Genomic DNA, 133125 nt, shown 5'->3' with positions numbered 1-133125 from the left:
CATCTGCTTTTTATATATAAAAAAAAAAATATATATATATTTTTATCTAAAATAATAGATTTTCCACCTGTTAATTATATGTTTGTTTTATTACTACTATTAATATAGTTTATTTTTAATTTAATTAATGAAGAAAGTGAAAACAGGCATAAAATTATCAGATTGCATAATTTTTGGGATTCACTTTAACAATTTTAGCTATATCTAAACTATTCATCCAAAATTTTCAATAAATGAAAAGTCACTGTTTACAGTAAAAGGCTTAAAATTTTATATTGTAAAACGATAATTCAGAAATGGCCGCCATTTTTGAATTTTTATAAGAAAATTTTTCCAACATATTTCTTTTGTTGAAAATTTTGAAGGATAAATCTACACCAAATTTCACTAAAATATCTTTCCTATTTTTAAGATGTAGATGATTATAAAAAAAAAAAAAAAATTGTGTACAGTAGGAAAGTGAAACGGGATAATGCATTGACCACATACATATTTGTATATATTTAATGTTCTGACTCAGTCTCTTAATTTTGGTGAACAACTCCCGGAGTACTCTATATATTAACACATATTTTTTCTTCCTAAACTATTATTTTTATGTTTTAATATTTTTTATATTTTCTTTTTTCCGGTGGTTTTTATTTAACAGTTAATCCTTTTAAAATTTCTTTGAACTATTTTACCAACCATACTTAATTATTTAACAGAAACCACTGAATCTAGAAATTTGAAAATTTTGAAAAAAATCGGTAAGGATATACGACAAAGATCGTGGTAATATAACTAGATAATATAGGTTTTTTAATTAGTTGTGCAAAAATTGGAAGAAACAAGTTGTTTTTCACGAAGAAAATTTCCCAAGTTCAATTTAAAATGTACCAAGGTCAGTTACATTCAAAAGATTTATTTTTTATATTATATTCTTTTAAGAACCGTTATAAATAAATTATTATAATTTTAATTCCTACATCTTGTACTATTTTTTTTATTTAAATCTAAAGCTGTCTCACTATAGACAACACAAGTCAGTCAAGAACAACAATCAACTGGTTTAAGTTCCTTTAACAACACCACCACTCACTCGATCTCTGATCAGATGACACTGAAATAGAATACAAATCAGTTCATTGAATACAGATGATTCTATAGTTTTAGGTTACTTATTTACCTTATTTTAAAACTAATTTTAGATTGGTCTTGATGTTATATATTTTTCTCTTTTTTATACACTAATGTAAATAAAATTTATTTTCTTTATTTTATACAAAAAAAGAAAAAAATGATTAGATTAAATTTGTTTTTATTCACTTTGTTAAATGTTAGGGGATTGCGCTCCCTGGTAACTTTGCGGCTAGCATTTCAGCATTTTTCTTACCATGTTAATGTACGGAGAAAAATGTTCGCTCATATTTCGATTCAAAGTTGAGGAAAAATTTTGGATTGGAACTCATTAGATGTAACTTGATTCTCCAAGAATTTAACCCATTAAACGTCCCAATATATCATTTAGCTCTCGAGTTATTGCAATTTTCAGAATTTATTTTATTATTTTATAATATAGGAAGGATCTTACGCCATGATGTTGGTCTATAACAGGTTTCTTTCTTGTAATAATACCATATTTTATTCATTTTGTTTTTCATTAAAAAATATAATTTTATAAAGAAAAAATACTTTAATCATAATGAAATCTTTGTGATTGTCCAAACTGTAATTATCTTAATTATAGTATAAGTAGTAACTGGATTTAAAACCCTTCTTTTTTTTTGGGAGAAATTTTTTATGCTATTTCTCCTTTCATAAAGAAACAGGTAATTCCATGTTTTGGTATCGGTTTGGATCTGGTCCAGTATTGGGGGTTTAATTCATTTGTCTTAAACAGATATGCCGATTATAATTTATTGTTTTAGTCGTTAAAATAATTTAATTAACTAGGTTATAATCTAAAGATTATAATATTACATAAAACTATGTGTTCTAAATTTTATTATAAAAATATTTATTTATGTTTAATCTTTATAAATGCATAATAAGATTAAGAACATTAAGAAGAAACATTAAAAAAAATAAATAAAAAAAAATAAATTATCATTTTTAACAATTTTTTATAATTACGTCACTAAAAAAACTAATTTTAATTAGCACCAGAGGAACTAAAATAAATGTGGTTGAATGTACCAGTGTAATAAACTTTTAATCAATTAAATAAAATTATAATTATACTTAAAAAAAAACACCCTGATGTGGACACCACATGACTTCCTTACGCGCCTATTAAATTACACATACACATTTTTTTTACAATTAGAGATCAATAATTATTAATAAATCAATATATTTAAATTAAAAAAAGGTAAAAAAAGGAGATAATGTCTGATTCGAACCGATGTGCCTTCCCCTTGTAAGATCCAAATATATCATTAATGAAAATTTCATTTGGCTATACCTCTGGAACCATCGAAAATAAGTACCACTTATGTATACCGTTGAAAAGCTTTCAATGAGGGCTTATTACTGCAGTTAAGAAAAAATCCAAAATCCAAATTTTTTTAAATTTTGGGCTTTTTTGGACACTTTTACTTCAATTGATTGCGATCGAAAGGGGAGATGCACAACTAGATGTTACAACAGTCCTAAATCCAAAATTTCAACATCTTACGACTAATCGTACGTACGTATGTACGTACAGAAGTCAAGCCGAAACTAGTCGAAATGGATTCAGGGATGGTCAAAATGGATATTTCCGTTGAAATCTGAAAACCGAAATCTTTCGCGATCTCAATATTTCCTTTACTTCGTACAAGGAAGTAAAAATAATATAAATGGTAAACTAGTGGTAAACTCGTCGTCAGGTACAAATCCTAATAAAAGTTTAATAAACTTTTATTCGGATTTGAAAACTAGATCGGGAATACCGGAGTTTTTTGGTGGTTGGGTTTCAACTCAGGGGAAGTCGACTGGAGTTTGTTCAAGATTACCATTAGAATTACATTACACTAATTAGTCGCTAATGACTTTAATTGATGATGCGACTATAAATAAAGTATTGAAAAAAAATTATAACGACAAAAAAAATGTATGATGCTAATTAAATGGATGCTTAAATAAGCGTATTATATTTTCAAACTTTTAAAAGATAATAAATTAGTATTACGTAAATATTTCATTTGACCTTTATTCCCCAAAGTAATTGATTATAAACTAAATTATATTTTAAAGATTATTTAATGCTAGCAGACCCGACATTGCCTCGCTATTGCTAGATTTGAGTGTATATATAAATTAAATGAACGCAATTGAAAGTTTGATAAAACATGAACAAAATTAACATTACGGAACTTCACAAAATTTAACCTTTCCCTTTTCCCTCTTTACTCATTTTTCTTTTTCCCATTTTCATTTTTACTACGTTCCCTTTCCGTTCCCCCATTTCCCTTTCCTTTTCCCCTTTCACCCTTATTTACACCTTTTCCGTTCCTTCCCCCATTTCTCTTTCCGTTATTTTCCCTTTCACTCATCATTCCCTTTTCCCATTTTTTATTTTCTCTTTTCCCCTTTCCATTTCCTTTTCTAGTTTTTCCTTTTCCCCGTTTTCCCTTTTTTCTTTTTTTAATTTTCCCCTTCTTTTCGTGTTTCCTTTTTTTATCTTTTTCGATTTTTTCCTTCTCCTATTTTTCCCTTTCTCCATCTTTCTCTGCACGTAAATCGGTCCAGTAGTTTTTTAGTCTATAGCGGACCCAGATATTAGAAACACTGAAATGGAATCGTAAAATATTTAGTAGAGCATGTGCTGCTTTTACGTCCAACAGATAGCGCTGTTTTTTAAAAAAAGCATGTTTTTACCTGTCACAAGTGTGACATCTTAGGTATATAAATAGTAAGCATACAAAAACATGCGTGTATTCGAATGCAACGTTGTGTCAAAATTTCAAAGCAATCGGTGAAGAACTTTCGGAAATTTAAGATTTTGAACAAACAAATATTTATATTTTTATTTATATAGATATTACCTTAATAAATATATTATTTTGACAAACTGCTACAAAAAATTTTAATTATTAAATACCACAACAAATGATTTTTATTTCCATTTTTACTTCCATGTACTAAGGAAGTAGTGTGATCGCGAAAGATTGCGGTTTTCAGTTTTCAACGGAAATATCCATTTTCACTATCCCTGAATCCATTTTGACTAGTTCGGCGTGACCTCTGTACGAACGCATTTATCTTGCAAAAATCAAAAACTATTAGCCGTAGGATGTTGAAATTTTATATTTAGGACTGTTGTAACATCTAATTGTGTACCTCCCTTTGTCATTGCAATCGAAATTAAAATGAAAATTGTAATTAATGAAATATTTTGCGGTTTTCGCCGGATCTTAATGTTTTCACACCGATGGAACCCAGAAAAACCCAAAAACTGGATGGAAATTTTCGGGATGTTCGTATACACGTGTGTATGTTTGATGTCACCCGTAAATCACCTTATATCTCCAGAACTACATAACCGATTTTGACCAAACTTGGCCAGATTACTTCTATATATTTTATGGCATTGATGCCATAAAATTTTCAAATTAAAAGGTCAAGGAGGTAAGGCTGTAGAGCAAGATCTCAGCTTCTTGAGATTTCGCCTAATTAAGTTCTTATTTTTCTTAGGCACATTTATTAACAATTAAAAATAATATTTTAAAAAAACATTTGCAAAATCGCACATCCACCCCAAAAAATTCTGTAAATAAATTAGCGGCTAAGTGAGTATAGTGCGTCATTAATACTCCCCTTTCACCACAAAGAGCGCTAGTGTAGCACTGACGTACAGCAGCTGTAGTCGTCTTTTTTCTGTTTAGCCTTCGGAACCACCGTAAGGTATTACTTCAGAGAATGAAGGAAAAAAGGAAGTTGCTTGGCATTAAGTTTAAAAATATGTACTGGATATCCGTTAAGGAATCACAACTTTCTTTATGCAATAAGATTCTGCTTTAGAAGGCTTTCTTGAAGCCGGTATGGACTTACGGACTATATTATACCGGACTATAACGGGGCACAACCAGCAGCAGCAACGTAGAAAACATTCAACGGTTGAAGATTAAAATACTAGGAACATAACCCAAGCGCCGTGGTTTGCAAAAATACTAAGATTTGCGTCCAGGTTGAAGAAGCATGTTAATCATCTAGCTTTCAATTTATTTGACAACAGTGAGGACGTTAGGAGGCTGAAAAGACTCCATGTGCTTGATGGACCCTTATGATGATCGCCTTTTCAGAGATACCACTTCTTATAATTGATTTTGTTTTATTTTCGATTATTCAAATTTATAAATGCTCATGTTTATTACATATCTACGGTTATTTTAAAGTTAATTTTTCATTTACTTTGCTTAATTTTTCCTGTTTAGCCTCCGGGAATTACCGTTCAGGTATTACTTCAGAGGATGAATGAGGATGATATGTATGAGTGTAAATGAAGTGTAGTCTTGTACAGTCTCAGTTCGACCATTCCTGAGATTTGTGGTTAATTGAAACCCAACCACCAAAGAATACCGGTATCCACGATCTAGTATTCAAATCTGTATAAAAGTAACTGCCTTTAATAGGATTTGAACGCTGGAACTGTCGACTTCCAAATCAGCTGATTTGGGAAGACGCGTTTACTACTAGACCAGTCCGGTGGATTAAATTTTTCATTTACTGTTCTATTCAAAGTTAATATTTTATTTATTTTGTTCTATTTATGTATCCGTATTATGTTGTTACTAGTATGGTATAGTAGTTATTAGTATAGTATTAGTTAGTATAATTTCTAGTATTTATTCATAGTATTGATCATACTAGTTGTTTTTATACTCGTTGAGGATTATCACTGGTTAATCCTCTTTCAAGTGATAGTCTGTCATACAACTTACTTATAGCTTCAATATTAAGGCTGATTGTAAATACTGGCAGGAAAAAAATTTTATTGATTTTATACTTTTATTTACACATAAATATATTTTTATAACATTTTGTAGTAAAAGTTTTTATGAAATTAAAAAGAGAGAAGGAAAGCAGATAATAATTATACAATCTATACGTAAATTGTACAATTGTAACCTCCATTTACTGTTGTATAGAATCGTAAACGTATTGTCTGCAACTACATATCAGCAAATACATATAACTCTACATATATATTGTGTGTACATATATATATTGTTTGTAGGTAACATATGATTACTTGAAAATAAAATAAGTTTATAATACATAATAAGATGGAAAATTTTAAAGCTTTTAAAAGGACATAAGGACATTTAGCCGATATGGATACTTTGAACAATGCATTGAAGATTAAATTTTACCTGAGATGTTAGTTTTGCTAAAAAAAAAAAATCACTTTAAAACAAGAAATGATGAAGAAAATGGCGTAACGACAACAATGTACGAAGTAGCACTCAAGACATCCATAACTCCAGATTGGGATAATCAACTTTCTTGTAAGTTGATTTTCTATTAGTTCTGCTGTTTATTTTATGATTTTATGCTTCTGTTCTTCTGACCTATAGCCCTAGATAAGTGTGTCATATTTCTAATACTCCAGTTACATATAAGCTAACTGATTTTAATTTACTGTAAACATAAAAAAAATGTCTTATACAAAAAGTAATTACTTGAAAAATATTAACATAAGGCTAGATAAATAGTCAAACTACCTTTTGTCGTTTGAGTATACGATCTAAACCTAAACAATATTAAAAAAATCTGATGTGGACACCATATAAGTTCCTTATACGCCTATTAAATTTCATATACAATTTTTTTTTTTTAAAAAGAAAAGTATATAAAATTTTATTTCATTAATTCCTGATATTTTTTAATATTTTTATTTTTATTGTTATTATTGAATAATTATTTATCGTAAATTTTTTTTTACAATCAGCGGTTAATAATTATTAATAAATCAATATATTTAAATTAAAAAAAAGATTTAAAAAAAAAGGAGATGAAGTCTGATTCGAACCGATGTTCCTTCCCCTTTAAGATCCAAATACTTCATTAATTAAAATTTCATTCGGCTATAATTGTGGAACCAATGAAAGTAAGTACCATTTATGGTATATCATTGAAAAGCTCTCAATGAAGGATTATTACTGCAGTTATAAAAAAGTTCAAATCTAAATTTTTTGGATTTTGGGTTTTTTTTTGAACACTTTTGGTTCAGTCGACTGCAATCAAAACGAGAGAGGTGCACAACTATATGTTACAACAGTCCTAAATCCAAAATTTCAACACTCTATGACTAATCGTTTTTGATCTTATCCGAGATACATACGTACGTACAGACGTCACGCCGAAACTAGTCAAAATGGATTCAGGGTTGGTCAAAAGGGTCAAAATTTTTCAGATTTCCGTTGAAATCTGAAAACCGAAATTTTTCGCGATCACAATACTTCTTCCTTTACTTCGTACAAGTAATAAAATAAATGAATAGAATAAAACTTATTTCTCCGTTGGCAAAACGTCAATTAAATATTCATAGGCTAAATATATTATGAATAAAATCGATTTATAAGTTGAATAAAAAATTATTGTTTTTTATCTCATTGTCAATAGATTCTTTACTGTCTTTCTCATCTGAATTTGAACTTCATTTTCATTATTCTCAGTTTAGCTCCAAACATACTTTCAGAGACTACTCAAAAATCAGTAAACGTTTTCAAAATTCTACCCAGACGCCGCTGTTTCACACTGTACTCGATTCTCAATTAAGCTGAAATTCATTATACCCTTTAATGTAATCATCCGCAATCACACAAAGCATAATTATTCATCTCCTTTTTATTTTTTCTTGCCCAAATTACAATAGATTTCTCTTCTTTTGCATTTTTTTTATCAACATTAACAGTTTGTAAAAGTCCATAATTTTTGTTTTTATTTTCTTAATAAATATATTTCGATATATATTTCGAATGTCGACCAATAATTTTCTTTATTCTATTTTTCATAGCAAAAAAATTACACAGCGATAATAAATTGCCCAATATTAGATTGTACAATATCATATGAAAATATGTTCGTCTTCTACTGTGAAATTCGAAACTTTAGGAAATTACTGATGTTAAAATTTATTGTCCTGGAAAAAGTTTTAAACTAAAATATATCTAAGAAAAGATTAAATTATCTTAAATAAAAACTACATTAGTAATATTTTCTAGCTTTTTTTATATTTCTGGATTTTTAAGTCGGCACAAAATTAAAAATCAACTGTCATCAGCTTAGTAACGTTTAATTTCTCACTAACATAAGAAAGTCGAATTATAAGAACTGATGCAAAAAGATTTTTTTTTACAAGAACTGCCCAAAAAGAAGTGTAATGTATTTATGTATATATATATATATATATATATATATATATACACCCTAATATATATATATATATAATACCCTATATATATATATATATATATATGTTTGTTCCACCGCAGCAGCTCAACGGCTGAACCGATTTAGATACACGACCGCGTTGGTATCCTTACGTTACCGAGAGTATCAAAGGCTATTTAAATGTGTATATATATCTAGGTTTAAATAAATTTAAAAAACCAGAAAAAAAAATATACTGTATACAAATACTATATACAAGGTTGTCGCCCGCATGTTCTTTAATTATCCTTTATTAAAGAGCAAAGTTTGTCAACAATTTTTTTTTTGTAGTTGTGTTTTTCAATTTTCAATATTATTAATGTATTTAAGTTTTTTTTTAATTTGGATTTTAGGTAAATTTCATAAGAAAGCTACCTATTGTAATGGGTACCATGATTTGACTTCCGGAAAATTTCGATATATCTTCGCGTTTTGCATACCCCTGACCCCAAAACCACCGTCAGCTCAATACTTTATATATATATATATTTCAATTTCTTGTGGACACTATATCTGCCGTAATTTTGCGCCAATCACTTTCAAATTGATACATGAAATATAACGACTCAAAATCTCGGTCGAGTTCGTTAATGGGCAAAATCAGACTATGGAGGTGGAAATGGGGGCTTTTCGAAAAAAAAAATATCGATATAACTTTCTTACTAAGTAAAATATCGAATTCGTTTTAAGTTCTTACTTCTTTGGATAAGGGCCTAAAACTTATGTTAGTAAAGTTTTTTGATATCACCAACCACTGGCCCAAGGGGTGGAAAAAATGGGGTTTTGAAGACAAAAAAAAATCATATCTCCATTAATAGGCACACTGTCGAATCGGTTTAAAGTAGTCGTTATTCCTCTAAAAATTACCTAAAACCTTTGACTAGAAACATTTTTGATATGACCAATCCTGATGGCAAGGGATGATCAAAATGTTGCTGGAATTATAAGAAGATAGAGCTTGTCGTATGTAAAACTTGTAAAACTTTTTTTTACATGGAATCGTACTGAGTAAATTTGAAGTTTTTCTTAACTTTAAGGTGGAAATCTTTTTTATCCCTTACTTAGCACCGGTGAAATCTACCTCCGCCTTTCGGGCTGCCGAAAGAAATTTTTTTAATTATTTTGAAAACATATTATTTTCTTTTCTTTTGTGGAATTTAAAAAAAGTGGTTTTTAGTGATATTAAATATTTTATCTTTAATTTTTCACTTCATTTTTTATTTAAACTTGGGTGAGACTAAAATATTGCTGTTTATATGGAAAAATAACGCTCCTAAATATTAGAAAAGAAAGAATCCTGTCCTTGATAAAAAAAATAAAATAAAAAAAGCAGTGACGTAAAGAAACCGTTACTAAGCATGATATAAGGTACTCTTATACGTAGGAATGGATATTGTGTTTTTCAAATTCAAAAAAAAATTTCATTTGGAAATATTAGAAATATCACAAAAATATCAGGTTTACAGTAAATGATGACAATAACAAAATAATATTCTTCAATTCATCAGTGTATAAAGAAATATAATTTGTTTGTTTGATAATATTAAACTTATCTGGATATTACAACATGGTATCAAAGGATTTTTACTGAGTAAGACATAGTAGTGAAAATGAACACCCTTTTTGTTTTTATTAAAGCTATCTAAAAAAAAAAAAATGAATAAATGTTTACATTTGGGTATCAGTTTTGAAAAAAACTTCCTGAAAAAGTTTCCTTGCTGATTATTTTCTTTATTTCTAATCAATTATTTTAGAATGTAAAAGAATACTCCATTAAATTTATAAGCTACATCATCTTAATAATAAGATATTTAAAAAAATTAACATAAAATAAGAATTGTTATTATAATTATAAGAATTATTATTATAGAATTATAATTGTTATCTTTTCGTTATTTTAAATTCACAATTTCCTCATGTTAGAAGCAGAGAAACATAGAGTCAATAATAAACAGGTGTTTGTGAGAATAGCGTGTTCATAAAGAATTATTTTAAATCCTACTCCATTAGTTTGTAGGTTTCAGGTAGTTCGAAAATTGTTACTTATTCTTTCATTCCATGTTCTGTTAGAACACCTGCATGAAAATACATTCCTTGCTGTCTTCTTAAAAGAAATATATGTATACGATATTATTCTACAACTATAGTCGTCGAGACGTATTGTTTTAGCAGGGTACCTCTCTTTTTAGTAAGATTCGTGTATCAGACATCAGGTAAAAATATAGTTCCTATTTTTGTGCAAAAACGATCATTATCTCCTTTTTTGCAATAGTTTTCTAAACTGTTACTATGGCAAAAATAAAAATAAAAATAAAAATTGTAAACAGTAAAAACTGCTAAGAATAATTCTTAGAATCTACAGACCTAAGTAAATATTTTCTTTGTTTTTACCGACTTTTCGAAAAAAAAGTACTGTATTACTTTCGATGAGGATGGGGGAAGGAATGATTTTCCTTACGTTTTGAGGTATGACGAGTACGAAAGTAATATCCATTTTAATTGTAGTTTCATTATATATTTATTTATACATATATTTGTTTATAGGCATATGTATAAATTTTTGTGGTTCAAAAATCTACAAAACCACTAAATTAATTTCATTGAAATTTAAATATACTATAGTGGTTTATCTAAAGTTATACATGTAAAAATTTGATGAAGATTGGTTGAGTCCTTCTTTACGCTTAATTTAAGATCGAACAAATTTGATCGAGTCAAGTTAAAAGCTTGGTTCGTTATAATGCTGTCATTTGGGAAATTGACGTTTCTTTATTTGCGGTACCTATTGTTAGCAATATTGTTCGGCGATTTTAGGTAGCGTTACCTACTTTGAGGGCCATGATTACTGGTTTGAGTGGGGAAAGGAAACAAAACAGAATAACAAGGTCGGTCTTCTTGGCAGAACTGCGCAAGAATTCTTTTAATCAATTGCCTAACGAATTAAAGTCGGTATGTAAAAAAAAAACAAAATTATAATGATATCATCTGCAGGTTTGCTAATAAATATTCTGCTAATGTAAATTTAAAAAAATGCAGACATTAGTAATATTAATTTGGGCAAAACAGTATGAGTATTTCTCTATTGAATGATTTATTCATTGCAACTATTTAATCTTCATGAAACAAAATTAATATTTATAAAAAAAAAAAATATTGTGATAAGACTACAAATAAACTAATAATATAGCCTTGACTAGAAAGTTAGTTATAGTATAATTGGGTAAAAATCGGTAGTTACTAATGAAAAATTATGTCGGGCCACCATTTTCCAATATAGGGTTCAAAATCCATTGTTTTTTTTTATATTAAAAAAATTACTTCAGATTCAAAAAAGATAAATAAAGTGTTCATTAAAATAGCTTCTGTTGTTTGAAGATAACAAACAGAAAAATTCGAAACAGTCCATAAATTAAGGCTAGTTAAAAAGAAACTATTTTATAATTTGTTTTTGGTTACGCAAGGATAACATACATTAATTTGTTTCTTTACAAAATTTGTTTCATTCTTTCTTATATTGGAGAACAAAAAAAGCATTTGAGGTCCAATAAGGAACAACAGAGTCCAACTAAAGTTGATTTCTTTAGTAGTGAGGATGTTTAATATAGAGGCAAATTATCTCTGCAAAAAGGAGTGAAATTTTACTTCTAGGGTTAAAAATCAACTGAATTTAAGGGTAATTTTCTTTTTACACCCCCCACCTTTTTCGCATTTTTTCACATAAAAATTACTTAATATAGCATGTATTATAATAATTGATGAATAAAACATTAGGAAAAATACCGTAGCAACCCTATAACTCAATAAAAATAACACAATGATACATTACTCTTAACACAGCATACATATATTATTCTTTTTTTTTCTCTCTCCCAGGACCAGACCCACAATTAAGCATTATCACGGCCTTGAGGGGTAGCATGGCCTCTAACTACCAGAATGAAGCAGTGCCAGGCCCGAATATGCCGTTCCCAGCCGCCCCACCGTAGTAACCAGGACTCGGTCCTGTATTGTCATTGGCCCTAACAGGGGCACCCTGGAGAGAACGCCCCCGCCGGGTCACGATCTTTTCAGCTCGGGGGTCAGGAATTCCCCCTTTTCTTGCTGCCGCCCAACCAACCAAGGCCGGACGAACAGCTACTCCACAGAGAGCTGTGGAGTAATGTGCACATACATTACTCTTTTTTTTTCTGTTTAGTCTCCGGAACCACCGTCAGGATTGCGTTAGGGGATGAATGAGAATGATATGCATGATTGTAAATAAAGTGTAGTCTTGTACAGTCGTCTCAAGTCGACCATTTCTGAGATGTGTGGTTAATTGAAACCCAATCAGCAAAGAATAACAGTATCCACGATCTAGTATTCAAATCCGTATAAAAGTAACTATCTTTACTGGGATTTGAACCTTAGAACTCTTTTCTTAGAAATCAGCTGATTTGCGAAGACGCGTTAACCACTAGACCAACCCGGTGGGTTAACATACATTACTCTTAAAATAACACAACATTAATCTTAATCAGTCAAGGTTAGCGATAGAAGCGAGGATAGGTTAAGTTTGGTTAGATTGTATTTATAATCTCTGTGCAAATATCTCCAAATACCTATTGATTTAGAAGAATTTTGGCTCTATTATTATAATTTCTTTTTGAAAATAAGGACGCGTCTATTTCTATCGACACTCCTGGACCACCTGGATTTTTTGGTTTTTTAATAAATGATCAGCACACACACCTCTCTCAGGTACATTTTCCAATTCGTTATTGCTTCATATAATATTAAATTACGCTCGCTTCGCTCGCTTTCCTTGACTAATTAACTTTGACTAATATGCTATGTAAAATATGTTAATATATTTAAAATGACCGGTATAAAACAGCATGTTAATGTGTTTTTTCTAATGTTTTATTCAACATTATAAAACATGATATTTATTATTAAGTAATTTTTATGTGAAAAAATGCGAAAAAATGTGGGTGGCGTAAAACGAAAAAGTACCAGTTTTATTGTGTTAGACTTGCTGATTTCTAGAATTTAGTTTATTCTATTTAGTGAAGAAAGTAAGAGGAAAAATTTCACACTTTCTATAACAAGACATTGGCCGCTAGACTATTTGACAAATTTAAAAACAAATATAGATATAATTTAGCATTAAAAAAAGCCATATACCACAGCATACAGTACAGTACAGTATGTTGACATTTGGTAAAAACAGTCAACATTTGGTAAACAGTTTGTATCGACAAATCCATCAACACCCTTGATGTTTTGCACATAAAGTAAAAAACGACTTGTCATGTCGCTAATTTATACATCATATCCAGTTGGCTACAAATTTTTGGTTGGCTGTCTAACGAACAGTACTAAATAAATTGTAGAAAATAAAAATAGGATGTGGATTTCTAACAAAAAGTCTCATACAAGTAGAAAAAATTTCTTGTTCTTCATTCATTGCTGTAACTTTAATATCAATGAACAATTTAATTTAAATACAGATGTTAAATGAAAATAAAAAAAAGATTGAAACGAAATATTATTTGTTATACGATCACCAATTCTGCTGTGGTCAATTTTCTCTCATTGAAGCTGATACGTCATGAATATATATAGAAGCATGATATGTTTTTAAAAATAAACAAACATTTATTACTCATACAATTATTTAAAAATATTAAAAAAATTATAAATACATGAAAAATGTTTAAACGATTAAAAAAATGAATAAAAATATAAATTTAGTACTTACAAGAAAACCAACTTACTTAGATATTACACCAATTATTCTGATATAATTTATACGGGAGCCAATGTTCCAAAAATGGATACAGTGTATTTCTTAGAACAGAAAATTTAAAAATGCAGTACTATTAAAACGTAAACAATATAAGTTTAAGTGAAATGAAGTTGGTTGGTGGGAAAATGTCCAAGCAAAAATGATGGTATTATAATCGATAGGATCCCAAAATATTTATTTATTTTTATTTCAGAAGCCCCTGAATAATCTAAATCCCCGGAAATTCTCGATACAGAGTAGTCCGAACTGAAAACGAGAAATACAAAAACAATTACATTTCTGTTAATCATAAATTACTGACGATTACCGGACCGCTCAGCGTGGAGAACATAATCGCTACCATGTTGCGGAGCCCCAAGAGTTTTGATACTATTGCAGGGCTCGTGGCGATGGTTCTTCAGGAGAAGGATCGGTGGGCTCGGGTTGAGGGACAGCCCTCTGCAGAGCTACCGTTCGCACGTGCTTCGACGAGTGGGCGGTAGCGATGAGGCACGGGGACTCTCGCACCACCGAGCGAAAAAGACCTAGTCCCGGTGAGGATGCTCCATTCGGAGTGTTCCCGTTAGAGGCATTGGCATAAAGACCGAGTCTCGGCTCCCTGTGTGGGGACACAGGGACGGCATAGCCGGGCCTGGTGGATCCTACTCCAGAGGTTTGAGGCGGAGGATCCGACCGGCCGGCCGGTAAGTGGAGGCCCGTTAGAATAAAGGACACTCCTCTTCTTTTTTCCTATTTAGCGTCCGGTAATTACCTTTCAGATAATAATTCAGAGGATGAATGAGGATGATATGTATGAGTGTAAATGAAGTGTAGTCTTGTACAGTCTCATTCCTGAGTCCTGAGTCATTCCTGAGATGTGTGGTTAATTGAAACCCAACCACCAAAGAAAACCGGTATCCACGATCTAGTATTCAAATCCGTGTTCACGGCATTTTTGCGCCGTCTGTGAAAAATCACTTGAAATCCATAAATTTGGAAGAGAAAGTTAATTGATAATTACCCAGGACATCCGGACGTAGAACAGTTGAATAATAAAGATGGAAAAGTAACCACTATATTCTGGCCACCAAACCTCCTTCCTTTTTCCTGCATAGCCTCTGGGAATTCAGAGAATGAATGAGGATGATTTGTATGAGTCTAAGTGAAGTGTAGTCTTGTACAGTCTGAGGTTGACGGTTTCTGTGATGTGTGGTTAATTGATACTCAACCACAAAAGAACACCGGTATCCACGATCTCGTATTCAAATCGGTATAAAAGTAACTACCTTTACTAGGACTTGAACGCTCTGGCCACCAAACAGCACAACCATTTTACAACCAATACACCAAAACGTGATCCAGCCAATTAAAATTAAATACAGAAAAGACCTACTTTTCAAAGTCATTTCTTAAAATAATGACATCATTAAAAGAAATTCATCTGAAAAATGATGTGATTTCTCTTGTTGCTGCTTGGGATTCCAATGACAAGCTTTAATTTGAGAATCATGGAAAAACTTTTACCTTCTATTATTAAAGATAATGAAAATGTACACACTAATCTAAGTAAACAAATAGAAAGCACGGTAGACGTGAGTAGAACTGATAACCTTGAACCTGAAATAACAAAAGAAGTTATTATGAACTGGATTAACGTAGACGCGAAAGAATGTTTCCAACTTAAATCCGACGATGACACTGTTGAAGCTGTTTGACAAAGTTAGATGAGAATGTTGAAAATGATGATGAAAAATTGAAGTAGGAGCGAAGAGCGTAAAGAATGAAGAAGCAGTAAAATGTTTTTAACACATGTATTTGATGGGCAACAGAGAACAACATTCCACCGCATAAATTACTTTTATTGGCTCAAATACAAAAAGACGAAGTAGAAGAATCACTAACTTCAATGAAACGAGCAAAAATCATCGAATTTTTAATTAAAAAATAATAAAATCCATTTTTAGATTGTAATTATTAATGAAAACGTTGTTTGTGTACTAAAAGAAAGAGTTTGAGCACTTATTTCGACTTCCAAAACTCGCCTGGATACCTTATCCTTAACCTTTAAGTTGAATCCTCGATCTGAACAGCTACGGATTTTTATTAGTTCATATTATCCAGGGGCTTCTATAGTTGATCTTGGAAAAAATTAAGTCAGGAATTAAATAAAGCCTGTCGCCTATATCGATCATTGTTTTTGAAAAATCAGTTAGATATTTGTCAAATCAATTTTTTATATTTGTGTGAAAAGATTTTAATGACAAATTTATTTTTTATTTTCGTATTTTTTTTTTTTAGAGGATTCATAATTTTTTTAATTCTTTGAATATGTACCATATTAATGTTAATTTATTATTATTCATGTTTGTTATATCAGGCAATTTTCCATTAAATTTTGATCATATCAATAAACTATCATCTGTCATATTCTTTGATAAAATAAATTTACGAAAAAAAATGTGTAGGTATCATGATAGTAAATGATTATTTTAAACTGTTTACTAATTATTTTTACTGTATATATTTATTGTATTTAGGTGTGGGATATCATTATTATTTTGTAGTAGTAAATAAAAAGTATTTTAATTATATATATATATATATATATATATATATATAGTGTAGTATGTAGTATATTTGTAAATAAGCTAATTTATCAATTATAAGAAGAGAAGAAAAAATTAACGGCGACACACACAAATTCAATAAACAGATTCTATGTGATGTCTCTTACTAGCACAAAGGGAGCAACTGTGCGTTGTATACAGCAGTGGATTTATCAACTGGACGTTTATTGTTTGGACAATACAGCGCTCCCAACGGCAGTTGCATCTCGTTAGTTACGTATCTTTACCTTTGTTATTGACGACGAATTTCCACACGAGTTGGTGTTTTTAACTGTAAGTCAACGTTTTTTTTTTTATACAGTATTTTTATAATGTGTTTTTAACTAATTACATGACTAAAATTACGGTTATATAATATTTTAACAGTTTTAAATAATATTTAACGTAATACAAATATAATAACGTAACATAATATTAAATTAGGTTACGTTTTACTTTTAATAGCTTTTTTTTAGTCGCGAGTTATGAGTTTAATTAAGAATAAATATGGTAATAAAATAAGTACGTTAAATCGTATAATTTACTTGTTTAATAGTTTTCTGTGATCTTATATAGTTTTAACAATGGGTAGATGTTGATAAATTGATATTCCATAGATTTTAATATGTTACCTTTTAAAGAAGGGTTTAAATAAGAATACATTTTCACTGCAATAAAATGAAAGATAATTGTCTTTTTATGAACTGGTATGTGCTAATATAGCTTGTTATTATTATAATCATCATGAATGTTGTATTATTTATTAGTAATATTATTCATCTTTAGTTTATATTTAATTATGAACAATAATACGATTAAATTCAATCGCAACACCATTATTCTTTTGTAACTCATCCTGAAAGATTTCATTTACATTATTTTATTGAAGTAATGGGCGTTAACTTAAAATATCAGGGGGTACTTTAAATTTTTACTTATTGAAATATTTAAGTAAAACTAAAAAAACATTTAGTTCTTATTACGATGATTCCAGTAACTGAATTCCAGTTTACTAAAATTTATCTTACACGGCCATATATTCGTAATTTAATTTAGGCACTTATTTCCATTCAACAATCGGTACTATGAAAAATTATTTTAGATGTAAGTCAGCGTCACATACTTGCAATTGGGTGTTCACCTGTATTATTAACTTGTCAAGTTTATCAAATTTAATTGACGGACTATCACAATTATGGAGAGGGGATTATCTAATTTTAGTTGTTAGTTCCTTCTTTCTTAATTGTTGTATAGATTTTTAAAATATAATTATTATAGATATTATTGTTATTACTAGCACATTTTACTATCAGTATAATTTAAAATATATTTCTTAATTTGTCATATATCTATCAGTTGTTAAAAATATATTATGATTTCTTTCTAACTTAATAAGTTTTTCTCAGCTTCATAATCATGTACTTTAATAAAGGATATATATATTTTCTGGCAAGTTGTACAACTTCAACGATACGGTTAAAAGTTTTTGGCATTGATTACTTTTGTGTTTTAATTTCAAACGAAAAATTTCAACAAATTTATTTCAAGCGGATAGCCTATGAAGGGTTTTTGATATTTTTACAAAATATTTCAATTCTTAAAAATATTTTAATCGGGTATGTCGAAACGTGTATCTCCATGAAGTTCATAAAAATTATTAAATGTATTCTAGTGGCCAATATTATTAAAGACTTCAAGTTTTCTGATAGTATATATAGAGTGTTCCATGAATACGGTTTGCCTTATTATCACTCGCCCGTTCCCGCACCGATTCTATTCAAACTTTAAAGACCTTTTAATGAAGGTTCTAAAAATATTCTGTGAAACTTTCAATCTTCTAGAATTAATAGAAACAAAATGAAGGCTTTCAAATAAAAACATCAATTTCAGATAAACTAAATTTTTTATTCATTACTATATAGCTGGTAAAAATGATTAAAAACAGTGATTATTGTTAAACAGTTGTTCAACTTGAATAAAAGAATAATTATTAGTCATAACCATGAATAACTATATAATTGTTTTTAATTATTCTAGTTCTAATTATTATCTATTGTTAATAATTTTTACACCTACTTCATAATGAATAAAAATGTGATTTATCTGAAATTGATGTTTTTATTTAAAAGGAGCCATTTTGTTTTTGTAAATCCTAGAAAGTTAAAATTTTTATACGTTTGTAGAACTTCATTAAAAGGTCTGTAAAGTTTCAGTAGAATCGGTACAGGAATGAGTGATAGTAAATCAAAAGCGTGTACGTCTTTGTGGGACACATTGTATACGTTTGTTTATTTTTTGTTTTGTTTAAAGCTTACTCTTTTTACAGTTCAAGTATCATAGAAATTACATCAAGCTCCCGCATTCACTTCTAGTTTCGCTTCCTTTGGTACTCTTTTCATTTTAGTATAATTAATAATACATAGATAAAAAGAAAGTTGAATTGTAAAATAGTGATTATCATATGACCAACATATTAACAGCTACTTACGTATTAACGCCACCGCAGCTACAGCTTTATTTAAAAGCAAAGTAGTCAATCGGATTTCGGTGGAAAATGAACAGTCTCTTTAATAATTTTAATAAATGGTTATTTATATTTATTTTAAAAGTATAATTTAACCAAACTTAACCTACGCTCGCTTCGCTCGCTAACCTTGACTAATTAACACCGTAATTTTTTGAGAATTTATTTAATAAATTCAGTAATTATTGCAATTATTTATTATTTAAAAAATCAAAACACTCCTGTTAATTAGTCAAGGTTAGCGAGTGAAGCGAGCGTAGGTTAAGTTTGGTTAAATTATATTTATAAAATAAATAAATATAAATAACCATATTAAAATTAATAAAGAGACTGTTTTGAATCTATGTTAAACTCTATATCGGCCCATTTTCCACCGAAATCCGATTGAATATTTTGTTTTTAAATAAAGCTGTAGCTGCGGGTGGCGTTAACACGTAAGTACCGATTAACAATATGAATCAAATTTTTGATTACAAATTTTTAAATAATGCGATATTCAACACGTTATTTTTTCAAAATGTGTAAGTATAAAAAAAAATTCATAATAGTATAGAAGTTCAGGCCTCATTACTTCATAAGGGCCTTTAGGTCTCTAGACCCCTCTCAATTAACAAAATTTGAAATATTGAGTTTTTTTAATGTTTTGTTTTTTAAAAACTTAACTTCTTTCAGAAAAAATTAAGAAACTAAACTGAGTAATTAGTTAATTTCTTGATCTCAAGGGGCCTTTTCCCTGCATCCTAAACTACCTGTAATTTATACATTGTGTTATTCAAACAGTTATTTTTAAAATGAGTTTTTTAAATTCATAATAGTATGTGAGATATTAAGACCACATTGTTCCCATCCCACGGTTCCTTATGTTGTAGCCCCCCCCCACTACTATCGACATTTATTAATTATTATTATATCCAAAACAATAACTTTTATATTTTCTACTTAATCAAAAATGAAAAAAAAAATGGTGTTCAAGAGCTTTAGAGAAATTATGCCAAGGTTACTTAACAAAACATTTTTGGTTTTATAAAATAATCAGTAGTTTTTCTATATTATGATTCGTTGCTTATTAGATTCTTCTGCAACAGAAAACCCCCTCAGATTCCATAATAAAACAAATTGAAATATTTCCAAAGCCAAGCCGATCTTTTTCAGGCTGTATTCTATTGTCTAAAAAAATTGGTGAACATAATGCCCAAAAGATTCTGAACCCGTCGGCTAGCCAAGGATATCGAGGCTCTTGCACTCTTTATCACTAAATATTTGTAATAACTATAATTAAACCCTTATTTTCAAAATGTACTAAACCGTAAAAAACAAAAGCTCTTCAGAGAGTTTCATGTTTTTTAGCAGCAAAAAGAGTCTAATATCCTGACCCCTTCAATCGAAAAATGAAATAATATGATATTCATCTGGTTTTATTTTCAAAAATCTTCTATCATCAGAAAAAAAAGTAATGTGTCTAAAAGTTTCAAATCTCTTTTCTCTTTAAAGGTTTCTAGTACCATAGATCCCCTCTATTAATAAAAATTAAAATTTGTGATATTCGAACCACTAATTTTCAATATAATCTCTAAGTGATTTGGTTTTTTATTCTGAGGGGTTTTTAGCTCCTTAGCCCCCTCCCTCAGTTAACAGCAAGTAAATAAACAATATTTAAATGGCTATTTTTCAAAAAGTATCTATCTTTAAAAAAATTAAAGAAAGCATTTTGTTTAACAGATTCAGATTACCTCGCTTCCAAAGTGCTTCTAATTCCCAAAAGTTGAAGTGTTGGGGTATTATTATTTCCGATGCATATTTCTTCAGGATTCGTTGAAACTTTATATTTTTAAGCAAAACTCTTTAAGCAAAATTCTTGTTCCTCACCTGTTCTAGATCCCTTTGGACCCTTCATTAAGGAAAAAATTGATCATTTAATAATATTCAAACTGAATAATTTTTTAACGAGACATATTATATTCCTGATATCATTTATGAGGGTACCTTCACAATTACAAGCCTTCAATTAATTAAATTGAAATTGATTATTTCCTAATTCAGTTAATGATGATTAACATATCTTGATTTTATTTTCAATCACTTTTTCAAAACTTTATTTTTTGATATGGGTAAAAAAAATTATTACAAAAGTGTAGTCTGAGTACTTCGTCTTCGCAAGGAAATCTTCAATTATAAAATTCTGGTGGACCTCGTAAGTAGCAAAAAATAACTTCTTCTTTTGTTTTTCTTATTGAGTACGTTGCAATCTGTTCAGGTAGCGAATACTAAGCAACCCCCCCTCACGGTCCAGTGAGATATGTATAACATTAAATGAAGTGTAGTCTTGTACAGACTGAGACCGACCATTCCTGAGGCATGTGGTTAATTAAACTCCAACCACCAAAGTAAACCGGTACCCCGGTCTAGTATTCATATCCGTATAAAAGTAACTAACGTTTACTAGGATTTGAAACTCAGGATTTTTGACTTCGAAAATTAGCTGTTAAACACCTGATTTGCGACGATAAGTTTAATCACTAGACCGGCCCGTTGAGCCATAAGATATCTGAGAAAATTGATTGTTATTGAAATCAAGATATACAAAATTATACATTCGTAGACAAAAAAAAAAAAACCATCTAAAAGTCCTTTTGATGGCTTGCCGTTTGAAAAAATTTAAATAAGTCGTTAACCATAAATAATAAATTTTTATCCCATATTATAGAATTTTCATCAGAAGTTTTGACTCATCAGAAAAATTCTGATGAAAGTAGGGTTTCTTTTATTGTTGCAACAAGGTTTTATTGGTTAAAACCTTGCGCTTATTGTGGTTAATTTAATAATTCGAGTGGGGAAACCTGACATTCACGATTGCAAGTCAGGACTGTCCAGCGTAAAAGCGTGTGCGGGATTTATTAATCAGTCGTATTGATTTCTAGTGACAGACAGCCTTGTGGGGTCGGATGTGGGGCTTCTGTGATATGTTTTTGTTGTAATGTTTGGTAGTAGTGTTGCGTTTGTTTATTGCTTATATATTTTTGTTTTTGCTTTGGTCCTATTTAACTTCCATCGTGTTTGTTCTCTATAATATTTTGTTGCTATTTTTCATATATTGTTGTTCTTGTTTTCTTTAGTGATAGTGGTTTTTTTTGTGTTACACATATACCGAGTTTATTGTTTGTTGGTTAGTTTTTTATTGTTTATATATTTCTGTTTTAGTCTAATTTGGTTTCATTTGTTTCTCGTTGGCTTCGTTATACTGTTTTTTTTTACGTCGCATATTTATTTTCCCCGCCCTCCGGAGCTGGACACGCAATCAAGCATAAACTCAGCTCCAAGGGGTGCCATCGCACCTCAAACTACCTCGGGGAGAACAAAGCCATACCCAGGCAGCCGGGACTCGATCGTTTATTGTCATGACATGCCACTAATAAGGAGCCCCTCACTGGGACTCCGGTCTTACCTTCCTCAAGGTGTTGCAGTTGCAAGGGAGTCCCCGCCCGCTCATTGATGATGGGGCGCCGAAGCCTCCCATCCCTCCCAGACAAGGCTGTTCCCCGCAAACACCGCCGACTTATACCTTACAACCTCGAACCCAGAGTGCATGTTCATAGAACTTACAAGAGGAAGTGTGAGCTTCCCGCTTGCAGTCATTCCGCAAGTTGCCGACCTCTCCACAGATAAAACAGTAGTCACTCCTGTCCGGGCCGCAAGAAGATTGAGCCCTATGGCCCTGACTCCAGCACCTAAAACATAGGTCATCGAAGGTGCGCCGCGTGACTCTACAGGCTACCCACACAATAGGAGCCACCCATCTGACAACACTTTTTCCGCAAGGATAGGTGGCATCGCTACCGTGACCACCTGCGTTGTCACATAGGCCGGCCGCATGGACATGATATCTACCGTAACTGACTCCCCCGTCACCTTGCGAAATTCCGCAATGAATTCCATTGTCATCAGCACGTCCACAATCTTAACCAGGATGTGGACTTGGTAGTATTTGCGTTGTTGTTTTTACGCATGGTTTAGTTTAGTCCTTTTAGTTTTAGTTAGGTTTTCTGTTAAAGTTTTTGTTAGTCTTTATGCTGTGTTGTTTTTTTATGGTTATGGGGTTTGTGTTAGTTCAGTTTCTGGGTTGTTTATGTTTTGTTGGGTTTTGTATTCCACGTATTGTTTTTATTGACTTTATGTTTTTATTTTTTTGTTTTATAGTTGAAACTGTTATGTTTATGGTTACCTGTTCGGTTTAGTTTGTTTTAATGCTTAGTTTTTGTTGCTATAGTGTTTTGTGTTTTGATGTTGTTGAGGTTTCAGAGTTGGTGCTTGCATTTTGGACTCGCTTTCTCTTCGGGTACGATCGATTTAAAGCTCAGTTGGTGTGGTCTCGTTTCAGACTTTACGTATGGGCTGTAGGTTCACTTTAGGCGTTGAACACCATGGAAATATCATTCGTCGTATGTGGCATCTTTACCGAGGCCAAATTGATAGATGTTTTGTGCCTTATTGAAGATTACCTCCGGTAAAGCTCCTAACGGCTAGGTACGGAGGGAGAGTTGTGACGGTCAGACTCGTCACGAGGCGGGTGTCTTCCCTATGGAATCAAGATGCTCATCAGAAAGACAGCGGCACCAGAAAAATTCTTAAAAAAAAATTAATTAGATATCTTTAAACATATAATTAATAATAAATACAAAAATATTTAATAAAAATATATAAATAAATTTCTTTGGGTAAAAAATTGCACGGGAAATTAATTGGAAACCTATACTGAAATATCATAGATACTGTCTTGTCAGCTATCATCCAGTCTTACCACGTTTTAATTATGATTTATACATGTATACAATTACACTTATTAAAGATTTTCCTATTAAATATGGTTTTACTTACATTATTATTGTGCAAAATAAAAAGTTCTAATATTATTTAACTTGTCTCCAAACGTCTATATGTTTGCCGCTAAATGCATTTACAAAAATCTAAACCTAATAATTCATAAAATTTTCTGTATCGCTTCTTATTTGAAAATTATATATTTTTCTATAAATTTTCAATATTTTGTATATGACTGCCCAAATTTGAACCTAAAAGATGAACTGAATTATTTGTTACAAGATGATCGAAACTTCAGAACATGAATGATTCGAACATTCCATTCAACTGAATAAATTGTTTTTCTGTTATAATATACTGTTTAGTAATAGGTACAAGAGTATATCATCTCTTACTGGAAGATAAACTAAGAAACAATGTTTGGTATTTCTCAATATACCACTAAATATCTAATGTAGATCAACTTAACTATCTCTATGATATTTTCAATTAAGAAATAAACTTCTATCAATTTCTAATAAATCATCTTATAATAATTCATCTTATAATAATTTATCATCTAATACTCCTCCAATAATATCTGAATTTTGCAGTAAAGTACTTGTATAAAGTTTTTTATTTTAATTACTATAATCAACAGTAAATATTTTTATTAATTTCTAAATTGATTTCATAAAACGGTATTCGTACGTATTACAGTAAATGAAATGAACAATTTTTAAAGTGAAAATTTTAAATTCACAAACCGTAATATGTCATTGTTGTATTTATATTCCGCTTCGCTATGTTCTTTGTTGTATATCCATCTTTCACATCTCCATTGATGTAAAGACATTTCATGATTTAAATCTCAGTCACGCGGATTATGAACAATACTTGTATCATTGTTAAAAAGCAGTAACGGAAGCAGAACTATGAACATTATTTGTAAAGTGAATAAAATTCATATTAATAACGATGTTACAGTACAGAATGGAAAAGCTTTATAAAATTATAAACCGTAAATACAAATAAAAATAGTAACTAATATTATATATATATATGGCAGTTAACAGAACACTACCGTATCTTTTAACATAAAATATTTATGGTAAGATGTTCTTCCTTCTAATAATTTTCAATGATTTCTCTTGCGCATTATAAAGTTGGTTTTTATTAAGCGTACTCCTGCTGAGTTGAAGCAATACATTACATACGCTGCTTATACTTTTCACAAAAAAAATAATTTGTTACTTTACATTAACTGTCCTAGTCGTTTCTGTTAAATCTGAAAACCATATAAAGAGCACTTGACGACATAAAGAACTAGTTTAGGTCGTTTTCTTAGGAGAGTTATGATAAGTTCCTATTGTTGTATAAAGAATGGTGTCACGTCTAGAACTAAATATCATCTGTTTTTCGGTGAGCTTTGGATGATGATATGAAAACATATATTTAGCAAAGTGAAGAAGGAAATGGGAAACCATTTCCCTCCTCCTTTTTTTTAGGGATCCTGGCATGAAATGATTGTTATTCTTGATAATGTTTGTAATTTTAGGAAGTAAATTGTGCTCATGTCAGGTTCAACAACAGTTACAATTCTGGTAACTTTACACACAAATATGCATAAGGAGAAGATGGTTAGTTTAAAATCCTGTGATGGCGAAATAAAATCCTGTTGGATTTACATTTTTTAACAGTTTAAAAAAATTAGGTGTTAATTATAAAGCCTACTAAAATAGTACATAATTTTATTTTAAATGGAACGAAATCTTATTGTTAGGTGGTTATGTAATTTTCTATGAACTAATTTATGATTTCATTTGTTTATTTTTATTTATGATGTTTAAATTTTTATGGAATTGTAGGAATTCTAAAGATTCTCACTTAACATCCAATATTAGGATTTATTATCGTCTAACTTCAAATTTAAAAAGACTGCATGATTTGTTATTAAATACGTGTTTAATCTATTTACACTTATTAATTAAAAACCATTAATATTAAAGTGCATTAAATTTATTTTTCTTTTATTTATGCCATCATTTGTATTATGTAACATTAGGGTTGTCTCCATTAAAAAACAAGATAATAATGTACAAGCAGTAGTCCGTTATAAAAAGAATCAAGCAGCATTATACAAGTTTTATCGCTATGAACTTTATATTCTTAATTATTATTATTATTCTTTTATTTACTTTTTATGTAGTATTTTTAATATCATATAAATAAAAGGATATAAAAACCGTTAATAGGAAAAGGTTTACGATATAAATGATACGATGTGTATTTGATAAATATTGCGTGGAGTATTTCCATGAAAGTATTTAACATGAAAAAATTAAAAGATAGTACAACGTTTAGTGAATTGTTTTTAAAATATAAAACTTGGAAAAAATCATGAATAGATTGAGTCATACGATAATGACATCTTAGTTAAGAATCAGGATATCGAAAAAATAAGACAAAAACATAATGGCGTAATTCAAAGCGGGATTTTTTATGAGAATAGTTAAATTCATTTGCAGTTTTTAAGCTATAATAAGAATTTTAATGTATTTTCTTATAGTAATATTATTATTATTATTATATTGAATACTATATAAGTAAATAAAAAATATTTAAACTACTATAAGAGATGATATCTAATTTATAAAAAAAAAAGATTTTAAGTATTTATTGAAAATTATTTTACATAATTTTTTTAAATTTTTACTTACATTTCCTTGATTTAGATAACAATGTTTCGTCCTTTATATTTCAATGTTTTCTAATTTTTTTGTTTGTTTGATGAATTAATTCATTTCAGAAGCTTGTACGTGAGATTATGGAAGTGGAATTTTGTATAGTATGAAAAATGCCATGCTTTATCGGAATTCGAACCCGGGACCTCCGGATGAAAGGCCAAGGTGCTACTACTCCACCTCGGATTTTAAATTATTGGTAAATATTTTGTTATTTTTTTTATAAATTTTCTAATACATTTATTTTTTTAAAGCTTATTAATATCATTTACAGAGGTCCGTCGCTAGTAGTTCAGGCTTATTATTATTGTTTTTATATGAAATTTGTCTCAATGTCACCAAGAGTTCCAGTTCGTTTTACATTTTAGAATGGAATCCTAATTTTGTAATATATTTGAGTCTTTTACATTGACACAAAAAAGATTATATTTTTAGGGAAAAGTATATATGCTGTAATTTAAACCACAGAGATTAGATAGTCATCTAATTTTGGATAGAATTAATTTTTTTTTTAATTAAACAAATTTTCCTTTTTACATAGCTTAATGGAAAAGTGACGATGCAATTACGTAGATATTTTGAAAATTTTTATTGTAATCAACAGCAATACGCCAAATTTTTTTATCATTATTTTTGAAAAAAAATTCTTTATTATTTTGTATTCTATAAAAAAAAGCTGACAACACAGTTGGAGGACTATCCTGTCAACACGGCTAAAAGCCACGTTCCCGGGATAGTCCTACAACTATGGATTATTTCTGATGCACGGCTTACACACAACTTAATTAAAAATATTTTATCATGTTATTTAATTACAATATTTTTTCGTTTATTTAATTAAATGATTGTAACTAAATCGCATGATTCTAACTATACCTGCGCGTATTTCATTCACGCAGATATTAGCTGCGATGTTCGGCACTAACTAAACTAATGAAATTACGTAACGCACATAGAACAAATTTCGCTTGTACGGTCGGTAGACTGGTCTAGCCGCGAGGCTTAACGCACCAGATAGTTTGGGCGATCGAGTTCGAAACCCATCCTGACCAAGTTACTTTTTTATACTCTAAATATTATTCATTTATTTAATTACCGCTTACCTTTGTCGATACAACGTATCAGCTGACTACAACAGCATTTTTGGGGGTTGGAGGTGCTATTTTGCAAATATTGTTATTTTTTAATTGTTAACAAATGTGCCTAAGAAAAATATGTCCTTAATTAGGCGAAATCTTGAGGGTGACCTTGTCCTACAGTCTCACCCAATTGACTTTAATTTGAAAATTGAATGGCATCAATGCCTGATTTATAGAAGTAATCTGAAAAAGTTTTGTCAAAATCGGTTCAGTAGTTCTGGAAATATAAGGTGATTTAGAAGCCAATACCGAACACACATACACGTACATACGAACATTAACATTCGGAAAATTTCCATCCGGTTTTTTGGGTTCCTTAGTTGTCAAAACGTCAAGATCCGGTGAAAACCCCATATATACAAATATGTTACAATACTTATCCTACAAAACATATCCATTATAATACTTAATCTTCTAGAGCTTTTTTTTTTGTCTTCAGTCATTTGACTGGTTTGATGCAGCTCTCCAAGATTCCCTATCTAATGCTAGTCGTTTAAACTTCTAACATTCCACGCTCCGACTCGTAGAATGTTATTTTTTAATTTTCTGGTGATCCCTTCCTTAGTAGTCCCCACCCGGAGATCCGAACGGGGGACTAGTTTACCTCCGGAATATTTTACCAAGGAAGGCGCCTCCATCATTGCTATATGAAAATGCAGAGCCACATTTTTTTGGAAAAAAAGCAGCTGTAGTTTTCCATTGGTTTCAGCTGCGCAGTACTCAGAGGACTGAGTGATGTTGATATGGCTGTTTAAGTCATTCTGACTCACGCCCCTAACAACTACTGAAAGAGCTGCTGCCCTCTTTCAGGAATCATTCCTTAGTCTGGCTCTCAACAGATACCTCTCCGATATGGTTGCACCTTCTGTCCAGCTACTCTGTATCCCTGAGCACTCAAGCTCCCTCACCAACGGCAAGGTCTCATGATTCATAGAGGAGGTCTAGAGCTATAGCTCTGTTATAGCGCTATCTAAACGAAAAAGTAATAGACACAAGATAGTGTGTTGGGGGTTCAATTAATCATACGTCTCAGGAATGGTAGGCCTGAGTTTGTACAAGACTACATCTAATTACGTATCATATACATTTCTTCCTACCTCACTGGGCCGAGGGGTGGGGAGTTGCTTATTGTTCACTAGTTGAAGAGATTGTAACGTATACGTTAGCAACAAAAACTAGTGAGTGTTTTATCTTATAAAATTGTGTGTACAGCGACTCGTTATACATCAAAAACAAAAACGCCGGTTTTTAGTTCTTCAATCTGTTGCGATAAACTAATTAATTCGTTCCCCCCTCCCCACTAGAAAGTAATCTAGGAGACTGTGATCGGGTGGTCGTGCAGGTCAAAATCCCCTCGAAATGATTCGTTCACTAAGGACATTTTGTAAAACGTCATTGATTTTGTCAATGACTTTCGACCACAGTATCTGAAATATCAAACAGCTTTTGTTCATTAGTTTAGGTGGTCTTCCAGTTCGATCAGCGTTTTCAACAGAGCCTGTTGCCCAAAGGTTTTCGATAAGAGTTCGAAGTGTTTGGAAACTTTTATTTTGCTCCACTAAATCGGTATATTTGTCACCTTCACAAAAGACTTATTCCACGAGTAAAATGCGTTCTCTACCGAAACAACCATTAAGTTTCTCGCAACTATTTATTCCGATAAACGAAACAACAAGTAGCGAAAGCACTTCATTTACAACAAAGCTGATGTCTTTGTTTATTACTGAGCAACGAACTTACAGGGTATCCAACCTAACGCCGAAAGAATAGAATGCACCACATAATTCTAAAGCATACTGCCAGCGACTTTCCGAACATTCTGTATAATAGGATGTGATTAAAACTTTATTATTTTTACTGAAGTTTTTATTAATACCTTGTACGTTAATTTGAGTATAGAATTCAAATCTTTCTTTTACAGGAGATCTAAAGAGATGAATATAATTGTATTTGTAAAGGGTTAGTCTATTATTTGAACATTTTGTTGCAGTGCAATGTTTTACATGGTTTTCAAGGCGGATGTAATCTAATTTTCTTTTTTTTTAGTCCAAATTTTTTTATCAGCATTTATTTTAAGAATAGGGAATTTTAAACTATTTCTGAGGAAATTTCTTAATTTTTTCCAAAATATTACTCAATGTCCATCATGATCGTTTTATGAATTACTATAAGTTTAAAACTCATAAATTTATTTTTTTATTATTTTCACCCGAATAGTGTTTTTTCTTTCTTTAATTTGAATGAATTTTATCTCAATAGCGTTCATCGTAATGGATTTTTGGCTGATTATCTCTACTGTTTTGCCCGGTTCTTGCTTCGATAGATTCATTTTGAGACAGTAAGTTTCAGCTTAACATAGATTTTGATGAACTGAAAAATATTTAACAATAAAACGTAATGTTTGTTTTTTGTTGGTTAAGCAAAGCTAAGCTATAAAAACCAAAATACTGGTAAATTTCCACAATTATTTTTCAAATCCTTTCTCTTGCGACTTTGACTTTGTTTTAACCTTATTTTACTCGTAAAGTTAGTTTTTTTGTCTAAAAATAAACAATTATACTCGTATTTTAAAACATAGCGGTATATTATTTTATGTCTTACTCTGCTTATAATCCAATTTCATTTTTTTTATTTTATTTTTTTACGTTTAGGAAGATCTGAAAAGAGAGTTTTTTTTTACTACGTTCCGAGCAATTTTTAATAGTTTAGACTTGAACCAATGAGTAACATGTTTAAGAATCTTATTTTTATTCAGAATTAAATTTTTTTAACTTTCTCTTTTTAATTCGTTTAAATGAAATTGTGGCAGTGAAAGTACGGCTACTTTGAAAGGTTTTGACGTGTTCATTTTTTTGGATTAGAATTTGATTTTAGATTTTTTAAATTTATTCTCTTTAATTACGTACAAAAAACAAATATTTTGTATATTTTTTTATTTTTTGTTTTAGTGCATTGGATGTATATATGTTATTGATTATTTAATGTGTGAAATTGTTTTGCTTATTGTACATAACACGAAGACGGAAACAAATAATTAATATATATATATATAATTATGGAAACCTTCATGAAATAATCTGTTAGATCAATAGCATTTCATGTTTTCCAAGTTTGAGACCCGCTTACTTTTGGAATTTTTCTTACATTACAGAATTTCTATTTCATATGTTCTCTCTTATAAGCTTCGAGATTAAATAGTTAATTAATTACCTATAAAGTAAATACAATTTATTATTATTATTTTTATTGTTAATAAACAAGTAATATGTAAAAATATAAATAAATGATTGACCTTTCTTTTGAGAAAGAAAAGTATGTGAAATCTTATAAAGTTGCTTAATTCTTAAGTAGTATGAGACTCAATAAAAGTTGATTAAACCACATAAAAGGTTTATATTTAAGATTAGAAATTTATTTACCGTTGTAGTATTTGTTATAATATAATTAATTGAATTTCAACTCAACTAACCGAGCGTGGTCTTATCGATTTATTAATTTTGTGAAGCGTTTTATGTACTAGAATGAATTTTAGAATATAATTAAGTATAAAATTTGTTGAGATTAGTTCTTATAAACAATAAAAGCTAGTTTTATTGCACTTGTAAATTATAATTATGACTTAAATATTACAATTTTAATTACCTTAGTATTTATTAAATAAAATTTTGCAATAATTTTCATTAGAAACTGGATTTTTGCTTCACAGACAACTGTTATAAATTAACATAACTTTTATTTTACGATTTAAATATTTATACCCTCTTAAAAATATGTTTAACAGGCGTGTGATTGATTATTCATTGTTGCTTAAACCAGTTTCCTCTTTTATAATATTATTTAAAAATGTACTTTAATGATATTTTTGAAAATAAGTTCAGGAATTAGGATCCTAAAAATGTTGATATTCAATATTTATTTATTTATCTTTTATAGTTTAATTGCATTCATAAAAATTCTGCGTCAAATTTTTTTATATTATTATCAAATTGACAACATATATGACATAAACATTGTAGGTTTTTCTATATTATAAATTTTTGCGTCATTGTTTTTTTTAAAATAAATTTAAAACGTACCATTATTTTATTAAATAAACTTAGATTATACGACTATAGTAAGACCAGTAATCTTATAAGGCTCTGAACCATTACATCTAACCAGCCTTGAAAAATTGCTCAAGATCGAATGAAGCTTTCTAACGAGTTCCATGGTCCAAAGTTAACAGCTAAGAGAGGAAGGATACAGACTGAAATCTAAAGAAAATATCTATCAAAATCAAGAAAACTTAGAAACGCCGATAAAGAAAACAAGATTAAATTTCATGGCATATGATCAGGTTGAACCAAAACGGATTAAATAAACAATTTTTTGACAAGCTGTGGAATATGGAAAGCAAATCAAATTACCTGAAGCAGATGGATGAGAACTACCAAAGTTCAAAGGCTTATAAGAAGAGAACTTTGCGATAGAGGTAACAATGCGAGTACAAAAGTTTTTGTGGCCGAAAAAATAACATGAAAAACATAAACAGATCATATAAAAGGAAGCCATACCGAAAAAATGAGAAACGCGTGGAAGAAAAGAAAAGAAGCTACAAAGAAATGATATTTGCGTGATCCTAAAGTTGACCTTTTTGCATTAAAAGAAAATAAATAACCTTAAAAATGATTTTGTTCAATTTTTTATAATTAGTAATTATGGAACAATAATTAAACCCAAGTTTTAAATCGGTACTTATAAAAATAAAATTTTCCCATCTGTAAATGGAAAAATTGACTTAAAATATGTAGTTTAAAATTTAAATTAATAAAAAAAATTTAACGAGGAAAAAACACGAAATGTGTTATTAGTTATTTAAATGATTTTGAATCAATTTAACTAAGGTATTTTATTTTATTACATTTTTCTCGTTTTCGCTAATTACCATCGGAAATTGTTAGGAATTTTTTTCTTATTACTGCGCTTCCTAGAATTGGTTGTAATTTAATTATTAGCACGATCACCATGCATCTTGTACGAGCAGAAGGTGGCTACTATTTATTTAAGAAATTTTTTAGTATCCCAACGAAAAATCCTTTCCATTACTTTTCTTCAAATTATACAATTAATTTCTTTATGACAAAACTTATGTTTTCATAATGTTATTACAGATAGATTTATTTTTAAAAGAGTTCTTGATAAAATAATGAAATAAAAAAATACGTTGTAATTCTTTTTTACAAAATTATAACAGTTTAAACTTAGATATTTTCATTATAAGTCAACAAAAATCCTTCTTTATTGTTTAAAATATGCAATAAGATGGAAAAAGGTTTTTTAAATTATTTTTATTAATAAATACTAGCAGACCCGGCAATGCTTCGCTATTGCTAGATTTGCGTGTATATATAAATTAAATCAACACAATTGAAAGTTTGATAAAACATTAACAAAATGAACATTACAGAATATCACAAAATTTAACCTTTCACTTTTACCCTTTCCCCCTTCCCTTTTCCTCCTCATCATTTCTCATTATCATTTTATCATTTTCCCTTTCCCCATTTCTTTTTTTCCTCCCTTTCCATTTCCTTTTCCCTTTTTTCTTTTTCCCATTTTCCACTTCTTCCCTTTTACGTTTTTCGATTTTACTTTTCCGATTTTTCCCTTTCTCCCCGCGCGTAAATCGGTAGTTATTTAGTCTATAGCGGACACACATATCGGAAATACTGAAAAGGAATCGTAAAATATTTAGTATAGCGTGTGTTGCTTTTACGTCCAACAGATAGCGCTATTTTAAAAAAAAATCATGTTTTAGCTGTCACAGGTGTGACATCTTAGGTATATAAACACACGCGCGTATTCGAATGCAATGTTATGTCAACATTTTAAAGCAATCTGTGAAGAACTTTCGGGGATTTAAGATTTTGAACAAACGAACATTTAAAATTTTTTTGTGTAGATTAATTTAAGTCCAATCTTTTTTTACCAATATAAAATCTACAATCCTTTACATTAAAACAGAAAACATAAGTAAATATGATGACATATTCAATCACGTGTAGAGAGGCTTTCATCGTAGTTTCCCAAAAATTATATACTAATATTCCTGCACGGAACATTTAATGTAAGTTCTCAGAGTTAGATCAAAGAACAGGGCAATTAGTAGTTCAACACAAAACAAAATCGAACATAAGAATTCATAATCTAGAAAAAAATGAAAATAAAACTATAATTAATATCGAAACAAAACTGATGCAGTACAAATCAAATTACATAAACTCACCAAGTTTCATCATGTAAAATCGTTTATGTCTTCTAATGTCTTCATTAATTATCTACAACGTTAATAATTAAATATTTCTAGTGGTTGTTTACCCGCAATTTGTATTTTGACCGAATCGCGGTATTTCTTCTCGACTATACGATAAACCCAATATTCATGGATCTTACTGTTTTTTTACGAACTAAGGCGTCTCTGCGATGCTCCTCAGTAATTTATTTTGGAATCGCTGTAAAACTGAATCTCATAGGTCCAAATCGTTTTTAGAATCCAATATTTAAAGTTGAAATATTTTTAAAATAAAAATTCTTTTTTAATAAAGACGTTAATTTTTTTAAAATTAAGATTACAGTGCTCTTTTTTATAAGTATTGCATTTAGTTAACGCAAATTTTAATTAAACGATCAAATAGATTAATATTCAAATAAATATTTGACTTAATTTTATAAAAGTGTGTAATAGTTTTAACTGAAAAATGTTTTTGTTTGTGGAATTTGTAACTATCAGTGTCTGGAATTTGCAGAGGTCTATAAAATATTATTTTGTTTTTAATCGTTTTGGTTCGCTATGATTTCTAAACCTTACTTTATATTCAAAGATTATTCTTTTAGTTTATTTACTTTTCCCTTTGTCTGCAATGTTTTAGTACGGTTCAGTGTTATGCCTTCGGATGAAAACTGTCTAAATATTTATAAGCAAGGAGATCTTGTTAACAATATTACATATACTATCCGTTGTGGGAAACATATTTTACATCGTTTATCTATTAAAATACAAGAATACATTATTATTCTTTCTCTTTTTCGTTTATTCCTTTTGCTCGGTCGGTCTGGTAAGTCTGTGAGCTGATCATACTATCTTGAAGAACCGGTTTGATCCGCCAATCGAGCTAAAACTCCTCCCTCCTATACCGCTTCCCGCTTCTATATCGCCGGCCACTGCATGCTGTTACCGACCGGTGCTGGGCCGCCACATGATTCCAATGAACAAAGACGATGAGCACGTCATGTTTAAACTGTTATTAAGTAAAAGCGGTTGTTAAGTTATGGCTTATAGTAGCTAGGTTATATTAAACAGAACTATCTTTATAATTGGTTACAACATTTAATTTAGTCTTAAGAAATAACCATTTGAAACACTTATATTTTTTTATTTTTTTTACCTAAATAGTTCCACAAATAATCATCTACTCAAATAAATAATAATATTTTTTCTATTTGAAATTTTATTTTACTTCCTGTTAAATAAAATATTTTGTAATATGTATTCGAAACAATTCATTGCCTACCAGAACTATTCTGAAAAATGTTCTTCGACATAACTTTCTAGTTAGAGTTATTTGTAATTAAACAAAATCTAATTATACAGTTGCATCAATTTTATTTATATTATGTTGGTAAGGAAGTTAAGACTAGCTTTTAATTTATAAAAAAAAAAAAAAAAACAAAAAAAAAACATAATAAATAACTGAATTAAAGGAAATAATTGTTAAATTGTAGTAAGTTGGCAAATAAAATAAATATAACTGGTTGAAATTCTCTAACGTAAGAAAAATAAAACAGCTGTTAGAAAAAATAACAAATAGTATTAACTTGTTTCTTAGAAGTAATTTCATTTGAAAATAAAAAGAGGAAAACAAATGTCATGTAATTTTAAAGATAAAATAATGATAGTAAAATAATATTAAAATAGCATCCATAATAGAAGTCCAGTTTTTAAATTTTGTTTATTAATTAATAAAATTATAGGGGAACAGTCGACCTTTTTTTAATATAACAAAAGCAGAAAAGAAATATACACTAAATAAAATATACATTTTTGATTTAGAAAGAATTTGCTAAAAAAATTTTTTTTTTGGAGAAAGATCTTTATGATACTAGAACATTGAAAACAGGAGAACCAAAAAAGAAAAGATGAGAGCCTTCCAAAGAATTGTGTTTTGACGATAAAATATTGAAAATTTCGGGAGAGATCGATAAAGTATGAAATGAAGACTTTTTAAATGTGTTGTAATCAAACAGCCTATAACCTAATTTTGTACTTATAAGAATTACTTATATTGATTTTGAATTGTACGATAGCTTTATTTTATTATTTTTTAAAAATATTTTTTTTTAATCTACTAATATCTAATTCTATAAATTAAAGTTTACTCCGTACTTTTCTTCTACGGTAACCCTGTGTTTATGGTTGAATGCAGTCTTGATTAAATTCTGATATTTTTTAGTTATTTGGTGAGAAGGAAACATTTTATTCGCTCAGTAAAGAGTGGGGGAAAGGTTAAAAAAGAAATAGAATTACTTGAGATTTACGTTCATTTAAATGTTTCTGATAAATGTTTCCAGAACTTGAGCAACGATTCGTAAAATTTACATTTTTTGCACATATACACACTTTCTCTCTCTCTCTCTCTCTCTCTCTCTCTCTCTCTCTATATATATATATATATATATATATATATATATATATATATTATTATTATTATTAAATACAAATCACCCATATATCATATAACACTGCATAATATAAACACAATAATTAGATAAGTTAAACTTACCCTATTCTTAACTAGTTTTCGCGGTATCCTGCATCTTCAGTTGATATAAAATTCTATTTTTATAATATATTACCTGGAATAATGATTACAGGAAATATTATTTATGACTGAAATAATTATTCACCAACTGGACAGCAAACGTACATGTAGTTTTACAATATTATTTAAACTATGACAATAGAAAAATATTATAATTTCCGAAACAACATGACAAATTATTAAATATAATAACTTTAATGTTATAAAAATAAAATTTAATATCAAGTGAAGATGCGGGATACCGCAAAAACTAGCTATTGAAAATTATTAAGGTAAGTTTAACTTATCAAATTACTGTGTATGGTGGTTTGTATTTTATATAATATTAAATTTTATTAGCATAATGGTTATAAGTTACTGAATTATTCAGTTCAAAGTTTTTTGAATATTCAAACTCGCACACTTTTTAAATTTATTTTTTGTTAAATTTGCTTATGAACCGGCCATTTTTATTTACAGTTAAAAAAAAATAATAGTTATTAAATTGAGATTTTCATAACATTTAATTGTTATTAAATATTCGAGAAATAAGTTTTATTAATGACTTTTCTTGACAAAAAAAAAAAATTAGGTACAGAATTTAAAAAAAAAATTTGTTTATAGAAACGTGAGTAGATATACTTTAACTAACTTTTGCATTGGTATCTTTTATCGTCACAATCAAATACGGTATTACATTTTTTTTTATTTTTATTTGCAGTAAAAAAAGATTTAAATATCACAACTATTCAAATTATATACAGGTGTATTGAAGCCAATTTTCAATAATATGTATGAATTACACGCTTTATCGTCTTTGTATAATGATATCATCGTCGCAGTAACTCCTGCACCGCTATTGAACGATTTCTTCGTCTTTCCAGTTTTCTTTTTCTTCACAACACGTTTTTTAAAATTAGTTACGGATTTCATTAATTATTCTATGTTGTTATACAATTTTATTCTTTAGATATTTCGTATACAATGCATCATCATCATCATCACATTTGATTTTGAAGGGTTCTTCGATCATGTTCCTCTCTGTTCTCTTTTACTCCAAGTTAAACTTACGAGTTTCTTATAGGTTCCATTTCCTTTTAAATGGTCTTCTACACTTTTTACCGATAGGACTTTCTAGCATAATTTTAATGTTTTTTATCATTTCAGAAATTATATTCTTTTTTTCAATATTCTGAATAGTTTTTCACTCAAAACTATCACCATTAATTGAAATTGGAATATATTTTTTTTTATATTTCTAGCCTTTTATGATGTGTTCTATTCTAATTGTTCATTAAGCTTTTATTCTCTGTCCATTTAATTTTTTCAATCTAGTCTATGCCACATTTAATATGCCTTCAGTCTTTCTCTTTCCTCTACTTCTCTACTTCTTTGATCATGATTTAATTTATTAATAGTACAAATACAACACTTTACAAGACGCTTCTTCAAGTACGAGTATAATTCTTTTTTACTAGAAAAAAATTGTTCCTATTTATACTTACTTATTTTTTTTATTTCGTTTTCTTTTTCACTTTTTCAATTTTTTCTTAACATTCTGTCTAATTATCCTTTTTTTTTATTTGTTCAGTTATTCCATATTTTATGTAGCCATACACTGATTTATTGTCTTATATCCATATTATTTATGCTTTTCCTAACGCTCACTTTCATGTCATATTCTATCCTAGAGTCTAACTTTGAAGTATTCTGTTGACTTGCCTGTGATTAAAAAATACCATGTGATCTGCGAACTTTATACAATTTATTTTCTTTCCTATACTGATCTGTTCCTTCTTGTAGCGCATTTATCAACATACATACTAAAAGTGGTGCATATTCTTACCTCACTGCTTTTCGTAGGTTAAACCACTTTATTTTCATATCCTGTTTTCTAATTCAAGTCCAGTTGTTTAATTAATTTATCCAATCAACTCTTTGTCTTTTCGATATTTTCTTATTTGATATGGTCAAATGTTTTTTTATATTTCTAAAACACAAACCTTTTCTTCTTTTATCTCTTTCTGTATATATCAAGCCAATAGTGTGTTAGCCCAATCAAATACGGATAATAAATATAATATACACATTGTACAGTGAGATCAGACCGGGAAGCTTAGATTAATTAATTACCATATCTGTGAATCAATATTCGGGACGGTTTTAAGAATAAAATTTCTATTTTCAATATGTGCTTTACTGGGAAAAATATAATTTAAGAAAATTAATTTAAATAGAACGCTGATAGGTAAAATAAAAAAAAATCTGACAACACAGTTGAAGGAATTTCCGTATTTTTTCTGATGCATGGCTTACATACAACTTAATTAAAAATATTTATCATTTTATTTATATACAGTATTTTTTGTTTATTTAATTCAATATTTCTAACTAAAGCGCGCGCGCATACTGTATTTCATTGCGCAGGTTTGGCGGTATTAGAGGCCAGTTTAAATAAATTTTTACACTTTAAATATTATTCATTTATTTAATTATACCGCTCACCTGTAACGTAGCAACATAACAGACGATAAGACCCCATTTTGATGGGGAACAAATTTGTGGATCCAACGAGATGCTAATGAGAAAAAAACTGCAACGAAAAAGACCCAATGTACTGCTTTTTACAACGTTTCAAAATTATTACTATTTTTGGAGGGGAGATTTACCAAAAACGTTTTACAAAAAAGATGTTTTTTTTTTTTAATTTTTCACAAAAATATTTTTTAAAAAATGCAACGAAAATCATCCCTCGTGCTGCTTTTTATAACGCTTTAAAATTAAAACCGTTAGGGAGGGGGGTGATATTTAGCAACATTTTTGTTACAAAAGTTGTTTATTAATATTCACAAATTTATCAAAAAAAAAAAAAAAACATATAACCTTAATTATGCAAAATCTGGAGACGATTTCGTTTTCTTCTTGCATCTCCCACCAACCGACCTTTTGAATTGAAAATCTAATAGCATCAATGCCCCTACTATAGATATATTATAGCCAAGTTTGGTAAAAATCGGTCAAGTAGTTCTGGAGATATAAAGCAATTTGCTCGCCAACATATATACATACGCACATTTTGTCGCGAAAATTTCGATGCAATTTTTCAGCTTTCTGGGGTCCTTAGGGTTCAATTTGTCAAGATTCGATGAAAAACCGGATATGCCCAATTTTGACGGAGCACCATACTTTCCCTTCTATATTGCTATAGCTGCTATAAAGACGGGAAAGTAATATAAATAATAAATTATTATTTTTACACGTAAAAGTTTTACTTATTATGATAAATAACAAAGTTTAACAGTTTTTTGTCTGGGTCTTAAACCCCAAACTTCAGTCAAACATTTCCCAATTATCCATTGAGATTACCAATAAATATACATTGTTTAATAAAAAGTGCTTAGCGTATTAGGTAGATTCATAAGAAAGCTACCTATTGTAATGGGTACCGTGATTCGACTTCCGGAAAATTTCGACATATCTTCGCATTTCACATCCCATAGACCCTAAAACTACCTCAGCTCCAAGAGTTTATATATACATACATCTATATTTCACTATCTTGTGAACACGATAACTGCCGTAATTTTGGACCAATCACTTTCAAATTGTTCCTTAAAGATAACTCGTCCTAAAATCACGGTTGACTTTGAAAACGGCCAAAATCGGACCATGGGGGTGAAAATGGGGGGCTTTTTCTAAAAAAAAAACAAAATATCGCTATAATTTTCTTACTATGTAAAATATCGAATTGGTTTAAAGTCTCTACTATTATTTGGATAAGGGCCTAAAACTTATGTCAGTAAAGATTTTTGATATCACCAACCCATTGTTCTAGGGGTGGAAAAAATGGGGTTTTGAAGACGCAAAAAAATCATACTTCCCTTAATAGGCACAGTATCGAATCTGTTTAAAGTGGTCGGTCGTTAGTCCTCTAAATATTACCTAAAACTTTTGTGTAAAACAATTTTTGATATGACTAATCCTTACAGGATGACCAAAATATTGCAGCAATTGTAAGATGGGGCTCATATGTTAAACATTTGAAACGTTTTTTCACATTCAACCATTGTCGTGTTGAGTAAATTTGAAATTTTTCTTAACTTTAAGGTGGAAATATTTTTTATCCCCTATTAGCAGCGATGAAATCTACCTTCCGGCGTGCCGAAAGGGATTGATTTTTTTATTCATTTATTTTTTTATTTTAAGTATTAAATTAATTTTTATTGATATTTTATGACTAATTATAATAATGTAATTATACTTTTGATGATACCGTTTACCTTATTACAAAAAAAAAAAAAAATAGTATTTAATACCCAGGATATATCTCATAGATTTGTAATTCAATTAAGAAACGGGGAATATCATCCCCTTGTATAATTTGCCTAGTAACGAGATGCCGGGATACTACCCAAATATCCTGGACGTTTGATTACTGTTGTTTAACAGTCCATCGTATATTCGTGTTCCATCCCATTAATTTTAAACAATGTAAAAGGAGGAGACAATGATAATTTTATACTGTATATTACTATTATTTTTTCATATAACTTGGAAAGAGTTAGCAGGAGCTTTTTGAAACTGATTAGGGGAGAAATTAATGGGTGAGCATCGTATTTTTAAATAGCTATTGTAGGGTATAAAATCAAATTTTTATTTCATGGAAAATCTTATTGAACCCTAGAAAATATTGTTTGATTTTTAATTTTAGTACAGTTCAAAAAATGTAATGTAAATTAATATACGTTAAATAATAACTGCCTCAAACGGCAATCATACAATAAAGTATTAAATGAACTCTGCCATAAAATATAATTAAAAGAAAATACTTTTTCAATTTCATTAAAAAATAAATCCATTGTAAATGTAACTGTCTGCTCAAAATGAATATAAAATTCCATCAAAGTCATTTCTCAGTCGTAATAAGTATTTACATCATTATAATACAAATTCATTACTTTATATCGTAGACCTTTATATCGTAGCGCGGTTTTAGAAGACTAAAAGACTCTGTTCTTCTCCCTGCTCCTTCTTTAGTTAATTATGTTGGTTATTTTCAATGTATTTATATGTAGTATTTTACCATCATTCTGAAGACGGAGATCATACAAAATATAGGCTAATATTCCATCAGTATATATTTATGTAACAGCCGTGTATTTATAATGCTACCATCATACTGCGTACAAAGAAAAATGAAATCATACTTTATACTTAATTAGCACAGATATATAAAAATATTTTATGAAATTTCTAAAAACTTTATAATTTTTCGATTTTCTGGTACACAAACACTTATCAAAATTTTCTGAACTTTCTACAGTCGCAGTAAAGGAAAATCCATACTTGATTTTTAGTCCATACAAATCGTTATTTTCAGTGGAAATTGTCTTGGAGACTATGTATGACCTTCAATTTTTAACGTAAAGATTATCCTTCCGTCTTCGGAAGAAGAATTCCTGTAAATTTTTTGAATAAAAGTTAAGTTATGTAATACCAAGGAATAAAAGGGTTTCAATGATTAAAACAAAATTTCATTTCCGTTCCTGAGATATATATCGAAATAATTAAAACGTTGCAATGGTATAATGCGTTTAATCGACTCGTATTCGTGAATGATATTTGGAAAAATAATTAGGACCATATGTAAAGTATATGAGTAAAGAGTGTTCATTTTAAATATGATAAGTTAGGATCTCTGAAAATGTAAGAGTTACAAAAACCCTTAACTGGGAAACTTCCCTTATTTTTCCCTATGCATTCAAAAGTATGGCACATCTTTTAATTTATCTCAATTTTTCAGTACGCAATCCAAATTTATTTTTAATGTACTAGTCCTTACTTTTTTTGTCTGATTTTTGTAGAAAAAGTAATTTTAAGGTATTTTTATTCTTGGATATTTTTCCATAAATACCTGTTAAAAGGTTATAGATTCTCAAAGGAAAATCAGTATGTCGGCTAACATAATACTTACATGACGTAACTATAAGTCTATGAAGATAATAAATATTTTGGAATAATATTCGACAACACGGAAGCAGACGAAAAAAAAGAAAAAAAAAAGAATAGTATAGGTAAAACGAGGTATAAAATATCTGAATGGGATTTTGTGGAGCAAAAATATAACTAGACACCGAAAATACAACATATATAATAAAATAATCAAACTTTATCTACTCTATGGATCACAAACTTGAAGAATTATCGGAAAACATAAGAGAATTTTGGAAGTCACTAAAATGGATGCAGTTCAACGATCAAAAAGGACTTCAAATTGTTAATTTATAATAAAAAAAAAAGATTGAAGGTTCAAGTGAATTAAAAATCCCAATTGTATATTAAATAACAACCACTCAGAAAAGATAAGATCTTTTAGTTTTTCTTTGTTTTTCAAGACCGGATGTTGCCAGGAATGAAGACATCAGACACTCCAGAAAACTCATTTCTGGAGTGGACTCAATTTCTGGAGAGAAAAATCATTTGATACGGACATGTGCAGTATAAGGCCGACTGTAGATTACCTAAATAAGCAATGAACTGGATCCCACATCACAAAGAAAAGAAGGTTAACCTAGAAGGACCTGGAATGGGATATAAAGAAAGCCATGAGTTTAAGAGAATTGCAAGATGGACAGTGGGTAGGCAGAAGACAATGGCGTCTAGCTATCGGAAACGTCATTCTTAATCTGATTATGAACTTGTATTTTTTGAAGTAATTATCTATTACGAAAAATCATTTTTAGAACCTATTTTTGGGCAAGAAAAGTTTTCGAATTTTTTGAGTACGGTGAAATAATTACATAATTTCTTTGAGATATCTTCAAAAGAAAAAAATCAGCGCATGATAAATCAAAAGATTATGCACATGAATTGAATCGCTTTTATGGTTTAATGTAAGCATCACCTGCTTGGCTCATTGATACGAGGCAATATATTCGGCCGAGCTAAAGGAAACAACCAGGAAACTTTCACTTCTTACTTTCCCGGGATGGTAAGCCTGGCATTGGAGTTTTGTTAGTTTAGGAATGATTGAGCCATCTTTTTTTTTTTTTTTTGATTGATAAGTGTTTACTACGTGTAGCTACTTTTCGGTTTAGAAATGCATGATAGATTTAAATGTAGGGTGTTCAAAAAGTGACGCAACTTTATGGGAAAATGAGTAAGTTTACAATAGTTGTTGAAAGTGGCCTCCATTATGCGATTCACATAAATTGAATTCGACGTTGCATGCTTTTAAACATATGTTGTAACGTTTGTTGAAAAATTTCAGCGACACATCGCTGAATTTCGCTCTGCAATTCGGGAATGGTGTGAGGATGAGTTTTGTGAGCAGCTTCCTTAACGTATCTCCACAAGAAAAAATTAAGGAGAGGATAGAACAGGAGACCGAGGGGGAAATCACTTGTCCATGAAAACAGTGATCAGGAAAGTCATAGTATTGTTGGCTGTATGAGCCGTAGCAGTGTTCTGCTGAAACCACGTGTACTCTAGCCGGTCTATAGGTGTAGTGTTTACAAATTGTTGGACCATTTGTTTTTAGGGAAGCACTCACTGTTCACTGTGCCGTTAAAGAATGCCAGAAAGATTCGCCAACGTGACATTTTATACCAAACACCCACTTTGTACGTGCAGAGAAAACTCGTACAGCATGTTGATTTTTCGTATACCAAATGCGTGAACTCTGTACATTAATGTATCTGTCAAGGTGGACCCATGCCTCGTCTGACCAAAACTAATCATCGAGTTCTTCCCAATCTGGCGTTACAGATGATATGAGCCACTGAGAGAAAGCTACACGGTTTTCAGTGTCTGCAGTAAAAACTTGTAAACAACATGAATTCTGCACGGATGCATCTTAAACACTTGCGCAATGTCTTGTGAGCACTACCAACAGAGAGACCAGACTAGCTAGATAAGCGTCACACAGACTTCTTGGAACTAACAGAATATGCAGCTTAGGCTTCGATCAACTTTTCTGGTGTAGCACTTTCGGTCAACCACTTTTGGCTGCATCTGCCACATTTCCTGTCTCTTGGAACTTGTCGTACAACCGCTTGATGGAGGACTTGTTAGTACAATCACACTATGTTTTTCTGCAAAGGCATTCTTAGTCTGGGGGGTAATTAGCACATCTAATGTGTTGGGAGACAATGAATATTCTCTTCTGCATTGTGAAACCCATTTTTCCTCATTAAAGCATCAACAAAAGTAGGGAACTTTCTTCCATAAGGATACGTCACTTTTTGAACATTGTAAATTTTTATTTTAACTTAAACTCTAGGTGATGGGGAAAATTTTGTAAATTTGATAATTTGCTGTTCTTACGGATTTATTATCTAGAAGAGAACCCTCAATTAGAATTTCAAAATAAAATTTTATACCAAACTTATCTCAAAATTTATTAGCTTTAATCCATGTTTGTCGTCTTAAGTGTAAAGAGCATTCTATGTGAATTAATAGTAAAAATCACCGTAAACGAGTGATATGCTTGTAAATAATTGAAGCGAAGAATTGGCATATATTACGAAGATAATAATTGTGTGAATGTTGATTAATTTTATACATATTTATTGTAACTTTTATAAACATTAACAAGAGAATTTGGCTAATTATAAATCTAGATGACCTGGAAACTGTCGCAAACCTTTTTTATTAGAAACGGTAGTTTTTAAAACTTTACCTATTAAAGAGGAATAGATAGTTGGAAAAATTACTTTATCAATGATGCAAATACATGGCTAAATAAAGTTAGGGAAGTATTCTCTAATAGTCTTTATGAATTTGGAATTTACTAAAATCTTGTAATTTAACGTTTTCAATCATAAGAACCTCAAATGCAGTCTGTCTTTCTTTGAGATAAGTCTATTTTTTTTCTATCCAACAAGGCTGGGTAGATAAAACGCCTCTTATATGAGGCATGTGTATTAAGTAATATGATGTGTATTAACTGAGTAATATGAGATGAGGTTTTCAATGGTTTAAATATTTTTAAGTCAAATTTACGCTTTCTAATCGGCATGTCCTAAAACGGCGTAATTGTTTGTATTTTTTATTCTTATCTTATCTAAAACTCGTTTTATAGTGTTTCGTAAGATTGTTTATTGTCATATAATATCTTTTTTATTATTAATTGTTTTTTTCATTGATTTTTGTATTTACCTACTGTTTTGCATATATTTTTTCCCAGTGTCAATTTTAAGTATAAATTTTGTAAACAATTTTTGAGCGTAAATATATATTCCAGTTTATTTCAGTAAACGTTTAACATACCCTTATGTATATATTAAAATATATACTATATTTATAGTATATAAAATATTATATATATATATATATATAGTCTGTCGTATAGTTTTTTATACTTAGTTCGGTATAACCAGTAAAACATACGTTAATTTAAATAATGAGAGCTAATCGATATAAGAAGCAATGAAACAAAGTTACTTTTGTACGATTTTTATGAAACGTAAAGATGATATAAAAATAAAATTAATCTTAGATCTTTATATGTATAGTTTTAATTATACATTTACGTACAGTACAAATAAACGATGATAAGTTCAAACAATCGGCGATGCCGCCTGGCTTGCGCCCTTAACTCTCCTCGTTTGGAAGAGGCTAGAGATGTAGGTGGAAGTGGGATACTTTCGATGTGAAAGTATCGCTTGTCCACAGATAGCAGGAGAGATGAGATCAATCGACGAGAGGCATATAGACCTACAGAGTTATCCCGGACCTCCAGACACGACTGTGTCGAAAAACTGGGTACTAGGGTACGAGTTGACCAAGTTTCTTACCGGTCACGGGTGTTTTAAGGCATACTTGTGCGCGCGGAGGCTGAGACCCTTTGCGGAATGCAATTAATTTGGGGAGGAGGACACCGTGGAACACACGGTGTTCGTGTGTGATTTGTGTCTGTAGCACAGGGAAGCATGCAGGAGAGAATTCAGCGTGCTTACCCCAGAGAACATTATTGGGACTACGCTACAGACCGAACGATTGGGGCACGAGATGTCCAGGAAGTTAGTTAAGATACTCCGAACCAACTTGGCAGAAGATGTCCAGAGGTGAATAACTACCTCTGAGTCACCCTTGGGGCAGGTCTTCAACCACACGGTTGAAGTTAAAAAAAAATCCCGATAAGTTCGAGGCGTTTGGCCAGCAATGGGGGTGCGGATGGAGACAAGACACATGGGATGTTTTGATAAACCGTTAGGTGAGTCTGGCATCCCATGTTGTCGACGGGGAGGGGATTTTAGTGTGTAGGCCTGCAAGAGAGAGAGAGTACACTACTATGGGGTACATGACCAATGGTGCCTGTAATAGGTTTTCAATTCGATGAAAGAAAAGGGTCCAAAAATCACGTCACATTTTTTCTTTAAGAAACTCTTTGTTAAATAATCTTTCTTTCTACGTTGCTCAAGAATAGACATTCAGTTGTAATAAATTCGATTTTATTAAAATCGAAACACCGAAATTAAATTGTCGCTTTCTCAGTATTTTTTCTAAATTTATCTTGTGGGAAACATATAACTAATATCTTACAGAACTCGATTTTTATCAGCGACGCAAGAATATTACTACACGAAAAAATGTCACTGTAGATACAACATACCTTCTGTTAAGCTTTACTGCTTTCGTAACGACGAAAGCAGTAAAGAAAGAGTTATCTGGGTAAATGCACGGCAAGAATCATTCTCAAATTTCAATAAAAATATTGATAAAAGATTCTTCGTCAGCCCAGCGGTTCATGAGTTTAAATTTAACATTGGGGGAAGTATGTAAATAATGATTTATGTATAAAGGTATATATGCATTTTTTTTAAATTTATTATATTATTTAACAATTCTTACCTAAACTTACAAAATTATTGTTATAATTTTCTTACTGTTTACACTTTTCTTATTGTTAAGACACCTTATTATTTATACTAATAATAAAAATAACAACAACAACAATAATAATAATAATAATAATAATAATAATAATAATAATAATAATAATAATAATAATAATAGTAATAATAATAATAACTATATTATATTTTTAACGAAAAATAATAATTTAATAAAGCGGTTAATTGATTTTATTTTTATCGTGTATTAATCAATTCTCTTATTTTATTAAAATTTAAGTTCATGTAATGATTAATTGCTTTTATATAACAGAATTCAATTCAAAGTAAAACTATTAAAAAAACACACAGCCTAAATGAAATTCTATTAAAATTTTATAATATACAATACGATAAAAATATATTTCAATTTCAGAAATGTTTATTGACATAAAAAGATAGATTCAATATGAAGTAGTATTTACACAAGGAAATGAATTCAAAAGAAGTTGCAGGAGAATACTCATAGCTAAAGGTTATTTTTATAAATATCTCTTTCAAAATATATTTCATTACTAAGAAACATCTTCATGCAAAATCTAAAATATGAATAAATTTTAATGCTGAGCTGTATACATAATGTCGATAAATGTTTTTTTTTCATAATATTTTTTAAATAAATGAAGGTATAACATTTTGCGATGGAACTAACTTAAATAAAAGTTCAAAATATTGTGGAGCAGAACTCGTTTTATTATACAGAAAAAGTTTTAAACATTTTAAAATCTTCTTTAATGTTTAGCTAGCCTTTTAAACGGAAGACATTACCATTAATTCATTTTTTGGGGAAAAAATCTATAAAAGAAAGTAATTAGTTGAACTCGAACACTTAATTACTTTTGGTCTTTGTAATTAGAAGTCAGTTAATTTTATAAAAAAACAAAGTTGTAAAAAATGTAAATTAGATAGGGAAGTAATAATACACTGTTCTGCTATTTCTGAAACCACGTGTTTGATTTCCGTAACGATTTTACAAAAAAAAAAGTTTTATTTTTGCTATACTCTGTTTCGTAAAGTTAAATGCCTTAGAGCTTAGTTAACAAACGTTTTCTCCTTCTGCTTAATCATTCCATTTTAGTATATAAGCCCACAGAAGCCTTCAATTAGAAGGAATTTGAATAAAAAAGGACTTTTTAAACGTTTACTTAATACTTAATTTGTTAAATTAGTGTATTAATTCAGTACGTTTGATGTACTGGATTTTCTACGAATTAAATAATTTCTTTGCAGAGGTTCTTCCGATCGTTAAATAAAAAAATAAGATTTATCTTTGTTATATTAATTATTTAATGAAATGTGCGAAAAGTCACTAATAATCGCAATTCGCAACCTTTATATAATTCCTACTACCTATAATAATCGCAAGCAGTCGATACTAACCGATATAAGTCGAAGTAGTTGCTGCTAATAGCTATTAGCCGCAAGTAGTCACGAGATATCATTAGAAGTGCCCGGTAACTATAACTTTTCGCTAGTAGTCACGAAATTTTTTTAGTAGTCGCAAATAGTTGCTATTAGTGTGCTTTGTCGTTAATTATCGCTTGTCGCTAGTAGTCACTAGTAGTTGTGAGTAGTTACTAGTTATAACTTTAACAAAAATTAATAATATAATTAATATGACCATTAGTCGCGAAAATATGCTACTAGTCGCTAAGTTGCTATTCGTCAACCGTAATGCTTGTATCTAGTTGTTGTTTGTGGATAGTAATCGCGAAAAGTTGCTAGTACTCGCTGCTAGGCCCTATTATTCGCATTAGTAGTATGTAGTAAAGCCTAGTCGCTAATAGTCGCGAAAAAGACTAGCTGCTCAGTAGTAGTCGCGAAAAGTTTCTAGTAGTCGCTAGTAGTCAAAAGTAATCACTAGAAGACTAGACTACTTGCTACTCTTTTTAGCGTCTACTACCGACTATACCCATCTTCTTGTGCTTAATTTTGATAACAGACGCTAGTTATCGCCTGTAACTAGCAATCATGAAAAGTCGCTACTAGTCGCTATTTGTCTCAAGTAGTCGCGAGTAGTCACTAATCGCTAAAAGTATAAGTATTCGCTATTAATCGCAAATAGTCGCTTAGTTGCAAGTAGTCCCTCTTAGTTGCTAGTAGGTCTTGATTGTCGTGAGAAATCGCCAGTTGTCGCTAGTTAGAGTTATTCGGTAGTAATCGCGAAAAGTTGTTAGTAGTCAGCATTAGGCTCAAGTATTCGTTAGTCACTGACTAGTAGTCGCAGTAAGTCGAAAAAATTCGCTAGTAGTCGCTGCGAGTCACTATTAGTCCCAAGTGATCGCTACCAGTCGCTAGTTATCGCCTGTCATTAGTAGTCGCAAAAAGGTTCTAGTATTCGCTAGTAGTCGCGAATAGTCTCTAGTTATCAGTTGGCGCTAATAGTAGTGAAAAGTTGCTAATAATCGCTAGTAGACAGCAAAGTTAGCTAGTAGTCAGCAAATGTTTTGTAGTAGTCGCTATTAGTTAAAATTAATCACTAGTGGTGCCTTGTCGCTGGTTATCGTCTGTCGGTAGTAGTCATGAAAAGTAGCTATTAGTCGCTAATAGTTGGAGTTAGAGAATTCGCTAGTCACTAACGGTTGCTATAAGTCGCGAAACGTCGCTAGTAGTTGTTACTTGTCGCTACCAATCGCGCTATTAGTCACAAGTACTCTCTACTCATATCTTTTAGCCGCAGTAGTCGGTAATAGTATATCGTCACTAGTAGTCGCGAGTAGTCAAGAGGAATTGCTGGTAGTGACTAGTCGCTACTTATCGCTTATCACCAGTTATCGTGAAAAGTCTCTCCTAGTCGTTATTATTCGCAACTAGTCGCTACCAGTCTCTATTACTTATAAGTCATCTCGAGTATTCGCTAGTAGAGTGCCTAGTCATCCGTAACACTCAATTGTTGTCTCTAGTAGTCTCGAAAATTTGCTAGTAGTTAATACAGCAGTAATCGCAAGTAGTGGCGCGTTACCAATAGTAGTCGCTAGTAATGCCTAACCATTAGCTGTCGGTTGGAGTAATGTAAAGTCGTTAATATTCACTATTTGTCGCTAATAGTAAATACTCGTAGTCTCGAATAGTCGCTATTAATTGCTACTATTCGCTAATCCCTAGGAGCTGCAAGTAATCGCTAGTCGCGAGTAATTGCTGATAGTCAGATAGTCAGATTGTTGAATATCTTCAACTTAAATTACCTTGAATAAACTCCCTAAGGAGAGTCCTTATAAAGTCCTCAAGAAAATGAAAAAAAAATTCGAAATTAGTGTATTTGATTAACAGTAAAGCATACAGTACATTAAATAAATTAATAAAAAATACGAAGTGTTTGAAATGTGAACATATTAGGTTAAAAATTAATTTTCTAGCTGAAGTACATTTTTTTTTTTAAATGACGAAACAAAATTAATTAGTGCTGGTATTGAATAGCTTACTGATTAATTTTAATTTTTAAAACAATGTATATTTTTATTATAATTATTTTTTGAAAAGAAAAATGAAAAAGCGAAAACTTCGAAGAGGAAAAATGTTCACTTTTACTTGTTCAAATACTAAAATTTGTCTGCAGCTTTCACCTTTTTTATGATCAGTTACTGATAAATAGTCGCGTTACTAAATAATTATTTTTATAAATATTTTTTTAATTAATTAATTCTTTTTGCTTGATGAATTTTCATTAATTCATTACAGAAGCTTACAGAGAAGGTTCTACGTGGGAATATGGAAATGGTATTCTGTAGCGTATGAAAAATTCCATGTTTGACCGGGATTTGAACCCGGTACCCCCGTAAAAAGTTTGAAACGCTACCACACCGCTACGGAAATGTGATTTTTTAATTAGAACCACGTTTGTGCTTTAGATACTAATTTAAAAAAAACTGTTTTATTTATATTTCCTATAAAAATGAAGGTTAAATATATACACGTGCGCGCGTGCACAAAATTAAGTTAATAGATCGTGAAAAATGAAGCAGAACATTTTGGGTGGCATTTATTTAACGGTGTTCTTTGCTCACATCATAGGAAAGGTATCGGTTAATGCTGCGAACATCCACCCTTTTTCCTGGCTCAAAGGATATCTGCTCGCTTTTCTTACGACTTCCGCTGTTATCCGTTATTGACTATGGATTTAAGAGGGATTTCGAGAAAGAAAATGGAAAAATGATGGGTTTCCTTGTTACAGAGATTTCCTTTTTTCGGAGTTTCCAAACTTATACTGTCAGACCTTTATTGCAAAACACAATAGAAAATCTACTATTAATATTATCGTTATTATTATTGATTTTTCATAATATTGATTTTTTTTTTATCGCAAAGTTTTATTATATATAGAAAGGTAGGAAATTATTTCTTCTATTTTGAAGAGATTTATGATGTAATTTTTACGAAATAATGTTATCGTTTCTTTATAAAATGATTAATTTTTTTTAAAAGAACGTAGTAAATCCAGAAATCAGAATATATGTAACAGTATGTTAAACAGCTTTACATAAATTTGTCAACTATCAAATTTATTCGTTATCATATCGACTAGATCTTTATGAATTAATTATAAATTTATAATTTATTAATTATGGCTTATAAACTTATTTTATCTCTTCTTTAGTTAAAAATAAATCCAATTATAATTAATAATAAAACAACTATAAAAGTTTTTATTGAAGAATTTTTTCATTTTATGTGCAAAGAATTTAAATGGAAAGATAAACAATTTTTTTTTAATTAATAAATAACTAGATTTTTTGTTTAGGTAAATTGTTGTTATCGCTTAGAGTTATAATATTATAGTGATGGTCGGAATCTCGGGTTGTGGCTCATTGGAAAACTAAAAGATTTATTAAAAGAAATCAATTTGGAAAACAAAAAAAATAGTTTTTGATAACACTGCCCAACAATGAAAATGTTTTGGGCTTATAAAAGCCTGATAATTCTTATGTATTTTCATCTACTGAATTCAAAAATCAACATAAAAATGACCTATTAGCTCTTGCTTTGAAGGTACAATGACATGTCATTTTTTACCCGGTCTACAGTTTTAGTTTGGGGGTAATTTTGTTTTTGGAGTTACACACCCGTTAAATGACAAAACACAATGTTCCTCAGCTGTTTGTAGGTTATAAACATTTCTACTGTTGCTTTGATTGTGAGTTTCATGTTGTATGTGTTGAAATTAGTGCAGAATTTCTGGTTTTCGAGTGCTTTTCACTCAAAATGCCACAAAATGGTGTAAATTCAGTGAATAATTTTTCTTACATTTGTGATGAAATAAAATTTTCATAACAGAATCGCAATCTGACGGCTCTTGTGAAGATTGCCTATCAGCATTATTTTGGTATGAAGGTAGGATACAGGGATAAGTCATGGGCTCCACATATATGTTGCAACTCTTGTTCAGTTGTATTACTAGAATAGCGGAAAAATAAATTTCGATCTATGGCTTTTGCTGTGCCTATGGTTTGGTGGGAGCCTACTAACCATACAGATAACTGCTATTTCTGCTTGACTCCCCTATAAAGGCTGGATTCTGAATGAGAAAAAAAGGAACAGTTCAATACCCTAATCTTCCATCTGCTATTCGACCTATTCCACATTAAGATAGTTTACCGATTTCTACGTCACTCCAAAATTATGAGCTTGAAGTAGAAAGTGAAGACAGTGTGGAAGAAGAAGAACCCCAAAAGCCTCCTACAACCCATGACGAAAAAGATGATAAACTGCACAGACTGAGTCAAGCGGAATTGATAGATCTCATTCGACATCTTGATTTAAGGAGAAGGCAGAACTTCAATGGAATATTTTCCAACGTAATGCCATGGTATCGCAGTATAAACATAGTCATAGGGATCTGCTTTCTTTTTTGAGAAGAAAAACAATCTTTTTGTTTGCTGTGACGTTAATGACTTGTTGAAATTTTTGAATTTCAGTCATGATCCAACTGATTGGAGGCTAATCGTATACTCCTCCAAGCTTAGTTTGAAGGCTGTATTACTTAACAACGGCAACCGTCTTCCTTCTATTCCTGTTGGTCATGCAATTCACATAAAGGAGACTTATGCAGACATGGCAATCCTCCTAGACTCAATCAAATATGCTGAACACAAATGAAATCTGAGGCGATCTAAGTCATCGCTATACTCTTAGGAATGCAATTGAGGTACACTAAATACTGCTGCTTTTTATGTGTGTGGGATAGTAGTGATAGGAAATCACGTTATATTCAAGCAGACTGGCCTGCAAGAAATTTTAACTTTAGCGAGAAATATTTCATTGCCAAGCCTCTCGTGAACCCAAAGATGTTCTTCCACCACCCCTTCATATAAAGCTGGGTTTGGTGAAAATTTTTGTCAAAAGTACGAACCGAGAAGGACAGACCTTTAAGTACTTAAGAGACAAATTTCCTACATTAAGTGATGCAAAAGTTAAGGAAGGTATTTTTATTGGACTACAAATTCGACAACTTGTAAAGGATCCTGCGTTTGACCGAATTTTTTAGGAGAAAGAAAAGGAAGCTTGAGAAGCCTTAAAGGGAGTTGTTCATGGAGTTTTAGGCAACAGAAGAGATGAAAACTACAGTCAGTTGGTGACAGTACTTCTGTAAAAATACAATCAACTCTGATGAAATATGTCCCTTTTCCCTCCTGGTTTTGAACTTGTCAGTGATGAACACGGAGAAAGATTCCATCAGGATATTTCTGTAATGGAACAAAGATATCAGGGCCGTTAGAATGAAACAATGCATGCGGATTACTGCTGGTTTGTGTGTAGGGATGTTCCGGAATTCACTTACAAAAAGAAAGCCAAAAGAAAACGATCTCATGAAGCCACCACATGATTCTCTTCAATCCAACTGCCAACCAACTGCCAAGTATTCTTCCATCAATTAAGAGCTCATAAAAAAAAATCTTTTGTTGGGTAGTGTAATCTGGAATCTTTATTTGATTCATTTTGGAAAGTTCGAATATATGTTATATGTTAGCGTTTGTTTCTACTCCAGTAGTAATTTTTATTTTATTTAACAAATTTTTATATTTTTTTCGTATTCTCTCTCAAACTGATAAATATTTTATTGTAAAATTCGAAAACAAGATTACACTCAACCGTTTAAATTTGACTTAAAATTAAACTTTCGACAACTAAAAAATTTTAAACTAACCTAATTCCAATTCATTTCAGTAACAATTTAACTTGTCCATTTTTTATATTTTTTGTTACAATATAAAGAAAAAAAGAAATATAAACGAAAACGAAAGTGATAACTTAACAAAATTATGTCGTAGGTGAACAAGAAATTTATTTTAAGGTTTTTGTTTCGGTCATAAGTTTACGAAAACAATAACTACTTACTAAGTATCTAATTAGATAATATAATATTTTAATTTTTCACTGCTCCATATACAATAACCAATTTATAGTATTCATTCAAACCGGTTAACATACGAGGGATTTATTAGATTTTTGCTAGAGTAAATGAAATTAACAAGGGCTTGAGAAAATTACATTTCATGCAAAACATTATCCAATTATTAAGTTTTAAATTGTTGGTATTTAAATACCACTTCTTAATTACGTGATTAACATTCACTAATTAAATGATATAATTTAGTAGTAATTTATGGGAAATAATTGTAAAAACCGGGCTATTCATTTTTAATGGATTGTTGGCTGGATTTTGTATCAAAATGCCTGGATTCTATCAATATCTTAAACGTAATAATTAGTAAAAATGGAAAAAAAAAATTAATTACATAAAGTTACGTTCAAGAAAAAAAACCTATTAAATTTATAAAGACCTATTAAATCTATATCAAAATTATAAAAGGATTAGTAAATATTTAGCTTTAAATAAAACAATAACATTCTTAGATTACATTAGATGTAATAGGTACTTACACTGATGAAATCATCTTTAATGCAAAGTTTATATAGTTAAATGCATTGTGTCATACATTTTAACTGCCTTAAGAGTAGTGGTATTAAAGGTAGTGGATTAAAGGAAAAATAAAATTGCTAAGTCATTATTAATACAATCTTACTAATATTTCTTGTCGGTTAATATTAATGAACAAGATTTTTAACCAAGAACATAAGAAGATGTTTAATGAAGTTATTTAAACATTAAATAATTCTATAATTGAAGTTACCAGATTCAATTGATAACGTAATGAAAACTATTATATGTTTTTTTTTTCAATTTTTAAAGTACTGAAAATTCTATCATGTAATATAAATTTTATTAACCGGTAGAACAGTAACGAATTGAGAAAATCCTTACTGCTATGAATTTTTATTGTTTCATTTTCTTCTCTTTCAATGCTTCTGTGGAGTTTTTCTCTACCTAAAATAAACATTTTCTTTGATTATTTTTTGTGTTCTTTGACTGTTGAAATTGAAGTTATCGTGATTGTTTTCCAAGCTTAAACTTTTCTTTTACGTACTATTTTTGTAACTTTTATAGCAGTACGTGACCTTTTCGTTGATACAGGTTATAGCGTGCTGGCCTGCTATATCAAAGGTTTCTGGTACAGTTCCCGCCTAGTCGGAAAATTTATATCGTGTCAACTCCCAACATTCCAAACTCATAAAAGTTGCTAAAACTCTTAATAATAGTTAAGACTTAAAAAAAATATCATTGATTGGGTAAGTTATCTTACTTTTGTTAGCTACATTTATGTTTGCCGGCCTCTGTGGCACTAGTGCCAGCGTCTCGGTCTTTCAATCGGAGGTCCCGGGTTCGAAACTCGAACAGGCACGCTATTTTTACACGCTGAAAAGTTGTCATTTCATTCATTCTTTGAAGCAATACCTAATGGTAATCCCGGGAGCTAAATGAAAAAAAAGCTATATATATGTTTACGTGCCATTTACGATAATGTAGTTACTAAAAATGTACTGATTTATTTATTTTTATTGATTAACTGTATTTTTTATTTCCTATCTTTCCCAATTTTAAAACTTTTCTAGGATTAATGGAGTGGTATATGGCAGGGGTAGCCAACTTTTCTATATATAACATCGACTTTTTATCTTAAATGTGTGTCGCGATCGACTTGTCAAACTACGTAGGCGTAGTCTAAGGGGGAAGAAGGTGTGTGAAATGCATACTATGTTAATACACTGTTTTTCAGTATAAGGTGCTTTCCAGCGAGATATGGGTAGGTAAGTAAAATATATTATTTTTTAAATCACTTATTAAGTTTTCGAAATATAGGCAAATGAAGAAAATAAATTTCCAGACCCAACTTTTGATAGCAGCATTCCGTATATGCGATACCTAAAAAATTCGATTTTCCGACGCTTTTTCAAGATAGATTTTTATTAACTTAAAATGAAATTTAATTTTTTTATCATCTGCAATGTATAAGTTGTACTATTTGTTCGTAAATATGAAATAGTTGTTATAAAAATGCACAGTATGGCTGATAATTTGATTTCAATATTTTACTTTCGCGTTTTTTTTTGGGCCAGGAAAATTTATAATGAAAGAATAATATGACTTACTTTTTGCTAATCTATCAATAGCTCGCTGAGTACACCTCGTACTGAAATATAGATATACGCCTTATCTATCTACGTAGAAAACAACAACAATAATTATTTAAAGGGCCAAAAAACTCACGTCCAGGGGAATTAAAAGAACATGGATAATTATTAGCAATATTTATTAATTCAAAGAAGCTACAGATAAAGACAGATTTAGAATTTACTTTGTTGCCTTAACATTAATGGGAAGACTTAGTTTGCATGTCTCTATCCAAGGAATAATAATTAGGTGTATAAAATTAGGTGTATATTCTGACTAAGATAGTAATAATGAGTTTTCAGTATGAGAATCAGTCAGGACAGAACGTTGTTTAGTCTTCGTTAGCTTCAAGTATGAAAATGCCGATTCGCATAGGTATGTAGATCCGAAACGAGAATTCGCTACATTTGGTGATACTGGGATATTTTTCTCGGTTGAAATATTTCCAAAAATCTTCTTCAAATTTTCTGGCTTGTAAAATTGAGTCAGTTTGTAAAATTATAATTTCATTTTCTAATGTCCTTTGATCCATATGAAATATGTCTGAAATTTTGTTGCTAATGCGTTTCACACTTAAATCTTTTTTAAAAGGAAAAAATATAAATTCCACAATTTCTTTAATTTTTTCAAAATCCTGCAATCTTACCTCAGAATCTTTAATTACTTTTTGGATTCCCGCGACGTATTTGTCGATCTTATAATAAATGTTTTTATGTTTTTGTAGGTTATCTGCCATATTTGGAAAATGATTCAGATTATTTTGTTGCAGATCTTCTACTAGCAAGATAAATTTTGTTTTATACGCGTCTATGCAGCTGATCATATCAATTACTGTTTTATTTTTACCTTGTAATTCTAAATTTAAATGACTTAATATTGAAGTAAAATCGGTAAGAAATGCTAAGTCACTAAGCCAAGTTTCATCATCTAAATTTTCAGTTTCCATCTTCGTGAAAAAAATCTATAATTTCAGACAATAAATCACGAAATCGCTGCAGAATTTACCTCTGCTTAGCCATCTGACATCGGTATGTAGTAATAATTCAGGTTGGCCTTCATCGAGTTGCAGTTGGAACGCCGTTTGAGGGAACTTCCTCGAATTGAATTAACAATTTTAAATGCTATGTCCATTACTTCTTTTGTGTTTAGTCTCTTGCTAGCTTACACTTGATGGTGAATTATGCGGTGATAGCTCAAAAAGGCTGGGAATTCATCTTCATTTTGACATAGGGCTGTAAATCCATTTCTGCAAACTATCATTGCAGCTGCGCCATCCGTTGTTATTGAGACTAATTTAAAAAGTGCTGCTTTCAAATCATTGAGCAGTTTTTAAAGGCTTTGAATATGTCTAAACCTCTAGTCCTTTCCTTCAAAAAAATCATACCCAACAATTCTTCTTTAGATGTAAAATCATTAAAAACCATACAAACGAAAACAAGTAATTGTACTGCATCACTTATATCTGTCTGTTCATTACACTGAAGGGAAAAACAAGAACATCTATTAATATCATTATATAACTGCTCTTTTACATTCCCAGTCATCCTTTCAATTCGTCGCATCACTGTGTTTCGAGACAATTGTAAATCTTGAATTGCAGCAAAAATTTCACTCTTGTTCTTAAAATCGTTAAAAAGTAAATCTGACATTTCCAAAAGAATTTCCTTTACAAATTCACCGTCGGAAAATGGCTTACATTTTTTTGCTAAGAGATAGTTTACTTTGAATGATGTAGTAGTTATTGCTTGTGACTTCAACCTTGGCTTTTTAAAAACGCTTTGTTGATTTGTTAATTGAGTTTTAAGATCCCTAACTTTATGTTTCTCAGTACAGAATTTGGTGGATAATCTGTTTGATTCTTATGTAAAGCTAAAAAATATCGCTCCGATTACCCTTTTTAGCAATGACTACCGAGGTAAGGCATATTAAACAACATTTATCATTCACCATTGTAAAAAAAGTAATCGAGTTCCCATTCTTCATTGAAGTAATACGTTTTCGATTTTTTCGGTTTACTACTCATGTCCGTGGGTGTACTAGAATGCAAAGAAATATGACAATTTAAAGAATAAATATGAATTAAATATTTTCCTAGAAAATTCAAAAACTCATGAACTGCGGCAATTATATATCCGTTACATTGAGAGAAATAATAACAATACTGCATATTACGATCGGGGACAGCAATACAAGTATTTTAAAATCTAATACAGATATATTAAAATTTACAAGAAGTATGTTAAAGTTACAATATATTTATTACGGTTTACAATACTGACTTCTTAAATTAAATAGAATTATTGTTATTCCTAATATATTTGTAATACTGTCCCTTATTTTTCTCTCAGTGTAATGACCGCAGTTTAGAAATCTGTTGCCGAGAATGCTCACTTATCAAGTAAATAGATAGGTAAGAAAAGCAATTTAATTTAAAACAAAGAAAAGTTACTTACATTTAAACAGAAGAAAAATTGAAACTCAACGTGGTCACCGAGGATAAATAATATTGATTAATAATAATACTGTTAATACAAAAGAAATGAAGCTGTGTGTACAAAAGAAAAGAAATATTCAAGCTAACTGACTGTGTTCTTCGATGAGTCGAGTCGTAACTGTTGCGTCCGGTGTGAAGTGTAACACATAAGTCGAAATGTATTGTGCTGGGTGGGCTGAGATCACAGTGTCAGGCTGTCAGAATTCTAGGAATTTATGACCTTGGCAAATTCCCAGAATGCATTTAACTATTGCTAGAAAGTTTTATCTTCTACAATCGCTTCAAAGTCCATGGTACACGGAATTCCACCCCAGACATTGCAAGCGGTTGACGATCGACCAAAATTGGCCTCGCGATCGACCGGTCGATCGTGATCGACTTGTTGGCCACCGCTGGTATATGGCATGAGTTTTAAAACGGGTGCACCACCTGACGTCAATTTACCAAAACAAATATTTTTTTTAAATTTAATTTTTTTTATTTTATAATGTATACGTTGCAATTTTTTAACTAGTGAACGTAAGCAACCCCCCTACGGTCAAATGAGATGAGAATGATAAGCAGTCATGAAATGTCATGTCATGAATGTAGTCTTGTACAGACTCAGGCCGACCATTCCTGAGACGTGTGTTTAATTGAACCCCAACCACCAAAGTACACCGATATCTAGTTACCAATATTCAAATCCGTATAAAGCAGCTAAAAATAAATATTTTATGAAATATTTTGATTTGTGAATATTATTTGATTGCATATTATATTGTATATTATATTATATATTTAATTGTATATTATTTGAATATTTGATTGTAATTTTATATGGAAATCTTTAATTTAATGAAATTGCTATTAACCCACCAAGAAAGTCAAAAAAGCATAAAAATTACTTAATTTAACGAGAAATATTTATTATTTTCAGTGATTCGTATAGTTCATTATATTACTCGTTCATTTAGATTACTAGTCTTATAAAATACTCCGCGTTTTAACGATTCTTTTCTATAAATAAATAAGAGATCGTTAATTTATAAACTGAATAAAAAAAATCTTCTTTTGTATAAACTTCTTTTTTCTTTAACTGAAATCAGCCATTCTATATTCATTCTAAATTATACGCGTGTTTTGATTATTTTGTATTTTAATGGCTATTAATGTACAGTTAATATATTTTATTATTTTTGTACTCTATAGTTCAAGTTCACCTGATTACATTTACATTATCTCTAAATATTTTTTATTTAATACTTGAAAAAGAAAATAAGATTCCAGTGATTATTAATAATCTTTAAAATGATAAAACACAGGTTGTATGAAAAATAAATGCATTTATGATAGTAATAATATGAGCGCTTTTAAATATTTTGTTGTATTATAAGAAACTAAGATTCATCAGTATATAAATAAAATAATAAAAGAAAAAAACTTTTGAAATATCGACCTGTTTCGTTATCGAAACAAAATTCTAAATTTTTTCATATAAGAAATTGTAATGAATAAAAAGAAAAAAAAATTAATAACTTGTACACATACTCAGAATAGTAATAATGTTCTGTAAAATCATTAAAATGCACACTTGAAATCATTTTAGGGAGCGGGATTAGATTAGTGTTATTAAAACCACAAAGTGTTCCCATATCTGATTAAAATCGCTCCCTAACGTATTTTTGAATGTAAACAGGGTTAGATTAGTGGTTTGGTTTTAAAACCGCTGTTAGTGGTTTTAAAACCAAACCACCCTATTCCTTAATCTGGCGATATACTTCAAGTACTTCTTAAGTTTCTTTTTTTAACAGAGACATTAAAGAGAGATATGGAACGGCTGTATCTTTATTTTACTTATTGGATTCTTATTTAAATTTCTACGGCTTGTAATAATCAATAAAATACTTGAATTATTGCTACTAAAATAACGTAATATGTATGCAATATCCGGCCTCCGCAATGACAATACTGAGTAAAGAAAATTTATTTTTACCTCTGTTTGTTGGTAACATATGGTGACCGACCTCTGTGTACTTAAAAGGAGTGTATTAACTTAGCCGCTAGGACTTTAAAGTTCGGTATCTACTTACAGAAAAACCCCACTTGCGATTATATAAAAAAACAATCTGTAAACTTTAGATTTACATCCGAGTGTCATAAATACTTCATAAATAATGATATATTTTTGTAGTAAAGCTATGATGAATTTTCAAATGAAATATAAAATAATTGAATATTTATGAAAAAATTTGTACTATGAAAAATAAACAAATAATATTTTAGTGTAAAATGTTTTATGTTATTTATAAATACATTATATTTTAGCAAATAAACCAACATACTTGGCGTTTATAGACCTAGAAAAGGCTTTCGATAACGTAGATTGGAATAAAATGTTCAGCATTTTAAAAAATTAGGGTTCAAATACAGAGATAGAAGAACAATTGCTAACATGTACAGGAACCAAACAGCAACAATAACAATTGAAGAACATAAGAAAGAAGCCCTAATAAGAAAGGGAGTCCGACAAGGATGTTCCCTATCTCCGTTACTTTTTAATCTTTACATGGAACTAGCAGTTAATGATGTTAAAGAACAATTTAGATTCGGAGTAACAGTACAAGGTGAAAAGATAAAGATGCTACGATTTGCTGATGATATAGTAATTCTAGCCGAGAGTAAAAAGGATTTAGAAGAAACAATGAACGGCATAGATGAAGTCCTACGCAAGAACTATCGCATGAAAATAAACAAGAACAAAACAAAAGTAATGAAATGTAGTAGAAATAACAAAGATGGACCACTGAATGTGAAAATAGGAGGAGAAAAGATTATGGAGGTAGAAGAATTTTGTTATTTGGGAAGTAAAATTACTAAAGATGGACGAAGCAGGAGCGATATAAAATGCCGAATAGCACAAGCTAAACGAGCCTTCAGTAAGAAATATAATTTGTTTACATCAAAAATTAATTTAAATGTCAGGAAAATATTTTTGAAAGTGTATGTTTGGAGTGTCGCTTTATATGGAAGTGAAACTTGGACAATCGGAGTATCTGAGAAGAAAAGATTAGAAGCTTCTGAAATGTGGTGCTATAGGAGAATGTTAAAAATCAGATGGGTGGATAAAGTGACAAATGAAGAGGTATTGCGGCAAATAGATGAAGAAAGAAGCATTTGGAAAAATATAGTTAAAAGAAGAGACAGACTTATAGGCCACATACTAAGGCATCCTGGAATAGTCGCTTTAATATTGGAAGGACAGGTAGAAGGGAAAAATTGTGTAGGCAGGCCACGTTTGGAGTATGTAAAACAAATTGTTGGGGTTGTAGGATGTAGAGGGTATACTGAAATGAAACGACTAGCACTAGATAGGGAATCTTGGAGAGCTGCATCAAACCAGTCAAATGACTGGACAAAAAAAAAAAAATATATATTTTAGCAATGATAATCAGACTAAAGGCAATAAAGAACAACTATATACGTATTGCATAAGCGTGCTATCATCGTCGGCCATCAGACAGCGACAGGACAGTTTAAAAATATACCCCTTGTAGCTCTCCTTCGCGGCTTCGCCTGCGCTATATGGTTACTTGCGTTCTCCCGTAGTGGTCAATTCTTTTATTTTATGTTCTTTATTCAGGAATGATAGGTGCAGTTAGTCAGACATACAGTTACGGTGGCAATGGCTGTGTTGGTTGAGTAACAGCGCCGTATACCTTCGCACCCCTTAAAAAATCGGAATTAAAAAACCCTAAAATGGTTTTAAATATTTATTTGAACAATATTTGCAAGTCAGAATCTATTGAATATCTAGTTTACTATTATCGGAATTGGAAAATTTACATTCGTTAAACATTTTTTTACCTTTCTTAATGCCCTTTCAAGGTCGAATTTCAAAAACCTATAAATTGGTTTACTTACATGAAGATTACACTCACCAAAAATCAGATTAATTTCTTCATTTGATTACAAGAAATTAAGGAAGTAACAGGGTATAAAAAAAATCAAAGATCCATGTTAACAGTTTTATCTCTGAATTTCAAAAAATGTATAAATCAATTTTTAGATATTCATCTTAAAATTACACATAACGAAAATTAAGTTGCTATTTACAACTGCTACTAAGAAATCAAAAGAAAAAAAATTTTACTCCATTTTAACTCATTAAACTAGGAATTTCAATGTGGAGTTTCTTAGTATGCTCTTACACCGTAAGGAGAAAGTGTATACAAATTTTCATCAATTTATTTTCAGTAGTTTTTGCTGGGCGTTGATCACTCACGAAACGTTATTTTGTATATATATATATATATATTATATATAAATAAAATATTTATTTTCTCCATGTTATTATTATGAATTATTTATGCAGTTTATAAACTTTCCCAGTTTATATATACATACGTACATACGTATATATATATATATAGAGCATCCCCAGTCACGGCTTCGCCTGAGATTATAATGTAGCCAACCCATTTTCTAACAGTACTAAATTGATAGAACTTCCGGGTTTATGATATTTTTGGCGGCGTTTTGATTTTCTGGTAGCAGAATGTATTGACATTCCGACTACCAGTTCTGGAAAGTCCATAGCAGGAAGACCTGCAGGATTAAGAAAATTAAAAAATTCCGGAAGATAGTGGACTGCATCTTCAGTATCAATTATAGAATCTACAGATCGATATTCCTTGCTTTGCCCTTCAACTTTCTTTAACATTATATTATTAATTTCAAATGTAGAAATATTTCGAGGATTTATGATAGATCTTTAGTAAAGCCACTCGTACGGTTTTTGTAAAAGCTTATTAATTTCTGGATAACTGTTGGAAATGAGATCATTCATTGTTTGCACAACGGTAGCAATATTTTCATCGACGGAAATGTAACCATCATGGGGAGAAAGACACCCATTTCCAATGTTAATAGTTTTAAGGGAAAGTTAGTATCGCCACCCCTAAGATGAACTCTCATATTAGTTCTTAAGTTAATAGTGAGGAGAAATTTCTATAAGGGCGATAATTTAAGGTATGCCTGAACAACATTAGCCCTAGTTCCTCTCGCGATGACAGACAATGTTTGCCGAAAGTCTCGAGCAAACACGAAAGTTATACACCCATTACTTTATCACATGATCTAACATCTCGATGGGTTCTATTAATGGCTTCAGTATGAGCTTGATGACTCATTGTGCATTCATCCCACACTATAAGTTTAGCATGTTGCAAAATTTGTCCAAGCGGACCATTTTTACGAATAGAACCAAAAGATTCTTGCCCATATACAACATTTAACGGTAACTTAAAAGTGGAATGAGCGGTTTTCCCACCATTAAAAGGGTACCAGCTATTTCTGATGATGCTACACCGATTGTAGCGTTTTTAGTTGAGCGAACTTGAATAAGAAACATATTGATTAAGAAAGTTTTCCCAGTGTCTCTAGGAATATCTAAAAAAAAAAAATATTTAGGTTGTTGCTAGCGACACTGTCATCTATATCATCAAACGCCTGACATTGATCTGGTACTAATTTAGGAAGATGACTTAAAAATTCTTTCTGTTCATCGACGTCGAAAGAAAATCTTAACATGTATCATAAGCATTAATAGTTTCTTGATTATCACATGTTGGCAAACAGAAATCGCATAAGAATTTTTCACTTAACGTAACGACAATGAAGCTCAATGAGACCTCTATTCAATATTTCATCTGAACTTTTTTTGTCAATATCAACGTCATTGGCTTGACATCGGATTTGATATAAAATATCTTTACAAAATTCTTTTTAGAACATTTCCCACAATACGTTCGGATGGGCAGGACAACAAAAAATTTATATAACTGCAAATATTTCTCTCAATTTAGGTGAAGATTGACAGATAGAAGCATCAGCAAGCGTGTCTTTCCAGCAATTATCATTTTCCAATAAGCCAAGTGCAGCGCAAGCAGCTTTATATGTTTGGTGTAGCACACCATCAACAGTTTTCAAGTAATCGAAAGATGTAGGTCCTTTAACATTATGCAGTAACATACGCAGATGAAAGCATTCATTTTGGTTTGAACGAATTGTATATACGCTACCCAGAGTAGCATCCTTTTTGATTCCAGGAAATCTTTCGATGTCAGTTTCTCGCTTTCTTCTGCTAAACTTTTTATTATTATAGGTATAGTATCTAGGAACTTCAGGATATAACAATGTCTTAGCGAAGTCATCGGACTGACAAAGCTCAAAAAAAGCAACAATAGTGCTCCTCTGTAGACTTTCAAGGACTCGTTGTAGATTTTGTTCAGTGAAATAAATACATTGATAGTCTTCTAAGTGAACCGCTAAATGAAAAATAGTGGGATAACATAGATGTATTAGAAAGTCAAAAAATCACCAGTCGGCCTCAGATGTTAATATATCTACCATTAATGTACTGATTCAATTCATTTCTTTGATTTTCAATTGAAAAAATTGCTTGATCTGAACCTTTGGTAATATATTTGCATTAATTAAAGAAGTTTCAAAATGAATTATTTCATACAAAACTCCCGTCACATTGTTTAAAACTAAGGAAAATTCACCAATAGGTTCATCATATGTAAGGGTGTATAGGGTTTCTTATATTTAAATTAAAAAAATAAATAAAGTTAACATTAAAAATATTTAAATAAAAATACAAATTACTAAATAATATAAAACAAACAAAGAAACCCTATGCACAGATGTAAAGTGTTGTCACATAGGGGGATTCATACTTAAACATAAAAGAAATTTTAATTTCATCGAAGGATTATTACAAACGCGTTAGTAATCCGCTGGCATGAAAGTCCATATATTTTTTCTTCCTTATCACTTTTCAAATCAGCACCATGAACATTTTTTAATCCATCCTCTGTCTAAGATTTTAATGCATCGTAAAATTTTCATGTAGATGCTTAACAGTAAACATACATTACGTTTGTCATACATTACGTTTGTACAGTAAACATACGTTTGTCGCATACATTAAACATTCGTCTTCTTCGCTGGTTAGCATATATGAATTTGTTATTCGTGTGTGACTGATTCTGAGTTTAGTTATAATCAATTGTACCCGACGAGTCAGTTTCGCATCCCTCTTCCATTTGTATGGAATAATTTTAACTACATTCAATTTGGTGTTTAATCTTCTCTATTCATTACTCCAATTGTTTCTGATAGTATTGGATAGACGGATTATTGACCTCTGCCACTCAAAAAGGGATTATGTCCGTATTCTCATAATCTGTTACCATTCTGGCGACTTCACCTAAGCTTTTATTTCTTGAGATATCAGCATGTCCTGGAGTCCATACGAATACACATCACTTTCTCATTCATTAACACGTATAAAATGGATAGCATGTTTGAGATAACGGCATAATCAATGTTTTTGTCTCGAACAACTGTTAATGCGCTTAAAGAGACGAAACATATAAGCACTCTCTCTTTGTAAAAATTTTCTGTGTAGCGAAGAGCTTGCTGTTGACACAAATGAATTCTGCGAAATGAATTCTGGTCGTATCTAACAGTCTCCAAGAATGAACTTCACTCTTAACGTATCCAGTGAATTCAACATCATGTTCAGATTTGGAACCATCAGTATAAATTTTCTATGTATTCTACTCTGTATTGGTTATTAGCTCGATAATAATCAATTTTATTCACCACCTCTCTCTCTTTTTCTGTTTAGCCTCCGGAACCATCGTAAGGTATTACTTCAGAGGATGAATGAATATGATATGTTTGAATGTAAATTAAGTGTTGTCTTGTACAGTCTCAGGCCGACCATTCCTGAGATATGTGGTTAATTGAAACAAAACCACCAAAGATTACCGTTATCTACGATATGATATTGAAATCCGTATAAAATAACTGCTTTTACTAGGATTTGAACCTAAGAAATCTCGACTTCGAAATCAGCTGATTTGTGATTAGTTCATCACTTGATCTTTATTAACAATTCAATAATTAATTAAAATTCACATTTTTAATAAGACATTTATAATTAATGTATTCAAAATAACTAAGAATTTTATTTTTAATGTTATCTAAAAAAAATTAAAAAAATTATGGGATGGCAGACAAATATTCCTGTTTGATTAAAATTAGTCGTGTGGGTTTCATGAAAACAAAAACATATTGGTATTTAAGAAGTAATTAAACTTAATAATTATTTTTTTGTGTAAACGCAGTCAACTTTATTGCTTACGTATTCGTTGAATCATTCTATTATTATTTGGCAGTAATACAAGTATCTTTTAAGGCAGAGGAAAAATTCTTTATAATTGTATTTATGCTGAATGTATAAACTTCAAAGTTGACAGAAATGTTGATGAAAAGAAAATATAGTGTAGAGAATTTTATGACAATCAGATTAAATCTTACAGGATATAAAATTTAAGGCTGTGTGTACAGCTCGATAAAGTAACAAATATTTAGTGTTATTTTTTTATCCACAAAAAATATCCGTGAATTATTATGTTATAAATTTATTTATGTATAAATAAGTACACATATTACAATTTCCATGAATAGATAATATTTTACGTATGATGTCATTAAATGAATTATTAATAACTAATCGTAAATTAAAATTAAATTTCTAAATATGTAAAAGAAAAATAATATATAAAAAGAAAAAAAAACATTTTACCTTTATTTTACCACTCTTATTTAAGTTATAAATTACACCTCTAATTGGTCAAGGCTTCGTGTATTACGTTTCAGTACAACACGGACAATATTTTCTACAATGTTAAATGTCAACTATGTTACAGTAATATTTTTTAAAGCAATGCCGTAAAACATTACGACATACAATATTTTATTCCAGTATTTTATATTTATGCTGTTATTGTTTATTTTAAATTGTATTATAAATAAGTAACATTTCACTGCAATTTGTTTTAACATAATTTGTAACAGTAAAATAATGTAATGCACTCTGTTTTCATAGAGGTTGTTTTTTTCCGTTCCATCGCATAGTGTATTGTTTACAACCGTAGTTATAAAACTTCCCGTTATTTGTTACGAGTCGTAAAATAGAATATTTTGTTTAATTTAACCTACCACCTTCTTTATTTCATGATCTATTGCTGCTGGCGTGTAATTAAAATAAATATTTCCATATTGTATTAATTTATAGCTTTGAAAAATTGTTATAATCATTTTTATGGAATAAAAAAATACACGTTTTTATAAAAAAAGAATTAATGAAAAACTGCGGTAGTGCGTACAACATTAGATCAAAATCAATTATAAAATTCTATATATCGCTCGAATAGTTAGTTATTGAACAATTATTTCTTGATTAAAATATTAATTGTACATCCAGAGGGGAAAAGTAACAATAATAATTTACGTTAAAAATTTACTTCTATTAATATTTTGAATATGAAACAAACAATTTTTTTTCTTCAATTCCATCGTATTTCTTGCTACTGAAATTTATTCGTACAAAACACCATACCCCATGATTTCACGTCAGTGAGACCAAAATGTATCTGGAACGAACCTAGAAACGTTCACTAGATAACTACACTCGGGCAAAAATTGTTCATTTTAAGTTAGGATTTTTTTATGTAAGCAAAACAATTAGTTTAAAATTCATTAAAAAATCGTTAGATATTTTATTGTTTGAGAATAATATAAGATTATGTTACTTACATCTAATTTATTTATAAAAAAAATATCTTCTTTCTTGTAGCATGAGAAATAAAAACTGTTTTAAGGTTACAATATCTGACATTTTTCCTCTTTTAGAAATTACAGCGTCGATTTGCTATAACGACTTTCAATATACCTCAGTTCCTTTACATCTTTTTTAAAAAAAGTTGACAACACAGCTGTAGGATTTTCAAGTCACGAGGACAGCAGCGTTCTGGGAAAGTCCAAAAACTGTGGCTTGTTTCTGATAGCACGGCTTACATACACACACGCAACTTAATTAAAAATATTTATCACTTTATTCAAATATAATATTTTTTTGTTTATTTAATTCAATGTTAAATAAACCGCGTGCGCATGCCATATTTAATTAGCGCGGGTGTGGCGGTACTAGCGGCAACAGTCGGCACTAACTAAACTAAAGTAATTTCACAACTTGCATAAAACAAATTTCGCTTGTACATTCGGCAGACTTGTGTAGCCGGGAGGCTTAACGCACCATTTTCCGAGTCGACCGGCCATCCTGTTTGAGACCCAGCCAGACCGAGTTACTTTTTACAATCTAAATATTATTCATTTTTTTCATTTTACCTGTGACATCACAACATAGCAGTCAACAACAGCAATTTTTGCTGTTGGGGGTACGATTTTGCAGATATTGTTTTTTTTTTAATTGTTAACAAATGTGCCTAAGAAAAATATGTCCTTAATTAGACGAAATCTCGAGATACTGAGGGTGACCTTGCTCTACAGTCTCCCTCACTTGTCCTTTAAATTGAAATTTTAATGGCATCAGTGCCCCATATATATAGAAGAAATCTGACCAAGTTTTGTCAAAATCGGTCTCGCCGTTCTGTGGAGATACAAGGTGGTTTAGAGGCCAACACCGAACTCACACACGTACATACAAACATTAAAATTCGGAAAATTTCCATCCAGTATTTTGGGTTCCTTAGCTGTCAGAACTTCAAGATCCTGTGAAAACCGTATGTTTCCAAATTGTACCGATTACAATACTTTCCCTTCTAGACATATAGCGCTATCTAGACGGAAAAGTAAAATTATTGTAATCAAAATAAATTGCTTCAAATTTTAATAATAACACATACTATTAATTATTGTTTATGTTAACTAATAAATCAACTATTAATTATTGAGATAATAATTTAATTGGCTACCACTCTGAAAACCTTATTTTATAATTTTTGAACTTAAAATGCAGATTTATTTATATTTCAGGAATTGCAGAATGAAAAATGTAGGGTACTGATTTCTAGAAGAATAATTTCACTCGTATTTTTTCTTTTAAAAACATAAAAAGATACTGACATGATTTAAACGAAGGGTTTTTGGATGTGTGTTAGTGATAGTTCTCGGAATCTCTTCCTAAGTTAAACCGTTTATTAGCGTTATATCCAACTCGTGCACAAATTTTTTTTCTTTGAGAAAGTAAGACTAAAGCCCAGTTTAAATCATTTTTGAGAGATAAATGTGTAGCGTATTAAAATATCGTGCGTGACAGGGATTTAAATTCAGAATTTTTCTGGTGAAAGTCAGAATAGTCCGTAAGAAAGTCAGTTGCTCGGTTTTATACTTACTCGCTGATTGATTTGGACTTAAATCAAATTTAAGCTGTATAAAATAACTGGAGGAGCGCCACTCACTCAGAAACATTTTCCTTCTTACTTTTTCTTCTCAAAATACTATTTTGCCCAAAGAATTATTCAAAAGTTTGACTTTATCCAGTTATTTTTTTTTGAAGAAATATATTTATTGCTGTAATTAAGATAACCCAACGGTTCAACTAATATTTTTTATTCTGTGATTTGAAATAATAAATCTTTTATTTATTTTGGAAATTAGTTTTATTTACATCATTATTTATTTATATGTTTTCACGTATTAATGTATTGAATCATAAATATCGGTTTTTATCTATGTTTTGATAATTACATCGATTATATATTACTTAATTCTTTATTATCTTTATTCTATGATTATGAATTACATATACGAGTCATTCATCTAATCCGTTATATTGTTTAAAAGCTTAAAAGAAACGATTGGTCTTATGAACAGTAATTTTGTGTAATGTAATTCAATTACGCATGCGTAAACTTTGCGAATGACTATGGAGAGGATTATTAGTTGTGTAATTTAGAGTACTGTTCGTTCTTCCTGTCAGCATACACATATGCTTATATATGCATTACTTTTTTGTCGGGAGCAGCCAATTTAAAATGATGCATCACTTCTTTATCGCCTAAGCCAATGCGACTATTAGGAAATAGAGAGGATGTAGGAGCGAAGAAAGAAGTAGGTTAACTTTGACAACAGGGTAATTTGTCGTCCATTTCATCAACATAATCTATTTTTATTCTAACCCTATTAAATTTTTGCTTTAAGTAAGTATTTCCCATTATATTATTATGTCTCTTATTTGATTACTTCTAAACTAGTCTATTATTAGACACAAATTTCGGTACTTTATATATATATGCTTTCCATCAATCTATTTTTTCTTGTAATTAATGTCATTACATTTTTACCTAAAACGTAACTTTTTTCAAGAAAAAAGAAACGTTTTCAAGAAAAAATGAATCGATTAATGAAGATAGCTAAATTTGAAGTTTTATAACTTCATCTTCATTTAGTTTTAAAGTCTATATTTTTTATAGACTCAAAGTACGTCATAATTTTTGTTAAATACAAGGACAGTTTGAAAATAAGTTACACCCACTCTATGAAAGAAACATATTTATAAGACAATTTTTTTTTTCTATTGAACAAAAAACTACATATTTTTATCTATTTTTCTATATAATCACCAAGTTTTTCTAAACACTTTTCATATCTTGTGACAAGTTTTTCATTTCCACTCCCATAAAAATTTCGTCCAATTTCCTTCAACCATTCAAGGACCGCTTCTTTTAGTTTATCATCAGCGAAAGGCTACCCTCCCATGTCTCGCTTGAGAGGACCAAAAAGGTGGTAGTCGCAGGGTGCTAGGTCAAGGCTGTAAGACTGATGAGACGTCACTTCCCACTTGAAGTTTTGCAGTAACTCCTTTCTCAGGTGTGCTGAATGAGGAGTAGTATTGTCGCGAAGAAAACCAACCCCATCTTTCAATCTTTCGGGTCTTCGTTCTTTAATGTGTTTACACAATTTTTTTAAAGTCTCAAAGTAAGATTCGGCATTGATTGTTGTTCCCTGGGGCATAAATTCACTGTAAACAACTCTCTCAGAATCAAAAAAGACTGTCAGCATAACCTTTGCAACATGTAGGAAGGAACGTTTTCACTTTTTTTGGCTGCGTTAAATTTTTGTGTCTCCATTCATGTAATGCTCGTTTAGTCTCAGTAGTGTAATGAAGCACCCAGCTCTCATCCCCTGTGATGATTTTTTTAAAAAACTGTGGACTACTCCTGGAAGAAAAAAAAGAGCAGATGCAAAATGTTGATGTTTGTGGTTGTCGGTCAACAGATACGGCATCCACGTGCATACATCTTACGGTAACCAAGCTGATCATGAATAATCGCAAACATACTACCATAACTGATGGTAAGTTCACTTGTAATCTCTCTAATTTTAATGCGCCGGTCACTCAAGATCATTACGTTCACGCGTTCCGCGTTACCCGCTGTGTTTGCAGTTGAAGGACGCCCGCACGCACTTCGTCACTCACATTTGTTTTTTTCATTTCTGAACATTTGGCACCAGTTTGTGATCATGGGGCATTACATTGCATTCTCACTGTATACCTCAACAACTTGGCGATGAATTTCACAACAATTGTAATTTTTTTCCCACAAAAAACTGACTGCTGAATGCACATCTAATCTGGACGAAACCCCAAGAGGACTCGCCATATTGACAACGACACTACACACGTACCGAATGTCGAACAAAATTGCTGCTGGGGGAGCGTGAAGACAACAACACAACCAGTGTTGCCACTGCAATACATTAATATATATGAACTTTATATGAGATATAATATATGAATTTTCAGTTTAAGAACACGACAAGGGTGTAATTTTTTTTTTGATCCACCTCTCGTACATAAAACCATAACTTTTTTCCTTTTAGGAATGTATACGTTTTCCATGCATAGCAAAAAACATTCAATAAAAAATGTCTCAATTTCGTTAAACTAATTTTAAAAGTATAGATTTTTATGAATTTACAATCTAAAAAAATAAAGAGTTTAATAAATTAAAAAAATCGAATCTTATTACTACCTCACGATATTTCCCTAATTTATTAATCAATGAAAGCCTTTTAAAATAACTGGAATTATTTTAAAATGCTAAACTTATCCGAGAATAGTATAGAAGTTATTTTACCGGTAAATATAACAAGAATATAGCTACTAAATGAAAAGGTCAAGTATGAATGATCATGTCAAAAATGGGATATCGGGTTTTTTGCAAATTTTTACGTTTAATGGTACAACCAGTTCACCTAGACTAAAAAAAATATAAGTAAGTATATATGTATGTATGTATGTGTGTATATATGTGTGTACATATGTGTTTATATACGAACGTGTGTTGCATTGCTTTTGGCGTTATATTTCAGAACTGACCTGACCGATTTTCTTCAGATTTGGCACCAATTTTTCTATATACCACTGATTTTTCTATAGGTCATTGATCATAATTTTTTTTCAAAAAAATTATGATCAATGATCATATGATCGTTTAATGGGATGGGGGATATCCCGAAAAACCCAATTTTAATTTTCCTGAAAGGCATTTTAGAAAAAAAACCTTTACTTTGGCATATATATTACCTGCATTGCATGTATAAATAATAAAAAAAAAAAAATTCAAAAAATCAACCCCACCTCTTAAAATTATATTAATATTTTTTGTTGTGTTTTTACATCATATATACTACAGCTATCAAAAAATATCTAAAATTCTCCAAAATTATAAACTCTGGACCTGCGACACATTTTCAAAGGTTTTTGAAAACTTTTATGTTCTTGTTTTAGACTTGAAGGGGAGTATTAGTAAAGAAAGCTTGAAACATTTGCTACGCTTAACCTATATATGAGTATTTATAGAAAAAAAATTTGTTCTCCCCTCTAAAAAAAATATAATATTCTGTTTTAAGTTTTTTTGTGTTTTGGGTTTAACTCTTTTAATCTTTATTACTAATTTTCCTTCATCATTTAAAGAACTATTAAACTTAAAGCAGCTTTGGCACCTATGTTATATTCCGGGCCTGAAATGTGAGCAATTTTTTCATTAGTTTCAAAAAAGTTATACTTTATTTTATATAAGTTATACTTGGCCGACGTAGCCGGGAAAGGGATGCAATATTTTACCAGCTTTTTTTCATAGACGTAGACACAGCCAGATATAGTATATAGTGTATATATATATATATATATACAAAATGTCCCATATAATACGTAACCCAACCTTATATTGGTAGGTATAGAAATAATAAAATGGCATGTGTAAATGTAAATGTAATTTTTATTATTATCATCCATTACCTTACATTTAGAGTAAATGTTGAAAGTGGCCGCCATCTTCTTGAATACAAGCTTCAATTCTTTTTACAGCGTTTCTTGCAACTTTTTTCAAAGTTTGTGGCTGGATATTTAATACAGATTGTTCAATATTGACTTTCAATTGTTCAAGTGCTCGTGGTTTGTTGCTGTAGGCTTTTTCTTTGAGGTAACCCCATAGAAAAAAATCCGTCGCAGTCAAATCTGGAGATCTTGGTGGCCACAAGCCTCGACCGATAACACGATTACCAAAGAATTCCTCAAGGAAATCAGAAGTTGAACCTGCGTAGTGCGATGTCGCACCGTCATGTTGTAGCCAGCAGTGTCTGTCTTCCTCTTCCAAGAGTGCAATGAACTGAAATAAAATATCCTGATATCGTTCTGCATTAATGGTATACTCGAAAAAAATAGGACCGATTATTTTCTTCCGCGATATCGCGCACCACACGCCCAACTTCTGCGGGTGTAATTGTTTTTCGTGATAAACGTGGGGATTTTCAGCGCTCCAAATTCTACTGTTTTGGCTGTTTACGTAGCCATCCAAATGAAACCGTGCTTCATCTGTGAAAAATAACGAATCCATAACATTAATTCCCTCACTCAGAAATCGACGGAACCGTTGACAATATTGTAGCCGTTTTTCTTTGTAGGGCTCAAGAAGTTGATGAACCGTTTGAATGCGATAAGGTCATAATTGTAATTGTTTGGTCGCCCGATGAACAGTTGATTTAGACAAATTAATTTCAGCAGAGAAACGTCTGATCGATTTATTTGGCGAGGAAAGTAATCGGTCTTTGATTTCAATGACTGTATCTGTATTCAACACTGACGCAGATCTTTTGTGTTCCTTGTTATTAACAGAATCAGTCTCTCTAAGTTTTGCGACTAACCTTAATACTGATGTTTTGTTAGGAGCTGGTTTATCTGGGTACTTATGACAAAACAAATCTTGCACTGCAACCACTGATTTCGTACTGAAGTACGACTCAACAATGAAAACACGTTCATCTAGTGAAAACACCATCTTGTCTCTAGCAATACACTGAACGTTATGATTGCATTGTTGTTACTATCGGTAGTGTTCTACTGCGTAGCCGCGATGTTCAGATGTTGGACGAGTCCATTTCAGTAACGAGTAAGGGAGTAAGCTTGACTTTTGAAATTTCATGGATGAGTGATTGATGGGTTGCGTTTTATATGGGACACCCTGGTATATATATATATATATATATAAAACTTAACCACAACTATTTATTCTAATGAAGTCATTTTGGACTTGTGGTTAAAAAAATGATGGTATGTTAAGTTAATAGTATGAAGAAAATAATTAAAAAATCAAATTTCGTTTAATAAATTCATCGAAGTTTCTTTTCGCCGTAACAGCAGTGTGCATTTTTCTTTCTGACTTCAGTTATAAAATTTTAATGAATACTTTTAGATATGCATTATTCTATTTTAGGACTCTGTATGTATCTTTAATGGTGTGCATTTGATTATTTCTCGTATATAAACATTTAGAATTTATATAACAATTTTAATGTTGTAATTTTCGATTTCTTCATAAATATAATATTAATTTTACGGTTGACTAAATTAAAAAATTTTGTATTCAGTCTTTTACTGTTAAAATTGCTTTTATATGAAGCCTGGGGTAATTTATATAGTAATATTGTTATTTTAAAAATAACAATATTAACCTTAACAATAACCTTGGCAGAAATAATTTTCGAAATACGTGAGATTATATGATTACAACAGCGCAGTCATATTTTCAGGTGTCATGACTACATATTTTTTTTTGGAGTTGCTTTATCGAATTTATAGGATTTGATAAACTTAAGTACTCAGAGAAGGACATAAAACTAACTCACGTATTCATTATTTTTTTATAAAAGTACAAGTGTACATTAAAACGTTAAAAAACAAATAAAAACTTTTTCTTTTTTATAAATAAACTTTTATGTAATTTAATTGTTTTTACAATAGTTATAAACCATATTACGACAAATAAAACTAAGTATTTTCTTTAGTACGCCTAGCTATAATAATTTGATATATCAGCAAGAATGTTTCTATCTTCTTTTTCCAGGTAAATCTAGATATTGGCTTTTTTTCTATGATGTTTATTACAAGGTGATTTAATTCAATAAGCATTCGTATTTGGTCAAGGAGTTTACATCTCCGTCTGCCTCACTATACCAGCATATTTACTGTTGATCTTAGCAAGGACATACTAATGGCTTTAGATCACGTTATGGACGGATAACAATGCAATTTTTTTTTTTATCGTGGTTCAGTAAACATGTATTTAGTAATTTTCCAATATGGACTTTGAAGATTGCTGTATAATGATTTTAATATATATTTTCGTAAAAAAATTAATTTATTAAAAACCAAAAATTAAAAAAAAGAAGATTAATAACAAATGGGAATTAAGAAATTTAGAAAATTAATTTATTAATATTACGGAAAAAATAAATTTTATTAACGTTAGAGAACCAATATTCAATAGCCCTTTAGAATTATAAAATTATTAAAAATAATATCATGAAAGTTTTCTCTGACGTAAGAACGGTTATTTTCTCCCTTAAGTTTGTTTGAGGAAAGGTTTTTTTTATTTGATTGATTAAAAATTTGTGCTCTTCCTCTGTCTTTCTTTACAAAAATTCTTATCTTACTTAATTCTATATAAGGGACAAGTGTTTGACTTTTGCGGGTAATGTAAGTAAAAATCTTTTATAGTGTTTTTACCTGTTTCTGCTTTCGACTGGGATTGTTTGAAGTCTATAACACCTATATACATGTATGTATATTTTTTTATAATTGTAAAAAAAGGTCATCCCAAGCATCTCGAGATTTCGCTTAATTCAGGTCTTATTTTATTAGGCACATTTGTTAATAAAAAAATAATAGTTCCAAAAAACATTTTTTTTGTTTAACCTCCGGGACCACTGTTAGGTATTACTTCACAGGATGAGATGACTGATTTGTAGTGTGTGTAAATGCCATGCCTGACCAGGATTCGAACCCGGGGACCTCCGGATGAAAGGCCGAGACGCTACCACTCGCGCCACGGAGGCTGGAAAATAAATATTGGGAAAATCGCATCCCCCCCAAAAAATTCTCTAAATAGACTAGTATGCGGCATCGTTAGTACCCCCTCTTACCGCAAGGAGCGGTAGTGTAGTACTGACGTACAGCTGCTATAGTCGACAGCTATGTTGTGACGTCACAGGCGATCGGTACAAAATTAAATGAATAATATATAGGGTTATTTTTTTTTCAAGTTCCGATCGGTCACGAAATTAAAACCACAGTGAAAATAAAAACTTTTTTATTTGTAACAGGTACTTACATAGTTACACTATTTCTCTACATAGTCGCCACTCCGACTTAGACATTTGTCGTAGCGTGGTACCAACTTTCCAATACCGTCGTCATAGAACGGAGCCGCATGTGTTTTCAGCCATGTTTCTACGATGGTCTGCAACTCTATGTCTGTGCCAAAATGTTGTCCTCCTAGCCAGCATTTCATGTGATTAAAGAGGAGAAAATAGGATGGAGCCAAGTCCGGGCTGTATGGTGGGTGATCAAACACTTCCCAACGAAAACGCTGCAGGAGCTTCTTTGTTACAGCTGCAGTGTGCGGCCGACGATTGTCATGGAGAAAGACAATGCCTGATGAAAACATCCCTCTCCGCTTATTCTTATTCACCCACCTGCCAACACTGTTTCTGCCAATACTTCATAGTTCACAAAAACCAGGCATTTATAAATAAAAATAAAAAACAAACAAAAAACAATATAACTAGATTTGGCGTTGTCAATTATCAAACTGTCAAGCAGTATCAACTAAGTCGAGCACATGAAGATGTTTCAACCTTCGGACATCCCTGCTGTTATCGAGCAGATTGATAGCAAAATTATTGACATGATTTTTAAGTTGTAGCTGGTATTTAACACTGCACTGTCGCGCAAAATTACGAACTGTCGGATGTTCTAGATATTCGTGAATTTCATCATTCCGCGTAAACCATGGTGCCTCTGCAGTTGGAAGCGTTTTATAATTCTATGTTACTATTACTTGCTGTTCCCCACAACTCCACACCGTACGTCCAGATTGGTGGAAGGATAACCTTGTAAATCAGTACCTTTTTGGATAACGTGAGACCTGAGTTTCCAGCAAATGCAGTTCCCTAAACTTTGCGTTTACCTGTTTTCTCTACATCCTCACGTGACACTTCCGGGTCAAATCCCGATGTAGGAGAAGTCCTAGGTACTGCACATTCTCTGCTCGTGGGATCAAGACACCATCCAAGTACACACTGGTACAACCACCCTTTCAGATGGCGAATGTGACATGCTTAGATTTATCCTGATTAACTTAATAATATTTAAAGTGGCCGCTAGTACCGCCACATCCGCGCGAATGAAATACGATATGCCCGCGCGTTTTAGTTAGAATCACCGAATTTATTTTAAAATTATAACATTCCGTCACACATACATGAGTGCACCTCACCCTATTTCTCCTATAAAAAATAAATAAATGAATAAAAATCCTCTCGATCGCGGTGCCGTCAAGTATTGCACGGCCGTTACTTCCTTACAGCAAGCATTCCTCATCAAGTCCTTTTCCTAGCCTCTTAGAGCCGCCTTCCCGAGTCTGCTTTCCTCTTCCTACGTGCCCAGAATTCTGTCGACCATTTTCTCCACGGCGTTCCATTCCATTTCTGCCTAGGAGCGTGTACCCCACGATGTTATCTGGGGTGAGCCACGCCAGTCCGATCTGTACCCTGACGCGATCCCACCGAGCACAGTTAAGAAACGTGTGCTCTGGTGTGTCTACTTGCGTACAATATGCACACTCCGAAGAGGCTCTTCTTCCGAACCGATGTAGGTAAGCCATGAAGTTCTTGTGGCCAGAGAGGAACTGGGTGAGATAGTAACCCACCTCCCCATGACCTCTCCGAATCCACGGCCCAATCCTGGGGATTAGTCTCTTCGTCCAGGGGCCCTACGTGGTGGCATCCCATCTGGCCTGGAATCACCGAATAAAATAAATAAAAAATATAATCTTTAATTAAAATGATACATATATTAAATTAAAGTGTGTGTATGTGTGTAAGCCGTGTATTAGAAAAATGTCGAGTGACGGAAAGTCCTATAACTGTTTTGTCAGCTTTTTTTAATTTGTTTAAGCGCTTTCTATTTTCGAAAATAACCGATTAACTCTTATTATATATATTTATATATTTATTGTCCCATTGTGTGCGTTATACAGCACTGAAACATGTAATTAAATATACAAGATTAGAGCGTTTTGAGTGAGGCTAAGGGAGAAATTGATAAAAAAATAATTATCAAAGGAATTATATTTGAATCTGAAATTTAATGTATTTTTTAATTATTATCTTCAATTCTTGTGGGAGCTTTTTACATACATTTTCGAATGAAATTAGTTTATTTTTGTAGGGTGTAATCTAAATTAATGTTGTTTATGTAATGGAATCTTTTTTTATAGTTTTTAAGTGTAGTAATGGAGTTTTCCAATTCATCCGTTCTGTTCATTTAATTGAGGCTCATATACAGTTATAATGTATAATAAAGTATACATATTATTATACTTTTATATACTTATATTTTATACTTTTACACTCATGTAATATGCGAAAATCTCATGTTTATTCTTATTATTCTCGGTTTCCGAAAATTGTTTTTACACATTTGTTTTGTCTGTTGATTGTATTATAATGTATCAAGCCAAACTCAATAATTGTTTTATTACATTCGTTATGGGCTCTTTTCTATTTTTGGGAGTTTGAAAAATAATAACTCTTCTGGTTATTTAACTGATAAATCAAAAATAGATATCTAATGATTTAACTTTGTTTGATACTGGTGATTTCTACATAAAAAGTTTTGTTATAGCTTGCTTTTTACCGACTTTTCGAACAGAAGTACAGTATCACTTTCGATCTCATGGCGGGAATGGGAAGTGAAAATGAATTTGCTTTTGTTTTGAGGTATGAGGAGTACTAAAGTACCATTCACTTAAATTGGGATTTCCTTATATATTTTTTTTCTATGTATAATATTTTGTGTCTCGAAAATCTAAAAAAACTACTGATTAAATTTCATTGAAATTTAGATATGCTGTAGTAGTGTGTCTCAAGTTGTGGATGTGAAAATTTTATGAAAATTGCTTGAGTTACACTCAATTTAGAGTCGAAAAAATTTGAGGGAATCAAGTTAGAAACTTAGTTCGTCATGAGGCTGAAAGCTGGAACATTGAGGTTTTTTTATCTGTGGTATCTACTGTTACCAATATTAAACTAAATTCTTGCGCAGTTCTGCACAAAATTTTTTTCAATATTCGGAATAATTTATAGTATATTTGATCTAATAGTTTGTAAGATGTACCTAAATATATTTTTTTGTGTACTTATCGCATTGTTCATGCTCTTTTAGAAGCGACCGATGATACAGTTTATCAATTGAGTAGGAATGATTTGTGTAGAAGAAACTGCATATATCCACGCTTGAAACAAAGTTGATGAATAATGCAATACGGATATAATAGATATACCATTGTGGATTTCTATGATTATTTCTAATTATCAACAAGTTTTAATTACGGTATGCTTATAAGGATTTGGAAAATTTTTAAAACCGGACAGATTAAGTGAATAAAAATGATGAAATGTTCCTTATTTGTTTCAAAGAGGAAGATCATAATCAACTTCATACGGATATAAATGTGGATGCACGTTGTTAGAAGAATAATTAATTAGTGCGGCAACTAGGAAGCGAAACTAGAAAGGAAAATGACCAAATTCTTTGTCTGGCTAAATACTTTGTTCTTCTTGTTATGCTCATTGAAGCGATGTTGAAAGAGGAACGCTTACTTAGTGAACATCACTCTTTAGTAACAGGCGACTTTTGATTATGCTAAGAAGGTAGCTTGTTTTTGCCTTTACGATGCAGTAGAGAAAATTTTTCTATCTGATAATATCTACAACAAATGATTAAAAATATTGTAAGTTTTAAGTAAGAATGTATTTGTATTTTTTGTCACTTCGTCTCAGTCTATTCATTACATTTATGAAATAATGACCTTTGTGATTTTTACGTCTATACTTGCTGGATATGGTTATAAATGCCTCTTTAGTCGAAATAAATTTTACTAAAATATTTTCGTAAATAATTTTTTTTTTTTTTTTTTTTTTTTTTTTTTTTAGTTTTAATCAATTTAATAAAAAAAATAAATTTGACAAAAAACTCTCTTCTTTCGGATAAGGATGACTCAGCGGGAGATGTAGGACTAGTATTTTTATAAATTACAAAGATATCAATGAAAATTCAATAGAAATACGAATTTAAATATATAAAAATCAGTTGTTCTGGATACTTCATATCAGATAAAAGTAAAAATAAGCTGATTAGTCCTTCATAATGTAATAAATTTGGAAAAAAAACTTTACTTCATTGTAGCTGTTTGTACTTATATCAAATAAAATTAAGGATAATAAAACCCAACCACTCAAATATACGCGTTGTAATCTTTATCAAATTATAATGCAAGTATAAAAATAAAATATTTATTACGTAATAAGAAAAAATAGAAAACTATATAAATTTTTATGAAAGTATTCTACTCATAAATTTAAAGTGATCATAAGGAATTTGCGGAGTAGATACTTAGGAATTATCTAAGTATAATATTTAAAAAATTATAACTAACTCAGTTTTTTTTATATTCCTTTTTATATTCTATTAAGGAATGTTTCTGATTTTTAGAATATAATTTTTTATTAAAATAAATAAATTAAAACGGAATTAAATTTAAAAAATATAAGTAACGATAAATAGATTTAATCTCAATGATTGAAGTACAATTCATTACTCCCTCCAGTCAATCTACTGTTAAATAAGGTGATTGATATTTTGGTACCATATTTAAATATGCATCTGATTGTAAATTACGAATTTTTAAATAATTTGTATAAAATTATTTAATTTCCTATTCTAGTCAAATTATTAAAATTTTGCTAGTCCGTTAATTATATTTCATTGCTATTTCTTTTTAATTACATGTTTTTTTCGAGTGTGAGGGGTTTGAATTTTAAAACTTCTACTTTTACTAGCTTGAGTTTTCTTTTCCTTATCTTATCATCATGACTCGCTGCGAGTAGTAGTCACATTTGTGGGCTTGCCCAAGGGTCTAAGTAGAAGGAAGACGGTAAGCATTTATATTCGCAGATTGTCAGGTCAGGGTATCTCCGGCCATGACAGATACTCAAGAGGTAGACAGGAAGTCCGGCCGGAAGAGGGGGCCGGATCTTTTTCCTTCGATCTTCTCAGTCTCTGATAATAAAGGCTCGGTGGCAGATGTAGGCCAGGGTGGAAGTTAACCTTTTAGTTGATGAATTCTTGCGGGTTAGAGGCAGACCTGATAGTTCTGCCCTGCTGGCCCGTGAAGTTCATGCCGAATTGGATAACTCGTTCAGTTTTCTGGCAAACCCTAGGAGTGTCAGTGCGGCTAAGAAGGGTAGATTTTTACCCTGCCTGAAGTTGTTTCAGGAAGCGTTCTCTGCACTTGTAGAAGGATTTGAGAACCTTGTCTCCAAGCCCAAAGAGGTTACAGTGATTCAAAAGGATGTCCCGAGCTCAGTACAACCTAAACGGTATGTTGACTGGCTGATGACTGTGAGATGGAATTAGTTAGAGAGTCTAAAGACGACCTCGGGTAAAGCCTCTCAAGGCTCGGAACGGAGGAGGTGGTGTGACCACCGGAATTGCCACAAGGTGGGTGTCTAACCCTACGAAGTCGGGAGAACACCAACATACATATATAATTGCTTTTAAATTTTTTTAAAATTATTCTAAACATTTTACTTCAATCGCTGAGGAAATTAACGTCTATCAGCGCAACTTTAAAATTTAATTATTTTTTAATTAATTTATTACGAGTATAATAAAGAAAAATCCTTTCTGAAGAAGCAGAAGTCTGTGGAAATAATCAACTGAGACACAAGAAAGAAAATGCAGAAAGAACTAAAACTTTATTCATTAATTTTAATAAATTGTTATTTTATGCTGCTAGGATGGAATTTGTAAAATTATTATAAATATTTTAGCGTATATAAATATTTAATTTTTTTTTTCAAAGGAATGACATATATAATGTGAAGTAATAAATGTAATGTTACGTCCTCAAAGGAATGAGATACATAGTTTGATACTTTATTCATGAAATCGCTGTTAATAATTTGAATTTATATTATAAGCATATCATACTATATATACATACCTATGTACAAAATTGTCAGACACATTACCCTACATGCAAAGTCTGATAAAAATGGTACGAGTAAACCTCTTTTTGTAGTCTTGCTATGTATAAAATTAGGACACATCTCTGCTCAATAACTTAATACATCATAAAATGAAAATAAAATGTTTCAACGAAAAATGTAAAAATAAATGAAATTATGACAGATCGATTAGAAGTAGGTAGAGAAAGAAGTAAAGGCAAGGCTGCTGAGTCTTTCCATTATTTAATGTTTATGTTAATGACGTAATAATCAATGTTATAAAGGAAACAAAAGAAATAAGTATAAGTCAACAAATAGTCTGAATTAAATTTGCATGATAAGTGATTAAATTATGATGATAAGTGATTCTAACCAACGAAACTGAAACATTTAAATGGATAATAACATTGCTAAAAGAAGAAATGAAAATTTATACAGGAAAAATGTTATGAGAGTTAACAACGGAGAAAGCCAAGTAGTCAAAATAAAGGAAGGCACAAGGTACAAGTAGAAAAATACAGATAATTTGGAACTAAGATGATTGAGTATTGGACTAATGATTTAGATATTAAGTCAAAAATAATAATTTTAAAGGAAATTTTTTACATGAACTAATAACAACTATTATGCACTGATATGGATTTAAAGCTAAATAAAGAGTAATCAAATTTTACATGTGGAATGTATTGCTGTATGGATGTAAAACATTAATTTTATGAAAAAAAGAAGTAAAGAGGAGAAAAGTGAAGATTTTGAGGTATGCGAATAGAGGAAGACTGAGAAAATAAAATGAGTAGATCGAATCAGGACTTACTGGGACTGCTGAGGATAGATAGTTTTACATTCAGTTCAAAAGATGAAAGGAAATTGGATTAGAGATGTTCGGAGAGGGAAAAGATTTTAAGTTTTTTTAAGAATAATTAAAAGAGTTAAAGAAGAGTGTAAATCTGATAGACGAAGTTAAGAATCAAGGATATAAGAAGATTAAAGAAAGTTCTATATGGCAGCCCTAAATATAGTTAGCCCAACATCCGACACGAACTTTCTGTTCAGATTCAATGAATGCCTTTCATTAGCCGTAAGCAATATGCCGTTAGCAGTAAGCCGTAAGTAATATGTACTCTAGACACCCTGTTGTTTGTGATAAATAGTCTATCATCTCTGAAATGACTCCACGTAATACATCTGTGAGCTTCTGTTGGATCTCCAGCAATATTGAAATTTAAGGCAATGACGCGTTGATTTTGCGGCAAAAGAGACTTGTTTGCAGCCTCCTTTCACTAATCGCGTTGTTTCGAATGATCTTGTCTGTTTTCTGAGGAGTGTGGTTCGAGATGAGAAGCAAAGTGAATGGAATGCTACTGTAAAATATTAAAACTTCGTCTGGTTAAGGATATTGTGTCACCTGGAGCTCTTCATATAGGAATAACTGTCATGAGAGGTTATTAATTGCCTTTTGCAAATAGGGCACAATAAGCTAACTCGTGGATATCTGATGACTGAGACTGATGCACCCGTTTGTGTTCGCTGCGACTGTCAAATGATAAACGGTACACCACGTACTTCTGGATTGTGTTTGTTATGCGGCTTTGCGTCAGAAATTTATATTTCTGTCTAGTATAAAATAAATATCTTAGAAACAATTAGATGATGTCGAATGTTTTACGTTTTCTAAGGGCCATCCGTTTACATTCAAATTATTAAATCAGGGTGTAAGGATTTTCTGTATACGTTTCAGCTATTTATGATATTTGGCGGGTAGAAAATGGTAAATTTATTGTTTTAATTTAGATTATTAAAGTAATATCTCATTAAATTATTTCGCTTTTAGCACGCGTCACAGGCATCTTCAATTTATGCTGTATTTCTATGTTACTGGGTTTTAGCTTTTCATTTAATTTAATTTTTAATTGTTAATATTTATTTATTTAATACATAAATATAGTGTCCGATGACGACATTTCGTTGTGCGCTCAGGAAAAAATCTGTAGGGCAGGCGACTATGATAGTGTAAAGGTCGTGTTGCACGCCAGAATTCTTCATCATGAATTAAATTTATTACTACCACTTTATAATTTTAACTAATCTATTTAATTCTATGCTATTATTTTTTTTTCATGCAAGATACATCTAATTTTTGTCGTAAAATGTTTAAAATTATTTATCTGTTTATTCGCCAAATACAGATAAAGAGCGTATACTTTACTTGGAGAATATAGCTAGAATAGTTATATTAAAGGGGACAATAAGGGGTGGTCATATTAAAAGCCGGGTTTCATAAATTTTGGCAAATCAACGTTTTAAGGTCAACCTAATCTAGACCAAAAAAACATATGCATGTATGTGAGTGGGTACGGATGTACGTTTGTGTATTACTTTTGGCCTTACATCTCAAAATTGATCAACCTGATATTTTTAAATTTGGCTTAAATATTTCTGTACATGGGACTTTGATTGAAACTGATAAAAATTCCTAACAAAAACTTTATTAGAGTAGATATGTTGCCTATAATCCATATATAAATGATAAAAAATTCTTAAAATCAACCTTCCCTCTTAAAATGGAAATTATGTTATTTATTCTTTAGCTCTATCTTCGGTCAGTTTAAATATTTTTTAAAAGTTTTTTGTAAACCTATATTTCATATATAGAGTTATGAGAAATCTACAAATTAAACAAAAAAAAAAATAAAGACCCCGGATCAAAAATGCAGAAAAATATTTTGAAAATTTTATTTTTATTTTAGTCTTCATTGAAAGGGATGTTAGATGTAAAAAATAACCATTACTTCAGCAAATTTGTAAAGTTCATCCTATATAATAATATCTTATTTATTATCTATTAAGATATTATCTTATCTATGATAAGATAATATTTTTAGATAAATTCTTCTTAAAATTTATTCTCCATCTTTAAAACAATGGATTCTGTTTTCGATTTTTTCGGGTATAACTCTTTTAATTTTTCTTATTAATAGTCGGGAAAATCATGCAATACTTTGCCAGTTTTATTTTTTTAATAATGAAGTAAACTGATGATTAAATGTCAAGCCCTAAATGGGAATTGAAGCTAATATAAATAAACTGAGAATCCGTCAGCATACTCGCAACTAACTAACTGTGCTTGTACGGATGGGCGGCAATGATGAGGCACTAGGATTCTCTCATCCCTCGCGAAAAAGACCGAGACCCGGTGTGAGTGCCCTGCACAGGTGCTCTCACTAGAGGCATTGTCATCAAGACCGAGTCCCGGCTTCTGGGGTTTAGTCCAGGAACGACATAGTCGGGCTTGGATACCCCGCCCTAGAGGTTAGAGGCAGGAAATGAAAAGATCTAACCGGCGAGCTGACCTGTCGGACTAGACTTAGTTCTGGCGGACGGGGAGGCCCGTTTGAGTAGACAACCCCCTGGGCTGTGCTTTGCTTTGTTGTGGATCCGGCTCGGGAGGTAGGGTGGAAAAAAACTAACTGGCACAGAAGTTATAATCTAAAGAACTGTAAATATAGCACAAACATTTTCAATATTAAAATGATATTAAACTTTTATTACGTAATATTTTTTATAAGAAAAGTATTACGAATACATATCTGAAAATTAATTTTCAGAAGATTTTTTTCACTAATAAAGGAATGATAAATAAAAAAATATGATTTTTTTAATAAATAATAAAGAAAAATTTTCTTTTTTTAAATTCCATCTCTAGCTACTTGATAATTAATTAATTTTTTTTACTAAAAATGATTTTTTTTTTATTTTATAAAATCAGCTAACGGTATGGATCCAAATTCTGTTTTTGTTATTAGGAACTCTAACTATACTACTAGTTAATCATTTTTATAATCATTAAAATTAAATTAAAACTTAAAAGCCATTAATATTTAGTAATAAAATAGATTAGAGGGGGAATACAGCCTTCTAAATTAATCAAGTGTATGTCCGTCACCCTCATTCAATTTATCAACTAAAATTGGTCTTGCATGTTAAAATAAATTTCGTTATAATTAAAATAATTCCGGGATTTTAACTTCGTTAGGCGAATAAATCCTTAAAATAACTCAGGGTTGAGTCATACTCAACGAAGGGACTTCTAACCGCCTAACAAAGCCTTCTTTTAATTACATGCCTGCTTTTGTACTAGTCGACTGAATAAAATTTTGCTAATAACTTATTCACTTTTACCGAAGAATGAAGGTTTCCTAATTTTATCGATTATAGTTACATAAAACAATTTAATTGAAAAACATCCATTAGTCTGACGTAATGCTCGCATCATCATCCCCATTCTCACCGTTAGTTTTCTTCCTAGTTCTACGGTCTCTATTCATCACCACGGTAGGACAGTAAAACATCAGATGTTTATTCGATTGGATTACCTCTCTATAGGTACAACATTCATCAATCCCTATTTAAATACTGGGCATAATTTCATGGTTATACAGATCCAACTGTATCTCTTGACATGACGTTAAAAGGATATCATTCCATCAAGTCTTGTATGAACTCGCATATAAATATTCTGTTAGCTAAAGTATCCTATTTGATTTGTCATTTTTCCAAACCAAGGACTTTAACTCTCTTTTTTCGCTATACCACCAGGTAGAATTTTCCGGAATCGTTCACTTTCGCCTCCTACCAACCTCTATAGTTTTTTTTATAGCAACCTACATCTTGGGAGAATATTTCTCAAAATGCAAATAATTATATAAAAAGGTTTTTGTTATCATTCATACAGTGGAAGAAAATATTCTTATAATATTTTCTTGCAAAATTTCATTTAATATCTATTTTGGAATAAAATACATGAGAAAATCGCATATTTGTAATTGTATAAATCTATTACTATTTATAAATGTTGAAATATAATTTTCATTTTTTATTTTTAATTAAAAGTATTGGAGCATTAAAGTTAATCAGAAGAAATAAAAGCATGTCACACCATGCGAAAGGGTGACTCTCCCAATATGTACTTGGATGATGCTTGATCCTACAAACGGGGAGAGTGTGTGGTATCTAGGATTTCTACTAGATCGGCGTTTGATCTGGAAGTATCATGTGAGGATGAAAAGAAAACAACTAAACGCGAACTATGGAGAATTACATAGGATGCTACGGAGAAACTCACGCCTCACGTTGTCCAATAAAGTTCTGATTTACAAGGTTATCTACGACTAATCTGGATTTATGGTGTGGAGTTGTGGGACACAGCAAGTAATGGTAACATAAATATCATACAACGCTTCCAGAAAAAAGTAACGAAGGCAATTGCAGAGACACCATGGTTCACGCGGAATGATGAAATTAACAAATATCTAGAGCTTCCGACGGTTCGTGAGGTTGTGAGATAGAGCAGTATTAAATACCAGCAACGACTTGAAAACACGTCAACCGCTTAGCAATCAATCTGCTTGATAACAGCAGGGACGTCCGAAGGTTGAAACGTCTCCATGTGCTTAACTTAGGAGCTACTGCATGACAGTTTGAAAAATAAGATCGCCAAATCTAGCAATATTATTTTTATTTTTCATTTATTAATGTTTTGTTTTTGTGGACTATGAAGTGTTGGCAGTAATATTTTTTCTAATGGACTTTAAGATTACTGATAACTATTATTATGATTTACTTATTACAGGAGTTCCTTAAGAACCCCTTATCATGTAGTTCTTGTCAACCAACTTACTTATGGTTCCACTTAAGGAGGGGATTGTAAATACAATGGTTGTTGAACAAAAAAAAAAAAAAACTAAAAATTAAAACTTGGGTTAGTTCATTAGTTTAAAAATAAAAATGGATGGCGACAAAGTTTAATTAATTAACAAAGGTTAATTTTCCAGCTTTGATTATTTATTCTTATACAGTAGAAAAATAATGATCCATAAAAAATCTTTAAAAATGTAAAAAAAAATGTTTAAACTTTGATCGGATCCCCTACCCACAACATTGCCCCCAAAGTATTTTTTTGGGGCTAATTGCACTACTACTATACTTAGGAAGATATAAAAAAACTGGTTAAAAATATGTAATAAATAAAAAGTTCGATTTTTGGGGAAAGGAAAGAATTTCGGGTAAATTATATTTTCAAATAGTTAGGTATGCATGTTCACATGAACTGAGCTTAATACAAAGTGAGGATTATGTTGGGAAGACTTTGATAAGACTGACCCAAATGAAACTCTCTACCCCACTCCCTAAAGATATTGAACCCAAACTTTTACCAACATATTGCCCCGTGTATACGAATCTATTTGCCAAATTTCATCAAAATTGGTTTTCCCAGTCGAAATTTATTACGCTTCAAACACGTACATTCGTAGACGTTTACATAAGTACATACGAATATTATTTTTTGGGGTCCCTGGGTCATGAAACATCAAAAAATTCATAAAAACCCCTACCCCAGTTTTGACTAATTGCTATATTTAACTTCTTGCAACATACGAGTAGCTATAGAGTTATTCGTATGTTGCATCGTATGTTTCCTAACACCGTTGATGTTAGGAAAATAAAAATTGTATTAAATCATTTTAAAGAAATTTAATACAGCAAATCATGACTTTTGAATTTATGTTTTTGAAAAGAGCTTATAAAAAACTTTTACGATTCTTTATACTGCTACTAATGTTAAGTATGAAGTATATTTCCGGCCACGCACGCACGTACAGACTCAAACAGTCTCTTTATATATCAGTTGAAGATATGGATTTTCTTCGGAATAAAACAGTTAATATTCCTAAAATCCATCCATCTGAATTATTCATACATATTTTTATTGCAATAACTTTTAAACAATTTTATTTGAATATATTTTTATTCTTGCATTTTTGAAATTTAGAAAGGAAATAAAATTACTCGTTATTTTATTACAACTGATAAGTGTATTTAAAAAAAAAATATTTTCTCTTCTTAAACTTTTATATATCTCACACGTAATAATATTACTACTAGCATACAATTAAATAATATAACCTGTAATTTCATAAATAATTTTTAAGGTGAATAAAAATATGAACATATGTCTATATTTTGATAAAAATATCTTCTTAACAATTAAATTTCAATACGACGTTTGTAGGGTTGAAAAATAATTTTATTATCGTTGTAAAACTTTAAATATATTAACTTTAAATATATAGTAAATTATTTATTAACGAAAATTATCTGACAATATTAAACCCAGTTAAATTTATCGAAAATTATGTTTCTCCGTAGGTACACCTGTTTTAGCCCACCGGGGTGATCTAGTGGTTAACTTATCACAAATCAGCTGATTTCAAAGTCAAGAGTTCTAAGGTTGAAATCCTAATAAAAGTAGTTACTTTTATACGGATTTGAATACTACATCAGGGATACCGGTGTTCTTTGGCAGTTTTTTTAATTTTTTTTTACCACTCTACCTCCAGGGCCGGATCTACATCAAAGCAAAGTACAGCACAGGGGGTTGTATACTCAAACGGGTCTCCCCGTCTGCCGGCCATAAGTCTAGTCTGACAGGTCAGCCCGCCGGTTAGACCTTTTTATTGCCTGCCTCTAATCCCTAGGGCGGGGTATCCAAGCCCGACTATGTCGTTCCAGGACTCCACCCTAGAAGCCGGTTCTCGGTCTTGACGCCAATGCCTCTAGTGAGAGCATCATGTGCAGGGTACTCGCATTGAGTCACGGTATTTTTTGCGAAGAAATGTTCTTTGGTAGTTGGTTTCAATTAACCACATATCTCAGGAGTGGTCGACATGAGACTGTTCAAGACATATCATTTACATTCATACATATCCTCCAAAACCATCCTGGTTTTAGAGATAAATAAATTAAGAGAGAGGTACATCTGTTTTGGACACCATCACATATATTGTTGGAAAGTAAAATTTAAACAAATATTTAAATTAAAAGAGGTATTTACACATACACATAAACACACACACGCAAATATATATATATATGAATAACAAGCAATTAGAATTTTCACTACAAAGCCGTTTACTTTTCTCCAATTTTAAACTAATATATTTCATGATAATACTATTAAATAAAATAAAATTAGAAATTTTATGAAAGCATAAAAGAAGTCGGATAGTCGCATTTTTAGCCATTTTCACTAAAAACACTTAATCCCTCTTCAAATGTCTCTACAGAGCTATGTAAATCTGATGCCTCTTTTGATGGCCAAACGTGTGACTATCGACCAATACCGAAAAATAAATCACTAAGCTTATCGGCGAAATAAATACACAGAGTTTTGAATCTATGATATCGTACCGTATTCTGCCTTTTCCTTTGTTGCTTCGTTTAACGGACACAATAGAAACGTAGTGAATGGTGTATACGCTCCAATAATTGGATCGACGAATTGTTGACAATGATTCACTGTGTGATTGTGTAAAGTTCAATCGGAGTTAATATTCGCTTTCAATATTCCAATATTTGCCGGTTTAACATAAAGGAAAAGCTGCTTATCTTCTCAAAAGATACCGCTAAAGCTTTGCCGCAGATACATTCTGCAAACTTAGTACTTCCTTCGTGGAAGACACGAATCATAAATAATTAAATAATTGCTTTTTTGATTCATCATTGGATTGATTTTACGCTATTTATTTACCATTTCTTTTTGTTCTATACTAATCTTTTATTCTTAACATAATATTTATATCTTACTGGTTTAGCTATCTTGTACATTATAAAACTTTCTTTCTGGTCTATACATTCCTATATTTGCAAATTACTTCATTTTTAATCAATCTAGTTTTTCTCTTTATAATCTTCTTTTAACTTCTGTCCTCTCTTGTTTAATTCTCCTTTCACTTCATATTCTATTAAACCATTCAATTTTCAACAGTCTCCGGTTACACCACATTACAAAGGCCTTAATAATTTCGTTTCCGCTTTTAATATTTTGCATCTTTCTTTACAGTAAAGTCTTAGTTCCAAGAAAATATTTTTAAGATAATTTTTTAACTCTTACTAATGGACTTTTAGGCATAAGAGATGTTTTTTTTTTTTTGTTCTAGTCATTCCTAATTGTTACTTTTATTTCTATTTCTGTTGTAATTTTACTAACTAAATAAAAAATTCTCTACCTTCTTATGTATTATATTCACCAATCTTAATATTTAATCCCTCTTTATTATGTAGAATCTCATTATTCTTTTTATCTAACATTTGTAATATTGTAAGAATTTTAAATAACAGCGTATATATAGGACAATTTTTATAAGAAAGTTGGGAAAATTAATAAACAAACCATTCATTTTTGATTGTAATTTAATTCAACCAGTTTTATAATACTCGTATAATGATTACATAGAGTAAATATAAGGCGTGTTTTTTAAAATAAAGTTCATTTTAACTTTTCCGATGATAAAAACATCATACAATGTGAACAAATAGAAGTATTTTTCCAAACAGTAGTTAGCTATTAGCAACGGTAATTTATTTATTTTGTTGTTCTTAACATTCATCCATTTATTAATATATATTATCCATTTATAATTGTTAATGCCACATCGTGATTCAGCCAAGTGTGAAGTACAAGGAATAATCCGATTTTTGTTAGCAAAACTAACAAGCTAACAAGCTTTCCGGCTGAAATTTACAAGAAACTTTGTGTTGTTCACGGGCAGAATATTATGAATGAGGCTAAAACAAGACAGTCTGCCGTTTATTTCAAGAAGAACGAAAGAACGTTTATGATGAAGAACATAGCGGCCGATGATAACGGTTGATTTGATTGAGAAAAGTGACGAAAAATCGAGAAAACCGGCCCTTCAAAGTGACACAATTGTTTTTGATATTTTCTGATATCACTATCCTTGACTTATGAAGTTTTGATTGAAAAATTGGGCTATAAATAATTTGTGGCAGATGAGAGCTGAAGATGTTAGTGATACGTGCAAGGCAAAAATCTTGCTGTAACGCATGAATCTTTGGGGCATTACGAAAATGAAGGTGATAAATTGTTTGCGGAAATGAAAATCTGGATTATTTTATTCAAACGTTGAGATAAAGTAGCAGTTGATTCAATAACGACATACATCATCTTCTTAACCGAAGTTTAAACAAGAACGTTCGTTGAAGAAGCGTTTAGCTACTGTTTTTTTTGGGACAAAAAGGGTGTCTTTCTTGTTAAATTTAGTGATCATCAAACTATTGTGAATGCCGATGTGTATTGTAAAAACGTTAAAAAATCGTCGAAAAACAAACGACATGGTATGCAATTCCGCAGAATTTTGTTTTTGCATGACAATGCTTGGTCGCAGACAATGAGGCGATTTGGAAAATTTTGTTTGAAAATTTTCAATCATTCACCCTATAGCCCTGTATTAGATCCAAGCGATTACTTTCTTCTTATTTACCTTAAACATGATTTGCACCTAAAAGGTCTGACAATGACAACGTATTGAAAAATTGCGTTACTGCATTGTTTGAGTAACTGGCGGTGGAATGTCTTGAAAAGTGAATGATGAATCTAGTGAAAATCTTTGAAAAGGTTTTTAAAGTTGAAGGCAGAAAAGCAGTAAATAATAAATGAAGTTTTTTTTTTTGTAAATAAATGCGTAAGCAGTAAAGTTTACTAACTTTTTCCAGTTTTGTTTTTATTTCAAAATGGATATTAATTTATAAACACGCCCCGTACTATACTTTTTTATAACCTACAGAAGATTCAATAAACCATTTGTTCGTAAAGCTAATAGAGTTAAGTGTAAAGATAACTTTAAAACTTAATTGTAAACTAAATCTTTAAGAACTGTAAATAGTATCGTTATTTAGTGGCAAAACATTAACAAAAAAAATTCAACACTTATGTTATACAACCAGTGGGTATCTGATTGAACGGTTTAGTTGAATACTTGCGTACTTTAACACAATTTTAAAGAAGGGGGAGATATATTTTTTTAGGGAAATTTGTGCATGTTTTTCTCCAAAAATTTATGGCAGGATGATCTTGAAACACTCCTAAGGTTGCCATGTTTTCGGTCTCTCTAGAATAGATCATTCCTTAATTTTTCTACCAAACCTTTTGTTTCCTTCTTCCTTGGGATGGCTTAGATGTTCACTGGATTTCTTTTAAGATGTGGAGTCCTGTTTGTGTCCTTGATTTTAGTGTGATTTGATAGGGATAAGTCAGTAACTATGGCCAATTTTGTGGCTTCTGTTTTCTATGCAATGACTTGTACATCTACATACAATTACTTATCGAATGACGTCGGGCCTCTTAATTTTTTATAAGTATAAAAGATGGATTACTATTTACTAATTTTAAGTTCATACAGCTATAAGGGCTGAGTAAGGCTTTGTGTATGATTCTGCGTGTATTCTCTTTTCGAATGCTGTAATATGAAAGTGTTTTTACTTGTAATACTGTTCGGTAATAATGATCAGTTATAAACTGTTTGTAAAGACTAATATTATTAGTAATTATTTGTTTATTACTTTTTTATTGGTCTTTATTTGTAGTTTTATTAACTGAGAAAGGTCAAATCTATTCTCAGCAACTAATCTTGATGTAGTTTTTCAATTCACTTCGTTGAATACAAGTAGGCTTCATGAAACGAAGTGCAATTTACAGAGCGCTACTAAATGAATGAATGACAAATTCAGTTGAATGTTTCATAATAATAAAATAAGATTCTACATGGTGTATTATAACGCTATGACTCTTCACGAAAAAAAAAACCGATTTTGCTGATATTTTTGATTTTGAAGAGAATGTTTCTATAGTAGATCAACTGTAGAGTTTTCACAGAAAACGCACGAAGGAAATATTTTAAACGAAAAATGATATGTCTTCACAGACAATTTTGTAATATGTTTTCTTTCGTCAAACTTTGTTTAATATTTTGTTCGTATAAGGAAATGATATAATAAATGGTGTGTGTGTGTGTGTGTGTATACTGCTGCTTTTCTAATAGTCAAGATATTTTCTCTTGAAAATTGAGAAAAACTATTTGGAAAACTTCGGAAAGTGATTAACTGATTCATTAACACACAACAAAAGCTACTGAATATAAATTTATGAAAATTTGTACACATGTTCTTTTTACGGTGTCTACATTAAGAAAGGAGTTTTTGATATTCCGAGTTTAACGGATTAAAGTGGAGCAACAATAAAATTTACTACTTTTTTTTTTAATTTCTCGGTAACAAATGAAGATATCAGCTTGTTTTTTCGTATGTGTAATCATCGTGTGAATATCTGAAAAATTTCTAGATTTTTTTTTGAAATTCGACATTGAAAGGGGTAAAGAAAGGTAAACAAAATTTGAACAATGATTGCAAATTTTACCCATTTCCGACTACACTAAACGAGATATTCACTAGATTGGAACTTGCAAATACTCTTGAGATAAATATTTAAAACACATTTTTGTTTTTCTTTAATTTCGTGTTTTTTAAGGATTGCGACGATCTACAGCGCGGCTGCTCAACCAACGCAACCACTGTTACTGTATGTGTGAAACGACTGGTTGCACACCTGCCTCCAGTTATTTGAATAAAAAACATAAAATAAAAAAAGAAATTAACCGCGATGAGAAACGCAAGTATAGCCCGGGCGAAGCCGCATCAGGATGCTGCTAGTATATATATATATATATATATATATATATATATATACTAGCAGTCTTAGCTCAGATCCGTAGTCGACCTTTATGTCGTTTTTATGGATCCCGTTTCTTACTTTTATCACGGTGCGATTTTTTTGGCTATATGCTTCTTATAAGCCGCTTTTTTTTTGTACTGGGTGTCTATTTTAAGGCCTATCAGTTTTTTATAAAATAAAATAATTCAGTAAAAAGTAGATTTAAAAAATCCACTAAAAACTAAAATTGACCAAGATGTTTTTTTTAAATTCTTTAAAATTTCGGCATGTTATCGGCAATGCCAGCATGATATTATGAATGACCTAAAAAAAGAAAATTAAAAGAAGAATTGGAGAAATATTATTTTTAGTGAAGTTTATTTTTTTCCCCCCAAAAAGTTACTTTAAATACAATCTGTACTTAAAAAATATATTTTTTTAAGAATTGATAAAAAAACTAAATTGATAATCATTAGGTGCCTATTTTTATAGACTTAGGTAATATGTAAACCTGTAATTTTAGTAAAGGAGAGCTGATATTATTTCTCGATGAACATAAAAAAAAGGATATTTAACTATAAATATTAACAAAATTATGTTCAGCATTTTGATATTTCAAAATACAAAGTACCATGGTTAAAAACAGCAATTTAAATGAAGTATTTGACCACTAATATAGCGATTTGAGTTCGGCAGCTTCATTGTTCTTACCTTGCCAAATGAGTATAATGGATGAATAAAGTTTTTAATAGTTATTTCATACAAAATATATTACCTAAACGTCGGTATTTCATTTTTATTTATTTATTATTTTTTTTTAACTAAATGAATGCAATTTTTATTTGTTGTAAAAGAATGTCTTCTTTGTCAGTTGGGAGTTGTAACAGCTTTTGCGTGGGACTTGTTTGTCATTCTATGCAAATTGACAGACTCGTTCCATGTGGACCATCCTCTTATTTTACTCTATCCCTCTTTCTTACACATCCATCTCCTTATTTATCATTTTATACGTTAAGTTATATATGCGTGTTAGCGGTTTATCATTCTGTCTCTTTTTACCTTTATAAAACGGTTTTATTCTCTCTTTTTTTTACTTATCAAACTATCAAACGTAATGCGCGATGTTTTGTGCTTCTATATGATTATATAAACGAATGGCGCATTTGCAAGAGCGCGCGTGCGTGTGTGTGTGTCTATATATGTATACTTCATGATAAAGTGTTAGAATACAGCTCACCAATGTATGCGTGAAGCAAATGCACGCGAGAGATAACATGGAAGAAACAAGAGTGCATGTTGGCATAAAACAAAACAAGGTGCTAGATTACAACATAGCAATTCTTTGCGCATTTCAGATGTGGAATAATCACATATATTGTGTTTAAACACCTTTTCATTAAATTGATTTATAATATGAACAACCTTCCGTTCAGAAAATCTATTTGAAGAGAATTTAACTTACTTGAATAATAAAATTAACTGTTTCCATTAAAAAAGAATCATTAATTGCGAAAATACTTCATACAAATATGCAATTGATAATTCAAAATACCAATATAATTATTATTTTTGGAATAAATTTCTTAATCTAAATTTTAGCCTCGTTACTTATCTGTTTCATGCTAAAACTCTAAAAGTTGTAAGCGATTTGACATGATATTACTTAAATGAGTCCTTCACGTAAACGTTATACCATTCTCAAGAATAACCAGCATTCCGTACTAAATCTTACTAATAAATGTGGGAAGTGGTTGTTTCTTGTTGCTTTCTTCAAAAATTCGAATTTGCTGTAGTACAATCAATTTTCAAAGCCCACGGAAATATTAATAATATATCGTGATATTTAGAACAGATAGTTTTTAACACTTCTTACCTTACTCTATTCATTAAAGAAAAATATGTCTTGAGTGATTCATTATCAACCCCCAACAAAAACTACTGAAGATAAATCGTTAAAAATCTTTATTCACCTTCTTCTTATGGTGTAAGTGAACGCGACAAAGAATTTTTTAAATTCCGAATTTAAAGGGTTAAAATGGATTTTGATTTTTTTTGAAACCCAGCTATTTTTTTGTTTCCGAGAGATTTGGTATATGTAATTTTTATGTGAATACCTAAAGACCGGTTTCTAGATTTTAAAAATTCGACCTAAATAGGGGTAAAGAATGGTAAAAGATTTTGAACAATGATTGTAAATTTTCCCCATTTCCGACTATACTAAACGAGATGTTCAAATACTCTTCAGATAAGTTTCTAAAAACCACTTTCGGTTTTTATAAATTTCGATTTTTTTAGGGATGCGAAAATGTACGGCGCCGCGGCTAAACCAACACAGCCAACGGCACTGATAAGTGTGTGTGCGACGCGAGTGGCTGCACTTGCCCCCGGTTACTTGACTAAAAGAAACATAAAATAAAAAATTAATCGTGAAGGAAAACGCAAGTAACCACATAGCGCGGGTGAAGACGCGACGAATATGTTAGTGTATATATATATATATATATATATATATATATATATATATATATACACTAACATATACACTAACATATATACATATATATGTATATAAAGAGGTGTATCACAAAGTTCTCCCAGGACTTTCATAACCTATTCTACTATTGAAAGTAATGGAAAAATTTCATACAAACATATGTCCTAAAATGCTTCGTTTGCGAGTTACTAATGAAAAATGTCGCTCGGATTTCAGCTACCCCGGTGAAATGAGGTCGTACTGAAATTTTTAGGGTGTTAATTAAGGGACAGAATTATTGATTTCTTATCGTTTTTGATCTGAGGGAGTAGGATTTCATCACCTTAAAACCAAAAATATTTATAATGTGGACAACCTATTCGACAAACTTGAAAAAAGGCGTTCAAGAATACAATGAAGTATAGGTAGCCCTTTAAAATTTGTTGTGACTTGTAAATAATATTATTATTTTTTAAATATCAAATTGAAAAATTCCAGTCTCCATGGCGGAGTGGTAGCGTCTTGGCTTTTTATCCGGAGATGATGGTTTTGAATCCCGGTCAGGCATGGCGTTTTTCATACGCAACACGTTTTCTTATTCCCACGTGCAAACTTCTTCGTATGCTTCAGAGGTAAATTAATATATCAGTAAAAATAAAAAAAAATAATAAGCTACGAAAATAATAATTAATTCAGTGATATATAATATGTAGTCATAAATATCTTTTCTCGCATGATTGAATATCTTTTCAACTCTATATTGCATGATTTTGTTGTCCGTTTATTATTTCCGTTTTACAGATTTCAATTAACTTTTAACTGCAGTTTAAAAGTTTATTCATTTATAATTTTAATAACGTTGTATTAAACCCTGACCTTGACTAATATACTGATTATTAATAATACTCTTAATAACCATGTAATATTTCGTCCATAACAGTTAGGAAAATCAATAAAGTTCAATTTTAACTGTAATTTTACGATCAAGGTTTGAAGTGAACATGTTATCGGTTTTATATTATTTCTATCCTTTTTTTGCAACTCAAAGATCATATTTTAAAAGCGGATGTCGCTAAATAAATTATTCTTCTTTCTGTTAATGTCATTAAAAAATCTCTTTTTATCAGAAATAGATATAAAAATTACATTTTGTTTGACTAGTATTATTACTATTATTATTTGATAACTTTTGTGAAAGAATTGTCGAAGGGTTGTAGAGAGAAAGAGTGTACTAGCGGGATGGAGAGGGAAGGAAATAGAGAGTATGAGAGTGTGTGAGCAGGTTTTCATTGAAAAAGCTCTCCACGGTGCTTTTTACATATTTATTGCTTATAACCTACCGCGCTATCTGTGCTACAAAGCTTTGTAGACATTATGAAAGCCTGTTTGGTTCAATGGTAGTTTATTAATTTATGCTCCTATTATAAAGTACATAAATTATTTAGCACTTAAACCATACTTCTTGCACTACAGTAGGTCTGCAACCTACGAAATATTATTCCCTTCATCTCCTTTTACATATTATTCAACAGTTATACACAAATTTGACCGGTTTCATTAAATATTCCTGAAAGTAAAGACAATTTAGAATTTAATTTTGCCATAAAAAATAAACGAAAAATAGTTTCTTGAGCTGAGATTTTTCTTACTAAAAAATTTATTGTCGTTTTTGTCAGTTTTTATATAGTTTTATTCCATCTTGTCATAGCAATTTATTTGCAGTGAGAGATGTTGAATATTATATTACGTAAAACGGCGTTATACTTTACCTATACACTGATATAAATCGTACATTTCTCTTTTGTGTTTTTAGTTTCATTAATATAAAGAATACCTTCAATATATTTTTTTAAAAAGAACCGTTATAATTTCTTTTCCTTTTTTCTTACGTAAAGAAAATTTAATTTTATTGAAGGGTTTTACATTTATATTATTTTGTTGGTAGGCGTAATCAAAAATTATAAAATTTAGATACTATTATTTTATGCTTATAATTAACCATTTAACTTCCTATCGTTTATTATAAACAATTATAAATAGCTATTTTACTTCCGTAAAATATCATTTGGCACTTACATAGATTTATTTATTAATACACCAGAAGTTATAAATGTATAATATTGAAGTTGTAATGCTATTATAAATTATGCATCTAGATATATATAGAATAAATATATATCAATTTTCCCCTTCTAGTTTGGAAAAATAACTACTTACAATTTTGAACTATTAACGGTATAACTGGCCGGCTGACTGACTGGACGACTGGAAGGCTTGCTGGCTGGCTACCTTTTTTTTTTCCTGTTTAGCCTCCGGTAACTACCGTTTAGATAATTCTTCAGAGGATGAATGAGGATGATATGTATGAGTGTAAATGAAGTGTAAGTGAAGTGTACATTCTCAGTTCGACCATTCCTGAGATGTGTGGTTAATTAAAACCCAACCACCAAAGAACACCGGTGTCCACGATCTAGTATTCAAATCCGTGTAAAAATAACTGGCTTTACTAGGACTTGAACGCTGCAACTCTCGACTTCCAAATCAGCTGATTTAGGAAGATGCGTTAACCACTAGACCAACCCGGTGGGTTGCTGGCTGGCTACCTAGAAAAGAGAGACTAGCTGACCTGCTGACTAACTGGCGTACTCTTTGAATAACTTACTGTCCGGCTGGGCGGCTAGCTACCTGAAAAAGTTCGTGTGGCTAACTGGCTGGCTGGCTGTCTAAATAAATAAATACATGCCTGATTCACGGATTATGCGACTGGCTTTCTGGCTTACTGATTGACTGGTTGGATAAGTGACTAGCTGACTGGCTATCTGACTGGGTGTATGTGTCCACGTATGCGTTTGTGTGTGTCTGAAGGAGGTCCAAGTAATTAAAAATATTTGGTTTTATATAAATATTTTGCCTTTTTATTTTAGTTACACGTAACTATATTCGTATTTATTTTTTTCATATACGAGATTTTAAGCACTAACATCATCTATAATTGTTTATTTCAGTAATATTACTAAAAATATTTTATAAGTTTATAAAATAATTTTACAGAATTCAGTGTTTTCGCCGGAGTATCTTTTTTACTTTTCATTAAGTTTTATATAAATATTTACATATTTTAACGAGTGTAAAATCATTTTATCTATTAAGGCTGTTTCATAGTGTACTGAAAAACATTTACTGTATTTTTTGTTGTCCTGCTGGCGAAATCTATATGACATAAGTGAAATTTGTATTATAGTATAACATTTTTTGAATTAAATAATTCAGTTATTATTATGATGTTATTTTAAGTCAGCCAGCCTCTAATTTATTCGTTCTAATTTATAGTTTTTTTTTTAATTTTGTTGTTTCAGGGTAATGGCTAATCATAAAGTTGTTGAAGAAAAATTGGTCACCTGTTTTCTCCTCAAAGGCACACAATATTCACTGCATGTGAAGGTAGTATAATGTTTTGATGAAATTAAACGAAGAAGGTAAGCACTTTAGCTGATAGTTTAATTTTTTTAAAGTTTAATATATACATTTTTTCAGTATAAAAATAAATTGTTTCATATAAAACATATTTTTTATACATTCATCGTTTTTTAATGAAATAACTAAAATCTCGTTCGATAGAATTCCGTTAAAAATAAAAAAAGTATTTTCTAGTATTTATAACAAATTTCGAACGCTTTAAGTTTTCCAGCTACTACTATTTTTTTAATACAGATTGAGGGAGTAAATAAAAAAGGGAACAATGTTTCGTCGTGGAAAACTATCGCTCGAAAAAACATTTACCTCCAGTCGTAGAAGAACTACATTAAGATATACATAATCTTGGTGAAACCGAATTCAGAAACAAATATATTTGGCAAAACGACACGTTAACTTATTCAAAACTAAGATTAATTTTTGTCTTCAGCTTTGGTTAAACGCAAAGTTATCATAAAAATTCATTTATTAGCAACTTTTTGACAAGAAAATTTTATGTACACACAAGGTTAGTATATCTATAACTTAGTCTGGGTGTGATAATCAAAGGATGAGTACGTTTCTTTTATTGAAAATATCTTCGAAAAATTACGTACTTAACTATTTATGATAGATTTAAAACAGTTAATTTTTTCTTCAAATTTCTATTTCCAGAACTGTTGTCCTGAATTTAAATAAAAATAATAATTAAAAAATAACAAAGACAAAATTTGGATTATTTTTTAAATTTTAAAGGGAGGAACAAGGAACTGATATCATGAACTTAAAAATGCGCTTAAAAATAAATTTAGCGCTTGAATAAATAAATTTCTAGCGCTAAATAAATTTAATGATAGAAATTTATTAATCATATTTATGGATAAACCACTGTCCAAAAAATTACTCTTCTCACGCTATTATTCCGTTATTCATTTCTATTTGAATATTAAACTATTCTCAAAGTTCAGGAATACAATGATAATGAATCATTCAGATCAGCCCAGGGGTATAGAAATTTTAATGAACATACATAGAGCTTATATCTGAAGTTTATCTTAGACTATATAACATAGCAACATATTTTTGCAGTAGTTGTCACGGAAACCAGTCAAGGATGGACTTCAGTGTCTTTCTAACGTACTTTCTATTCTATTTTACAATCCATATGTGTGTACTAATGAAGGAAATCTTTTTAATACACCATAGAAATAATCAAATTTTCTTTGAACAAAAGATTTTCCATGATTTCTTTAGCCAGTTAACATTTTATCATGGTTCATCCACATTCGTATTTTTACTTTCATGTAAATCTATCACATCTTTGTCTATGGAATAGATGTTTTCGTAATTTAATATTTATTAAATAGCCATTTTCGATTTTTATTGGATTTTATTGTTATTTTTTTATTTTGAATTATATTTTTAAATTTTATTATTTTATTTAAAATAAGGTTTGTCTACAAAAATGGTGTTCCTATGTAAAAAGAAAACGAAAACTGTGAAACATTATAAAAACAATCCGCGAAAAGACGTAAAAAATACTACCGAGCTTGTGATAAAACTCTTTCGATTGCTGAAATATATACTTATCTCTATGATATTCCGGAAATTTCTAAATAAACGGTAAAAGTTTTTTGATTTAGAACCCGAATGCAGGTGAGTCATATAAAACAACTCATCTGTAGACAACTGCGTAGGTATTCAAAGATTTCCGAAATTTCGTAGGAAGATTCAGCAGATCAAATATGCTGCCCTGGCATATTAGTTAAATATTTTAACTATGGTTCTTTGATCGTGTACCTCGATCACCATTTGTTGCTATGTTCTAATTAATCGTAAAATTTGGCTTGGTAAACTAAGATGGTAGAAGAACAAGAGATTCAGTTATCTACGAGTCCCGATCGAATGAAGCTTTTTCTGGATTCTTTTATATTATTATACAATTTACTTATTCAAGACAGATAATATGTATTAATTATTTTAATGTACAGTGAATTTAGAACTTTTTATTTTATTCTTACGAAACAAAAACATCGTAGGTTAATTGGGAGGATGTTTAATGTTTACTTTTGGCATAATTATGCCATATTAACAATGATAAATCTGTGTAAATCAATATATAATAATATATGAATACATCGTATTATTTACAGTATACCTTTACAAATGTATCAGGTTACCTCTATATATGTACATATAAAACATCATTTAACATTTTTACAAACTTTATTAAGAGCATTCTAAAAGATTAACTTATTAAATTCTTTGAACAGATATATTTAAGTGATTTAAAAAAAAAGAAGAAATTGAAGTGGTTCTTCAATTTGGACTCAACATTTTTATGTACAGAATAATTTTTTTGCTATAGTTAGTAAAAATTTCCGTACTAGTTCAAATTGGATTTTATTATTTTTCATAATTTGATAAACTTCAAAAAAAAAATCTTGTCCTTTTTGTCGCAATATTATGTGAATAATTTTTCTATTACTTTTTGTTTAGTTTAGATAAAACCATAATTAGATTTTCTATTTCTCTGAAAAAATAAATATATATATTTCGCGAATGGTGTGCCATTCAAGTAAAAATTTAGATTCTATGATTCTTTAAACAGTTTATAGATATCATTTTTTTTTTTTTTAATTTTACTTTAAACATATATAAAATGTGTGTTTCAAAATTAATATCTGGGTTTTAAAGTAACGTAATATTTATTAAGTTTTACTTACATGGACAAATTATACATGAAATGAAAAAAAGTTTTTCTGTAAGTGTTTTACATGAGAACCATTTGTCACACGGCACATATCCAGCCGGTAGGAGATATTTTAATCAGCAAGTATGGAGTAATTGATGCGACAGCTGTTCAATCCTTTGTCTCAAGTCGGGTAGTTCAGCCGGTAATGGTGGCACATACACTTAATCCTTTATAAATCCTCAAGAAAAAAATTCGCACAGGGTCAGATAGGGCGAACGTAAAGACCACGGCAAACAAGCTCCGTTATCTAGTTCCCGGCGACAGATCCAGCGGTCGGGGAGAATTTCATTGTTGCTAAATAAAGTTCTGTGGTTCGTAATGCGGTTGAGGAAAACGTCATAGTTATAGCATATCAAGATAAACCCACCTGGTTGGTCTACTGGTGAATTAGTCATCACAAATCACTTGATTTCGAAGTCGTGTGTTCTAAGATTCAAATCCTAGTAAAGCTGTTACTTTTATACGGATTTGAATACTAGATCGTGGATACCGGTGCTCTTTGGTGGTTGGGTGGAATGGTCGACCTGAGACTGTACAAGACTGCAATTAATTTAAATTCATTCATATCATCCTCATTTATTCTCTGAAGTATTACCTTACAGTGATTCCGGATTCTAAATAGAAAAAGAGAGCATATCAAGATAGTTCATTCCAGACACACTTGCTTCCGTGAAAAAGAACCCGTATACTTGCCGTCGGAATACAGCACAAAAAAAAATAGTTTTGGGGAGTCTCGTTCACACTGAAATATTTTTTGAGGAGTTTTTGATCCCAGATACGCACATTATGAGTGCGTTAACCATTAACATGAAATGTTGATTCATCGCTGAATACGACACGATAAAGAAAGTCTTCATCGTCACGGTACATCATTTCATTTACAAATTATGCATGCAAACCATAATTTGTAAACTTTAGAGCTTGCACACAGCTAAAAGTGTCTTGAGTTGATTTTTCATTTCATGTATAATTTATTAATGAACGTGAAAGTTGAGAAAAATTACATAGCTTTAAAACCCCGATATTTAGTTTGAAACACACGGGTTTAAATATATATATATATATATATATATATATATATGTGTGTGTGTGTGTGTGTGTGTGTGTGTGTGTTGTAGTTACTAGTTTATACAGAATCCCAGAAGTAAATTTTATCTAAAACACAGTGAAATTTTTTTGATATTATTCTATCTTTAAAATATTATATTTTATTTACGAATTAATTTAAATAAATTTTAAATAATTTTAAATAAATTTTAAAACTTGTTTTATATTTATAATTATTTACTATTAATAACTGAATTTCCATTATATATATATATATATATATATATATATATATATATAATGGATACATATATATATACATATATATAGATACATATATATATATATATATATATATATATATATATATATATATATATATATATATATATATATATATATATATATATGTCAACTCTGTCAGTTAAATGCGCTTTGATCGTTTCTAATTATAATTAAGTATTGTTTTTTGATAATGAATACTATAAAATTCATTTTTTAATATAAATTTACTTCATTCTTAATTAATAACCCATTTTGACGAAAGGAAATAAATGGCGATTAAGATATATTTTTTAACAGTAAGCTACCGCGTGCTCCAATTCTCTTACTTACTTATATTCTCAACGATCATTCTGTGCTCATGAATTATTCATCTCAGCCAAAATTCTCTGCGCTTAAAAATCTGGTAGAATAAACGAATATAAAGACTCAATTCTTTTTTTAAAGAAATCTTTAATTTTCTATCAGTGTATGTTTGAACAGATTTTAACGTTCTTCGTCGTGCCAATTAAGCATATACGAGTATTAGTATTATGTAATATGTATTAAGTAATATGTATTAGTATTATATGTTTTAATCATTGTTATTTACAGGTTAAGAGATAATTATAAACTTTCTATCTATTTAAGAAATTTAAATTTATTCTAAAAAAAACTATTTTAATTGAAAAAAATTATTATGTTTAAGATTTTTATTTACAATTGTAAAAATGATATGTTCTTAATTGTATTAATTTGCCCACACATTTAAAAAATAAGGTGTATTTATAATGTTTCGCAGCAAATCAGTAGCGTAATTGATACACAATATTTCTATATATATATTGGAATAAAGCGTCAAATATACTTAAGTCCTTGTTTTTAAGCTTACGCTTCTAAAACCTCTTAAAACATATTTTATTTAAAATTTAACCTAAATGGCCATTATCGAATAATAACTACTAACCATTATGTAACAAGCATTATCAGCCAGAATTTAATCTAAAATATATTAGAATTAGTCGTTCAGAGTCCGCTTCGTTCACTCTTCCCGTCTAGCCTGAACGCTCGCTGTGTTCATTATCCTCATGGTTATGAGAATGGTACTGATAAATTACTAAAGTATTCATTCTTTATAAATACTTGAAAAAAAAATTAAAAAACATATTAGTAGTAGTAAATATGGTAAATAAAAACTTCACCCCCAAGGGAGCTAGGGGCTCGATCTCTGGCTTAAAACCTTCCCTAAAATAACACAAATGTATACTGAAAATTTGAAAGCAATCGGTCGATTGGTTCTCGCGTGATGCTGTTGCAAATGGACTGACAAACTGAACCCACTATAAACTTTCGAATTTATATATTAGATATAAATATAAATAATATTATAATAAATATTTATATATATATATATATATATATATATATATATATATATTGTTTTCCGTAGGAGAGGGAAAGGCTCTGCCAGCCGCCGCCAGGCTCGCTCTGATGGCAGTGCGGGGCTCTCACCCGCTAAAAAACCTCCTCCTGTAGTCACGCAGAGGTCGGAACTAATCTCTATGTCATGTACTCAGCCCCCGCGTGATCATCCTGGCTCTCTTTTATACGATTCGAAACGACCCCGTGGCGTCCCGTGGGGGCGGTTGACGGACAGTGACTCCGAGGAGCCCCCGCTGCCAACCACCAGAGGCTGGCTTCACGATCATTCGTCTTTGGATTCCGTGCCAAGGTTCATCCGTTGATCCATATTCTGTCGAATTCTCTCCTTATGCGCCTTTCCACTGTTGGTGGAAAGGCGCATAAGGTCTCCACAGTGGTCTCCACCGTCAGTGGAGACCACTGTCATTACTTTATCCCACTTGTTGCTAAGCATTACTCTTATACTGCTCGCATCCTTGCTCCAGCTATATTATATATAAATATATACATATATATGTTGTTCTAGGCAATTTCAATAGCAAACTTTAAAGTTTAATTTTAAAATACCTAAAAAATTTAAACCTCATTTCATATTCCCTACTACGCTTCTTTAGTAGGTTGGACAGACAAAAATTGTAGGTTGGGCATGATTTAAAAAATAGATAGTTCTTATCACTACGAACTCTGAAATAATCAAAGTGATATCAAGCTCATGAACAAAATTTTAAGGTACGGGATTATAGTTTAATATTCTTATGATTTTGAAACATTCACATTAGAATTTTTTAGAAATTTTCTATTCAAGTAGACTATTATAGATATATATTTATATTATATTTCCATATAATTTTTCAACAATGAATTTTCTGTTTTATTACTGATAAGTCCCAACTATCTAATAACTGTTAATTAGGTACAACTTGAAAGCAGTCTTTCTTAATTAAATTAAATTAATTTTGTAACCATTTTCAAAGACAGTGTTGTGCTGTAGCCGATTTCTTTGGTCTTCTGTATTTAAAATGAGCCAAAGTTCCTTTATTGTAGTTTCAATCTTCATTTTAATTTATCCTATGTATCTTAAATTGCAATTGTTTGTACAAATCAATTTATAAGTATCCGCTCTTTCAACGGGTTTAGTTTTATTATTAGAATCTCATAGTCATATTACTAGATCGCTACATTTTTTTAGATGAACTACCGGTAATATTAAAGTTGTAATTTAAAAACAAAAATTAGTTTTAATTTGTTGTTATGCTATTCTCCGATTCTTCTTCTTTACTGTTCTGAAGTAAGGTTGTCAAATTTTTCGTTGATTCTTTTTTGAATGCTGTCAACGGTCTTTCTGATAAAAATATTGAACCAACAAAGAATTGCTAAAACTGTTGGTAGTTTATTTCAGTTGAGGATTTCTTCCTCTTCTATGTTTATTAATAGAGTTAAAGGCTCTTTTATTCTAATTTAAATCTTTTTTTCATATTGCTCTACTTATTCTAAATTTCTAGTATTTAAAAACCAATGTTATTATGGTACTTATCGCTTATACGGGACCCCTACTGAAAATCACCTCTTCAAAGAAAAAGAAAAATGTTATGTTGATATACGTGCGCGATTCGTCATTTCAGGGAATCAACATAATTTAATCAAACATAACCTTACTCGCTAACCTCATCTGATTAACGTTAAAAATAAAAATTATGTACAATAAGTTTTACGTATATAAGGAAATAAAATATATAGATGCATATTTACTGGAACAAGTGAAACACAAAAAACAATTTGATTTCAGTAGTGGTCCCATAGAACCGATAAATCTATCGGTTATAAATCAATTTATAATGCCTGTTCTTTGTTGTTTAAAATTGTTCTTTATCTTGTTTTGCTGTTTTTATTAGATTTTCTGACGAATTTTTATGCATGCTGTCACAATGACTGATCTTTTATGCGAATTGTGTTGCTGTATGACTGTGTGTGTCGAACGAAATATTGAGAGAATCCTTTAGTACGGCGATCACTGCACATAAGAAATAATAATAATAAACTATAGAGATGGTCAGAAAATGCACTAAATGCATTTTCAGACAGAAACATATCCAAAAACCTCATGAAAGCAAAGATATATCCTAAAAATGGCTGCAAAGGAAAGAACTCTTTCCTGAAACAGAAGGATTTCTACAAGCAATTCACGACCAAGTCATCTCCAAAAGAAATTACCTGAAACATATTCTGAAGGATTCCACAACTCCACAATCCAAACCGACGAATGCAAGAAATGTCACATAGCCATTGAAACAATAAACCATATTACTGGAGATGTAAAATGTTAGCAGGCACACACAACACAGAAAGGCGTAATTATATCTGCAAAAATTATTCACCAGCAAATAACAATTAACTGCAGCTTAGTTACAACAGAAATTCCATACTACAAATACATCGCAGAATCAATCGTAGAGAATGAAACAGCAAAACTATATTGGAATAGGGACACTACTCATCGACAAAACTGTTACTGAAAATAGACCGGTCATTATTTTATTAGACAAGAAGAATAAAAACACCTATTTCATAGAAGTATTCGTGCCCAAAGAGTTCAACCTATAGGAGAAGGAGAACGAGAAAATTTCAATTTATATAATCTTAGAGGAAGAGATAAAGGAAATCTGGAAACAATATCAAGTCACTATAGTATCAGTAGTTATATCCGCAACAAGAATCAGAAAAATAAACTTTAAACGCTACCTAAATAAACTGAGAATTACTACTCGGAAAGCCATTCTCTTAGAATCTTGCAGAATAATCAGACGGTTTCTAAACGATCAGTGAACCAATCATGACTTGGCTAGTTCCGTCATGAGATTGAGAATGGAAAAGAATAATAAATTTATTTATTTCCAGTAATACGTTTTACAACTAAACTTTCATATTCTTAATTTCCGGAATACCTAGAGTTATATCAATGTTGTAATTTCTAAAATAATTATTACAGTAATTACTTACATTTAAACTCTACTCTAATTTTACTACTTTTTTTTGCCTCCTGAAACACCGTTAGGTATTCTTTCAGAGAATGCGATGAATTGAAAATTTTGTAGCGTCTGAAAATTCTATATTTGACCAGGATTTGAACCCGGGACTACCATATGAAAGGAATAATTTTTCTAATGATGCTAATTTTATAGAGTTCTATGTTATACATTATTTACACATTTATGGTTTTGTGTGGTGTAAAGATTTGAATCGGCCCAATAGCATAACATTTTTAATTTATCTTGTTTTTAATACTGATCTGTCTAAGTTTTATTGATTGATTTTTATGTTTAATTGATTTATTTTAATTTCGAAGAAATGTACTAGTATATTGGATATCTCTTTCTCATTTTCTGTTTAGCCTCCCGAACCACCATAAGGTATTACTTCAGAGGATGAATGAGGATGATATGTATGCATGTATCTTGTACAGTCTCAGGTCGACCAGCCCTGTGATCTGTGGTTAATTGAAATCCAACTACCAAAGAACACTGGTATCCACGGTCTACCATTCAAATCCGTATAAAAGTAACTGTCTTGGATATCAGCAATCCACTTCTTTTCTTTCTTAATGAATTTACTTTCATTATAACTTTCGTTATAAGTTTTACTTTTTTGTTTAATATCTTTATACATTTAGGTCCTAAGTATAGCTAGGACCTTCTAAATAATTCTCTAAATACTGCAGGGATTTTCGTATTTTCTGCTTCTATCTATCTTCAATCTAAGAAATAATGGGTAGATTCTAAGCTTTAAAAATTCTTTACCTTTTCATTTAAATTTATTTTTATCTTATTTAAAAATAATATATTCTAATTTCATATTTTAGCTTAAGACCTTTGAAAGCTACCAATTGAATTTTTATAATTTGTTTTACATTTGTTATTAATAAATTAATGAATAGCTTATTTTATGACATGAAAGGGTCTGTAAGGCAATAATCTTTGTCCTTTTTTTTATTTCTGTTAGAGCAAAAAATAATTGTAATCTATGCTTTACAAGGTTTTTAATATGATATATCCCATATGGATAGATTATAAAACAAAAAATCGTCTCGTTTTACTTCTTCCACGCTTGCTATAATTTTTTTTTTAAACTTTAATAACACTTTTTTATGTTTGGGGGCTATCGTTTTACATATCAAATGTGAATTTCGTGTATGGAATGTAGTTTATTAGATATGGAAACATGGCACTGTAATTCTAGTAAAGCTGCACCAATTTCCATAAAATTGGTACCATACGAATCACTACAATTCTTGCATCATGAGACGCTAGTTAAAGTAGTCTCTTTGTAACTTTGCCAATGGGTTTGAAGTTTAATAACTCGCATCAAAATTATAAAAAATCTGATGTGGTCACCACATGATTTCCTTGTACGTTTATTAAATTACATATATACATTTAAAAAAAAATGGAAAGTACGTCAAATTTTATTTCATTAATAACTTCTGATATTTTTTCATATGTTATTATTGAATTATTATCTATTGTAAAACTTTTTTTTACAGTCAGAGGTTAATAATTATTAATAAATCAATATATTTAAATTAAAAAAAAAAAATTACAAAAAAAGGAGATGAAGTCGGATTTGAACCGATGTGCCTTTCCCTTGTAAGATTCAAACATTTCATTAATTAAAAATTTTATTTGGCTACAACTCTGGAACCAATGAAAATAAATACCACTTATGATACATCGTTGAAAAGCTCTTAATGAGGGCTTATTACTGCAATTAAGAAAATGTTCAAAATCCATATTTTTTAGATTTAGGGTTTTTTGGACACTTTTGGTCCAGTCGATTGGAATCAAAAGGGGAGGTGCACAATTAGATGTTACAGCAGTCCTAAATCCAAAATTTCAACATTATGCGACTAATCCTTTTTGAGTTATGCGAGATACATTAGCACATACATTCAGACGTCACGCCGAAACTAGTCAGAATAGATTCAGGAATGGTCAAATTGGATATTTCCGTTCAAAACTGAAAACCGAAATTTTTCGCGATCACAATACTTCCTTTACTTCGTACAAGGAAGTAAAAATCGGAATAATCATATTTTATTTTACAGTCGTTTTCTGTTAACCTACAAAATTTTATTTCATTATTCATTTTTCATAAGAACTGAAAAAATCCTAGAAATTTACCTTTTATTGATAAAAATAAGACCTTTAAAATAACATAACAAACACTTTAAAAATAACATGATCTTAAGTTTGTGTGAAATGTGTAAAAAAGAAAAAATGCCCCGTTAACTGAAAAAGTATATTTTCTTAATGTGCTAGCTGATTTTGGCTAATTTCAACCAGTTGAGTTCCAGTTTGACTATTTTTCAAATAACAGTTAAGTTAATGTGGCACAGTCATATTTTAAAATTAAACATTGATGAATTTGATTTAATAAGTTAAAAAATGTGTATAGTATTAAATCTGACAGCAGGCATGTATCTAGGATTTTTTTTCGGGGAGGGGCTAAGGGGGCTGATAATGATGATAAAATAATAATAATAATGAAAATTATTTTATATTGAAACGGTTTTTTATACTTTTTTTTGCATTTGAAAAATACAAAACAAATGCTGAGATTTAGTATATAAATTACTTCGCAAATAAGAATCATAATGTTAGTATATAATTTTTTTTTTTTATATTACACATTTATACTTCACATTCACACATTTAGACTCCAATAAAAATGATGACTTATTAAAAAGCTAGTCGTCGATTTTTTCTCGCCGTAATATCTAAAACTTAATCAGGATTAACAGTAATAATATCTCCATACACTGACAAAGAAACTAACGAGCTTAATGTTTCATCCCCCGATTTGTTACACCCAATCATTTTGACTCTCTTCATTATGGAGAACGATTGTTTATTAGTACATGTTGTTACCGAAAGAGTCGCTAAATCTTGCAAGAGATAATGGATATTCAGCAAATAATTTTTATTTTAGCGATCCAATACTTCAATCACTTCTAGATCACATTTTAAATATAATGACTTTTAAATTTATTCTTCTCGCACCAAATAAGATACTCCGCTTGGAGGACAGATTCAGAATACTTATTATCATAAGACATCGCTAAGATTTTTAGTTCATTCATTTTTCCGGGACTAACTAGACCTGGCAAAAGAACTTGAAAGATTCTTGGAACGCCGTCTAGCTGCCTACGCATGTATTTGGAATGTGATAAGCAAATGTTGCATTTCTGTCTTGCGGGAAATCCCCAATAATCAATTATTTTTATTAGTATTACTTTAGAGTAAGCGTCGCTCTCACACGTCGGGTAACGGCGTTACTCTTTCAGGATCGAGTAACAACGGGTTAAGGTACATAGGAGGGGAATAATGACTAGGGAGATGATTATGTATTGATTTATTTCAATTTTTGTGAAAATACTTTTGAGATGTTATACATTATGATAATGTAAAATGCTAAAAATGGATTTTTTGGATCCAAATTACGAGATTTAACCCCTGAATGATAAAGTCTAATAATTGTCGGGCGAATAATTATCGACCGATGGGGCTGCCGCTCCATCGTCCGATAATTTCGGCGGGACTATGCCTCTCTTAGCTCCCCGCTCGCTAAGCGTATGAATAGTTATTATGACGGTGTAAAGGGTGGGTGCGATAGACTTCTGTAGTAAATAAAATACCGTAATAACCTCATTTTATCAGAGTCTTTTTTAATACTATTATGGAATGCTGCTTGTAAATCAAGAAATAAAATTGAATTTTGCATAAGTTAAGAGAAGACTATTTGAGTTGAAAAAAGTTATACAAACTGCGATTTTTTTCCAATTTTTCTGAAGAGCGTCATTAAGCTGAAAATTGTTGGCCAAAGATATACCGCAATTATTATAATAGGGTATATGACACGTTTTAAAAGAAAAACCAGTAACTGAGTGGATATGATGTAAAAGTGCAATCAGTGAAGATTTTTAAATATAAATTATAATTATCCATAGTAAGATTTTTTACTCGGAATCATATAATTAATAAAGTTATTTGGTTAAAATAATCTCAAACAAAAAAAAAATTGTAGGTCACTGAATTAATAAAGATATGATTAAAAATGTTTTAAATACATGAAATTCTTGAATTATTTTGGAAATTATTTTAATAACCAAAATTCTCAATAAATAAGATAAAGTAAAAAATAGATTTTCTTATAAATTTCTACATAAAAAAATAAACATTATTTATGGGGAAATGATTATAAATATTATAAATTAAAAATAAAACTACAGAAAATATTTGGTAAAACATCATGAATAGTGAAACTACCAAAATTCGTTCGAACCCAAACTAGGTACAAACAGATCTGAAAAAAAAATTTTGAAAGATATTTTAACTTGTAATTGTAATATCTTTTTAGCCAACATCAGCCTGGAAAATCAGGCCATCTGAAATCATATGGGTTGTTCTTTTACCGGGTAATTCAAAAAGAATTTCATAATTTTAAAAGCAAATAAAAATTTATTGAGATAACTTACAGATTAGATTGAGGTCTCATTTCATAAAAAAAGTTTGTTACCAAAAATTCACTATGGTTCGATATAACTTCCATTTGCAATGTGACAAACATCTCATCTGAAGTCAATTTTATTCCAGATTGTAGCCAAAAAGTCGGGGATGCAACCTCTGCAGCTGCGGCAGAACCCGACCTTTAATGAAACTCCACAAGAAAAGCTAGCAGAGTCAAATCTGGGGAGCGAGATAGTCATGGAATCGGACCATCACGACCAATTTAATCACCTGGGGGAATCCAGTATCAAGAAAATCTCGGATTTTAAGATACGAAAAATTAAAAGATACATATTTTATATTCTTCATAAAAACACAAAAACTACCTCATTGTTTAATGTTATCGCCTAGGTTTACCCTTAGGCCATCCTTTTTTGCTTCTTTTTACCATCTTCCTAAAGACCTTGGTGTATTAGTATTATAAAATTTAACTGATCTTAATGAAATGTATATAAAATGATTTATTCCAATCTCGTCGGTGATCGCACTAGATAATAATATAAAACAATTTGAAATTTGAAAGAATTTGGACGTAGATGCCATTTTTTTATTTTAGAAATAAAAATAGTTTGATATTCATTAAGTGAAATTACTTTAATTATGAATTGTAATATATATATATATATATATATATATATATATATATATATATATATATATATATATATACATATAGATATACAGGTAGTACTACAGGAATTAACAATATATTATAACACAAGTGTACAATTATTTAAACGTTAAATAAATATTCAACTTTTAAAAATTAACGTGAAAATATTTTTAAAAGTGGTTAAAGTAAATTTAAAAATGTTTATACAACATATCATCCTTCCTATTGGATGCTAATATGGAAAAAAAATTAAACAAATCTAAGCTAAATAATTAATAATATTTTAAAGAAATAGATCTATCAAAACATTAAAAAAAAACACAAGAAGAAAATATTTTCTAAATTAAATAAATTTTAAATTACATTTATGTATTCGAATAAATGCCAATTTGAAAAAACTTAACTTTTAAAATTTTATTTAGAAATTGTGACGTATGCGTAGCCATTTTAGTGTTAGCGAATCAAATAATCAGCATATTGATCTTGTTCGTCTTCTTTCGCAACGATATTTGTTTGTTTGGTGCCATTATCGAACGGTTGTAGGCGAACAAACATGAAACACATGCTACTCTTGAAACGGCTTTCCATTCCCAAGAATAACCAGTACCCCATGCTAGGCTAATAGTAAACGTGAGGCAGGAGACTTTACGTAATAAAATATAACATAAAAAGCGAAAATTCTTTCTCTTGAATAGATACTTACTTTAATCGAGTAGCAGAATTCTTTCAATAAATTATTTATAGAGTTCTGTGGTGTGGTTGTAGTAATGAATTTGTAGTGAATTAATAATTGTTGTTAGTATAATTACGCGTACATATGCGCATATAAATATTAAATTATGCTTCATATTTTATTAAAATGTTACTTAATAACTTACATAATACTGTTTGATTTTGCGGTGATGTTACCGCAAATTTTATTTGTAACTTACTTTTAGTTAGTTACTTTCACTTTTCAAGTTAGTCAATTAAATTATTACTATAAAACAATTATTCATTGCAGTTATTTTATTTAAGTTATAATATATAATTACAATGGTGTTTTGCTACAACTTGAATTCATTCCTTCTTTAATCCAAAAGTGACATAATTCTCTTGTATAGGCTTTATCTGGTGTTGAATTTCCATGTAGTTAGTTCGCCTCCGAGGAGTTTTTCCCATGTGATTAGTAGTTTTTCTCAAATACGTTTTTCCATTCTCATGTGGATTGACTTCTGGTTATAGGTCTCGGCTTATTCTCTTCTCATTTTATATTTATTCCAGCTAAAAAAGAATTCCCATCTCATTTCTCTGACTTTCAAAACTTTAAAAAGAACCTGCAAATTAATACATTTTTAAACTATATTGGATTTCGTAGTTCTTCCTGCTCATTTTATTTTTATTTTACAATATTTTTTACTTATCAGTTTATCTATCTATTTTATTCGATACAAAATTAATAAACAATTGTTTTTATTTTATGAATTTTTTCAGTGATAAAATACATTATTATTAAATTTGTAGTGGTAATTAATAAAAAAAAAGAAAGAAATATATTGTATATTACTGACAGTAAATTTATAATATTAATACCAAAGATTTTGGTGGCGAAGGCGATTCGGGGTTTCATTTAAGGAAATAGAAAAAAGGAGATAATTTAGAATTTTCGTTGAATGTGATAACAATTTTTAAAACTAGAAAAACTTATTCTTATTAATGAATACAATATTGTACAAATTGTTATTCGAATTTATTTTTTTCTAACATCTAGAAAAACTATTAATCCTTGGTAAATTATCTTGTAATTTAGTCTGTATTAAAATATTTAAAATACGTTTTATATATACTTTGGCTCATACATTATAATAAAATTTATCGAAATTTGAAATGCTTTTAGTTAATAACCGATTAAATAATAAAAAAGTGGTAGAGACCAAAAAACAAAAATCTGAATAACTAAACTTTTACACGAAAAATATTTTCAGTAAAAAGAACTGTTCTATAAATGCAAAATAAGGCATTATAGCACATTTGTTAAGATAAATCATCTTGTATGGCAAGGACTACAAATATAACTAGAATAGAAAATCTGTGCAAGATAGAAAGAAGAATTTTAAGAAGGATTTATGATCCAAGAACTTCACACACAGAGCTCTAATAAAGATATACAATCAAATTGAAGACCTGGAAATAACAATAAGAAATTGACGACTAAAATTCTGTGTATACATGGACAGAATGAACCAATCAAGGCCAAACAAACAAATTCAATAAACTCTGGAACTAAAACGTCAAGGTTGTACGTTAAACATAAGAAAGAGGAGCTTAAAAAATTCAACGTTACAGAAAAAGACTGTCTAGGTAGCAAAGAATACAGAAAGAAATCTTTGAATTAAAGGTTCCTGCAGGTGAAAAGAACAGTCATCAAAGGAAAATAGTTTGAAGAAAGAACAGCTAAAAGTCCGAAAGAATGAAGGAGTTGGGGAATAAAAAAGAAAAGACATGAAATGATATTTGTGTGGTCCTAGAAGGCATGTCTGCGGAAAAACTGATTAACATATACACAAAATGTATCACGAAGTTTTCCCTAGACTTTCATAACCTATTCTGCTTGTGGTAATAATGAAAAAAGTTCATATAAGTAAATCTCTAAAATGTTTCGTTTATGACTTACGGCTAGTGAAATATTTCGCTCGAATTTCAGCTAACCCAATGAAATGAGGACATACTGAAATTTTTAGGACGTTAATTAAGGTGAAGAATTATTGATTTTTTATGATTTTTGACCTGAAGTCAAAACCTATAAGAAGTCACTAATTTTGTTCCTTAATTGATGTCCTAAATATTTCAGTACGACTTCATTTCACTGGATTCGCTGAAATCCGAGCGAAATCTTTTTTTTCACTAGCCGTAACTAGCAAACGAAGTATTTTACATTTCTTTATTTGAACCTTTTCCATTACTTTCACAAGTAAAACAGATTATGAATGTCCCGGGAGAATTTCATAATACATTCTGCATATATAGGCGGAAATCTATTCTACGAACTAATGTAACACTGCCAAATCTATACATAATTAACAGATCCTGCGTTTCTGATATGGACTTGTTTTATTAACTGGCTATATAACATTTCAAATATCAATATATATATATATATTTTTTTTTTTTTTCATATCAACTTATAACTTAAAATGACGCAATCAGATCTATCTGTAAAAGATAATTGTGCAAGAACTTATTATCTAATAATTTTATTTCTTATAAAACCTGAAATGAATAATTATCATTAATTAAATAATATGAAATGAGATGTAGAAAACGTAGAGGCTTTGCTTTTTACTAGAATAAAAACTCCGTAGGTAGAGCGTGATAAGTGGTTAACGAGAGTATGCAATTTTAATGACTCATAAGTCCTTCTTCGTTCCACTTAAGAGGTGAAATTTTTTATTATATATCTGATTATTCTAGACTTTACCAATTAACCATATTGTTATAAATAAACTACAGAGAATAAGAAAGGTTTTTCGATTATACTGTATTTCAAGTAATGACCACTCACTTTTTTTATGTATATAAAATTATGGTATTACAATGGAATATATTATTATCTTACATTAAAACCAATTTAATTAAATTAGAAATTAAAATAAGATAAAAGATTAAATAGTCATGGCCATTTCTTTGAAGTGAGATAGACTGATGGAGGAAGCTATTTCAGAGGTAAATTTATGGACGGGAGTTAATCTTTATTTTTCTTTAACTGAAATACATTTATATATTCATGTATTATATATATATATATATATATATATATATATATATATATTTTTTTTTTATCAACAGTTTTATCTAAACTCACTGAATTGTTTACATGAATGTCTTTTTAATTAATCGTGTAATCTGAGCTTTTATTTTAATGTAATGAGTAATTATCAAGAATAGATCACCACCTAATTCTTATTTTAGAAAAATGAAAGAATTATGACATTTTTAAAAATTTAATCGGTTTGTGAAACGTGTAAATTTCTTCATTCAGCGAGTACTACTGCGACGATTACAATTGATCTTTTTTTCTTCCTTAATTTTGTAAAAAAAAAAAATCATTTTTTATAGCCTACATTTTTACAAGTACGCGTGCGAAGCCGCAGATATTCGCTAGTTGTAAATATATATATCATAGAGATAAAAAGCAATATATGCTACGTTTTATATGGTTCATCATATTCTATATGATGAACGGTTGTATCATAACAATTGCTGCGGTTGTATCATAACAATTGCATTGTTTGCATTATTTCTTGAATAAACTTTGCTTTAAAATCTATTTGATTCTGTTATAATTGTGACGCATACAAAACACCTAAAGTACAAGAGGTACTATTCAGAATTACTATCTCTGAGAGTAATGAAGGTCCGTAGACAAATAAAATCTGTGATGAACAGATTGAGGTGACACTTAGGAAATCACTAATTTTAGTGAACATACCATAGTGTAACAGGAAGTATTAAGTAGTGTAACAGTAGTAGTCGTAAACCGTTATTGCAAAAGGGAATCAGTTATTTTTTTCTACTTGCTTAGCATTACGTGCTGATTACTCTTGAGGTTGGGTTTGTTGATTTAAGAAAACTATCGCTTGTAACGAGCTATAGCTTTTAACATCGCTTGTAACGATGTTACTTACAGCTCAACTTACATATTCTACAATGAAAGCGAAACGTGTGAATAACCAACTACAGTAGCTGTTAAGAAAGAAAAAAGGTTGAGTTTTAAGTTATGTCATACGAACTGAATAATGGAAAAAATTGAGTTTTAATTCATTTTAAAGGCTGTTCTTTTCTGTGTTACTGTTTAATGTTTCAATTTATTCAATGATTTATAGGAATTACTACAATTGATAGATTATATAACAGAATAAGCGTTTATGTTGTTAAGTGCATTAGAAACAGTTTATCTATCTCAAAAACATTTAATTTTAAAAAAAGAAAAGAAAAAAAGGGTTGATGAATGGGAATTTTCTTGATTAATAGGAAAGAGTACTTACTATCCATTGCGTAAACAACTATTAATATGAAGGGATTATATTTGTTTGTACAACCGTTTCAATGTGGAGAAACGTGGGGTCATTGTATTCTTCTCCTAACAGAAAGCCGAAATTGCCAGCAGTTATATTCTTCTTTCCTTTATAACTTTTTTTTCACATCGCCATTAAATAAAAAATAAAATAATTTAAATAATTGAAAATAACAAAAAAAAAAAAAGTATATATATCCTCCCCATCGAAAAACATGGTGTGTTTGCTGTATGTGCTCACATTTTTATTTTGAATGAAGCTTCTTGGAAGAATGTAACAAAGTAGCAAACTGTACTTGCCTTATTTTTTAATTAAATTTAATTTTAATTTTTATCAATGATCCGGAGAAAATTAAAAAATTAGAATTCAGGATTTATCTAAAATTACATTTGTGTTTCGGGAATAAAAAAGGAAAAAAATTGGGTTTAGAGATGTATTAAAAAATCACAACTCAAAAAACGGCTGAAATGTTCAGGATTTTGAAGCTTTTCGAAGTAAAAGTTGTGTTGTTAGACGCTAAATTAATGAACGTTATTTAATTACAATTGGCAAAAACATTTAACAAAATCATATGTAATGAAATATAAACCATGTAACATTTTGCAGCTCCTTTTTTCTAGTATATATACATACTAGAAAAAGTGTAGCTGTATGTATATATATATATGCACACAGCTAATAATATTTAATATAATACAGCTACCTTGTTGATGCAACTCAGAGGAATGTGTTAAAAACCTTTAAGATTTATAAAATTTTTTCTTAAATATAATGAAACGTATACATTTTTTTCTGTTAACGAAGGTATGGAATGTTGAAATCATTCTATTTTGAAAATATACAAAAAGGGACTTTTTCCCATCATTTTCCATAATTACTTTTTATATAGCAAAATTCCTTTAATAACAAAATCAGCGGATTTTCGAAGTCCAGAGTTCTAAGGTTCGATTACCTGTAAAGGCAGTTGCTTTTATATGGATTTGAAAGATAAGACTGTGGATACCGGTGTTCTTTGGTGGTTGGTGGTTGGGATTCAATTAACCACACATCTCAGTAATGGTTGGCCTGAATCTCCACAAAACTACACCTCATTTGCATCATACATATCATGCTCAGCTTATTTGGCTGTGGGGGTGGTTTGTACATTAGGAAAAAAAAATCTTAAATAAGACATACAGTAATAGATAATAAACAATGTTTAAGCGTTCCACATAATAAGCAAAAATAGATTTTTTTTTTTGTAAAACTCGTACCGGCCCGATTTAATTTATTAAAGAACGAATAATCATAAGAATTGTATTATTTCTGTAAATGTGATATGTTTTACATATAAATGAAATAGGGCCGGCAAGAGTTTTGTAACAAATTTTTCTATTTTTACTTATTATATGGAACGCTTAAACACTGTTTATTATCTATTGTCTATTACATATATTTAACATGTATGTTTTTTAAAAACAAAATTCTTAATTAATAACAGATTTTGATAATAAAAATGTAGTGTCTTACCTTTTTGATATCAGTATTGTTTTGTTAAAAACAGTTTAATTATATCACAGAAATTTTTGTTTTTTAAGCGGAAGAAATGGTATCGCAAAACTCTTTCATTATGGTTTAAAATTTCATTGTAATTAATTTGGATATCACACAGTTTTGTTAGATTATTCTTTTATTTTTTGTAACAGATTTTTCTATTTTTTTCTTATTATATGGAACGCTTAAACATTATTTATTATCTATTATTGTATATCTATTATCTATGACATATATTATTAACATGTATTTTTTTTTAATTCTAAATTAATAAGAGATTTTGATAATAGAAATGTAGTATCTTACCTTTTTTGATATCAGCATCGTTTTGTTAAAAACAGTTTTATTTATATTGCAGAAATTTTTGTTTTTTGAGCGGAAGAAATTATATCTGCGAGACTCACCGCACGATTTACAATTTCATTGTAATTTTGTTGGATATCACTGCGTTTTGTTAGATTATTGTTTTATTTTTTATGAATTACTGATTGTTATCTTATAGTTTTATTATGAAAATTTATTGTCTTTCTAGAACAAACAAAATAATATACACTTTTTGAATTTCACGACCAATTTTTGTTTTTTGTTGATAGTAATATCATTCATCCATACAATATTTTTCCTTTTTTAATAAAACTAGTATAATGACCTTTACGAATCGAAAATCCGTGAAGTAATATTGCACATTATTTTGTAAGTGTAACCCTTGATTTTTATCGTATCCGTGGGCACACTTTTTATATTATTATTTTTAAATGAATTTTTTTTATTTCTCCATCAGTTAGTTCAAGTAGTTCTAATTGTAGAATAAAAATTTTACCAATTGAATTTATTTCTGTTTTATTTATTCCTTTTTTAATAAAACTAGTCTAATCTCTTGTAAACTAATATTTTTATTTTTTTAAAGAAGTGATGGAAATTAAAGAAATTTTTCTTCAGTACTTTCATTTACATAAGAGCATTTACTATTAAAACAAGCTGTAGTATATTTTCTTTTAAATTTTATTTTTTCAATTACATTATCAAGTTTTTGTACGCTACCTAGTACTATGTACTATGCTACCTAGTACTGCTATTTAGTGGCGCGATTCGTAAAGTCACCTTTAAAAGAAGAAAAAGGTACATATTCGAGTCCCGCGGTTCGCTGTTCATCAAATGGAAAAATACGCTGTCTAACAAAATTTGAGTTATTTTTTGAAAGTATTATTTATTACAAATATAATTGAACTGAAATATAATGTTTTCATGCTTATTTTTTAATTTTTCCCCCATTTTCATTTCCCTTTCAGGTTAAGTTATGTATAAAACTGTAAATATAGTTGGTTGACTTCGCCGTGCCGTCAAGTTCTGCAGACTCTTACTGGCGAAGTTCTAACGAACTTTTTCGTTACGTATCTATGATAAATATATTATGATATTTTTTTTATATCTATGATATTTTTTTTCGTTACGTATCTATGATAAACTTAAACTTGTGTTAATAATTCAAATTAACATAATGCATATATAATTTAAAAAAATATAATTATTTAACGTACTTCATAACTGCTGTCGGTTTAATTATTAAGATAATAATAACAATAATTATAAATAATAATAAAAATGAGAAAATGTATTATTATTCTTACCTTCAGAATCCTCTATTAGTATCATATAATTGGTCAATAACAATGTAAGGTTCTTTTATTGCGTAATTTCATTTTCAAGACAAAATTAGGTACGTAGGCAATATAAAAAAATGACATGAAATTTCTTTGACCAATAAAAGTCTGAATGAATATACTTTTTTTTTCTAAAAACACATTATAGTAATTAACATCAGTTAATTACAATCGATTTTTGTAATAGTTATCGATATGATAAATAAATCAGTTCTTCGTATCTGTTGTGGTATTTAAACTACGTCTATATTCTTTTTATCGTTACAGCTAATTTTGAACGGATTAAAATTGAATATAACGCAATTCAAATGTTGTAATAATACTACAGTTTTAATATTATTTGTAACGTAAATAAGTGTACTAGAATAATTTTTACGGTCATGAAATGCATAAAAATAAACAATTAACACTTTTAATCTGAATCGCATACTTTATTTTAATTGATCTGTCAGTTTATTAAATTCGAAACATTTATTATAAAAAATACTGTTAACATATTTTAATGGTCTAAATATTGTACTTAAGTACAGCCAGCCGGCAATCTCATTATTATTATCTTTATGACTTTTAACAGTCATTCTTGATCAAAAAAAAGAAAGAAACAAAATTAAGTGGAGTAGAAAGAAAGAATAAGAAAGGATGGAGGAGTGAGGAAAGCGTATTAAGAGAGAATGCGAGAGGTAGTGGTGCGGTTAATTGTATAATACTGCAACGCGGTATTTCTTTTTAATTATTCTTATTTTAGTATCTGCTCAGTGGCCAAATAGAACTGTGTAAATAGATATAATTTCATCTTGCGTCTCCCTTGCTATGTTATTATCGTAAAGCAAAAAAAAAAAAAAAAACGTAAAAAAGGTAATATGCTTTTACTTAGTTTACTTTACAACTATGGTAGTAAATCCATTGAAAAATGCTTGAGGTTAGGAAAAAACTATGAACAAAAAAACCATTATAATAAAATAAAATAGAGAACAAAAACTGTTTTAGTGTAGGAGTTAAAAAGTTGTAACGGAAGAAGACAGGCCTCGTACTTCAGAGAAGAATCATTGAATTAATAGTACAATATTTTATTCAACTTTCTTTATTCCTGCCATTTTCATTCGGTAGTTTTAATTGCTTGATTTATTGAAAAATACTATAAATTACTTTTATTAATCATTACTACTAGTTATTAATGATATCCTAGCATTTATCTAACCAATTATATGTCAATCATATCACTAGTACATTCTAGATACTCCAGAACCGATATTTTTGTATTTACCCGTTATTTTTTTTTTTGTCTTCAGTCATTTGACTGGTTTGATGCAGCTCTCCAAGATTCCCTATCTAGTGCTAGTCGTTTCATTTCGGTATACCCCCTACATCCTACATCCCTAACAATTTGTTTTACATATTCCAAACGTGGCCTGCCTACACAATTTACCTACCTGTCCTTCCAATATTAAAGGAACTATTCCAGGGTGCCTTAATATGTGGCCTATAAGTCTGTCTCTTCGTTTAGCTATATTTTTCCAAATGCTTCTTTCTTCATCTATTTGCCGCAACACCTCTTCATTTGTCACTTTATCAGCCGTTATAAAATATTACCCGTTATAAAATAACCAAACGATATTAATTAATGTTCACAATTTCATGTGCTATAAATTTAATTTCCGTTATTCACGTCACGCATATTGTCGATTGCGAACAAGTTATTTACTAATGATGTAGTTAAAACTTATTTATACAAATCATCTTCAAGCTTTCATCTTACTGTTTTTTTTTTGTTACGGAAGAGCTGGCATCAACAGGTGTGGTCATTAGGCCAGTGGAAGTTGGTAACGTATGAAAAGATGCCATGCCTAACCGGGGGATTCTAACCTGGCAACTCCGCCCGAAATGCCGAGATGCTACGTAGTCAGCCACGGAGGTTCTTTTTTCCCTTTAAAATTTATTTAGACTTTGGAGAAAGTATTGTTTATGAAATACCAATCTTCAGTTAATATTTTAGGAAATATGTATCAATGAAATGAAAACGTTGGTTTCAAGAGCTGATCTGCTCCATAATCTGCAGAACAGGTGTTGTCTTTCTGTAGTTCCTATTTTGTGAAATAATAAACCATAGACCGGGACAACATTTATAAATGCAAAACAATTAGTCAGCTATAACTTGATGAAAAATATGTGTAGAAATTAATAATGAAGTTAAAAGGTATAATTAATAAACTAAATGAAGAAAAAAGTAGAAATCTCAAAGAAATTTTATTAAAAAATAGTAAAAATTGTAGTTATTAAATGATTATAGTACGATAAGTCATGTGCTATTACGAAAGTAAGCGAGCGATTTATATATCATGGTTTACCAAGAATTTGCATTTTACTTCCCATAAAAATACGGTCTCTGTAAGAGCAATCCCGTTTAGCAATATTTATCACTTCACTTATATTAAATTTACACACATTTCTCAATCTTTCAGTGAATTTTCTCATTCTGTGACATTACACAAGTATTACAGTTCTTCTACAGTATTAACAAAGATGATTTCACCCGCGCATAACGAAGTCTGAGTCAATTTCAGACTTAAGGTTCCAGGACGATATATAAGTCCTTATTCTTTGTTTCCATTACTTTTTATCTCAACAATGATTAGGATCGGATTTAAATTGTCTTTCTCCTTTAACTGCCTATCTATAATAAACTTTCATTCATATCACCGTGAATTTTGACACAATCATTGCAGCTTCTGTTTATACTTTTAATTATCCTGGTCATTTTATTGCTTATTTCTTTGAATTGATTGTATGGGCGAAAGAAGTTTATGAAGAGGTCAGCAGTAACGAATATTTTGGAATATTTGACATGAACGATGTCACGTCAAAAGGAAGTTAACAATAAAATACAGAAGACTATATCTGTCTACTACCTACCTGCTAAATAAGTGCTACTCTGATGAGTAAGAAGTGCAAACAAAATCAAGATATTGATATATATATGTGTGTGCAGAACCTTCTCCATATTGACTTATAGTGTTGAGTACTGGCCAGTGAATGTCATACATTCTACTCGAATAACCGATGAAAAAGTCAGGAACCTGTGAAAGGTAACCAGAGATACAAGAGAAGACTGTATAAGGAATAATAATATATGAAGAATCTTTGAATTTTTGAACTACCGGCCCTGGTTAAGATAAAATAGAGATTTAAATTATTTTAGGCAGCCACAATAAATGAATGATTGTCAAAAAGAATGGTTAAAGCAAACCCAAGCATAAGTAGGGGAAGACGTAAACCATGAATAGATTGGGAAAAGTATTATAACGGGTAGAGAAACTTCAAGAAAGAAGAGAGGGAGAAATTAAAGAAAGAAGACTAGAAGAAATGACAAACGGATTTTTTCTAGAAAAGAACTAATGCAAAAGCGTAGAAGGTACGGACAATGAAAAATATTACTCGTGAACAATCAATGGGCTGGGTTGGGTTCTGATACTGCAGGTCAGGAGGTATAAATACTGCCGGGGACCAACGGAGTGACAGTCACAAGTTCAAGTTCAGTCAAGTGTATTATAAAAGCAATCACACTATGCGGGAGCTTTTGGATCAAGTGTTTGGTGAAGAATGCGTCACGAGTATTCCATTTTTGACAGCGGTTGAAAACAAAAAACTGTTCGATGAGTTAGTTGTGAACAGAAATAAAAGTGACATTATTCTATTCATTTTTAAAATATAGGGTAGTTCTTTTGTAAACGGTAAAAGTCAATAATACTTGATAAAATAAATTGTTAATTTTTTGATTGTTATCTTATTGTTAACTCAATATTAGTTTCTATAAGTTTTGAGTAAATCGGGATTGTATTTTGGCATTTATAATTTAATGTTAATTACTATTTTGTACATTATATATTATTGTAGAGTAATAAATTGTATTTATAAAAACATTTTACGTGTGCTATCTCTCACTATTTTTGTTGAACCGCTAACACGGAACAGTATGTAAACGAAATTATAAAAAAGAGAGAGGAAACATTTTGATGAAATTAATTGATCAGCTAGAAGGTATCAGGAATGATACAGAATGGCACACGAAATGACTCAGCATTTGGTTGTTAAAAAATATTTATTTGAATCGAAATATAGAAAAGTAAAATACTACGTGTTTACTATACACTTGGAAATTTTGTTTTGCTCATCAAATGTTCAATATGACCACCAACACGTTTAACAACTTCTTCAATACGAACTCGTATGTTGTTAATAACTAGACTACACATATCCTCGGTTATCTTGTCGTACGCCTCAATGATCAGCACTCGCAGTTCAAACAGTTTACGAGGAAATTTAGGGAAAATCTTTTTCTTTAGAAATCCCCAAAGAAAATAATCACACGGATTCAAATCACGACTTTCGGTGGCCAGTTTTGTTCACATGCAAAACGATTAGGAAATCGGTTTCAAATGACATTTGCGTTAAAAGTTTCATGCTCATCAAGTCTAAAATAACATTAGCTGTGTTTGGTCTGGCTCAATCCTGCATGAACCATTCGTTTTCTAATTGAAACTCTTTTGCAAGAAACTAGAAACAAAATTATTAGGCAGCATGTTTAGTTAACAGTCACTGTTCACTGTCTGCTTAAAAAAGAACGGCCCTATTAATCCATGACTTGAGATAGTGATCCATACCGTATTTCTTGGATGCTTCTTTTCATGAAGCACCTGTGGATTTTCGGAAGCCCAAAAACGCACATTTTGTTTATTAACAACCCCGTTTAGGTGAAAATATGCCTCATCTGAAAACCAAACATCGTTCAACAATACGTCTTGGTTCACAGCCCATTCAGCGAATGCCATTCTTTGATGTTTGTTGTCAACCGTTAATTTAGGCAATTTTGTTATTTTTTACGGCTAAAAATGCAAATCAGTTTTTAAATTCACTGCACAGATCGCCTAGAAATCCCAAGTATTGCTGCTGATTTTCTTGTTGATTTGCCCGGGCTCCTCAGCAACGCTGCGCTGACAGCTTCGACATTCTGTGTAGATTGAACACTGACAGACCGTTCGCGGTTAGTCTTAAATACTGAACCATCGCTATTAAATTGTTTGTAATGTTTACGTATTGTTTTAAATGAGGGTGACTTCCGAGTTTAAAAATATACACAAAACCGTCTTTGTGTAAGCACCATACTTGTCATTTCATTAAAAAACAATAAGGACTTAACGCGCTGTTGAAAAGTCAGTCTTCCTTTGTCACTCATTTTGGAAATATATAAAAACAGCGTACTCAGAAAGAGTGCGCTGTTTGTGTACTAATATTCATGAACTGCTGTCACTTCTGCCAACATAAAACAGATTAATAATCATTAACCTAAACGATTATTGCCGATACAAATGTTGAATCATTCGTGCGTCACACTCTATATAAGATGCGCGGAATACTGATGCTTACTGACACCGTAAAAAGATAAGGAAGATGATTTTATGTTTTGGGAGGATCAGGAGATTACGACTTTATCTGATAGGCGCAAAGTCGTTAGACGCATTTTGAAACCACCGAACAGGAAAATTATTTCAAAATTCGGCTTCAGCCAGCTCCCTCTTTATGATAAAGAAAGAAATGATTGGCAATGAAAGAAGGCTCTATCAGCTTTAGCATGAACCTAACCGAAAATAATGAAGCAGAAACGAAATATATGGAAAACGGTTTTGTGTACACTTGAGGATTAAACATACGCAGTAAGCTTTCATGCCGTTCACAATCGCGCAAGAAATCGAGGTATCTTTAATGACCTGATCAGATGAACATCACAGTTCTTAAAGGATCAATTTCGCACGTTTTCGAAACTGTATCATACGTATTCAGATGGACTACTCATGTGAAGGGTACGCTACTTTGGAAATCTAGTTATTCGTTATGCTGAATTACCAAAGTATTTTTAAAAAAATAAAGTTTTTATTTATTTATTCCGACAAATTTAACCTAAAATTTATTTACAACACATGAAAAAACTTATTCTGACCGGGATTCGAACCCAGAGACGCTAGCAGTTATGTTCTACTATTATTTGCTTATACTAAAATTTTATTACAGTGATTATAGTTTAATTTTAACCGTATTTACGAAAGTATATTAAGATTTTTTTATCGTGTTATTTTACAGAGTAGAACAATTTTTATAATGATAGTAATAAAAAAAAAATATATGTACGTATTATATACCGAAAGAAAAACAAAGCAGGTTTTATTCTATTAAAATATTGATAGACTATTTTTTTGTAGCTGTAAGCAAGTTGTAAGTTTAAGATTCAGGTCTGAAGTATTGTTGGTTGACTTGGAATTGAAAAAGGGTGGATCCTGAGTATACAAAACGCTTGGTTGTACGTGACAGAGAAGTTGAGACTTGTCTCTTCCTGTCATTTTTAGATAAAAGGACTTGAAATAAGACAGTTATACTGAACCCAACCCCATTTTGAAACAGCGCACTTCATTTCATTGTTCCAGACAGTATTCATTTTTAAATCATTTTACTTTATACTTATATGTTTTTTATTTGATTTATCAATAAATGTTGGTATCGAGTAGCTATATATAAATATATTAAATTGTTTTCACTATTTTTTGTCATTTAAAGAACTTCTTCACATAATTATGAATTTTCAAATCCCCTAATTCACTTTTTTCATTATTCTTTAAGTATCAGTATGGTTTTTAATAACTTATAGATTTTATTTGTAATTAATTCTGTATTCTGTGACCCTTATCAAAGATACCTTTGATCTACCTTAGGGGAAATGCTGGGGAATTATTTTTCTTTTGTTAATACATTTTTTTTTTAATTTCATTCTGGCTGGAAAATATAATTATAAATGTAATCATTTCATTTACTTACTGTTTATTATTTTTTCTTTTCTGCTATTTTAGTGATTTTTCAGAGATTTATAATCTAGAACATATGAAGCTGTAAATAGAAATTCAGAATAAAAAAATAACTTCAACAATTTTTAGTATAGAGAGGTATGATGATCACCTCACTAAATGATATAAAATGAACTACTGGAATACATCTGAAACGTTTATCTATTTAGTGGCACCACACTTTTTATTTACTGTCGCGTGTTCGCGGCTCGACTAACAACTACAAATTTATTTCAAATACAATTTATTACTTTAAAAGCATAGAAAATAAAATAAATAATAATAATAATACTAATAATGAATATATGACATACAAAATAGTAATTCAAATAAGGATAGATTTGATTAACGACAGTTAAATTATAAAAAGCAGAATATAATCTAATTTACTGTAAAGAACGTTATAATGACCACCAGAAAATGATACTGCATTAACAGGGTAAGACAAAAAGTTTTAAGTTCATTCAATTCAGTTTCTGCAAATATAATATTATTACTTTTACTGTTTACAGTAGAACTACCCTACACTTAATAAATGAGTAGAATAATGTCACTTTCGCTACTGTTCACCAATGACTCGCCGAACTACTTCCTGCATTCACGCATTGTCCACAATGGAAATGCTCGTGACGTGTTCTTCCACTTGTTACCATACGCTTACTGACATCGCCGCCACCGCAACCGCGTCGAACTCGGGCTTGTGAAGCTATCGCTTGTTTTCATGACTACGCCGAACACGGCGTCACAGAATTTCTAACTCTCTTCATTGGCTCTTGACAGTACTTATATATCCAGGCCTGCAGAAGGCCTGTACAGTACTCGCCTGTAACTGTTGAAGCGTAATAATTTTCATCGTCCGCGCCCTTACGTTTTCTGTAAATTCTTATTCCGGTCCGGTAACCCTTGCAAATATTCTTGAAAGCGTTTTTAAAATTTCTGATTTTTATTCCTACGTAGATTTTTTACAATTTCCCTCTCCGCAAACTATTATCTTACTTTCTTTTTCTTTGATTCGCGTAGTAGCAAACCTAATCACTTGTGATTTGATCTATATAATTCCTTACTTTATACAGATCAAAATAAAGTATTTATTTATTACTATTATTTTAATTTGCAAATTAAAGAAATTTAATCTTACGTTATTTATGGTTGCCAAAAAAAAAATATCATATATGATAAGCGAATATCATATACGATATGATAATCGTAAGCGTCACCAGTAAAGACTTAATTTTGGAAATTCCCCGTATTATTACGTACGAATACTTTCAATGTAATATATTTTTTTATTCATTACTTTGATACACAGAAGTTTGGATTAAAAATCTTTTCCCACAAAAAAAAGTATTTACTTAAAATATTTGGAATCAACAATTATTTTGCTTAAAATATATAACGTTGTTTTATTTACTGTCTTCAGTTTAATTATTATCAGGAGTGATGAATGATAATTGCGCGAATTTAAAGTAACTGTACATGCATTACTCAACTATAAACTTATAAACTGACAAACAAAACTCACTAGAGTTTGAGCTGTTATACTTTTCTAAGTAGTGTTATAAGAAACAAAACTGTTTTGTTTATAATTCGTTTAAACAGTATTAAAATGTTTTTACATATCTCTTAGCCATATTTTTTT

At 30.3% G+C, this 133125-nt stretch overlaps 1 long non-coding RNA gene across 1 annotated transcript; it reads left to right on the top strand.

Annotated features, from left to right (window-relative positions):
* Positions 1 to 16970: 16970 nt before the first annotated feature.
* Positions 16971 to 102674, top strand: LOC142320393 (uncharacterized). The gene is made up of 3 exons (XR_012755373.1): positions 16971 to 17067; positions 26901 to 27034; positions 102598 to 102674. It is a non-coding gene; the product is annotated as an uncharacterized LOC142320393 (long non-coding RNA).
* Positions 102675 to 133125: the final 30451 nt, after the last annotated feature.

The sequence above is a fragment of the Lycorma delicatula genome, chromosome 2, assembly GCF_047948215.1.
Source record: "Lycorma delicatula isolate Av1 chromosome 2, ASM4794821v1, whole genome shotgun sequence".
NCBI lineage: Eukaryota > Metazoa > Arthropoda > Insecta > Hemiptera > Fulgoridae > Lycorma > Lycorma delicatula.
Note: the sequence above shows the minus strand (reverse complement) of the source record. Positions and strands in the feature narration are given on the sequence as shown.